Raw genomic sequence first — 144,179 nt, forward strand, 5'->3', positions numbered from 1 at the left:
AATTAACTATGATATTTATTAGGATATTTTTAAACTTTGAAACTATGCAGAGTCTATTTAACTTTCTTGTTACACATATGGAGTACTGAGAAAACAAGCAAAACATATGACTATATTCATGAACTTTCACTTGTGATTAATAATAAAACAGTGTTTTAATATATAAACTATTAATGAATTAAAGTAAAATAAACTTAGTTATGTAGGTAACTAAATCAGTTTCACTGGCCTTAGTAATATGTTTTGAAGTAATATTAAAGACAAAACTCATGTTTAAGCCAAAAACATCATAAAATGTCATAAGTTATTTTTTACTATAAACATTTTGACATCACACTATTATACTAGAAGTTCTTTTTCTATTTCTCATTTCCCTTCCTTTCCTAGTCTGAACATTTCTTTTCCTATTTTTCATTATTTCTATGTAAGAAACTTGCAGACTATTCATTCTGAGCAGATATTACCTAACAATAAAAATGTCATGAATCACATGCCTGATGACCTCATGCTGAAACCTCTTTTGCATTACTGTCCTCTGAGGGAGGACAAATTCAAGCATCTTAACTAGATTTATAGATTTCTGTTGATTCACTGCAGGAATGTTTTAGAAAGTCTCAGAGTGCAGTGGTTTTGTGATAACCAGTGGAAGAAGTTATGGCCTGTCACAATTTGTACTTTAAGTAAATTCCAATTACTCTTGTAGTGTGTGTAGCAAGAGCAGATGTTTTGATACTTGATGGTACTATGAAAGAGTACAGGAATGTGCACTTCTTCTCTATATGGGAGCATCAATTTTTTTCCAGTCTCTGGAACCCTTGAAAGAATGTGGCAAGAAGCCCTGGTGACCATAAGTTTGTTCTCTTAAGTCTGTGAGTCTGTGAGTCTTTTTTGTAAATAAGTTCAGTTGTATCATTTTTTAAAGATTCTGCATATAAGTGATATCATATAATATTTGAATTTATGGTTACCAGTGGGGAAGGGTGGGGGGGAGAGATAGACTGGGATTTGGGGATTGACATATACACACTGCTATATTTAAAATAGATAACCAACAAGGACCTACTGTAAAGCACAGGGAACTCTGCTCAATATTCTGTAATAATCAACATGGGAAAAGAACTTGAAAAAGGATAGATACATGTATATTATAACTGAATCACTTGGCTGTACACCTGAAACTAACACAACATTGTTAATCAACTATACACCAAAAAAAAAAAAAAAAAAAGCTCTGGTGTTTACACCCCATGTGTTGGGGTGGGTACAATGAAGACACTGTTGAACACTTGAAGGGCTTATTGTCTACTTGGAGAATGTGCTAGGTTATTTTGGTGGCTAGAAATATAGAGATTCATGAAGCTTACTTCAAACAGTAAAATTGTGGTTATTCTACATGAGAATGAGGATGAAAGTTGTCTAATAGGAGCCCAGAAATAAGCTAGAGATCATAGAAACTAGAAAGTAGTTTAGGATCTAGGAAAATCCAGTTAAGCTTTAGCCCTCATCAGTAGGAGATCCTCCATCCGGTGCTACTGAAATAGACACTTTTCCTTGTTTCTGCTTTTACTGTAATCATTTGCTTCACTTTCTTTTATGAACATCTTTTACCTACTTCAGTTTCAACTTACTTTAACATAAACATAATCTTATTTTTACTTGCAGCCCATTCTGACCCTTGAAGTTTCATGACCTCCCCTACTGTGTATATTTTCAGCTCCTGCTCCTGCTTCCAACTCTTCATGTCCTACAGGTCATGTTTACATTCCTAAGAGAGGAATTTGAATAAGTTCTCTAATTCCTTTTATGCATATTTGGTTAGAGTTTTAATGCTGGCCAACCTACATAGATTTGCTTTTCTTTGGTTAGTTGCTATTCCCTGGTCCACTTCCTAAATTGGAGGATCCTGTATTACGGAATGTGGCCTCCTAGAGGTAATGAACTACTTGAAGTTCCTCCCTTATCCTGCCTTAAATCTTTATGCACATGGAAAATTTTCTTAGAAAACAACTGTGGAAGTGGAAGACATTTTCGTTAAACTGTTCAGTATAGGAGGAAATACATAATGATAATTGTGTTTGCTATGTAAGTTAGGTGACCAAAAATTAAAATTTTGACCAATGAAACTGAATTTATGGCTTTAAGGATCCAGAACCCCAGTAAAGACAACAAAATAAAGAGATCAATGGCTTAGAAAAATAAATTTTAGAAGTGAAAAGGACCGTAATAATTATCGTGGCAAACTACCAAATACAAGAAGATTGAAATACAGATTGAGGTAGATATTAGAATGTAAGTCTACTGACTCTAAGCCCCTTGCTCTTTTCACTCTGTCCCACTGCCTACTCATGCAAATTTATGAAAAGAAAAAAAAATATTTGCAACATAACAGTTTCCAAAGGAAACTTTATGCCTTGCTTCATATTTCAAAGTCTTTCACATTATATATCTCTTTCTGGGCGACTCCATTTATGGTAAGGCCAAAAAGAAAAAAAAGGGCAAAGCACTAAAATTTCTCATTTGATGAGTAATAACCACAAATTAGTATATTTATTATTACAATTCATCCTTGAGAATACAAGTTATTAAATTAAGTCAGAAATGAAATTTTTAGCTTTGGTTCAAGATGATTGTTTGCATTTAACACTTTTCTTTCCTAAGAAATCATAAAAATGATAAAAAATATTTTAGAAGACACACAAACCTACAAAAAATGTACATGGGAGCTGACAGATGAACTAGTGCCAAGAAAGCCAAAGCTTAGAATATGTTCAGGTATGTATCTGCTGATCTGCTTAGTAGAATCTCAGAAGAGCTCTGATTACTGGAGAGGCAATACTGTGGAGGTGGAAAACAGGGAGATTAAAGTCTGTATGAAGAACAGTCATCCTCCCAACTCTCTTTCTAGTAAATGAGGGACAAACCATTTTCATTTTGTGTATGTTGGATTCTATCAACATAAAGTATGGTCTGGTGCCCCTCATGCTCATGTTCAATGGGGACAGCCATCTACAAGCCCCTTCTCCACAGATAGAGTTTGCAATAAACATTTCCATTTATTCATGTTTAAATTTATACATATTGGAATATAATATGAATATGAGTGAGCCAAAACAGTGAGAAGAAATATTAGAACTAGAGAACAAATCACAGGAGACATGAAACCTGCATTCTATTGCATGTTTTTCCTCCATAAACCCTGCAAGGTATTCAAGGCAGAGATTTGGAGAATCCCAAGAGGTGTCTCTCATGGTGAAAAACTGGATGGGGATGAGTGCCACTGAGAAAGAGGAATTAAACTCCATCAGGACACTTTTCCTCTACCTTCTCTTTGGAACAGGAGCCTTAATCTGTGAGGTGAGGGGAAATAAACACTTTTGCTTGTAGAACACTAGTGAAAACAGATTGCAGCTGGAGAAGAGAACCAGAAAAATCGATCCCTAGTTGAGGGGAAGGGAAGTACTTGAATCACCAAGAGGGCTAAATGTGAGTTGAAGGTTATGGTATTTGGATATGAATAAGATTTTTAAAAAATCAGTTGCCAAAAATTTCAGGAGAAACAGGATATTTGCATAGTCTCAAAGTATCTCCGCTAAATATTATTATTTGTCAAGGGATAAAAGTAACTTTATAATGAAAAAACATGGCAAACATCACCTAAACCAAATGACCAAGATTGACATTGTTAGTAATAATGTGTATTTACATCATGTACTCCCTGAAATTGTGCACTGAAAAGAGACTATCACCTCTATTATATTCATCTCAAAAATCCATAACGTCATTCTAAAGATATGTCAGACAAACTTAAAATTGAGGAACTGTCTACAAAATGTCTGGTAATTACTCATAAAATGTGTCAAAGACATGAAAGACAAGGAAAATCTCAGGAACTATTACAGATTAGAGAATTATGACAATCAAAGGCTATGCAGGATCCTGGATCAGAAAAAGGACACTTTGGGGAAAACTGGTGAAACTCAAAGTTTCCAGTTTGGTAAATAGTATTGACCAATGTTAATTTCTTAATATTGATTGTTGTACAATGCTAACATTAGGAGATTCTAGGTGAAGAATATAAAGGAACTCTCTACTATTTTTACAATTCTTCTCTAAATTTAAAATAACTATTGAAAATATAAAATATTTCAAAATTAGAAGCTAATTGTATGTATAATTTTTATATCTCAAAAGAGATGACAAAAATGTTAGAATTTGAAAGGACTCTCAGGTATCTAGGAAATAATGAGATGAGTCAAAACATTGGACTTACAGAGTAGGAAATGTCATTCTAGCACTCTTGGATAGTGAGACAACTTAGGTCCTTATCAATTATCAATCTCTACCTGACCCTTACAGGTGTCCTCAGCTTATATAATGTGAAGTCAAGAGATGTTGGCTATGGTTTGTGAGTTAAGAAATGTAGTTTTAAATATATTCTTTGAATTTGCATAGCTGACCGATCAGAATAGTGATTAAACAATATTAGCAGAAGGAGTAGATGAGGAGGTGTAAGGGAACTCATCCTTATCTACCATATTAGGAAGTCAATAGCTAATATATAAAGTCGATAGCACAGTAAAATTTAGATGCAGCAACATTATTTGGAGACGACAATTTAGTCATCCAAAGAACTAAAACAGAAAAAGAAAAGTGTGAAAAAATTGATAGAGGGCATGGGTTGATTATCAAGGAAAGGGGAAGTTTGAGACAGGGGCTTATAGTTCTTCATTGTAAACTTTCTATCACCTTTAATCACACATTCGTATATATTACTTTTCTTTGGACTGAACTGTCAATGTAGCCAATAATCTGTTACAGCCATAAAACTATGACCAAAATAAATATGTGTGTATTATTTTTTCTTTTCTTTCTTTTATATGTTTATGTACATACACACATATATGAAAGAGAATGTTATACATTCCATATTATAAATGAGCAAATGTAAAGCTAAATCACTGAGAATGATTTCTAGCAGTAGATTCAGAAATTCAAGTGGCAGCTGTCTTCAAGTTAATTATTTAAGCAATGCCAATTTTTCTAAGCTGTCTAAGAAACAAATTGGTAGCACTTTTTCTTAAACTGAACATCACCCAGCTCCCATGTCTAGAGCTTATTTGAACACAACTAACATGTTTATTTAAAAGTCCCTTGAAAATCACTTGTTTTATTGAAAACCTTTAAGTTTATAATTGAAAAATAATCCAAATGAGTGATTGTTTTAGGAGTAGATATTTAGTGAGTAAATGTTTGAGATAATCTGTCCAGAAAATTGATAGTATGATTCTCTAGGTATACTGTAAATGCATATTAAATATCTTAAGACAATACTGAGTGGACTGAACGTTTTGAAGAAGTTAATTTACATTCTAGTATTGGATAATTGAATGAAAAGAAGTTTACGTAATTGTTTTCCTAAATAGGTTCGGGTCAAATGCTTTTTCACACATCCCATTCCTTGGTGGCTCAGCAAACGAAGTTCTTAGGAAAGAAGTCATTGATGTTCAGAACTTAACCTGTATGCTACTTGACAGGATTTCACTGTGGACAGAAGATCCTGACAAATATTTTAGCTAACAGTAAGAAAAAAAAGTTTAGTACTAAAACCACATCTCATCTAACTCCTTAGTGTAATATAGCTGCCCATAGTCAAGCATTAAATGGATCTGCATAATTTTACTGACTCTGCTCCAACCTGAGACCCAGCTGTTGCTGTCTCTGATATTTTTTCAGAGGGACTCTTGCCCAGCTGTCCACATTTTCCTGGCTATCAGACCATTTACTATGCTTCTGGTAGGAACCCTCTATTCCCTTACTCTGATGATCTGTTCTGTACGTACACCTCAGGTGTTGGCCCTCAGTAATCCTCAGAAATGATCTGATAAATCCCATTCTGGCTCCACCCATCACTGTGTGGGTCAAAGACCTTTTCCTTCCACCAGCCTCCCAACTGGGAAGGAAAATGGCAACATTGTGTATGGGCTGGAAGTATTTGTGGCTGTGCCTGACCACTCCCAACCACACACACGTTTCTGGCCCCACTTTTTACCTTTCTCTTTTTTCAAAGAGGAATGATAGCATGAGCACTGGAGCTAGATTTCTTTCAAATCCCAAATCCACTGTTACTAGCCATGTCCCTTTAAATGCACATGTGCCTTTAGAAGTTTCTCCTTTCCAAGTTTCAGTTCCTCATCTATAAAGTGTGAATAATAATTGCATTTCTTCCTAAGATTCTTGTTATGAATGAATGAATGACATTTTTCATGTAGTGTGCTTGGTGACATGGCTGGTACTACATGAATGCTAGTTATTATTATTATTTTACCTTTTCTTCTTCTTCTCTGCTGACAAAAATACTTAGTAGCATGTTATGTGAGGGCAACTGATAAATAAGAGGGAATACTACTCACAATCTAAGCCTGAAAACTGAGTTCAAAATAACTAACTAGAATTGAAGAGGTTTATTAAACAATTTTGAGTATTTAATATGTGCTAGGCATTGAGGATATGAATGAAAATCAGATTCAAATTCTGCTCTCAGAGCTGTGAGCTGTCTGGTAGAGAGATAGAAATGTAAACTAAAATTACAAGAAGGAAATTGCTACAGAGCTGAGTATTGTGGGACCAAGGTTTCTTTACAGGGAAATCTCTTCGAATTCTCATAGAAATTCACCTGCATCTTTCTGGAACAGGGAACTGGAGCACCTTCGAACCTCTAGGCTCCCCATCCACCTTCCCCCATGAGGCTACCTGGTCTTTCATCTCTACTTCTGTGAGTCTGTTCCTTCCTCTTCTCTCACTACCTTATTTGGATTTCTTCACTTGCATAAGTTCCTTCATTATCATCTCTGAGCACCGGGGCTTTCCCATCTGTGGTTTCTCTTTATGATTTTCAAGTAACATTTTTAATAAACCAAAAGAGAGAGAATGGATTCATTCACCCCATTTTTTTTTTTCTTTTTGAGGAATAACCCTCAAGTCATCAGTCAGTGGCCAGCCTGTGGTTTGTTTCCACTTGAACCATGGTTGGTTTTTAAATTGAATGGTAAGCTGGATTTGGCAAACAACTTAAGTGTTGCTCAATTTGCTAAAATCTCTCTTCAGTTAAAGATTGTACTTACCTTGATCCATAATGCTAGAAATATGTTCCCTGTAGAAATTAGTTTCAAGATAATTTTTATGTAAATTTTCTCCTTCATGGTCATGCAAAATATATCTGTTTTATTGTTCTAGTATATTCTCATATTGTTCTTATATTTAACTATCACTTTTGCATATTTCCTGTAAAATTTATTTTGATTTTAAAAACACTTTCTCTAACTTAAAAAAAGTATATATTTATTTTTAAAAGAGAAATTGCTGAATTTGGATCTGTTTGGATTTTAATAGGTTTTGCTAACATTAATAGGGCACAAAAGTTCATATCAAATAACTCTGGATATTGCATATTCAAAATTAATATTGTTTTATGTGAAAATTTGCTCCCTGAAGATCTTCTATTATTTCACTTAACTCTTACAGTTCATCTTATACTATGTCTAAATGAACTCTAATTCCTATACCAGCACTTAGTCAACATTCCTATCGTATGTCTGAAAGTTGTTGTAAGGTCAAATTTGATATATGTTTACTCAAGGTTTTTCATCTTTAAGCAGACCCATAAAATACTGTATTATCTTTTAATTGCTCTGATGAATGACAGAGCTGTAGCTACCATTAAGATGGTACCATTACAGATTTCACCTAAGAGCTGCCATGTATGGCACAAAAATGCCTCTAAATTTTTGGGGAAATTTTTGCTTTTATACCTTTCCCTTTACCAATAAAACGAAGTCATTACCCAAATGGCTAAAATTAAAAAGACTCACAATACTAATTGTTGACAAGGATGTGGAATAATCGGAAGGGTCATCTGCATTCAGTATCCATCTAGTCTGAAAAATAAAAACATTTAACAATGTTGTGATAGTTTCAGTGTTACATTCATGCATGTTCCTACAGACTTACATTTATACAACTTAAAACAGTAATACTGTTTAATTTTGCAAAAATACTCCAGCTGCTATATGAAAGCGTTGCACTCACTGCCCTAATTTGTGAATATCTCTGGAAACTCATTTTAGAACAAATGAGAACTGTAAGCGGATCAAATTTGCCACCCCAAAATGTGTCTCTTTGGCATACCTTGAAAACAATCAAGGTCCAATAAACTCAGGAATAACCTCTGAACTTTTGTCTAACTGCCTAAAATAATTTAGAGTGTCTGTTCCCAGAACAGAACTATCACCACTGATACCTGCAAAGTATGGGCTATTCTTTGTGCATATTGTGGTGGGGAAACACAGCAGGGCCTAGAGATCTGAGTCCACTGTGTCCCACTGTCTCTGCAGGGCCCAGCAAACATTTGCTTTTCCATCTCTAAGTGAATTGCCTTCGTCCCCTTCGAAGTCCCAAATGACCCAAATTCCCAACATACTCCTTTGCCTTTAGCTGAAGATGGTACTTAAGGTGAGGGCTTAGGCCATTTTTGTGAGTTAGTTTTCCTGGTTCTCTCCCATGTATATATGTTTTAAAACTTTTGTTTGATTTTCTCCTGTTAATCTGCCTCATGTCAGTTTAATTCTTAGACCAGTCCAAAGAACTTAGAAGGGTAGAGAAAATTTATTCCACCCCAAAAGAAGCAAGAAAATGGGTACTTGACATTAACTGGAAATATTAGTTACGCAAGAATCATTTCATTACACTTTCTGTGAGGAAGGATTTGACAAGTTAACTAATTTGTCTTTCCTCTTTCCTAAGTGTTCTACCACTCAAATTTTCCCCACTATTCAAGTTCGTTTCTGATACCTGTGTCAGCAGTAGCACAATCCTTAAACTTTTATGGTGTTTGAACTCAGTTGCCTTTGTCTTGAAGATACAGATCAGGTGATGTGGAGGAGAATTTTCTTGAGACTTGGACAGTGTTTGTCATGAGAACAGAATTATTGTTCCTCTAAATCAACCTGAACCCTGGAGCCTGAGTGATTGAGAATTATACATAATCATTGTCTAATGTTCGTTCTAGTATAAGAACAGTTTATGCTAAATATTTTAAATGGCAGGTAAAATTCCATTGTAAAACATTCCATGGCAATATCAAGAAACTTTGTTTAGATGTAAGCTTTATTGTACTCTAGATTGTATTGAGTGTTGCGTGAAAGAAACAGCCTGCCACCTGGAGCTTTGAGTAGCTAGAAAACAAAAACAAAACCTATGCATAGTATGAAAAAGCACTTAGAACTGCACTTGCCACAGAGTTGTGGCTCAATATCTTTTAAATTAGTCCAAATTTGAAACAGCAATTTTTTAAACTTTTTATTTTATATTGAAGTATAGCTGACTAACAATGTTGTGATAGTTTCAGGTGTACAGCAAAATGATTCAGTTATACATATACATGTATCCATTCTTTTTCAAATTCTTTTCCCTTTTAGGTTGTTACATAATATTGAGCAGGGTTCCCTGTGCTATACAGTAGGTCCTTGTTGGTTATCCATTTTAAACATAGCAGTGTGTACATGTCAATCCTAAACTCCCTAACTATCCCTTCCCCCCACCTTTCCTCCCTGGTAATCATAAGTTCTTTCTCTAGGTCTGTATGTTTCTGTTTTGTAAATAAGTTCATTTATATCATTTCTTTTTGGATTCCACATATAAGCGATATCATATGATATTTCTCTTTGTCTGACTTACTTCACTCAGTATGACAATCTCTAGGTCCATCCATGTTGCTGCAAATGGCATTATTTCATTCTTTTTAATGGCTGAGTAATATTCCATTGTGTGTATGTACCACACCTTCTTTATCCATTCCTCTGTCGATGGACATTTAGGTTGAAACAGCAACTTTTGTATAGTAATACTTCTAATTTGGGCCTATGTTGAATCAGCTCATTGTTCCGCAATATTGAGGCAAACAGATGATTCTACAGCTCAAGGAACATAAAAGCAAAACAAAAACAAAGAAATATCTGTAGCATCCATAAATATAGCATCCTCAGCCCTATAATCTAGGGATAATTTTCCAAATAGATTAGAATTGTCAATGGGCAAAAATTACTAAATTGTTTGCAAGTTTTCTTAATACTATGCAATATTTATCTATGAGGAAACTGGCCAAAGACTAACAACCAGACTGCTGTTGGTGGAAGTGTTTCTCATCAAAGTTATTTTAAAAATTTGGCATAAATTTAGTCTTATTTTCTTACTTTCAGGGCAGAAGTCAGACTAACCTGTGAAAAACAGTCCTTTCTGAATATCTGAGAGCTGTTAAAATCAGCTAGAGCTGCTTTACTCTGCTGGAAAAGTTCCCTGGGAGAGTGATGCTGGGCTCATGTATTGCAGGTTTCCTAAGGATAAAAGCAGCCTGGGGTTAATTTTTAGAAAGCAAATAAAAAAATACCATGCTGGGGCCACCACTTTTAAATTTGATTAGCTGCAGGATAACTACTATCTTATCTTCTTATAAAATTAACTGTTACCGATTTCTAGTCTGAGAGAATTTTTCCATCAGAATAAATACCTCAAATACTTGAGAAAGTATGAGAAAGTAAATATCCTGATTAGGAGGAAATCAAGAAAATGGTTAGTTCTCTTTCAGAATCCGTCAGTCTGACATGCAGACATAAAAAAATGGTCAGGATCTGGCTCATTCACTTTTCAACAGATTTAACAATTATAAAAACTTAATGACTACATGCTGTTAAAACTCCTTTTAGAAACTGGAAATTGGTTATGTGGCACTTTGCAATTCTTAGTCTCTTCATTAGTACTAAGTGTAATCTAATCACACTTACAGAGCTAAAACTGTGCCCTTGGTTGGAGGGGTAGCCTGGAGCCAGAATTGGTACTTCCTGATTGTCAGGGTTAAATACTGAGCTCTATCCAGCCTCTCAAGAGGGTCCTTCTTTAGTGATCTTAAAAGCTCATCCAAGCCAAGGTGTTAATGGTTTAAAAGTATGTCCCAGGAGTGTTTTTGTTTGAAAGAAGAAATCTATAAACACAACAGTGGTATGAATAGCAATCCAGGGGGAATTTCAGCAATCTAGAGAAGACAATTTTTTTTGGAGCTTATATTATAGTGTAGGTAACTGCTTTCTCTCTTTCTCTCTTCATATATTTATATATATATATATATATATATATATATATATATATATATATATATACACACACACACACATATAGACACACAAGTAAATATATACATACATATATGTATGTATATATAATAACTGTTCCTGGTCCTTCTGGGGATGCTACTGAAAACAAGTTCGTGTGCCCGATGCACAGAGAAGCCAAACAATACTGAAACGTTGGAGTTTGGAGCAGAGAAAAGTTAATTGCAGGGCCATGCAAGGAGATGGGGGCTCGTGCTCCAAAAACCCCAAACTCTCCAAACGGTTTCAGCAAAGCAATTTTATTTTTAAATTTTTATTGAAGGGAAGGTGAGGGAGGGGCGTGGTTGGTCGTTGCAAACTTCTTGGTGTAAGATCCCCTGTTTCTGCATCTGTCCACCTACGTCAGATAATGATGTTCCTGTAAACCTCCAACAAGACAAATGTTCTTCTTTGTTCTGCAACTTTTTATCTCTATATGAATGGAAAAGTATTATACCCTTAAAGGTCAGAGCCTTGAAAATGGGCTATCCTGTATATTTCAGGCTGTAGGAAAAATTCTTAACTCGAAGCAAAAGCAATAGAATACAAAGGTTAAAGTAAAAGAAACAGAATACAAAGGTTAAAGTAAAAGAAACAGATTTAAACTGGAGTGAGATTTGTTCTTCCCGATTACAGTGATTCTGATGAATGTTTGAATGTCCTGGAGAATAAATGAAGACTCTCCATTCTGGGTGGCCAGAGATAGGACATCTGGGGATTGTTCACTTTACAACTCCCCTGACTTTTTTGCCCAGCCCTGGGAGTTTCACTCTACGCATGCCCTGTTGTTACAGCTAACGCTCAGGGGGATCCCTATGTAGAGGACTGGGGATCTGCATAGCTCTCTTCTCTCTGTGGAACTCTGCCTTGTGTCTTCCAGCCACCTCTGCCTCCCTAAACCCTGTGGGATCTGACATTTACTATAATTTTGCTCGGTTGTGTAGTCTCTAGCATTGTTTCCTGCTGCCTAAGTGACTTTTTCTAAAAATTAGACTCTGCAAAGGAAACAAATATGCAGTTATTTTCCTCAAAGAAGTACTCTGTAACCTATACAATTTAGTACAATCTCAGGATTTATAACACCTTTGTCAAAGAGGGAATCAATAACTTTTATTTGATCTAATAATAGTTTGTCTTGATAAATAATAATAAAAAAGATTCGACTTATTGTATGTTCCAAAAGTGTGTTACACACACTTTTTACTCTAAGCTATATATGACTCATTCTAAGCATTAAAGTCAGAAAACAAACAAACAAAAGGATTCTGCAAGTTAGCTCAAGGTGCCTTCTAAAAACTACCATACAGATCATCTGGGTTTATTTTTACAGTTAACTTCAGCTAAATTTTTAAAAATCACAAGAAAAATCTGATTAACGTTCAGCTAGTTCTTCATCTTCTGGGCCTTAGGTTAGAATCCCTTTTACTCTTGGTACCTGAGTCCTTTTTCCTCTTTGTGCTTATGTAAGGGCAGGGAGTTCAACTTCCCTCATTGCCCCCATCCTGCAGCATCCTCATATGTCTCTTCCTACCCCACTTTTGCTCCCAAGGCAGGTCAGTCATATCTATTCCAGGAAGCAGAATCTAGTCTTAGTCTAAGTCTTTGACATATCTCAGTTTGTGAAGACTCCACATCTTTCCAGACCTCCAGCAAGATCAACTCTTCAAGGGTTTCACTGAAGACTACCAGAGGTTTTAGTTGATAATATAACTTACTGTACATGCTGGGTCTTTCTTGGCCCTCAGCATTTTGCTGTACTAGAAAATCTGTCTTTAATCTTACAAGTTTATGTATTTTAATGGAATGCACAGCATTATTATAATAGAGGCTCCTTCCATGTCCAATAACTTGTACTCAATACAAGAGCAACAAGCCTCTGGTAGAGCTTCAGACACCATTCATTATAACCTCTCTAAACAGGTCTTTCAGGTCCAAGTGGCTTCTTGACTTAAAGATTGATCCTTGGGGAAAAATTATAGTCTCATACTTAAAAACAGCACCTGGGAATTCCTTGGTGTTTAAGGTTAATATTCATTCTTAAAATAAAAATAAGGGCAGGCTCAAAAGTAATTCTCTGAGAATTAAGAGATATTAATTAAGATATATTAATACTATGGAAACTTTGAAAAAGAGATGTGTAGAAATATATGAAGAAACCCAAATAGGCACAGAGGCAATTTATTCAGCACTTGCTACAGAAAGGGAGTCAGCCACAACCACCTGTGTTTGGCAGGGACCCAGAGGCAAGCAGGAGAGAGGGAAAACTTTAGAAAGAAAGGTAAGGCTTCAGGCATACTCTGATTGGAGGTTGTTGGCAGGGGGAAGCTGGAGGTGGGCTAGCTAGAAGAGGGCCCTCTTAAGTGACTGACTGGTTTGACGTTCTCTGTCGTGGGTTCCCTCCCCAGGCTGGTAGTTCAGGAGTTTGTCAATTAGAATTTTCTTGTCATATATGATCTGGCCCTTGTCCATTTGTATGTTCAATCTTTAAGGTGTAATGACAGGGAATTTGCTTTAACAGATACTACAGAATAGATAACAAAGACAAAATTATGAAAACAGCGTTGAAATGGTTTAAGGATAGTCAAAACAATAGAACCAAACAGATAATCCAGCAGCTGACTTAAATTTGTATAGGAAATTAATTCAGAATGGAGGAAGACTCATATCTTACATAGAATGGAAGAGTTTCTTTTTGTTGTTGTTTTTGTTAACCAAATTACATTGGAAAAATTAGGAAATTATTTGGGACCCTACTTCCACATGAGAGTATACTCCAAGGAAATTCCAGGTGAACTAAAGTATAAATGTAAAAAATTTAACAAATCTACATAGATGAATATTTGTTTAATCTCTAGATAAGTATTTTCTAAATGTATAATAATTAATATGTATCTCAAAGAGAAAAGTGTATATCTGAACACATAAAATTATAAAGCCCATGTACATCAAAAAGGTAATATTCTTGATATACAAAGTTAATACAAATCATGAAGGAAACTCCTAAGGACCAAAACAAGGATAACTAAAAGTAAAGAAAAGACAAATTATAAAATTTGAAATAAATATACAAAAAGTTTAACCTTAAATGCAATAAAAGAATAAAAAACATAGCATTAATAGTGAACCATTTTTTCATCTATTAAATCAAAAAATGATTTAAAACTTTAACACTCACCACTGAGGGGCTCGTGCAGAGATGTTTTCATATGTGCTGCTGGTAGGAGTTTAGACTGGAACAGTCAAAGGTAATTAGAAAGCAATTCGTCAATGTTTATTAATTGCCTAAATATTCTTACCCCTTTATCCAAGTGGACCTTATTGTAAAGAAATATGCAGAGAATGATATTCGTTGCAGCATTATTTATAATAATGAAAATGTGGAAATAACTTGAATGTTTAATATTAAAATGATACTAAATAAATTATAGTACACCAATATAATGGACTATTATACAGCCATTAAATATACATTTGAGGGATTTTTACAGGAATAGAAAGTGTCCATGCTACAATGTTAAAAGAAAATAAAGAAGGGAATACAGATTGCTCTGCTAAACATCCATGAACATATACTTTTTCGCACATCTCTGGTTATTTCACTATATAAATTCCAAGAAGTAGTATTAGGTATATATATTGTAAAGCTTTTCATACATATTACCAAATTTCCTTCCAGAAAGATCACATCAGTTAAATTCTTACCAGCAGTATATCTGAATACCATCTCATATGTGTACTTGTTTCCCTCACTTTCCCTAACATAAGGTATTAAGTATCTTTAAAGTCTTTGTCAATGTGTTGGTAAAAAATGGTACTTCACTAATTTAATTTAATTCAATTTAATTAAGGTTCATATGTTACAGGACTTTTTATTGCTTTTGTGTATGTATGAATTACCTATTTGTGATCTTTGCATATTGTGTGTTCATTTTTTTCTTTTTGACTGGTGAGAACACTTCATGTTTTGAAGAGAAAAAACTTGATCTCAGGTTACTCTATAACACTGTTATGAGTCAAGGCTCAGTAGAGGACCTTGAATATTTCTCATTGATTCAACATGTATTTATGAAATCACTGTTATCTGTAAGTCATGCTTCAAGATTCTGTAGGACCAAAGAAGTTGAATATGGTATAGTTTTTAACTTAAGCAAGTTACATGTAAAATGGAGAGATTGATGTATACATAAAGTGTCAAGGCTACACTGAGTCACATGGTTAATTCTGAATTTGACAATGAGGTACGCTATTTTAATAGAGTTATCTTTAAACTGTATCTTGACGGACAGGCTTGGTTTGCAGCTGGTTGAATGAAGGCCATTCTGGGTTGAAGAGAATATGCAGGCATAGGAAGAATACCTATGATGAGGCTTAGTCATGTGTTGTCTGAAGAAGCCTGGCTCTTCATCACCTTAGTGCATATGGTTGCATTTACCTTGTGAAGTGTTCAATCTCTGGATACAAGCTCTCAGGTACTGAGGGTCAGATACTCATTCTTATAAGTGTTCTCAGAACTAATTGTGTTTAAGGAAGCTGACGTATTATTAAAAAAATACAATTAAAAACTGTGCACTAAAAGTCTATTAAAAAGTGAAAAGACAAATGGAAGATTGAATATGTTGTTTTGAAAAAAATATAAATAATTAGTATGCAGAGGTAATTAATATTAAAAGTCAATAACCCAATCACCAAATAGGCAAATAATATTAATAATTCATATACAATAGAGGAAAACCAAATATTCCCCCCACAAACATCTTAACCTCATTAGCAATCAGGAAAATGCAAATTAAAACTTACGATTATAATTTATAACCATCCATTTGTCAAAAACTAAAATGTATGACAATATTAATTATTATTGAAAATATAAAGCAATCAAAGTTGTCACAAACTTTTAGTGGAACTCCTATTAGTGCAAACATTAGAAGAACAATTCATAAATACTGGTAAAGTTAAAGACATGCATATTCTTTGGACAGGAATTCTATTTCTATAGACAAAATGTTGCCAATATAAACAAGGCTGTATGTTTTAAATTGATCAGTGCAGCATTTTGTAATAGTTGAAAATTGAAAGGCACCTCAATGTTCATTAACTAGAGAACAATTAATATAAATTGTGGTGTGTTCATGCAATGTGCAGTACATTTATCCACAAATACCATAGTTTCAATGAACAAAAAATACTTACAAAATTAATATTGATAGAAAAAGTTTTGCAGAAGGACATCTTAAGTATAAGGACATTCATATAAAATTTAAAAATAAATAAAATATACATTTTCATGTGTATATACATAATTAGTAAAGTATGGAAGCATGTATTGGAATAATAAATACAAAATTTATACTATTTTTGGGGGGGAGAAAGAATGATTAGAATGGGATCAGAGATTGTTATCCAAGGATGATTTTAAAATGACTTGAGGCAAATATGGAAAAAGAAGTGAGATAGATCAACAGGTGTTTTATATTATTCTCTCTACTCTATGCTTAAAAAATACCACAAATATTTGAACATATGTTCTTTTTTATATTAAAATGATAAATTAATATTTCTTATATGTGTAATATTTACATGTCTCTTTCTCCTTTTATTTCTCTTGTAACTAATGCTAGCTAAAGATGTATTTTGTCTAAATCTTCTTTTTCTAATTGAGGCAGAGTTGATGTACAGTATTATATAAATTTCAGGTATACAACATAGTGATTCACAATTTTCAAAGGTTATTGTCTAAGTCTTTTGAATTAAGCTCACCCAATAGTGATAATCAGTGAAAGATCAGAGACATTTAAAAAAAAACTGAACACAGATTTTGATTGTGCTCACTATTATGTTGGTGTTTCCAATGGCTGAGGACCACTAGCATTAGGAAATCTGAAAAGTGTCAATTTAACTTTACAGTTTTGTTTAGGGCAAGGCTTGGTATATACTTCAACCCAACTCATAGAAATATCTGTTGTTTTACTTCTAACAACTAGGTTTGATGGAACAGAAGACAATGTTTTTTGATTAAACTACTTGGCATTAAGGAGTAAATGATTAATAGTTCAATTAAGGTCCTGCCAAATAAATTTGCTTTGGAAATTATTCACCTTAGTAACTCAAATAAATGCTCCTCCTTCTATCCTTTCTTTTGATAATACCATGTCTAGGATATATTTTATTTACTCATTTCCCTACTGAATTTAATACACATGTTGATGAAATATCTAAATGGTTTTGAATTGTTAAGCTTTCTAGTTACAAAAATTTAAAATGAAAGCTGCTGTAAATAGTGGAAATGTATTCACATTAGAAATTAGTACCATTATTTATTAACTTTTTTTTAATCGATGATTGAGCTCCTACTATGTGTCACTGTCACAGCGGAGCTATAGTTGGGGCTTTGCCTTCAAGAGATCTTTAAAACCTTCTTGGAGACAGAATTTTTTTCCATTGACAAATGTTTAAGGCATTCTAGAAGAGGCTGAAAATTCCTATTCCTTACATCTAACAATGGAAGAAGAGTTGCTGGTACATTGAATATACCATTTGACTCGTCCAGTGTAAATGCCGTATCTATAAATAGTGCTGAGTTATTCATGCCCCAAAGCACTTTTAACTATTGCATACACATTTTAGAAAGTGTTTTATAATACATTCATAAAATCACATTCCCTGCTCATTCAGGATGGATACATTCTTGTCCTTTTCCCTCTGTCATTCAATGGTCAGCATTCAAAGCAGGTATAAAGTATGTCCAATGATAAAATTTCAGTGATAATTTATATCAAAAAAGAATAGTGCTCTTAATTTTGTTTCTATTTCAGGACATATGTAGCTAGAAATCATCATTTGAAAATAAGGGTTTAAAATAATTTCTCCAAGTAAAACATCTATTTATATTAACACCTGTGGTTTTGTTGGATTTTAATATTCCATTTATCCAATAATATAATATTTTTTTCTCATTAGGAAAATTAATGTTCTCTTTAGCATTCACATGTATACTGAAACAGTGACCAGTGGACCATATAAAATACTGAGTATCAGAGAAGGTATAGTTGCAAACAGCACTAGTAGGGTGCTTAGTATGTCGCTTAGTAGGGGTAGGGGCTAACCTGTGAAAAATTAAAGCCTTTATATTGAAATATGATTTATTCATTTATTAGGGCATGTTTATTTATGACCTTCACAGGGTTTAAAATGTACCATGATCAATAGGAAAACATATTTAGAAGAAGTAAGACATATACACACATAATTATTAAAGAAGATTGGATTTTCCAAAAAGACGGATTCGTAGAGCAAGCCATGAGAGCCAGGGGCATGAGAGTTTATGTTTTGCTTTGTGGTGAAGGTGGAATTTGATCTTGACTTTAAAGAATAAATAGGATTTAGATGTGGTACTGATAGGAGTTGGAGAGAGCATTTCCAGCAAGGGAGAAATTTAGCAAAGGTGCAGAGCCTGCAAACTATGGGATATATATTGGGACATGTGAGGTTGATTAGAAGCCAATCTGGATGTAAGGAAAGAGCAGAAAGAAAGGCTAAAAGGCAAGTGGGGACAGATCAAAAAGATTTGAATAACAGATTAAGAAGTAGGTGATGAAGAACAATTGTAATAATGCTAATGGATAATATTACTTAAAATTGACTGAATTATTACTATATGCCAGTTCCTCTTCTGAGCACTTGCCATGTATTAGCTCATTTAATTCTCACAACAATTCTGTGAGTTGATTCTATAATTTTCCTCAGTTTGCAAATGAGAAAATAGAGATTCTGAGTAGTTTAGTAACTTGTCCCAGGTCAAACAGCTACTAAACAATTGAATCCAGTCAGTCTTACTCTGGATCATTGCTGTTCAGTATGGTAACCACTAGTTCTACGTGGTTGCTGAACACTTGTGAGGTGACTAGTGTGACTGAGAGACTGAATTTTTAAATTTCATTTAATGTTGATTAATTTTAACTTAAATAGTCACACTTGGCTAGTGGCTAGCACACTGCACAGCACCTCTCTGGAGTGTACTCTCTTTATCATTCCATTTTTGAGCAGAGGAGAGTTATCACGATGATGCTCTATAGCAATATTTTCCAAAGTATCTTCTATGGAATATGGTCTTACATAAACAAATTCAAAGTCCAAGTAAGAGAAGGAAAAATTACATAGTATTTCCCCCATTGGATACTCACACTCACATTAGTATATTTAAGGCTATATAGTAAATATATCATTTACTTTTTAAAAAAATCTAGTAATGGAAAACCTCCTAACAAACAAAAGTCCAGGACCAGACAGCTTCACTGGTGAATTCTATCACACATTCAAAAATTAACACAAATCCTTCTCAAACTCTTCCAAAAATAGAACAGGAGGGGACTCCTTATGAGGCCAACATTACCCTGATACCAAAACCAAAGATGCAACAAGAAAAGAAAATCACAGGCCAGTATCCCTGATGAATATAAATTCAAAATTCCTTAATAAAATATTAGCAAACTGAATTCAGCAACACATTAAAAGGATCATACACCATGATCAAGTGCAATTTATTCTAGAGATGAAAGGATGGTTCAACATCCTCAAATCAATCAACGTGCTACATCACATTAACAAAATGAAGGATAAAAATCATATGATCAGCTCAATAGATGAAGAAAAGGCATTTGACAAAATTCAACATTCATTTATTATAAAAATTCTCAACAAAGTAGATATAGAAGGAACATACCTCATGTAATAAAGACCAGGTATGACAAACCCATGGCTAACATCATACTCAACAGTGAAATGCTGAAAGCCTTTCCTCTAAGATCAGGAAAAAGACAAGGGTGCCCACATTTGCCACTTTTATTCAACATAGTATTGGAAGTCCTGGCCAGAGCAATCAGTTACAAAAAAGAAATAAAAGGCATCCAAACTGGAAAGGAAGAAGAAAACTGTCACTATATGCAGGTGACATTATATATAGAAAACCCTAAAGGTTCCATCAAAAAAACTGTTAGAACAGTAAATAGATTCAGTAAAGTTGTAGGACACAATATCAATACACAAAAATCTGTTGTGTTTCCATATACTAATAAAAAAGATCAAAAAGAAAGAAAACCATCCCATTTACAATTGCATCAAAAGAATAAAATAACTAGGAATAAATTTAGATAAGGAGGTGACCCGTGTATTGAAGACTATTGAACACTATGAGACATTAATAAAAGAAATCAAAGAAGACACACATAAATAGAAAGATATACCATGCTCATGGATTGGAAGAATCAATATTTTTTAAATGTCTATATTACCAAAAACAATCTACAAATTCAATGCAATCCTTATCAAAATTCAAATGGCATTTTTCAAAGAAATAGAACAAATAATCCTAAAATTTGTATGGAACCACAGAAGACACTGAATAGCTAAAGTAATCTTGAAAAAGAAGAACAAAGCTGGAGGTATCATGTTCCCTGATTTCAAACTATACTACAAAGCACTAGTAATTAGAACAGACACATAGATCAATGAAACAGAATTGAGAGCCCAGAAATAAACCCATGTGTGTAATGGGGAAAGGATAATCTTCTTCAATAAACGGTGTTGAGAAAATTGGAAAGCACTGTGCAAAAGAATAAAACTTGCCCACTATCTCACATCATGCATAAAGATAAACTCAAAATGGATTAGAGACTTGAACGTAAGACCTGAAACCATAGAAGTCCTAGAAGAAAACAGTCAGTAAGCTCCTTGACATAGGTCTTGGCAATAATTTTTTGAATTAGCACCAAAAGCAAAAGCAACAAAAGCAAAAATAAATAGATGGAACTACATTGTACTAAAAAGCTTCTGCACAACAAAGGAAACCATCAACAAAGTGAAAAGACAACCTACTGAATGGGAGAAAACATTTTTGATCATATATCTGATAAGGGGCTAATACCCAATATATATAAAAACTCATACAACTCAATATCAAAAAATAAAATAAAATTGGGTAGGAGATCTGAATAGACATTTCCCAAAAGAAGACATACAGATGGCCAACAAGTATATGAAAAGATGCTCAACATCACTAATCATCAGGGAAATGCAAATTAAAACCACAATGAGATAACACTTTACATCTGTCAGAATGGCTATTATGAAAAAGATATGAGATAAGTGTTGGCAAGTGTATGGAGAAACGGGAACCCTTATGCACTGTTGTTGGGAATGTACATTGGTGCAGTCACTATGGAAAATGATATGGAGGCTCTTAAAAAAATTAAAAATATCAATAGAACTACCATATAATACTGCAATCAACTCCTGAAGGAAATGAATAAGGAAATGAAAACACCAACTCAAAAAGATATGTGCACCTCCATGTTCACTGGGGCATTATTTACAATAGCCATGACACAGAAACAATCTAAGTGTCCACTGGTGGATGAATGGGTAAAGTAAACATGATCTCCATTTCTTTCCTTCTATCTATCTATCTATCTATCTATCTATTTATCTATGTATCTATATTAGAATATTATTCAGTCATCAAAAAGAAGGAAATCTTACTATTTGCTACAACATGGGTGGACCTCTTATTTCACATTATGCTAAGTGAAATAAGTCAGACAGAGAAAGACATGTATCGTATGATCTCACTTACATATGGAATCTTAAAAAAAAAAAGAAGCATATAGATACAAAGAACAGATTGGAGGTTGCCAGAGGCAGAGGTGGGGGGTGAGAGAAATGGGTGAACTGGTTTTTTGTCTGTTGGTTTAAATAAATTGTTTAAATTTTAAAAAATCTAGATTTTTTCCTAACTTATTTGGCCAGGCTTTTATTTACTTAACACATTGAACTAGTGTTTTGCTTAAGATGCTCTGAGGTAATGTTCTCTTGGATGATTAAAATGACAGTAAGAGTTAGGAAGCTATTAAGTGAGGAGCGACTAGAGACTTATTAGCCATGAGGCTGATTACTTGATGTGGGTAGGTGAGAATTAATCAGGGTTTCATTTGGGAAATGACAGTGAAAGTGGAAAGGGGTCTGTGAGTGCGTATGTGTGTTCTTGAGCATGCAAGCATGTGTGCATATCTGATGTGGGAGATTATATATGAGGTTTACTAGAATTTCAAGTCTAATTAGCTGGGAGGATGGTCAGGTATTAACAGAAATATGGAATAAGAGAAGAAATATATTTATGGGGGTGGATGTTCAGATTTGTATATTATTAAATTGACGTGTTTATAGAATAGGTTCATTTAGCAGGTATACCAAGTATGTATACAGGTATATTTAGCAGGAAGTTTGAATTGTGGGTTGGCTTTAGAGCACAGAGGAGAGGATATGGCTGTAGGTAGAGATTTTAGCGTCATCCACATACAGGAGCTAATTGAAACCTTGAGGATAAATAAAATTGCTAAGAAGAAGTGGGCAGATGGAGAAAAGAAGAGGGTCAAACACAGAACCTTATATTAAGAGTTTATATGTAAATTAATGTAGCTTATGTATTATGTGTAAGTTTGTGTTTGTGTGTGTAATCCATTCCATTTGAAGTATTCTGAGACATAAAAAACAACTGGAGGTTCAAATAAAACCTAAAGATCTAATTTTATATTAGTTTTTATTTTATATAAATGAATTCTTATGACCAATTAACTCTTCTCCTAAGAAAATCAATAAATATACACTGATAATTAGTAATAAATAATTCCTTGAAAAAGGTTGTAAAGTTTTATTAATTTCATGGGAGAACAGCAAAGGTCATTCACAACTTAAAATAGAAAAACAAAATGCATTTCTGTATATTTTTATTGAATTAAAAATGTGAAAAAATGGACTAAATTTGAGCATGAGTGATGGCAGAACTCCACGATGACCTAATAGAAATTAGACATGAGTTTCTCAAGTTTTCTTCATTGGAAACTTTTTTTTTGAATGTGTACAGAAAACTTAATGTATAGGAACATCAGACCATCAGTACAAGATTCTAAAACCTTTTCCACCAGTTCTATTTAAATATTTATACAAATTACTTAAAAAAGGTTTTAACAAGGCATGAATCTTTACTGGCTTTAGTCAGGAAGTTAATATTGTAGCATGAGACCACTTACACATGTCCCTGTAAGTTCTTAATATTAAATTTACAATGATACATGATGTAAGTTGAGGTAAGGTTAAAAAGAAGTAAAATTGCTTTATATAGGTGAAAAATTTAATCCTCGTATTTGTGTATTTAAGAAATAACAATTATTATCGCTGGAGGAGAAATCTATTGGCTTCTCTCCTCTCCACCTGTCATTTAGTAGATATGAACTACTACTTAATATTTAGTAAATATTAAGTAAGGAGCATTCTTGAAATGTAAACCTCCTCTTCAGGATCACTATACTTGCCAGGAGATGGCACTAGTGTACTTTGTTCTATGGTCCAGAAAACAAACCTATAAAGCCAAAGGTTACCTCAGCGATGCATTATGTAATATGGCATTAATTAAACATTTTGTTTCATTCCACTCATTAAGATTACTAGTTATCCTGTCATGTCTATACTAAAAGCCCAATTTGTTTTACCTCAGTAATATATGCTTTAACTGAATGACCTGTTCCATTTTGCAGTTTATTTTAAAGAAATTGTCTAGCCTTGAAAAGAAGAAAAAGAAAAATATTTATGTATTAAAAGTCCAGAGGTCGTTAGGTTTATAAATAATAAACTGCAAAGATGCCAGTGGAGCTCAAACCTAATTTAGTGGTGATAATATGAGAGCTGCTGTGAATATTAATTTCCTCCATCATTTGTAATTTTGTAGTGTTACTGGATACATTTTTTTCTCTTATGAAGAGATTTTTACTTTTCACATCCAATAAGTTATAAGATGATCTCATTTAAGAATTCAATAGTTAACATGTTTTTATTTTAACTTTAATGTTTTAAAAAATTGTATTCTTGTGTGTTATTATGGAAATTCATATAGATATTTGCTTGCTAAGTCAAAATGAAAAATTGGATGCTTATTTAGGAATATAACTCAAAGAACTATTAGTGTGTTATATGTTTTGGGCCTAACATTTTGCCAACTACTGGAGATATGAAAATGAAAACAGTTAATATTTCTGTCCTCAAGTAGCTCACAGTCTCATGTTATGCAGTTATCTGTACACCTTAAATATTTTGACATTTTTGATACTGTAATGTTGCCAGATTGAACTAATGAAGGGCTTATGATACTGTTAGAAATTAATTAAGTAAAATTAGGAATTTGGAAGATACCTACAGAATCTTTGATGCTTCCTAAAATAGTAATGTTGGTTTTGCAACTGTAAGTCTCCTTTTAACTCCTGTTTTATATTGTGCCTTCACATGGTATCCACAGTTGCTGGAGAAAATTCCTTGTTCAATAAAAGACAAAACCAAAGAAAAAATTCATTTTGAACTTTGTTAAGAAGCTTGGTAATACAGGTAAGAATAAATTTTTAAGTCATTTCAAGGGGTTATCAAATCACATTGTTGAACCTAATTCTCAGTGAAATGGTTGTCTGTTGTTATATTCTAGAAAGAATATACTGTATAATGTTCAGAAACTTTATGTCCATTAAATAAATACTTAACAAGTAAGCAAAAATAAAATGACAAGAGAGAAAGAAGCTTGCAAACTATGGTTTTGAAAGTTAAAGTTCCAAAATTGTAGTCCACACGATAGGCAGACCTTATGTCCATAAAAATTACAAGTTTGTGATTGTTTGGGGTTTTATACCACTGAAGTGACAAGATAACTTGGAGGAGAGCATGAGCTCTCTAGTCAGACTTGACTGTGTTCAAGCTTTTGAAAAATGACCAATATGTATATTTTGTGTTGTATAAAATCCCCACGTTGCAGTTGTATATAGATATCCTGTTAAACTAAATAGTATTTAATAGTCGCAATGATTTTAAGTGAAGCAAAATAAGGGAAACTATAACTTTTCATGTCATCATTTCTAGATAGATGAGCTTATCTGCAAATAGGTAGATTTCTAGCAAACCAGTACCACAGGAAGAGTGTTCTCTTGCTGAAGCATTTATGAGTCGTTCTTATGTAAGCACTCACTCTCTCTTTCAACACACACACTCACACACATGTATACATGCACAATCTAGACCACAAACAGAAAAAAATGTTTCAAATTTATTGATGAAAAAACATATTTTGCATTGTTATGATCAAATAAAGAAATGATTTCTAATATTATTTTAGTAGCAGAAACTTCATTAAAGGAAATCTCAAATGGATGGTTACAATGTAAAATATATATATATACACAAATAATATGTAAAGGACTGGAGTTCTTTCTTCCGGTTGAAGAGGTGTTGAGGGTTTTGGAGACCCTCCCTTAATTAATTTATTTTAATTAATAAATTTCTAATATCTTTTAGACTCTAAATCATAGTAACGTAACCCCATAGTAACTTAGCCCCAAAGCTACAAATTTCTCAATTTAAAAGGCATTAAGTAATTTTTTTCTCCACAGCTCATAAAAGCAACCTTTAATAAGACCTTTAGTTTCCCTCTCCTTCCGTAAGAAGGAAATTAAACCATAAAGTTCCTATCCTTTCCCTACTTGCATTTATTTTTGTTTTTCTTATTGTAGTAAGAATAATTAACATGCAATCTACATTCCCACCCCACCCCACCCCACCCCCGTGGGTAACCAATTGTTCCTGCACCACTTGTTGGAAGGACTATCCTTATTTCTCTGAATTGCCTTTGTACCTTTGACAAAAATCAGTTGTCTGTATATATGTAGGGCTATGCCTGAAATTTATTCTATGCTGTTGATCTATTTGTCTATCTCTATGTGAATATCATACTGTGTTGTTAACTACAGCTTTATAATTAGTCTTGAAACCACATAGTATATTCTTCCAACTTTGTTCTCTTTAAAAGTTGTTTTGGGTATTTTAAATCCTTTACAATTCTATATCAATTTTAGACTTATCTTCTCAATTTCTGAAAAAAAAAAAGCAAAAAACCAAACTGCTGGGATTTTGAGTGTGAATGTGTTGATGCTATAGATCAATGTGTTGTGTTTTCATTTTCATTAAAATGAAAAGACTTTCTAATTTCTCATTAGATTTCTTCTTTGGCCTGGGTGTTATTTAGTTTCCAAATGTTTGGGGGTTTTCCTAATACATTTCTATTACTGTTTCCTAATTTCCATTATGTTCAGATAATATACATTGTATGACTTGATCCTCTTTAATTTTTGTGATGTTTTATAGACTGGATGTGTTTCTGTGTGCACTTGCAACAAATGTATATTTTGCTGCTGTTGGGTGAAGTGTTCTATGGACATAAAATAGGTGACTTTGTTAGTATTGAGTCTTCTATATTCTTACTGATTTTCTACTTGTACTATCGATTATTGAGATAGGTTATTGAAATATGTGATTTAGTGGTGGATTTGTTTCTCCTTGTAGTTCTGTCAGTTTTTGTTTCATGTATTTTGAGCTCTGCTATTAGGTGCATAAATTTGGGGGATTATTATGTCATTTGAATTACTTGCTTGTCACTATGAAATGAGTTTCTTTTTTCTTCTTTTTTTGCGGTACGCGGGCCTCTCACTGTTGTGGCCTCTCCCGTTGCAGAGCACAGGCTCCGGACGCGCAAGCTCAGCGGCCATGGCTCATGGGCCCAGCCGCTCCGTGGCATGTGGGATCTTCCTGGACTGGGGCACAAACCCGTGTCCCCTGCATCAGCAGGCGAACTCTCAACCACTGCGCCACCAGGGAAGCCCTGAAATGAGCTTCTTAATATTTTTGTTATAAAATCAACTTTGTCTAATATTAGTATAGCCACTCCAGATTTTAAAAATTGTTAGCTTACTATGTCTTTTTTCACCCTTTTACTTTTAGCCCCTTTTATCTTCATATTTAAATTGGGTTCCTTATAAGCAACATATAGTTGGGTCTTGTTTTTTGTCTAATATGGCAGTCTCTGCCTTTTCACTGGGGTGTTTAAATTTAAATTTAATGTGATTATAGATATGGCCAGTTTCATTAAAGTATATACCGTGTTGGAGGATCAGATCTTTGGGCTTCCTTCCTTTTACCTTTTTTAAGGCTGGATGTGGTTGGCATGTCACCTAGTTACATAATTTTTCCTATGTCCCAGCTCATAATTTGGGTGATCATATGATTTACCATCTAAACAAACCAGACACTTTTGAGAGTGCAAGTGTGCTATTAATTATATTTCTTGGGGTAACTGGTATAACCTGTGAAAATCCTGACCGAACCAGGTCACACACTCATTTATAACTTTCTTTTTACATATGATATTTCTTTGTGTACCTGTTTAAGCAGACCTTTTTTTTTTTTTTTTTTTTGGCCACACCACACGTCTTGTGGGATGTCAGTTCCCTGACCAGGGATTGAATCCGGGCCACAGCAGTGAAAGTCTGGAATCCTAAACAGTATGCCACCAGGGAACTCCCCTAAGCACAACTTATGAGCAAATTTGAGATTTGAGAGTACAAGCCTGGTCATCATATACTAAGCATCTCATGTCTCCTGAGACTAGTGTTAATATTAGATTCTATGAAACAATCTTGAGAGCAAGATTATCAGACACCCGCAACTTTAGCACTGCATGTTTGTCGAGAGTCACTGAATAATACATAAGAACATATACATGGGATTTGTTTATCCCGTGTTAATTAGTGAAATTATGGGACTTTTGAAACTCTTAAAGCTATATTTAAATTTAAAAAAATCAAACTAGGTTTTCTGAGCTATGTAAACAAAATATCTAGTTCAATAAATTTTATACTTTATAAAAAATTAGTTTAACATTGTATAGAAATTTTAAAAGTGGTTTATATATGAGAGTAATAAGCACAAGTACAGATGAGTATGAAAGAAGAATAAATATGGTGAGTATCATAAAATTTGTGATATTCTCAATCACATTTCTATGATACATAGTTATCTGGAGACAACTGACTGTAAATCAGTTTCGTTTTTGTTTGTTCAATTTAGTTTGATATGCCACACAAATGAAATTCAGAACATTCAATAAAAATTAGTTGTTAAATCTTATAATTTATCTGTAGTTAAAATTTTTTTTACTTAGGGCTTCCCTGGTGGCGCAGTGGTTGAGAGTCCGCCTGCCGATGCAGGGGACACGGGTTCGTGACTCGGTCCTGGAGGATCCCACATGCCGCGGAGCGGCTGGGCCCGTGGGCCATGGCCACTGAGCCTGCGCGTCCAGAGCCTGTGCTCCGCAACGGGAGAGGCCACAACAGTGAGAGGCCCGCGTACCGCAAAAAAAAAAAAAAAATCTTTTTTACTTAAAATATTTTCTAATTTCAAAGTTTTCATAATCCTATGTTTTAGAAATTCCCTAAGGGTCATCTTTTCATTGGTGTAAAACAGACCTCAAAGGACATTAAATTTTCACAATTTGTAATAACTGTGTTATTCTTACACCTATTAAAAAAGTTTCTTTTCAAACTTTGAAAAATGAAAATAATGATTTCTGATTATCCTTATTCTTCCTGTATATATCATTTTCATTAGAAATTAAGTTAACAATGACAAATCACTATAAAAAAGGACTTCATTGAAATCTGTGCAAGTTGTATGTGAATAACAGCTACCAGACAGAATACAAAGCTTAATTACATATAGTTTACAAAGACAGATTTGTATTCATGAATGCATAAGCGTTAATGACAAGGAGAAAGAACTTTTGACAAACAATTGTTTCATTATGAAAATAAAATTTTAACTATTATTCCAGTTCCTTCAGCCATAACTTTGATATATCTTAAGTTGGTTAAAACTTCATTTTACTTACATGTTCTCTTACCTGTTTTTGAAATGCTCTTTGGCCCTGGGAGCTGTAGGAAGTTGTCTCATTCTCAGCTTGGAATGCTCCCTGCACAGGCCTCTTCCATTTCCACCCTCTGCCTTGCCAACTCCTCATTCATTAGACACCAGCTTAAACATCAATTACCAGGAATTCCCAAAGATCGTCTTCCATGGTTCCTCGAATAGATCAAATGCCTCTGTTATCCAGTCTCATTGCAACATTAGTCTTTTAGAGTAGTAATAACAATTGTGATGTAAATAACTAATTACTTAATTATTGTCTGCTTTGGGAGCTATGATGTAAATGCCAAGATGGTAGGAATCATGACTTTCTACTGAGTTCTCAGTACCTAACAGAGCCAAACACAGAGTAGGTCCTCAATTAATACTAATTGATTTTTTTCATTCATGACTGGAGACAGGAAGGTGAGTGGAGGAAGGATAGGTGTTGATGTTTGTATAGGAAAGTATGATTAGACCAGAGTGTCTTTTGGTGCTTTAAAATCCTGTGTATATGAAAGAAGAGATGTGAAAGCATTTGAAGTTGAGAGTATTATTTAAACAATTAAGGTAATTATTTTCTTATAACAGATTTGTTAGTAATTTATTGACTTGGTTGCTTTAGTAAAGTTAATCTGGTTTATTGGTTAAGACTTGGGGCTCATGAGTTTGAAGTTAGATATTCTTCTAGTTAACTTGAGTCAAGGATTGGGGAATGTTTCTATGGACTCACACTGTAAAAACCCCAACTTGTGTAGTACATGGTCCTGATGCTCATCAGTGGCATTAGTCAAGAGTGAGGGTGTCTTAGAACAACTGTATGTGGTGTGCAACTTCACTGAAAATTCTAGTTAACCAGTATTTACTGAGCACCTGAGATTACTGAGAGAGTAACTGGCCTGCAGAACACAGTATCTAGCAGAAAACCAATACTGAGTTCATCTCGTAAAGACAGTTATTATCAGTGTGTATGTGTAGCTTACTTGGTAGTGGATCTACCTTCCCTTTTTATATGAATTAAATAATATCTAACAATTCCGCCATGTCAGTAGATATAACTCATGGTAAGATTCTCAGTCATACAAATTTCAGCTGCAGATTTTTGATTTACTCAATTAGTCTCTCCATGTTTATGATCATTTGAAGATAACTCTTTTGAAATGAAGTTGAATTTATATCATGATTGACAACTTGTTTTGAAAACTCTCAAACCATAGTGTAATAAAGCAGGCACTTTGTAACAAAACCTAATAAGTAATTTTTCATTGACTTTCATATGAGTATTGTTGAATTTTGTTGAATTTTTCATTGACATTCATAGGAATAGTCATAGGAATATTGAAATATAGGCAATTGCTTCACCTATATGTTTCCTAAATTAGTCATACATGCAAACTGTTACCAAGCCTAGAATTTTTATCAATCTAGCTACTCATTACCTGTTGTAGACTAGTAATACTTCATATACTCTAGTCCAGTTTTGCATTACTACCAATTTTATACTACCACTTAGTACTGTTTTATAGATTCTATATTATAAAGCAAATAATTTGTTAGATACTTTAAATGTAAATTGGTAAATATTAAATTATAGAGACAAATTATAGAGACAAATTACCATACCAGTAACTTGATGAAATCTTTTTCACACTGAAACTTAAAGGAAAAAATGAAGACATCTTATTGAGAAAAGCTCAATAAAGGCAGACTGTGAGTACACTGCCTCAGAAATTTGAATATCATGCAATCAGGCTGCCAGACCCAGCTAAGTCAAAGGGGGAAAGAAAGAGAAAATTAAATCAATTCAACTTTCATCCTATTTAAGGGAAATATTTTGGCCCTTTTAATGACCCCCCAAATCCTTTACTGAGTCATAGTTTTTTTACTAACATACTTTTGTCTAACTACCTGTGAAAACAGCCTCAATCTGTCTACTTCCTTCACAAGATTGACCAGATCAGGAGAAAAAAGTCAGGCTCAGTAGCTGTGGCACACGGGTCTAGCTGCTCTGCAGCATGTGGGATCCTCCTAGACCAGGGATTGAACCTGTGTCCTCTGCATTGGCAGGCGGACCTTCAACCACTGTGCCACCAGGGAAGTCCCAGTCAGTTGTTTTGATTTTAGAATTTACATTCCCAAAGAATTAAGGCTATAAATGGTGATTAAATTACAAGGCAGTCAAGCAGAGATGATTTAACTGATGTTAACCTGAACTATGGTATAATGGTACTATTTCAATTTTATTTAAAGTAAAATTATGACACTGGGAGGAAGGACAACTACTATTCACCTTCCCTAATGCATTCTGATTCCTAACTGAATAATGTCAGAAATACATTTCAAGGGCTAATGAAAAGAGGGAAGGAAAAGTGGTTTACTTCTTGCCCCTCAAAGTTTGGCCTATGAGCAGCAGCATCACCATCACCTGGGAGCTCATTAGAAAGGCAGAATCACAGCCTCACCTCAAACCTACTGAGTCAGAATCTGCTTTTTTAACAAGATGCATGTGATACATGTGTATACTAAAGTTGGGTTGCCCTGGGGGTCTACAGTGGCTTTTTATCTTTTTATATCTGCATTAGAAGAGGAATATCTCTACCGTCAAACAGCTATACAAGAGGAAGAACTACTTGAAGTCACCAATTTCTGAGAATTATTAATTCAGGCAAAAGAATATTTCTCCCATAGGGGTCTAGGTAAGGACCTAGGACTTGGTCTCTCCTTCTCTCCATTGGATTATATGGCTCTTTGGAATAAGTATTTGGGATAATTCAAAACCCATTGGATTAAACATGTTTCCAAAATAGTGATATTTTTATGAATTTATAAATAAGAGATAGAATCTTGAAATTCAAAAATTACATTAGGGTTGTTTTTGACAGTAAGTTATACCATATTAGAGGTACGAAAATGAGGTATATTCATTGTACGTCAACTAGGACAATAACTTTGTTGTCCAAAAAAAAAAAAAAAAAAAAACCCTTTACACCTCTTTCACTGTTCTCTGGATGATCATTTAAAAATTTTTTTCAGATCTTCTAATAGAACCAAATATGTTGGTAGATAGCATCTGTAGTTTAGGTGTTTAGCCCAGCCTTTTTCTCTGTTGCTTAATTACTATTAGCATTAGCTGGCATGATAGATAATTCAGTATTAGAGAATATCTCCTCTGAGCTTTATTAATGTTGATGATATATACTACCTCTTAGTAAATAGTCAATTATCTTTAGTTTCTGCTGAATAAGTTTCCATGTGTTATCTTTAAAAGTATGTATAATGTATCATGACATATGTTTTTTAAGAACAGGTATATGTTTTTATAATACAAGAAGTTATAATGAGTAATAAATAGTAATAAGTGATTAACATTACCATCTCTCTTTCTAGATCTAATATTTTGAATTTCTATCCAAAAAATGTAAAATGTCTGGTTTAATGAAAAGAGGCTAAAATTAAGTTCCTTCTTAACTCAGGGGATATCATGATGTTGTGGAAATAGCACTGTACTAGGATAAAGAAAATAACCCTGAATCCTCCTGTGTACACCCTAGCTTTGTGGCTTTGAAACAGTCACTTGATGTTTCCTGGCCTGAATTAAAATACTGCCTTAAAAACCCTTCTAGTTTTAGATCTATAATTAGGGAGCAATGTTTTAAAATTCCCATACTCATTATATATATAATTTTATGTTTATTTGTTTTTGCTAGTATGAAAGTATTAGGTGTGAAATATAAATCAGAATGATGCTTCTAATAGTAAATCAACTATAAATATTTACTGATTTTTTTTCCTTAAATAACGTAACATCATTGTAAATATTTAACATATGGGTTCAGAAACACGAACTACAAAGAGAGATTTAAGAACTGGTTGGCTTGTTATGGCACATTTTATCTACAAAATATTTGTATTAAACTTTAATAACACTTTAATTTTTGTGGTGTTCTAGATAGTAGGTATCTCAATAGTCAGTTATTCCAGCAAAAGTAATTTGACTTCATGAACTTGTTTTGGTACAAACTAAAAAGTTAGCAAGAAGTGTATCGGCAAATTCTGCTTTTAAAAACAGTCTATCTGCGACATAGGAAAACTAATTAGTTCACATTTTCAACAGTTAATAGCCTGCCAATGAATTAAAATACCTTTTCCAAAATATATTTCCTGCTATTGCAATTTAAATTGTAGATATGCTCATAGGGATCCTACAAATAGGACACTACAAATCTTGAATCAATTCAAAACTGTATATATCCTGGCTCCTCCCTTACCTCTTTGGAACAGTAGTCCTTCAGAATTAACCCAGAGGCTGTCTCCTGGGCTTAAGTCCTCAGTATATTTGCTGAATGAACATAATTCTCAACTTTTAGGTTGTGCATGTTTTTTTCAGTTGACAGAGTCCTTGAAGGGACAGTGGATTTAAATAATTTAAGCTTTATGGTATGTATTGCAGAAGGACATCCTTTAAAATTTGAAGTCCTATCATTTTTTGATATTTGATAATTTTCAAAGTGAAAATGGCATTGTTTTAATTTGTTTCTGAAATTTAGCATATTTCAAGTTTGTTAGACATTTTGTTTTCTAAAAATTCTTCTATACTTCTGTAACTAGGAGCTTTTTTAGAGAGCAGCTTCCACTTTTACTCTTTCTTCACATCTCCTTCCTAGGCTGATGCTGTTTCTTCTACCTGAGAATTTTATTTACCTTTTAAAAGCATCATGTTATGTAAAACATCTCTTTGTCCTAATTTTTCTGTTTTCTGATGTCTCATATATTCTTCTAATGACCAAGTTCTCTAAATCATTATTTTATGCTCAACATCATGTATTATTTATTTTGCTGACAAAGTTATTCTCAAGTTCAAAAAATTTTAAGTTCTTTATTGTCATTAGGTAGAAAATTCTCTGCTTGGCAACAAAGGCCTTCAACAAAAAGGATCCAGATCCTATTTTCCCAGTGTACTCTCATGCATGTCAGATATACCCTACCCAAGTTGAATTAACTGCATCCGTTTTCCTCTGAATTCATCCGATACATTCTGACATTTGTGTATTTGCTGATTTTGGTCTCACTCTTTTGACAGCTTTGTCCTGTTATTTCTAGTTGAAACTCTGCAAGGCACATTTCAAATTTTACATTTCTTCATGAGGGCTAATTTGATCCTCGATGAGAGTTTACTGAAAACACCGTTTGTGGCATTTACCATGTTGATTTGTACAGAAGTTGCTTAAATTATTATACAGTACTGATATCAGCACTTTAAGTACAGGCTCTGCCCACTCCTCCTCATGGCACAGTGGGACTTTGCACATAATGGAGCCTCAATATATACTTGTTTAATTGAATTAAATGTGAGTGGTAGTTGGTTAAATCCAGCTTTATTGAAAAGCTTGAATTAAGCCCTAAAGCAAAAGGTCTCAGAAGTTCTCATGGATTTTCATATTTGATTTACACACTGAGCCAAAACTTTGGAATTATTACTGACCTGGCTTAGAGAACATATTTATAAACATTCCTTTGGGGAAATGCATTTCCTCTCTTTTGAATAAGATAGATCCACTGAAAATAATTCCATAAGCAACTTGTCTTAAGGCACGATGTGCTTTGGGCAGTAAAACCCCAAAATACAGATAGTATTTAAAGAGGGCAGTCAATACAAGGAGTAGTGAAAATATCTCTTTATGCTTAGTGAAATTTAATTTTTTCACTTTCCACTTTAAAGAAAAAAGTAAAACAGAGTTGACAATGTTAACAGGAGGTAATCTTTGGAGAGTTACTTTAACAAAAAGATTACAGAGAATCTATAACTACCATTTAATTAGAAACTGGTACTTATAAGGTATGTAAGTGTGAGAAGACATCTACTACTGACCAAGATGGAGTAATAGGACTGGATTTGTTTACCACCTGAAAGAACAAACAAACGAAATATAAAATCAGGCTGATAGATGTAAATGTGTATATGTACACACGCACAGGCATAATACCATAGTTTACAACAAAGGACAGTGATCCTTGTTTGCAGGACATTGTACCAGAGAAGAGAAAGCTGAGCAAAGAATTCCAGAGATCTTCAGTAGTTTCTCACCGATATTCAGCTGAGTAGAGAGCAGCACATGTGTATGAAGGAACTACATAAGGCTAGGGAAAGAGGCATCCTGAAACAATAGGAGTAACATTGCCTGGTGCTCTAGCCCACACAGAAAACCTCATGATTCACTGGGAATTGGGTATAGACACAGAATGGTCTTGCCTCAGTAGAAGGGAATAATTAGCCTAGACTGACCACAGCTTGGTCCCACCTAACAAGTCTTAAAAGTAACACCTGAAAGGACCAAACTTGCCCCCAACTGTGAGAGCAACTCTACCTCCTCTGTTCCATAGACCAAGTAACCAGTGCTGTTTTTTTTTTCTTTAACTGCCAACAATGTTAATCCATTTGGGAACTAGGGGTATTACCACTGGGTAAGTGTGTGGATTTGGTTAATATACTGTAAGCCAGACTTTGGTCAGGACTCCATCTCCTTGCTCCCATTCTAACATGGAGGTCAGGAAGACACTTCATGTCTTCTGGTATCAATGATATCTTGAACTCTTGTGTCCTCAGACACCTGGGTATTCCTCTTGCCCTGGTATAAAACAGCTTGAGTAAATGGCCACAAGTCTGTGTGGGGAGAGGGAGGGGATCATTCCACTGTATACTTGTCATCATGTTGCAGGGATGATGCAATTCCCCTGAGGGTTTTTGGTCACCTCTTCAATCAATAGATTCTAGTCTGAACCTGACTAAGCTGGGCAAGCAGTCATGACATTTTATTGGGGCAATACTCTCAGCCTTTTGCTCATCCATTCTTGCTCACCTTTTTTTTTTGTCTCACGGTTTTTATGGTGAGTGGTAAAATATACATAACATAAAATTTACTAGTTTAAACATTTTAAGTGTACAGTTTATTGGCATTAAGTATAATCACATTGCTGTGCATCCACACCATACCCATTTCCAAAACTTTTTCATCATCCCAGACTAAAACTCGGTACCCATTAAATAATAACTCCCCATTCCTCTCCCCCTACCCCCCAGCCTCTGGTAACCACTGTTCTATGTTCTGTCTCTTCCTCATTTTTTATTGTATATATTCAGCACTACCTTGATGACTGCCAGCCTATTTTGCCCCTCAGGATGCCATGTTCTATTAACCTGTTCCATAATTCTCTACTGGTCAGGCACTCCTGGCAGGCACTCTGATTTTGTAGCTCATTAAAATAATTATAACGCCCTGACTTCTGACAGTTAGGTCACACCACCTGACTTTTATTGCCTCAGGGACCTACCAGCCCCTTCGCTATCAGCAAGCTAGTTTCTGTGATAGTGTCTACCATCAGCCCTGGCCTACAGAAAAGAGCTATCACTGAACATTTTATGATGCTAATGATGCTCACACCAGCACATTTATTATGGTCTTGGTAAATAGTGTGTTTTCTAGGCCTTCTCAAGGAACATAATCCTCTTTTGGGTCTTGTGGCCTCACATAACATAACTTCCAGCAGACACAAATCCCTGAGCCTTTTATTCCCTTCCTCTACCATCTGCTACAGCAATTCAGGTATTTCAATATCACTCACGCTGGGTGACTTTTCCCTGGATTCTGCTAGAAATCCTAGCAGCAAATTTGCACTATTTCCTGGCTTTTCAAAAAAAAGTTAAATCCTATCTCCAAGTCAGTAAACTCTCCCTTATCCAGTCTTATGGTCCAGCCCCTTTGCCTGGGTACCTGCTGAATCCAGTTCTATAAGTTCTCCTCTGTCCCCTGCTTGCTACCTCTCATAGCTCTTTTGGTATATAGGCTATTTTATCCCTCATTAGAGCCAACAGTTCCCTGGATGCATCGTTAAGTCAACATTTATTGTAGGTCTGTTGGCCAGGAGGAGAAGTCAGGGAAGTTCCTGAGAGGGAATTTGTTGCTTTGTGCAGGGGAAACCTCTATATTATCTCTCCATGTGGAAAAGTGCTAGTTCTCAATGGGGAGGAGTGGGACTATGTACATTCAGAAAATGGTGGGGAGTCAGACTCTTCAGGGGTACCCACCTAGATGTCTCTATACCATGTGACAGCATCCAAGTATTACCCATCTAGGACTCTGACTTCAGCATGAGAACCATGCCTCGATTCAACATTCAACCATCTTCGAAGCTTAGCAACTCTAAGCTACTGAATACTGGGCTTGATCGTCATCTTTTTCTGCTTACCCACTGCATGAGAAGAGCGCTGCTTCTTAGCTACCTAAGAGGCTCTCTTGCTCTCACACTTTTCAATTATTTGTTAATTTCTTTAAGCTTTTCAATATCCACCTTTAGGCAGCAATGAACTTAGTAAAAATTATTTAATTTCCCTATTTTTATATTTATTAACACCCTTGTACTGTTCAAATGCCTGAATCTTCACACTATTCACAACACAGCCCTCCAGCAGACAGGCTCCCAGGGAGCCACAGGTCTAAGTTTTAATGATTGGAATACTCCCTTGTTCCAGAGGCTGTTGGTGCTCCACTTGCCACTCAGGTGGGATCTGCATTGCCAGCTGAGGAGTGAGTGACAGTCCCCATACCCCATCTTACCTCCTGCCTTCTCAGACCACTCCTGGTACCAACTGTGCTCCTTGAGTTATCTGGAAGTCGGGATGCGGAGACAAAAGTTTTAATGCAGAGTAATACCTATGAAAGAAAAAGGGAGTAAGGAAGAGGCAATCAGTTTACCAGGCAAAACTCAGAATGTCTCTGCGAGCCTGGTAGCAAGCTCTGGAGCAAAGATTTATGTTAGAGGAAAGCTAATTGGGAGTAGAACTTTATTTAGCTTTAATCAGCCTTTGACTGGGAGCCAGCATAAAAACTTGGACTAAAAGCTTGGCAAACCTTGAAGGCGCTAAGAGCTGGAGGTTATCAGCTAACCACACTCCTCACAGCTGAGCAGTGAGTCTCTCTTGAAGGACGATCGGCAGGCCACGTCCTCATGTCTGCCAGAGCTCTCATAAGATATCTGCTTCTTTATTTTGATTTTTAAAATCTGTTTCTGATTATATCAACCCAGGAATTGGAAGTTTCAAAGGTTGCCCTTGCTGGAGATGTTTTTCATCTCTCCGAGGAAAAGGTATACACACATGCCAGGTACCTGGCAGTGTTGCACTGCAAGAGAAAGGGCCTCAAGGGGAAATACATTCATTTGTACTGATTAAGTCATTATCTTACAGATTTCAAGTATGTGCTCTAACCTGCTGTTTGCCTTTTCATATATTTAATTCTCGATTTCAGTGAAAAGGATTGAATCCTGCTAAGACATCTTACATGGGAGATATTAATTAGGCAATCTGAGTATTTTTATAAAATACAAGAGAAATTTTGTTAATATTCAAATTAGAAATATATTACTTGCTTGAGGAAGTCCACATGGAGAAACACTAATGATTAGACACTTAGGATATATGTTTTCTTGTCTCTACCACTATAGTTCAGGTAATATGATAATTTTAAGACTAAGTTTTACTTTTTTTACTCGCTATGAAAAATACTTATCCACTAAATGAGCAGTTAGTGAATAATACTGCAAAAAAACTCTTAAAGCTTTCTAGGAGCACAATTATGTCACTTCTATCTACTTCAACATTTATTATACTTGTTAATTAAAGCATGTCCCCAAAGACCTCTGGTTGCCAACCATATATTAACCTGGCTGGAAGTGCCCAATATTTGAAGGTAAAGATATTTAACAAAAGTATTGTATAAAATAGTCATTTTACTAATCCCTATTGGCTTTCCTTTTTAGAGGAACAAAATGTATTGAAAGTAAATAGTTTCACTTAAATGTTGTACAAATAAGGTATTTAACTAATCTGCATTGGTCTTTACCTGTGCATTGTGCATTTGGGACTCTTAAGGTTGACCTAGCACAAACAGAAAGGCTAATTTATGATAGGAGTGAAGGGGAAAATTGCTGTCTACAACGACTGCTGCCTAAGGAAGGTGGGCACTCTAAATTAATATTTTTCTTCTGAGTCCATAAATAGATTTGAATATGCAAATCTGGGCTTTGGTTTGAATTTCAAAGCAGTGTTCAGATGATTATTTGAACTCTCCTGGAAAGGAGAAGTTGAGAAGGGGGAGATGGGATAGAGGAAGAAAGGAATCAGTGATGGGGAGAACTGGGAATTCTAAGTGGGATAACAGGGCCAGTGGAAAAAATTCCTGGAATGGGGTGATCAGAAGTTTAATACTAAAAACTTGTTTCCATTTTTAAATTGTAAATCCTATTCTGGCTTTTTCAAATCTTCTGTAGAATCTGTCATGCACACAAATGCCATGTTTGAGACTGAAAAAAATGAATTAACTCAGCAGAAGCCAGAGATGACCATGAAAATCTAAGCCACTTCCACATTCCATGCCCACCCTCCAATCCCTAGTGATTAACAGAAATCTTGGGAAGTTTTTTGAATTGTCCACAAATAGTGCAATTATGATTCAAGTCCATTAACTAAGTCTTAAGGGGCAGGTGATCCAGTTAAAATATGAGTTGCATAGGGATACTAGAATCCAAGAAGGGGGCCTCAGTAATAATGGAACCAAGAACTCAAAGTTTCTTCAATGACTCATCTCAGTTTCTTTGAATGCATTAGCTTTAATTTTTATTTTTATTGTGATAAGAACACTTAACATGAGATCTACCCTCTTAACAGATTTTAAATGTACAACACAGATTGTTAACCTATTTGCAGAAGTCAGAACTATTTTCACAGATGAACACTTAATCTGTTTTTTAAAGTCCTCTGTGGGAAAGCAAGTTTTCAATATCCAATAGGCACAATATTGTACAGCAGCTCTCTAGAACATACTTATCTTGCAGAACTAAAAATTTATACCTGTTGCATTTGTTTTTATTCATCTTACTGAAGACTTTCTTTCTCCACGTGGTAGAAAACCTGACTTCCAACAGCTACCTGGAGGGAAATGATTAAACTTTCTGGGTCCCAAATCTCTAAATCCTGGGGAAAGGTATGATTCTTCTTGACTCAGGTCATTTCAGATCATATCCTCTGCACCAGCCAACCGTGGTATTGTATAATTTACATCGTATACCAGTACAAGGATTTTGTTTTAGAGCACCAGCGTTTTGGGATATATCTGTGTTCCCATAGTCATCCATTTATTCTTCTGATATATGAATTAGGAGCTTTGCACTCCCCAAAAGGTAACAGGTGTTTTAATCCACGGGTTAAAGAATATTATAAACTGCCTTTTCCAATCATAAATCATGTCAACATTGAAAAATAACATCTACCAAGAGAATTTAGGCACATGGCAGCAAATTATTAATAGAACAATTGAGACTAGGGGAAGGATGCACTTGTTATAGTCAGGAATAGATGATTAATGGTAGAGCAAATTTTTTTTCATGAAGAATTTATGTTACACTACCCAAAGACCATCTGGAAAGTCTTCTCTGAATGTTTACTTGTGTCTTTTGAGTTTAATAACAGTTCTAGACATCTCTTAATTAATCACATTTGTCAAATGATGGTAAAGGTAGACCAAGAAGTTCTTTCATTTCTTCCATTATTTTTGCAGTTTTGCTATAATATGCTGAAGTGATGGATTAACCGTAAAATCTCAATGGCTTAACCCAACAATATTTTTCCCTTGCTCATGAAATATATCCAATGCAAATTAGTAACTGGGGCTGGTAAGGCTTTGGATTTACAGTCACTCAGGGATTCTGGCTGGCAGAGGCCCCACTACCTTGTATCTGAATCCATGCGATAGGCAAAGCAGGTTTTAGAAGGCCTTTCACTGGTGATTAAGTGAAAAGACCTGTGTAATTCTGTTGGCCAGAATGAGTCACATGGCCCCACCTAACTGCAAAAGGACTGGAAGTATAAGAGGGTACATGAAATAATTGGTAAACTGACTGTCTTTGCCACACTGCATTCCAGACCTATATTTGTTTAGCAAGAGAAACTTTAATGAAATTAAGTGGCAAATTTAAAATATCAAGTTACTTGCTCCTACGTCGTTATTCCAAGGGCACAGCACAAGTAAAAGATGATGAGATAGTTAGACTCCTAACTCACTTTCCTCCTGATTTTCATGCTGAGGACACTGCTCTTCCCCCACCACACTGAGCTAGCTCATGCGTTGGATGCGGATTCCTCAGTGTGCCAGAGAAGCGCTGAGACCTCTGAGGTGACTCTGTCAAGAGAAAATAAACACATTAAATCCTACACAAAACAAAACCATATTTTATGCAATGTAACATTAATTTCTGGTTGAGAACTTATTGTTTAGGTTTAAAAAATTAGCTTTTGCTCTTCCTTGACCAATTCTTCACCTTCTCTGTCATCCTCTATCCCAAATCTCCTTCTAATGAGGAACAGGTTGAGTGAACAGAACCAATCCCCATCTTGAGGTATTTACTGTAGGGTACTACCTCTTTATTCAGTATTTCCCCATATGACCCATATTAGAGTTGGAGCTGATGAAAACCAAATGAGATGCTGGCGAACCACAACAGTAATCAGAGACAACCAGTAATATTCACACTGTAGCAAAACATTAGGCCTTCTTTTGAAAAATGATTAACATTAACACCTTAAAGATCATTTTTTTCATTTAAAAACAACTTAAAGAGTAATCTGAAAGGAATGTGCTGATTTTAGCAGGTATAACATGTCTAACTATTTAATAAAATATCACAAACTAGTCCTGACTTAGATTCAGCAATTCCAGTTGCATGCAGAGAGAGACATGTTCTCTGGCAGAGAAGCCTGTAGTGAGTCTTATTTATAAGATCAAAGTTATTTTTGCTTCACTCAAATATGAATACATACTTATGCAACAATTTAGGAAAAGACTTTATGAAATATAGGTCTGGATGAATTTCTTGTGGTATCTATTTTTGCACGTTTTTAAAAACACTGACATCACTGTTGTGGGTTCTTAGAGATGGACCATCTGTCACAAACCAGAATTATCTCTTATCGTAACTTGTAACAAGTTTATTACGTAACAAAAAGAGATTTAAATCAGGGTATGGAAGATTATGTCCTGTATGACTTTAGTACCCAGGGAAAGTGCAATGTTAGTATTGGGAATTGATCATAAACATGGTTTTCAGGGGGTGCTTCTCAGAGACTCAACAGGGCATCCTTCCCCAATTCTTCCTCACCAGCATTTAGGCATATACTTGGGAAATGAAAAAATAATTAACATTTATCATAACACTTTTTTAATATATAAATGCAAATAACAGGAAGTAAAACTCAAAGTCATAAATAGTTAATCAAAGAATCAAGATTAACACCACAATTAGAAGCATTCTCATCATGCAGGCAGCCATGATTTGTTTCCTTCCTTCCTCCCTCCCTCTCCCTCCCTCCCTCCCTTTCTCCCTTCCTTCCCTTCTTAATTTGAATAATCAAATATATCCTATATACATATATGTATACATTAATGAAAGTGATTTATCAATAAAACATTATAAAAATATGGCAGAAGATCCAGTTTTGGAGTTTAAAAGGAAAAGATAGTTCTTGTGGTTGTCAATATTATGGGAATCTCAAGGTAAGACTTCTGAGTTAAACAAAATTTAGAGAAACTGCATATACATAGACCATTTCAGTACTAGACCAGATAAGAGAGTCTGCAATTTGGAGTATTTAGTGAATTTAATGTAATTATTGAAATATTAAGATTTATACCTACCATGTTGCAATTTATTTTATGTATTATCAAGTTTTCTGTTCCCTTGTCTCTCATAACTGACCTTTTTAGATTAAACGCTTTTTAAAATTATTGAATTTTTTACCTTCTATTAGTTTGTTAGTTATTAATTCTTTTACTATTTATTTAGTGGTTAAGAGTAAAACTTACACCTTCACTTTTTTTTTTTTTACAGCTTAGTGTGAATTAGTACTTTACCCCTTCCCAAGCAATGCAAATATCTTTAGATCTTTAATGTTCAATACGGTAGCCACTAGACACATGTAGCCAATTAATATGAATTGAACTCAAATAAAATAAAAAATTCAGTTTCTTAGTTGTATCAGCCACATTATTAGTGCTTAATAGGCACCAGTGGTTTGAGTCTGCCCTATTGGACACCACACAATAGAATATTTACATAATGTTGGCAGTCCTACTGGACAGTACTGCTTCAGAACCCTTTAATTCTTCTTACTACTTTCCCAAATTTTGTATTATTATTGCCTTACACATTAGTTTATATACATCTATCCCCTACTAGATTTACTGGTATTGCTTTTGTATAGTCAATATTTATTTATATTTATCTACATTTATCACCTTTCTGCTTTCCTATATTACCATATTTTATCTGGAATAACTTTATATTAACCTGAAGAACTTCATTTGGTATTTAGTTTAGTTCAGGAAAAAATATGATAAAATCTCTCATTTTGATGGTCTGAAAATTCCTGTATTTCATATTTAATTAGAAGAATCTTTTGAAAGAAATAGCAATGTATGTTGACAGCTGATTTCTTTTTAACATTTTAAAGAAGTTATTCCATTTTCCTGAGGCTTCTATATCTTCTTTATAAAGTCAGCTGTAGCCTTATTGCTATTCCTTTGAGGATAATACCTTTTTCCTCTGGCTACTTAAGTATTTTCTCTTTGTTTTGATTTTCATTAGTTTTACTATGATGTGCAAGAGGAAGATAATGCATTTATTCTGCCTGAGTCCTAGCAGGATAAATCTGCTGAGTCTGTGGTTCATATTCTATTTCAGTTTTGAAAAACTCTAGCTCAGTTTTGAAAAACACTAGGTCAAATTTTTCCATTCTGTCTCTAATTCCTCTGAGGAATGAATATAGATAGATAGATAGATAGATAGCTAAATATTACAGTCTTTTCTGAATTTTCCATCAGTTTTGTTCTCCATGATTCTAATTCTGTCTGGATATTTTCTATTGATCTTCTAATTCTCTAACCTGTACACTGTGCTCATTCTACTGTTAAACTCCTCTATTGACATCTTACTTTCAATATTTGCAATTTTAAATTCTAAAATGTCTTTCTGATTTATATTTTAGAGAGTTATCTAGTAAAATTCTCCATCTTGCCACCTACTTACTTGAACATAGAAATCACCATTATTCTAAAGATTATCTCTGATATGTCCATAAATAGATGATTTGTGTATGATCTATTATCTGGAAAAGAGCTTCCAAGTGCATGAGTTCTATCCTTTTGTCTGGAACTCTCAGGAATTCTAAACAGTCACACTGTCCACACTCAGTCTTAAAGATTATATTACAATTTTGCCTGTTTTCTTCTTACCTGCTTTTATGGCTCTTATCTCTTCTTGTACCTGCCAAAGGTGAAATGGTTTATGCGCCTTCTCCTTCCTTGGAGAGGTGCACTTTGGAATTCACTTCACCCGGCTGACTTGCGATCTCATATCTCTGATGGGCTCAAGAAAAGTTATGATTTTGTAGATTATCTTCATGTTAGCATATGAGTGGTTTCTCTTGTAGCTTTCTAAACCCTAATTGAAAGCAGAATTTTCTCTCTGTATTTTAACATGAAAGAAAATAACAGCATATTAATTTAATTTCTGTACTTAATTTTATCCCAAATTATATTGCCTAGTATAAGTAGCTATTGAAATAAAATCCACTAAATAATAAAATTATTAATTATTACCAAAAACACACCAAATCAGTTCCAGATGTTAAAACTTTAAATTCAGATGTAGGAAAATGGAAAGAGAAATCGATTAATAGACAGGATACCTGACACCAACTAGCTTAGTGACTCTATGAATCACGTGTTATTTCTGTTTCAGTTTTCAAATGTCAATATAAAAAATGTTAAATAAAGAATCTAAGTTTCTCATCCCTGTACTTATTCTGCTATATTCTTTCTCCCCAATGCATACACACATATCCTGAACTCTAGTCTCACCAAAATACTACTTCCAATTTCTATTTGTTAAAAAACTGTGATATATAAATATATTTTGTATATTTTATATTTATTATATATAAATGTATTTTGTATGACATTCTTAAATTGGGTAAATATGTTTTTGTTTTCTTCTTTCTATATACTGAAATACTTTGCCTGGGAACATTTTTTCCTTTGTATCGTCAACGAGGTAGAAGAGTTTGTTGGCAAACAAAATCTGCTTGTAAATCTGCTAACAGATGATTAAGTGAAAATTCTAATAAATTCTCCAGGATATTAGAAATGTACCATTCTGAAACTTGTGGGTTTCCATGATTTCCTATTTGATAGATATTTAAATTGTTCAGCATTTATAACTGTGAACACATGCATCCTAATAAATCTCTCTACATAGGCAATATTTCATTCTCTTTTCCATTTTACAAATCCTCTCACTCCAGCATTCAGATATTTCCAGCTCTTTCCTCTTCTGGATTTCCAGTATACCTGGGGTACTAAAATAAATTGGGAGGCCAAAGGTTAAGTGCCTTTAACAACCAGAGAATTCCAACGATTGTCTTCAAGCCTGATGGGACCTAATATTGTTATAAAATTGAATTGTTACACGAATAAATGAAACAAGGAAAACAGTATGAATTGTGTGTTTCCTTGGCAGGTTTGGTAATGGATTTGACAATTCTGTCATCCAATCATAAACCTCCAGTTATGTCCAAGGCATGAGAACCATTTCAAGATAACAAATAAAGGCTTCCCGTGCTGTGTCAAATCACTCAGCGTCCTCCCTCTGTGTCAATAACTACTTTAAAAGTGAACATGGCAAGTAGGGGAAATTTATATAACTTGACACTATGTTGACATCCAGAACAGAATTTTAAGTGTAGCAATACCTCTTGATGATGGAATATACCAATGAAGTGGTCTTGTCATTAATTATATTTTATGTCATTTTTATAAAAGCAAATTTTAATGAGTGAACTCGGCATGCTTGCACCCTGCCAAATGTTATTGCAGATTAATTTGTTTTTGTTCTGAATAATGGCAATAGAAAAATTAGTACTAATTTACCATATGAATTAAAATAATCTAAGTCTTGTTAATTCCCTTCCTAGCTAAATTCAATGATAAAGTTGGAATAATAATTGTATAAAAATGAAGTTAATCATATTTAACATGTCAGTTTAGTTATTATTTATAAAGTTTTTACATATTAAAACACTTCATAGAGAGAGAGAGAGAGAGAGAGAGAGTGAAAGAGAGAGAGATTGAATATCTAACAATTGCCTAAACTTCCACATGTCTAGATTGGAGTCAAGGATGAAGTATTTTAGTATATGATTACAATATAAAGTTGTTTTTTTCTTCTGATTTGCATGTTTTTTTTTTTTTTTTTTTTACTGAAAGCCTGAAGCAAAACTTTAAATTTTTCTGAGATAAAATCTTTGCAAATAAATCATCACCATCTCTTTTACCTAGAAATGTGGTTCCATTTGATCTAAGGAAATTCTGAGCAGATGTGGGGGGTTTATACTTCAAAAAATAAAATAAGCATATTGAGGAAGGAGCATTAGACTACCTAGAGTGGTAGAATATATGTGGGAACAAAAATCTAGGTACTAATATGTATTTTAGCTTTATTGAGTTATACTTGATTACAAAAACTGCATGTATTTAATGTATACAATTTGATAGCTTTGAACATATACATGCACTCATGAGACCATCACACAATCTCCTCCAAAACGTTTCCTTATGTCCTTCTGTAGTTGTTCATTTATTTGTCTTTGTTTTTTGTGAAGTGAATACTAAATGATTCCTCTTATGTGACGAATCTAAAATAGTCAAGCTCATAAAAGCAGAGAATAGAATGGCACTTGCCAGTGACAGGAGGAAGAGGAAGTAAGATTTAGTTATACATTGAATTTTGAATCAAAGTAGTCTAGGAAGCATTCAACAAACTTTTTCAATCATAGAATGAAATCTACACACACACACACACACACACACACACACACACACACACAGACCTTACCTTACTCAGTCACTACCATTTAATGCTTTACAGTGTACCCTGTACTCAAGAGCCCCAGCTTCTGTATAACCCTCCAACCCCTTTAATCTCTGTTGCAGCAATGTAACTACAACAGTGTTTCATGAATCTGTTGAAGATAATAGTCAAAATAAGTGTAACATCCATAATAGTAAAGTATATTGGCCAAATTCTAATCATGACTTCTGTTCTTAGGTGTTATTAGTTCAGGCTTTATAAAGGTGTTAGTACATGAAAATATCTGCTAAGTGATATAGGGCTGAAACCTTTATTCCAATTAACAACTTAGAATAAAAAATGATTTGACTTCTAGTAACACAAAGATTTTAAATGCTCATCATTTTATTTTTTTTTAAACCTAGATTTTGTCATAGGGTGAGAACCAAAGTCAAATAATCACAAGTTATGTATAAAATTATGAGTTCTTCTTAGCTTCATGACTTCTAAAAAATTAGGAAAGATCATAGGATAATTCCTGTAAAGGAAAATGTGCATATTAACAGAAAGATGGGCTAAGCTCTCATAGTTATTCCTGGGTAAATCCCCATTGGTATAAATTAATAAGCTGAGCCATAGCCAGAGAAGAATATTGGAAGAACAAACATTACATTTTATTTACAATGCAAATCACTGTAAAAAAATTTTAGGATCATTTATTCACTAAGATATGGCAAAATTTTTTAAATCATTTAAACTGATCACTTAAAGCATGTCAAAGAATATTTTTTAGTAAGGGTGTGAGTTTAGAAGAAATGCCGGACAATGAAGCAAAACAATTACTATTCAGTCTAGCATGTTTGTATTTGTACTTACAAGTCCTGCTCTGGGTCTTTTATGAAGATACTTTGGAGGTAATTTGAACACATTCCTCTGCTGTTACTCCATTTAAAGTCTCTTCCCAGTCTAAGAAGCTTGGCCTTTTTTTTTTTTAATGAGATTTTATGCCTCTGGCTCCTATGAAAGCCTAAGGCTGTTGGGACAGTATAGTATAAGATTATAAGGGGGTGATTAAGAACTCACATATAATTTGTTACTTGTAATCCCCAGTCTCACGCTGAATGTGATGCATAGATTTTATCTGGAAAGGTAAACTGTTGGCTAACATGTAGCATTTACTGATATCAGTGTTATAAAGCAGTAGTTTCAACCAATCTGAGAATGAGGAAACATATTGGGAGAATATAAGACAGCAGTTTTATTTTTAGCATTTGTACATTGAGAAAAAACATAATGAAAAAGATCAAATTGTAGCATAGAAGTATTTTAAAATTAATTTTCATCCTATTAGTCAAAGCATTCAAATACTTCAAAAGACCATGTGAAATGTTATAACAGTACACAGACAATGCTTGCTAATTATTTGTATTAACAGCCATTGAAAAAGCTCATGGCTCCCCAGGTATCTGAAGCCAACATACTGGGAACAAATGATGCAAGGACACTCTTTCTCTTTCTGTCTCTCTCTCCCTCCCATAATCCTCCTTTTACTATCTCTCCTCATTAAGTATCAATAATTCTTTTTTTACATAGATTAGAATACCTAAAATAAAGGGTGTGATTTTTGTCAAAACAATTTTAATAAAAAGTAATGGTGTCACTGAGCCAAAACAGAAAATGTGAGTTGTCCACATACAATAGTCATATCTGCTGAAGTACTTAGTTATCCAATGTCATTTGACAGCCATATTTTGTATAAAGATGGAGTACAAGTTACAGTATAAATATTTACTAGGAATGTGTGAAAACAAAATCACCTATGAGAAAGCTTTTCTAATAGGACAAATAAGTGCTACCTACAGGATGTACTCTGCACCTGAGAGCTAAATAATTTAACTTTCTGTGTAACTGATACCTTCATGGAAACAAAAGAAAACATTTTTTAAAGTTTTAAACAGCCACAGGTTTACTGTGTTTGTAATCTTCTTATGAGAGTGAGTTTTCTAGCGTCAGTGAGTAGAACTAAGCCATATGACATATGCATAATCGTACAATATGTTCATTTTTTCTCTGTTGAACTGGAGTATTGGATTCTATATTTGATATGCTGCATTCACAAGCTAATAATCTAGTAGGGAAGATCAGTCACATATAGGAATAACCATAACAATAAACAAAATAATGAATTAAAGAAATGCATGCACAGATACATTGCCACACTTAAAAAAATAATTAATTACCATCAACTTCAGCCATTATAGACCATTTTTAATAGTGGAAATTTAGATTAAAATAGCTATTTTAATTAACAAAATTAAAGGTATGTTAAAGGTATTTAGAGACTACTATGTGCCAGACACTGCTAAATACTAGTGAAACCACCATAACTAGGAAGTAAATTTTGTTCTCAAATTTTGTTCTGTGAAAAAGCATATATGGAACAAAAGTTTTAAACTCTTTTTTAAATGGATATAATACAGGCAGAGGATAACAGATAATTATTTATATTTAGAGAGGACATATATATGTATACATATAATTATTTATATATTTAGAGGATAATGCTTATATATAAATGGAGTTTAGAAAGTGGAGTGAATAATGCTGTCAGGGACTGTTAGGATGTTCCATGGAAGTGTAAGCATGAGTCTTGAAGAATAAGTGGAGTTTACCAGTCAGATAGGAGTAGGAAAAGTTATAGGCAGAGGAAGGACCATGGACCTCAGATACCTGCAAAGGAATCAGTGTAGGTAGGGAATAATTTTTGAGGTTGTAAAGTTCGGTGGGAACAAGATTACAGACGGAGTAAAAGCTATCTGAATCAGTTAGGTTTCAAATGGGGAAGCTGAACCATTAAGCATAGTATGTGCTAAAAGATTTCTTGTAGGAATAGGCTGTACATGATTATAGGAGAGTGTTGGGAGTTAGTGATCCAGAAATAGAAACTGGGGCAACAAAGGAGTCACTAAGTAACCCTTCTGAAGCTCTGGTGTGGGTGGACAAGTCAGAGCTGACAAAGTAATCTGAGTAGTCAGGCATGTCCAACTTCCAGAGCAGGACCACAAAGGGAGGTGGGAGGAAAGTCTGAAAAACTGTCCCTCTGCATCGATACCAGTTCTCTCATTTCACTGCTGCTGCTGGAAGTCAGGGAAAAGTGCAAGTATGGATGGGGGAAAAAAGAACAAGCTGAACACCATTGTTGTTTCTGGATGTCTGAATGTCTTTAGAGGGGAATGGCTGTTACCTCATCTCTTAGCTGCTACTTCATGCTTACCTTCCAAATTTTGTACAAACAACTTTAAAGAACTCTAACCTGGAGCCAACTAGTGAGAGCTATTTCTGGGGAACATAGTTTCAGCTTAATTGAGTTGACAGAGTAAACTACTACAACATCCTCACAGCTCTTGGCTTTTTATAATAGTGCACCAGAGAGTCATTAGATATGTTGAGCATGGGGAATAACAAGATCATATACTTTGATTTAGGAAAGCAACTCTGATCATAATGTGTAGAATGTATTGCTAGAGAGATCAGTGGGTCAATAGGAAGTATTTTTAAAAACTTACACAAGGAATTGGGTGATTATGAACTAAGGACAGAATAGTGAAGAAGGAGAGGAAAGGAAGGACAGATTTAAGACATGTCAGGGTTTAAAATGATGGGACACACTGTCTTTGATTGAACTCACTTACTGGGCCCCAGATTAATATACATTATAGGTCAGAGTTCAGATACCCCTAGGGAAATATGAAATGCCAGATCAAAATATAGAGCTATCTGAAGAGTCCAGTAGCCTCAAAATAAAAACCGTATTTTGTGCAATGCATATATATATATATATATAGTGTATATATATTTTGTGTATGTTTATACTTATACATAACTAGAGTGTATATACATATATATCCTATGCAAAATAGAAGTACTAAAACAGATACACTAAGCATTTTAAAGATAAACATAAAGAAATAAAGCAAAATAATAGCAATATGAAACAAGAACAAAATATGAAAAAGAACAATATCTAGTGGACAATGAAAACAGAGCAAAATACATGGAGTAAATAATAGAACTGATATAATTTGGGGGAAAATCAGTGACTTGGAAATTTACATGGAGGAACTCTCTCTTTGGTCCTTTTATTATTTCTATAGGTTTCTCATTTGCATTTTCATGTTCTTAATTGTGCTTTTGATTTTTACTCTCTTTGCCTTTTGGTTTCTGAAGTTATTTTTATCACCATTTTTCTTTCTTGGATTCCACCAGTTTTTGTTGCATATTCTCCTTTTATTTGGCAATAACCTACTGTTTGCTGTCCATCAATCTCTTCCTTGAGGTTTTGTGGGGTTTGGGGGTTGTTATTTCTACTTTGTGGTCTTCCTTTATAGCTGCAATTGCTTTAACAAATTTAGGATTGTGTTGCAATTATATTGCAAATGTGTTCTTCATATTTCAATTGCTATGCATTTACATTGGACAATTTCCTTTGCTTCATGTCACCATATTTTTTCTGCTGTTTTTAAATACAGGATAGTCATGTGACCACTTTACACCTTTCATCTTATTGTTATGTTTGAATGGATGCTTATTCCTTTTTAATTATTCATATTTGGTTATGTCAGACTTCCTTGGATCAGCCATAAACAGAAGCTTCTAGTGGAAGGAGGAAAGTGCCAGGGTAGATACGAGTTTTCTGTGTTCAAGATCCCCTCTTCTGTTGTTATTGTGATGATCTGCCCCTTTCTGTAACCAGCATTTTGAAATAAAGTATGTAAATAACTCTATATTACTATCATTGAGTTAAATAAGGAGCTTGAATCCATGGTGTTTACATCATAGTATTTTGAAATTAATGCTGTTAAAGGAAGAGTGGGGCTTTGCTAGTGCAATATTTAGACCTACTGGATCTAGAATCATTAAGATTGATATTCTAGATCCTCAGATTCTCTTAGTGTACTCTTGACAGTTACTAAAAGGAGAAAAATCAATACCTGCCAATTATCTTCAGAGGAAAGTTAGAATTTGATGTATTCAAATGTATTCAACTTGGTTAAAGAAAATGAGGGCTGATAAAAGCAAATACACAGCTGGAAAAATCTGAGTAGTGAAGTCATACGACAGGAAAATTATCTCTGGATAGGAATACCTTAGGATTCTTATGAATATTTAAGGACACATTAAAATAGGTCAAATACATTGCATTTCTTTAACTGAATATGTTAAAGATTGTATGTATAATGTGTGTGTGTGTACTAGTCATGTATTTTAATACAAATTCCCTGGTAGTATAGCAGTAGTAATATATACCTTATATATACAAAAGACCTATGAATATGTAATTTGTGTTCCTGGAGTGGAGTACTAGACTGTGAGACTAGAAATTTCTTGGAGTAATCTGTTAGAGTCTAAATTTTTAGCTGAACTTTAACAATAACATAAAATAAAGAGTTCAAGATTACTAATAAGTATTTCAAACTTCCACATCATTTATCATTCCTATCCCTAACTCTGCATTTCCCTCTTTTTCATGCACAGAAACACACACACCATTCATTAAAAAGTTACTAAACAAAGTAAAATATGATTCTTCACAATTTTGGAGAAGTGCATAAAGAACCAATCTGAGATTAAGGTAAGAGTCAGATTTTAAGGGTAAAAATCCTTAACAATTTTCTCCTTTGAGTATGAATTGGAAAGAGGGGATTCATATCTTATGTCCCCTTGATTGTCATTATCCTTCTTTTTACCTTGCATTTCTCTATTTCTGAATTACTCAATTTAAAAAACATCTCCAGGGCTACCAAAAGACAGTATTTGGTTTACTTGTTTTACTCAAGATCCATAGAAAAATTGAGGGCAGGCAGGGGAACTTCAATTATGGTTTCCTTTCACCTTTTCCTTCTAATTTCCAAGAAATTTCAATAAACAGTGCTTGCTTCATTTATAAGCATATTATGAAGATTAAATGCATTATTATGTGGTAAGCAAAAGCTGAAGATTAACTGTTATTGTGACATTTACCTTGAGTGGAGAGAAAAGAGTGTAGAAGCCCCAAGATCATGGCTTCATCATCCTTTCCCTGGGCAGTCCTTCACATCAATTAAAGAGAAATGGTTTGCCAAATACAGCTATCTTACATCATCAAGCAAACATTTTACTACAAAATTATTGTGTACATAAAAATATAGTAGTGGAAATAAGAAAAATGGGGAAAATGTGAGAGTGAAACAAGATGAAATAAATAAAATAGAGAAAAATGGCACCTACTATAATCTAGTTTGGTAGAAGCATTGCTATTGCAGAGTGTCATGTTATTTGCAGAGGAATTGGATGAAAGAACAGAGTCAGCAAAAGATGGTTTATTTTGAGAATTTGACTTGAGTTTCATTTTAAAAAGTGAGCAATTTCATGTGTGAAAAACCATCAAAAAGAACATTCATCCTAAGTTTAAATATATCCTTTCAAAAATGATCTTTTAGCAATCTGTTACTCAAATTCAGTATTGAGTTAATGATGCAAATAATTGAACAACATGTGGAGCATTATCTACACTTCAAGCATAGCTGAAGCATTAGATATAGAAATATAAAAAAGCAAGGTACTTGGCCACATGGCACCATTAATTGAGTATGAGATGCAATTTAAGTATCAAAATAATCACAATTCAGTAAGATAACTTATTTAAATTTTCACACAAGATTTGTTATGTTTCTCTAAGGAGAGAAAGCAACTATTTTGACAAGAGTGGAATCTGAAACATTTCACAGAGAGGTGACTGAAATATAATTTTACTGTGAAAAAAATTGTTTTTCCCCAAACAAAAATATCAGATTATTTCAAGTAGTATACATTATTTGGTTGACAACATTAAGATTGGCTCAATAGTAACTTATTCAAAATTTTGAAACACTAATATTAATCACCTTTAGACTCATTCTAATAAATGTTAATTTTTCAAAGGATAAAATCATCTAACGAGTTTTTTAAAGATTTTTTTGATGTGGACCATTTTTAAAGTCTTTATTGAATTTGTTACAATATTGCTTCTGTTTTACGTTTGGTTTTCCGGCCGTGTGGCATATGGGATCTCAACTCCCCGACCAGGGATCAAACCCGCATACCCTGCATTGGAAGGCGAAGTCTTAACCACTGGACCACCAGGGAAGTCCCCATCTAATGTGTTTTTAAGCTAAATATATAAACTGATTAAGATTTAAATTATTGTTTTAAACAAACATTTCTTCTATAATAACGATAAAGATTCTTAATTATACTTCCAGAAGTTACGTACGGTTTATACTGAAAACAAAAGAGAACCAAACAAAATAAAGATTTCCCAACACAACTTGCTGCTAGATTGCAAGTTAGAGTTGACACTGCATGTTATAGATTAATTTGTTTTATCAATTTATTCGGTAGCAATTCTGTTACTTTGGACAGCAGTTATTTACTACATAATATCAGTCATTTGGATGAGTTGAAGAAAAATAGACTCACTAGAAGAGGCATACTTATTCTGGGAAAGGTTATTTCAAAAGATGAATGTTTATACTTAGTTCAAAGGGCAGTGAGTTACTAATGACATATTCTTATATTAGATGCACAGAAGACAGAGTTACAAATTTATTTATATTTATTGTATGTAAACCTTCCTGATATGCTGTACTTCAAGTGCTCAAATGTTTCAAGTGTACTGTTATAAACTCCTCCTAGATTCTTGGTAAAGCTATTTTTTTTTTTTTTTTTTTTTTTTTTGCGATACGCGGGCCTCTCACTGTTGTGGCCTCTCCCATTGCGAGCACAGGCTCCGGACGCGCAGGCTCAGCGGCCATGGCTCACGGGTCCAGCCGCTCCGCGGCATGTGGGATCTTCCCGGACCGGGGCACGAATCCGTATCCCCTGCATCGACAGGCGGACTCTCAACCACTGTGCCACCAGGGAAGCCCGGTAAAGCTATTTTTAATAGGCATCATACTAATCCTATTTGGCTTTCCTTCTCTTTTTCTTTTTCTTCCTCCTGATCTTCCTCCTGGTTTTTCCTTCCTCTTCTATTCTTGTATTCAAGCAGAAAATGAGTTCAGTTACTCTGTATCTAATATAAAGAAACCAAATAGAACATATATATATATGTGTGTGTATACATATTTAACTTACTAAAGATTCATGGGAAGTTGCAAAGAGTTATAGTAACAAGGAGTTCTGGAGTTCTGTGTACACATCATAGTTTCCCCTGGTGTTTATATTTTACGTAATTATAGTATACTATCAAAACAACATTGTATGGATGTATCACAATTTTTTTAACCATTTGCCTTTTTAAGAACATCTGGGCTATTTCTAGTTTCTGTTGTACTCTTTAAATTTCTTATAATTTTAATTGTCAATTTTATCTCAATAAAGCTGAAAAAATAAAAACATAATAAAGCTGCTGTGAACAATCAGGTACAGGTTTTTGTATAAATATAAGTTTTTATTTCTTTGGAATAAATGCCCAGGAGTACAATTGCTGGGTCATGTGGTTAGTGTATATTTAGTTAGGGTCACTGCCAAACTACCTTCTAGAGTTGGATGTATTATTTTACATTCTCACTAGCAACCTACAAGAGATCAAGTTTCCCTATGTCCTCCCCAGCATTTGGTATTGTTCCTATTTTTTTCATTTTAGCTGTCCTAACAAATGTATAGTGATACTACATCATGATCATTTGCATTTCCCTAATGGCTAGAGAAGTTTACCATATTTTCCTGTTCATCTGTCATACATATATCATCTTTGGTCAAAAGTCTCTTCATATTTTTTTCCCATTTTATAAATGGAGCATTTGCTTCTTTTAATGTTGAATTTTGAGTGTTCTTTATATAACCTAAATATGAATGCTTTGTCAGATCCCAGTTTTGAAAATATTTCCACCCAGTCTGTAGCTAGACTTTTTGTTGTCTTAATAGAGTTTTCACAGAGTGTAAGTCTTTTATTTTGATGAGGTCCTATTAATCAACTTTTTCTTTTATGGAATTGTTTTTTTGTCCTAAGAGCTGCCCATTGAGCCCTAAGTGCCAAAGATTTTCTCCTATGTTTTATTCTAAAAATTTTATAGTTTTACATATTAAATCTATGATTCCTTTTAAGTTCTTTGAAAAGTGTAACGTTTAAGTCAAGGTTCCATCTGTCTGTCTGTGTCTATTTAATCTGTTGCACACCTATGGATATCTGATTGTTCCAGCACCCTTAACTGAATTTCTTTTACATGTTTGTCAGAAGTCAGTTGGGCATCTTTGTCAGTCAGGTCCATTTTGGGGCTCTCTCTTTTGTTTCTTTGATCTATATGTCTATGTTCACACTATCTGTTACTAATAATAGGTCTTGAAATCTGATAGTCTGATTCCTCACACTTTATTCTTTTTCAAAAAATTGTTTTAGCTATTCCAGTTTATTTGCTTTTTCATATAATTTTTAGAATAAACTTGCTTATTTTCACAAAATATCTTGCTGGGATATTGTTAAAATTTTTAGAATTGTCAACCTTACTATGCTGAGTCTTCTGATCTACAATGTAGCATGTGTTCTGTTAATGCTTGAAAAGATGTGTATTCTTCTGTGGTTGGGTGAAGTGTCTTATAAGAGTCAATTTCATTCTGTTGGGTGATGATGTTTTTGGATCCTTATAAAATGTTTCAGATATTTTATACTGTTCTTATATAAATTGTTGAGAGGACTGTTGGAGTCTCCCACTTTACTTATGGATTCGTCTATTTCCCCATTCAGGTTTATCATGTTTTTCTTCACATATCTTCACGTACCAAAGCTGTTCTTTGGTGCATGCACATTGAAGATTGTTATGTCTTCTTGGTAGATTGACCTTTTATCATTATGTACATACTTCTTAGTCCCTGATAATTTCCTTTGCTCTGAAGTCTATTTTATCTGATATTAATACAGACACTTCTGCTTTCTTTTGATGAATAATGCATATCTTTTTTCCTTCCTTTTACTTTAAACTTACCTACATCATTATATTCGAAGTCTCCTATGAAAAGTATGTAGTTATGCAGTGTTTTTTACTCCACTCTCCAATCTTCTTTTAATTGGCATATTTACACAATATTCATTTCCTATAATTATTGATGTGTTTGGGATTAAGCCTACCATTTTATTTGTTTTCTGTTTGTTCTCTGTTTTGCATCCCTCATTTTCCCCACCTTCCTGTGGGCTACTGAAACATTTTTTACCTTACATTTTGATACACTTATGGTGTTTTTGAGTATAACTCTTTTGAGTACATAACTTTTTTAGTGGTTGTTCTAGGTATTACTAATATGCATAACTTATCACACTCTACTGGTATCATCATTAACCAGTTAGAGTCCAATATAGAAAACTTACTTAACTTTGTTCCTCTTTATAATTGTCTCAAATATTTCTTCTATGTACACTTAGAATAGCATCAGACAATGAAGGTTGTTGCATGTACCAAAAGTTTACTCCTTTTTATTGCTAATTAGTAGTCTATTGTATGGATGTAACAGTTTTTTTTTTTTTAATCATTCACACATTGAAAGAAATTTTGGTTCTTTCTAGTATTTTGTTATTACAAATAAGGCTGGTAGAAATATTTGTGTACCTTTTTTTGTGAATATAGTTTCTATTTTGGGGGGATAAAGTTGTGATTGCTGGGTCATATGGTAATTATGTATTTAGTTATAAGAATCTTTTAAAGGGTTGATATCATTATTATTTATGCTAGCTTCTTACAATCATAACATTTACCTGTCCTGCTCCCTTTTGCTGCTGTAGCAAATTGCCACAACTTAGTGGCTTAAGACAACACAAATTTATTATCTTACAGTTTTGGAGGTCAGAAGACTGAAATGGGCCCATGAGGCTAAAATAAAGGTTTCAGCAGGGCTGCATTCTTTCTTCAGGTTCTAGTGGAGAATCTGTTTCCTTCCTTTTGTAGCTTCTAGAGGCTTCCTGCATTCCTGGCGTCATGGTCCTCTTGCATTTTCAAAGCCAGCTATCACTCTGCATCACATGATTTCTGCTTCTGTTGTCATATTTCCTTCTTTGATGCTCCTGCCTCCTTTTTTCACTTATAAGAACACTTGTGATTACGTTGGGCCCACTTGGATATTTCACAATAATCTCCCCATAAGTTAATATCTTTAAGTTAATCATAACTTCAAGGTTCTTTTTTCCATGTAAGGTAACATATTCACAAGTTCTATGGATTAGGATATAGACATTTTGGGGAGAGGGCATTATTCTGCCTACCATATACCTATTTATAAGTAATCATCTTGTATTCACAATTGGAATCCAAATGTATTAACGTAACAATTTTTTCCAAAAAAATTTTAATTGTAAGAAATTAGACTTAACTCATTGAATTAATTATTGGAATTTTAATAAGCACATAATAGACTGAAGCACAAAATAATTTCTTAAAAGGGATAGAAATCTTGAAGGGATAAGTTTATCCAAAGCAACATAAAATATTCCCAAATTATCTCTCTAACTCAAAGTACAAGAGACATTGTGTTTAATAATACTGTATTTTATCTATGTTTTTAAATATTTTGAGTATTCACTATGTTCACTTTACTATGTTGAAAGAGAAATGCACATAAATTATAATACAACAATATCTATGCTTGTGAAACATAGGCTATTTCTTGGTAATATATTTTATTCATTTTTTTGCATACATCAGATCTGTTACTGATGAATTTGGGTTGGCATAGTCATTTAAGAATATAATGAACTAAGTATTACATAGAATAAAATTTTCCTCTTCATTTGCTTTAATTTATCCTAGTTGTAAATGCCATTGCCTTTCATAACCACAGAATAAATCTCACTCTAGGATCAATTACTACAGTTTAGAATTAGACGTGAGTTGTTTTATAATTATATGAAATTCAGGGTACCATTTTTATTACCGTAACTTTTATAAAAACTTTGAAGCCTAGAAAATGATATACATGACTGCATTTGAACCCTCCGTATGAAATTATTAAAATTATATATCACTTTTTCTTCATATGTTACTAATTTAACAACTTCAAAAGTAAACACCTAAATAAGATATTTACTGTATTTAAAATATAATCTATTATCTAATATTAAATAATATACTATCTTCAATAAAACCTGTATTTATAAATTTTAGAATTTTCTCTTTTTTCTTTTTGCTTTGCATACTAGTAACTTTTTGTCATCATTATCACTGAAATATTCTTACTCTTAAAGAAATCCATAAAAGTGAAATTTTGTAAAAAGCAATTCAAAGAGGCTTGCATATATCTTTTAACTTATCATTATTATAAATTTACGAGTAATTATTACTTTACACTATGACAGTAAGCACAGTCATCACTGGATCCAAAATATAGTTGACCCTTCCTATAGGCAGTTTCCATGCCCACAGATTCAACCAACCTCATATTGTGATCCAGGATGTGGAACCCACAAATTCAGGGGGGGCAACTCTGCTATGTCATTTTATATAAAGGACTGGAGTATCTGCAGATTTTCATATCCACGTGGGTCCTGGAACCAATCCCCACAGATACTGAGTGATGACTGTAACTGTTATTGGTTGAATTGTATCCCTAAAAATTCATACACTGGAAGCCTAATCCCCCGTATCCCAGAAAGTGACTTTATTTGGAGATAGGGTCTTTATAGCAGTAAATAAGTTAAAATGACGTTATTAGGTTGGGTCCCAATACAATATGACTGGTGTCCTTAAAAGGGCAAATTTGGAGATAGGCACGCACACAGGGAGAACATTATATGACGATGAAGGAAGATTTTGGGGTGACACTTCTACAAGCCAAAGAATGCCAAAGATTAACAGCAAGCCATCAGAAGCTATGGGGGAGACATGGAACAAATTCTTTCCTCACAACCCAAGAAAAAATTGGTCTTGCTAACACCTTGATCTCAGACTTCTAGCTTATAGAACTGTGAGACAATACATTTCTGTTGCTTATGCCAATCAGTTTGTGGTAATTTGTTATGGTAGCCCTAGCACTAATGCAATTACTTAGACTTTGAATACTATATTTCCATTGGTATATTGAACTGTAGTATACCTTAAGGAACATTTCTGTTTTATAACAGTTCTAAGTGCAGAAAGTATTACATTTGAATAATTTACTTTTTTTGTTGTTGTTGCAAAAAAATGTAATTGAACAAGATTTTAATAAAGAATTGGCCGGAGGAAGATGGCGGAAGAGTAAGACGCGGAGATCACCTTCCTCCCCACAGATACATCAGAAATTCATCTACACGTGGAACAACTCCAACAGAACACCTACTGAACGCTGACAGAAGACCTCAGACCCCCCAAAAGGCAAGAAACTCCCCACATACCTGGGTAGGTCAAAAGAAAAAAAGAATAAACAGAGACAATAGGATATGGACGGGACCTGCACCAGTGGGAGGGAGCCGTGAAGGAGGGAAGGTTTCTACACACTACAAGCCCCTTCGAGGGCGGAGACTGCAGGTGGCGGAGGGGGAAAGCTTCGGAGTAGCGGAGGAGAGCACAGCAACAGGGGTGCGGAGGGCAAAGCGGAGAGATTTTGGCACAGAGGATCGGTGCCCTCAGGCACACACCAGCCCGAGAGGCTTGTCTGCTCGGCTGCCGGGGAGGGCGGGGCTGGGAGCTGAGGCTCGGGTATCGGCTTTCAGTCGGAGCGCAGGGAGAGGACTGGGGCTGGCGGCAGGAAGAGAGCCTGAAGGGGTTAGTGCTAGCCCGGAGGGAGTCCGGGGAAAGGGTCTGGAGCTACCGGAGAGGCAAGAGACTTTTTTCCCTTTTGTTGCCTGGTGCGCGAGGAGAGGGCATTCCCCTCCCTCCCCTCTGCCTGAGTGAGCCAGAGCCCCCGAATCAGCGGCTCCTTTAAACCCGTCCTGTCTGAGCGAAGAACGGACGCCCTCCGGCGACCTACGCGCAGAGGCGGGGCCAGGTCCAAGGCTGAGACCCGGGAGTTGTGAGAGCAGAGACAGGGAAATCTCTCTGTGCAGCCTCGGAGGCAGCGGATTAAAGCTCCACGGTCCATTTGATGTGCCCTGCGTCTGTGGAGTGCATGAATGGACAGCGAATCATCCCAAATTGAGGAAGTGGACTTTGAGGACAAGATTTAAGACTTTCCCCCTTTTTTCCTCTTTTTACAACGAATTATCCCAAATTAAGGAGGTGGACTTAGCAAGATTTCAGACTTCTCGCCCTTTTCCTCTTTTTACAACGAATTATCCCAAATCGAGGAGGTGGACTTGGAGAGCAAGATTTTTGATTTTTCCCCCTGCTCTCTTTTTGTGAATGTGTATGTGTAATCTTCTGTGTAAGATTCTCTCTGTATAGCTTTGCTTCCACCATATGTCCCAGGGTTCTATCGGTCCGTGTTTTTTTTCAATAATTACTTTTTAATTTTAATAACGCTACTATATTTCATACTTTATTCTATTTTACTTTACCTGCTCTTTCTTTTTTTCCTACCTTCCCTTCCTCCCTCCGCTCCTCCTTTCCTTCTTTCTTTTTCTTACCTCCCTCCCTCCCTCCAACCTTTCTTCTTTCCACTTTCTTTTTCTTTCCTTCCTCCCTCCTGTCTTTCTTTCTTTTCCTTCCTCCCTCCCTCCCTTCTTCCATTCACTCTTCCTTTTGCTTTCATTCCTCCCTCCCTCCCTCCTTTCTTTCCTTCTTTCTTTCCATCCTTCCTCCCTCCCTCCCTCCTTTCTTTCTTTCTTCCTTCCTTCCTTCCTTTCTTCCCTTCTTCCTTTCTTTCCCTCTCTCTTTCTTTCTTCTACTAATTCTTTCTTTCTACTTTTTCTCACTGTTATTCTGAGCCGGGTGGATGAAAGGCTCTTGGTGCTGCAGCCAGGAGTCAGTGCTGTGCCTCTGAAGTGGAAGAGCCAACTTCAGGACACGGGTCCACAAGAGACCTCCCAGCTCCACATAATATCAAGCAGCAAAAATCTCCCAGGGATCTCCATCTCAACACCAGCACCCAGCTTCAGTCAACGACCAGCAAGCTACAGTGCTGGTCACCCTATGCCAAGCAACTAGCAAGGCAGGAACACAACCCCACCCATTAGCAGAGAGGCTACCTAAAAACATAATAAGGCCACAGGCACCCCAAAACACACCACCAGACGTGGACCTGTCCACCAGAAAGACAAGATTGAGCCTCAACCACCAGAACACAGGCATTAGTCCCCCCCACCAGGAAGCCTACACAACCTACTGAAACAACCTTAGCCACGGGGGACAGATACCAAAAACAACGGGAACTACGAATCTGCAGCCTGCAAAAAGGAGACCCCGAACACAGTAACATAAGCAAAATGAGAAAGCAGAAAAACACACAGCAGGTGAAGGAGCAAGATAAAAACCTATCAGACCTAACAAATGAAGAGGTAATAGGCAGTTTACCTGAAAAAGAATTCAGAATAATGATAGTAAAGCTGATCCAAGATTCTATTTCCAAGATCCAAAATCTTGGAAATAGAATAGACAATATGCAAGAAACAGTTAACAAGGACCTAGAAGAACTAAAGATGAATCAAGCATCGATTAAAAACACAATAAATGAAATGAAAAATACTCTAGATGGGATCAATAGCAGAATAACTGAGGCAGAAGAACGGATAAGTGAGGAGGAAGATAAAATAGTGGAAATAACTGATGCAGAGCAAAATAAAGAAAAAAGAATGAAAAGAATAGAGGACAGTCTCAGAGACCTCTGGGACAACATTAAACGCACCAACATTCGAATTATAGGGGTTCCAGAAGAAGAAGAGAAAAAGAAAGGGACTGAGAAAATATTTGAAGAGATTATAGTTGAAAACTTCCCTAATATGGGAAAGGAAATAGTTAATCAAGTCCAGGAGGCACAGAGAGTCCCATACAGAATAAATCCAAGGAGAAATATGCCAAGACACATATTAATCAAACTGTCAAAAATTAAACACAAAGAAATCATATTAAAAGCAGCAAGGGAAAAACAACAAATAACACACAAGGGAATCCCCATCAGGTTAACAGCTGATCTCTTAGCAGAAACTCTACAAGCCAGAAGGGAGTGGCAGGACATAATTAAAGTGATGAAGGAGAGAAACCTGCAACCAAGATTACTCTACCCAGCAAGGATCTCATTCAGATTTGATGGAGAAATGAAAACGTTTACAGACAAGCAAAAGCTGAGAGAGTTCAGCACCACCAAACCAGCTTTACAACAAATGCTAAAGGAACTTCTCTAGGCAAGAAACACAACAGAAGGAATATACCTACAATAACGAACCCAAAGCAATTAAGGAAATGGGAATAGGAACATACATATCAATAATTACCTTAAATGTAAATGGACTAAATGCTCCCACCAAAAGACACAGAGTGGCTGAATGGATACAAAAACAAGACCCATATATATGCTGTCTACAAGAGACCCACTTCAGACCTAGAGACACATACAGATTGAAAGTAAGGGGATGGAAAAAGATATTCCATGCAAATGGAAACCAAAAGAAAGCTGGAGTAGCAATTCTCATATCAGACAAAATAGACTTTAAAATAAAGACTACTAGAAGAGACAAAGAAGGACACTACATAATGATCAAGGGATCAATCCAAGAAGAAGATATAACAATTGTAAATATTTATGCACCAAACATAGGAGCACCTCAATACATAAGGCAAATACTAACAGCCATAAAAGGAGAAGTCGACAGTAACACAATCATAGTAGGGGACTTTAACACCCCCCTTTCACCAATGGACAGATCATCCAAAATGAAAATAAATAAGGAAACACAAGCTTTAAATGATACATTAAACAAGATGGACTTAATGGATATTTATAGGACATTCCATCGAAAAACAATAGAATACACATTTTTCTCAAGTGCTCATGGAACATTCTCCAGGATAGATCATATCTTGGGTCACAAATCAAGCCTTGGTAAATTTAAGAAACTTGAAATTGTATCAAGTATCTTTTCTGACCACAATGCTATGAGACTAGATATCAATTACAGGAAAAGAGCTGTAAAAAATACAAAACATGGAGGCTAAACAATACACTACTTAATAACGAAGTGATCACTGAAGAAATCAAAGAGGAAATTAAAAAATACCTAGAAACAAATGACAATGGAGACACGATGACCCAAAACCTATGGGATGCAGCAAAAGCAGTTCTAAGAGGGAAGTTTATAGCAATACAATCCCACCTTAAGAAACAGGAAACATCTCGAATAAACAACCTAACCTTGCACCTAAAGCAATTAGAGAAAGAAGAACAAAAACATCCCAAAGTTAGCAGAAGGAAAGAAATCATAAAAATCAGATCAGAAATAAATGAAAAAGAAATGAAGGAAACAATAGCAAAGATCAATAAAACTAAAAGCTGGTTCTTTGAGAAGATAAACAAAATTGATAAACCATTAGCCAGACTCATCAAGAAAAAAAGGGAGAAGACTCAAATCAATAGAATTAGAAATGAAAAAGGAGAAGTAACAACTGACACTGCAGAAATACAAAAGATCATGAGAGATTACTATAAGCAACTCTATGCCAATAAAATGGACAACCTGGAAGAAATGGACAAATTCTTAGAAATGCACAACCTGCCAAGACTGAATCAGGAAGAAATAGAAAATATGAACAGACCAATCACAAGCACTGAAATTTAAACTGTGATAAAAAATCTTCCAACAAACAAAAGCCCAGGACCAGATGGCTTCACAGGCGAATTCTATCAAGCATTTAGAGAAGAGCTAACACCTATCCTTCTCAAACTCTTCCAAAATATAGCAGAGGGAGGAACACTCCCAAACTCATTCTACGAGGCCACCATCACCCTGATACCAAAACTAGACAAGGATGTCACAAAGAAAGAAAACTACAGGCCAATATCACTGATGAACATAGATGCAAAAATCCTCAACAAAATACTAGCAAACAGAATCCAACAGCACATTAAAAGGATCATACACCATGATCAAGTGGGGTTTATTCCAGGAATGCAAGGATTCTTCAATATACGCAAATCAATCAACGTGATACACCATATTAACAAATTGAAGGAGAAAAACCATATGATCATCTCAATAGATGCAGAGAAAGCTTTCGACAAAATTCAACACCCATTTATGATAAAAACCCTGCAGAAAGTAGGCATAGAGGGAACTTTCCTCAACATAATAAAGGCCATATATGACAAACCCACAGCCAACATTGTCCTCAATGGTGAAAAACTGAAACCATTTCCACTAAGATCAGGAACAAGACAAGGTTGCCCACTCTCACCACTCTTATTCAACATAGATTTGGAAGTTTTAGCCACAGCAATCAGAGAAGAAAAGGAAATAAAAGGAATCAAAATTGGAAAAGAAGAAGTAAAGCTGTCACTGTTTGCAGATGACATGATACTATACATAGAGAATCCTAAAGATGCTACCAGAAAACTACTAGAGCTAATCAATGAATTTGGTAAAGTAGCAGGATACAAAATTAATGCACAGAAATCTCTGGCATTCCTATATACTAATGATGAAAAATCTGAAAGTGAAATCAAGGAAACACTCCCATTTACCATTGCAACAAAAAGAATAAAATATCTAGGAATAAACCTACCTAAGGAGACAAAAGACCTGTATGCAGAAAATTATAAGACACTGATGAAAGAAATTAAAGATGATACAAATAGATGGAGAGATGTACCATGTTCTTGGATTGGAAGAATCAACATTGTGAAAATGACTCTACTACCCAAAGAAATCTACAGATTCAATGCAATCCCTATCAAACTACCACTGGCATTTTTCACAGAACTAGAACAAAAAATTTCACAATTTGTATGGAAACACAAAAGACCCCGAATAGCCAAAGCAATCTTGAGAACGAAAAATGGAGCTGGAGGAATCAGGCTCCCTGACTTCAGACTATACTACAAAGCTACAGTAATCAAGACAGTATGGTACTGGCACAAAAACAGAAAGATAGATCAATGGAACAGGATAGAAAGCCCAGAGATAAACCCACACACATATGGTCACCTTATCTTTGATAAAGGAGGCAGGAATGTACAGTGGAGAAAGGACAGTCTCTTCAATAAGTGGTGCTGGGAAAACTGGACAGGGACATGTAAAAGTATGAGATTAGATCACTCCCTAACACCATACACAAAAATAAGCTCAAAATGGATTAAAGACCTAAATGTAAGGCCAGACACTATCAAACTCTTAGAGGAAAACATAGGCAGAACACTCTATGACATAAATCACAGCAAGATCCTTTTTGACCCACCTCCTAGAGAAATGGAAATAAAGACAGAAATAAACACATGGGACCTAATGAAACTTAAAAGCTTTTGCACAGCAAAGGAAACCATAAACAAGACCAAAAGACAACCCTCAGAATGGGAGAAAATATTTGCAAATGAAGCAACTGACAAAGGATTAATCTCCAAAATTTATAAGCAGCTCATGCAGCTCAATAACAAAAAAACAAACAACCCAATCCAAAAATGGGCAGAAGACCTAAATAGACATTTCTCCACAGAAGATATACAGACTGCCAACAAACACATGAAAGGATGCTCAACATCTTTACTCATTAGAGAAATGCAAATCAAAACTACAATGAGATATCATCTCACACCAGTCAGAATGGCCATCATCAAGAAATCTAGAAACAATAAATGCTGGAGAGGGTGTGGAGAAAAGGGAACACTCTTGCACTGCTGGTGGGAATGTGAATTGGTACAGCCACTATGGAGAACAGTATGGAGGTTCCTTAAAAAACTAAAAATAGAACTGTGATATGACCCAGCAATCCCACTACTAGGCATATACCCTGAGAAAACCATAATTCAAAAAGAGACATGTACCAAAATGTTCACTGCAGCTCTATTCACAATAGCCCGGAGCTGGAAACAACCTAAGTGTCCATCATCGGATGAATGGATAAAGAAGATGTGGCACATATATACAATGGAATATTACTCAGCCATAAAAAGAAACGAAACTGAGCTATTTGTAATGAGGTGGATAGACCTAGAGTCTGTCATACAGAGTGAAGTAAGTCAGAAAGAGAAAGACAAATACTGTATGCTAACACATATATATGGAATTAAAAAAAAATGTCATGAAGAACCTAGGGGTAAAACGGGAATAAAGACACAGACCTACTTGAGAATGGACTTGAGGATATGGGGAGGGGGAAGGGTAAGCTGTGACAAAGCGAAAGAGAGGCATGGACATATATACACTACCAAACGTAAGGTAGATAGATAGTGGGAAGCAGCCGCAGAGCACAGGGAGATCAGCTCGGTGCTTTGTGACCGCCTGGAGGGGTGGGATGGGGAGGGTGGGAGGGAGGGAGATGCATGAGGGAAGGGATGTGGGAACAGATGTATATGTATGACTGATTCACTTTGTTATAAAGCAGAAACTAATAAAAAATAAGTAAATAAAAAAAATTAAAAAAATAAAAAATATTTAGAGCAGCTTTGCTCAAACTTTGAAACAATCCATATGTTTAGCAACAGATGAATAGGTAAATGAAATGTTGTATGCCCATATGAAATACTTTTCAACAATAAAAAGAATAAACTACATGCAACATGAATGAACCTCAGAAACTGTGAAAGAAGCTAAAAACAAAATATTACCTAATGTATAACTCCATTTATATGACATTCTGAAAAAGGCAAAACTGATCAATGTTAGCCAGGGTCCAAGTGTGGGTGTTGGATATTGACTGTAAAGGGGCACCAGGATATTGACTGCAAAGGGGCATACATTTTTGTGTTTTTGGTAGTGTTTGATACCTTGATTCTCGTTGTTAGATGACTGAATATACTTGCAAAACTTATCTAATTGTATAATTTAAATTGGTGAAATTATTGTATGTAAAATAAACCTCAATAAACTTGATTTTTAAAACAAAGCCAATTATAACCAAAACCTACCAGATGATTTAGTTTTACATCTTTCAAAGAGTAGGTGATTTTTCCAAAGCCTAATGTGTCATGTAATTTTTTCTTTGTTTTTAAAGAATGAAAAGCATGGGCTTTGAATTTATGAATGCCTGGGTTTGAAATCCGGCTTGTTGTTTAGCAGGAATGTGACCATGAGAATTATACATAGATTTTTTAAGCCTCAGTTTCCTCATTTGTATGATGAAGATTAGGGGAGCCATTACAGAATCATCTATGTATTTAATTATTACTTGTAAACGCTTCCTTTGTGCCAATCACTCTACCAAGAAACAGGAAAAGAGAGGTCACAAAGAAGGCTTGGATCTTGCCTTCATGGAGCTTATAATCTAGAAAAGAAGGTAGGCATTAAAGACTATACCTCACTGGTGAGAAAATTACAACAGAGAAATGAGTGTTATTAGAACAATTAAAGAGGAGCTAATGAATTAATCTAGGCTGCAGTGTCAAGGAGAGCCTCCCTAAGGAAGGGATGTTTCAAATGTAATTTGAGAAATAAATAAGAGTTGGCCAGAAAACAGGAGGCAGAGGGTTTCTGGTATAAAACAACCTCATGCCACATTTATGCTATTCATAAAACCAGAGGAAGGATGAGTTGAGTTTAGAGAGGGTAGCATGAGACTGGAGAGGTGAGCAGAGGAAAATCTCAGAGGGTCTTATAGGTTAATTTTTAGAGTGAAATGGCGTGATACTAATATTTCAGTCAGGAAAATATGAACAAGCCAGGATTGTCCTGGGCAAACCTGCTGTCACTTATGTTAAGTAATGTTGCTGTTGTCAGTGTTGCTGTAGTAATTATTTTATATACCTGTAAACTCTAGTTCAACCGAAATTTACATCTTTCTCCATTATATTTTTTGTTAATTCTTTACTTCTTTCAATCCTTTTAGGATGTAGGATATTATGAGATTAGGAAAATAGGCTAGATTTTGTAGAAGGTTAATTCAGAGAGTATTAAATTCTTTGCAATTTCATCACTTTGTTATTTTTCCAGATATTTGACATTTTAATTTTAAAACTGTGGTAATTAATCTAATGTTTAGTTCATAAAATGCCAAAATGCCATATTTATCAAAGTTGCTCTTGACTCTTCCCACATCTGACATATAAACACTCGCACACTTTGGTTGCTGCTAATTTATGTTTTTGGTTTTTCAGGTTGATCTTTTAGTTAAAAGAGAAATAGAATAACTGAATGATTAATACACTTTTGTTACTATTTGCATAAATGTCAATTCTGTAGACTGCTCAGCTACCACCAGGATCTAAGCCCCCATGAGAGTAAACATCTGTCAGCTGACTTGGTGAGTTTTTTCCTGAAGCTCAGTTTCTTTGACTTTCTCTTTCTAGTTTATACATACTCCCTTTGAAGGTAGAAGCAATTTGTTAATCTTGTGTCAACACGTGAAAACTTCAAAAACATTTCTTTATTCTGTAAAGATTTATGAGGCCAACCACACAAATTAAAAAATAATGAAGTAATTGTGTATATCATCCTGACTAAAAATCTTATCTTACTGAAAATGGAATGTATATTTAATAAAAAATATGTTGGGGGTCAGGAGTACTAGGGAAATTATTTTTCCTTTCTGTTACTACTATAAAACTGTTCCTTAAAATGTGTTCTTGTGATTCATGTGTTTGAATTTGTCTATAAAGAGAAAAATAGGATCTAATTAAAAGCAATAATAGCATTATATAAATATTTTTTTGTTGTTGACAGCTGGACATAGATTAGTCTTAAATTTGCTAATCTGGTTAGGAGTTGTGCTGTGTCTAATATTTGCTGTATCTGTGTTGCTATGAGGTTTAAAATTCTTCTAATGTTCTTGTTTTTATCTCCCTTGTTGATTCTGGGCTTCCCTAAGTACTCCTCCTCAGAGAGATTCTGTGTTTTGCAGGTCTTTTAGCTGTAAGCCATCTTGGTTTGGTGGTAAAGGATGGGGAAGTGGAAGCTTTCTATGATCTCATGATTCAATCTCAGTCTTTCGGTGGGCCTCTGTCCCAGGGCTGTGACTTTTATAAGTGTTTCTCAGCTTTTGTTCCCCACTTAAGTGGGACAGGAAGCCTCAAAGGGGCAGGAGAGTGGTAAATGCCTTTCTTCTCTTGGGAAAATGCTCTGTCAGTCTTTTCTCCTTGAAAGGAAACTTCTGTTACAGAGAATGTCCTGGATGTATTTTAAAGTTCTCCTCCCTCTAATAGTGTCATGAATGGATCTTTCCTGGTTCTTTACCTTGAGAACTTTGTGTGGTTCTTGGATGTAAAACCCACAATAGAATAAGGCCTCCCTAAGACTGTAGCCCCTGGGAATTTCTCACTGTCGGCTTAGAGAATGCTCAGCTTCTAGCAACTACCTTGTAAGTGTTCTACCTCCAGAAAAATTACCTTGTAAGTGTTCCTATCAGTTTATGGTTCCAGAGGCTTCTGTTCCCGGTAAGGAGATCTAGGCTATGACTCTGGATTTGCTTGTCTCTCCAGATTTTGGGGTGATAGTTTGCCCTGTGACTTCAGTCCTTCAATGGGTCCGAAGAAAGTCACTGGATTTCAGTTTGTTCAGCTCTTCTGGTTGTTGTGAGGATGAGAGTAAGAACTTCCAAGGTTTTCACTTGGTGGCACTAAAACCAGAAGCTCTAAAAACTGTTTTTGAAATACACTAAAGATAATGTTTCTAAGCCTGTGAGTCTATGAATAATATTTTAGTATTGTAACAGTCAGTCAACAGAGAAGCAATGAGATAGTCAAACATACTGCCTCATAATGAATTCTTCTGATGTCTGCTTCTATCTACATTTTTATAAATGCAAACCCTGGATAAGCAAGAAAGTAATTATAACTGTGGTTCCAAAGGAGATTAACATACTACATTTTTTTGTCACGCTTTTCAAACAGTTTGAAACCCATTTTAGTCTGTTACTTAATTTGCATATGAAGTTGATAAAACAAAAGGCTACAGTAACAGTAACAGAGGACTGATGATGTGTTTCTCATCTTTAACACAGTGTTTTATTTCCAATGTACACTTGAAGATTTGAAGAGCATTTTTCTGTATGCTTTTTATTCCTATGTATATTCTATGTTTCTATAGCCCTTGTTTTGGGAGGCAATATGTTTTCGGAATTCTCAATGTGTCCTATTCAAACTGAGCCAGAAACTAACACTACAGTCTGGAAGTGTTAAAATCAAAGAAAATATTCAAAACTGTCAATGACAACATAAGATTTCTCTGTATAATCCAGAGGCTTAATATAAGATAAAGAACACTGACATAAATAGAACAGAGCAGAGAACAGACCAATAGATAACACAGAAACAAGAGAATTGGAAGAAGAAGAGAATCTCACTTGGATTAGGAGTTGTTTTCTTTAGTCAAATTCAGGTAAGAATATTTTTCTCCAATTCCCTAGCTAGAAGAATTATAACTTATATAAGTAAGACACACATTACATACTGTTTCTGGTAATTGTATATGTATGTACGTATACATACATATATAACTAGTTTGTCTCTCTCTCTCTTTATATATATATATATATATACACATAATTTTTTTAGTTGATGTTGCCTTACGTCTGTCATATGGTGATTCAAACATTATCAATTTATTCTTGTCTTTATCAATCCTGGAACGAAAAAAAATCTGAAAGTGTTACAATTAAGGACTGTAAAAATCAAGATAATACTGCCCCAAGTAATTATATTAGAAAAGCAATGCACTACAAAAAATATTCTCAAAATTTAGCATGCATAAAAATAAAATGGGACACTTGCTAAAAACGCAGACTCTGGCAACTGACTTGCATATACTCTGTTTTAGAACAGTTAAGTTGCAGCTCTAGAATCAGAATTTTTTAACAAGCACTTTAAAGATGTGCCAAAATATCTATTGTATGTATAATTATATTTATTTCTATTTTGGAATAGGAATAGTCATGTTTCATTAATAATTCTTACTATTATATATGACAATAAAATGTTTATAATATTATTAGTGTCAGCTATGTTCTCCGTACAGCATCCTTGAAGAGCTCTGTGATAGCTCCTCTTTGTAGTGGAAACTGCTGCTACTGAATTGGGAACCTAAATGCATTGGGGATAATTGGATCCCAGGGTGCCTCAGGCCAAGTGGCTGCCCTCAATTGCCAAAGGCAAGGTGGGCCTGGTTACCATAATGAACAGGAAAGTCAAAGCAGCAATCAGAATAGCCTGATTCTCAGAGACCTATGGCATTTGCTAGTTAATTATGGTGTTCCTGGAAGTGAAATTGATGTAAAATTTACTAAGTTCTTACTTGATCTATATATACATGTATATATAGTGGAGGATTTCTAGATCAAGTGAACAAAAGTCATTAACCTGAAGCATGAAATAGTTATGACCCTCAATCAATTCCTAGACTTGAGCCAGTTTACAGAACCATATCTTTTTTTTTTTTTTAACAGACTCATAACTTAAAGGTGGGTTATATGTACTGTTTCATTTAATACTCTCAATAATATTCACCCTATGGGGTGAATATTATTGTTACTTACTTTACATATGAGGAAATTATTGCTCAGATTAATTCAGAGACATTTTTCTTTAGGTAAATATTCATAAGGCAGCTGAATGAGGATTTGAACTTAGGTCTCTAGTGCTTTAAAATCTCTTATTTGTACTGTTCCAAACTGCAACATATTGTTCCTAGTCATTGGATCTAAATGATTCTTCCAAAAATAATAATGTAATCCACTTAGTCAGTTGCAGTGAGGAATCTTATCTTACTATATAAATCATTGTGCTGAATAGATTAGAGGACCTCAAGCCCAATATTTTCCCTTCGTCCCTTCCTGATTAAGATAAAGATAAGTTTGGCTGCAGTGACAATTTAGGAAAAATACCTTAAAATCAATTGAAATAATTATTAAGCTAGTTTTTTAATGAAATATATTTGATATAAAACATAATGACTTTATATCGTCCAATCTGTTCATGACAACATAAGGACCCATACAATCCTATTAATTTAAGGAGAGTTCTTTAAGTCATTTCTCAGCTCTTACTTTAGAGGAAAAGAAAAAAGAATTCTGAGTCAATCTCACCAAATGACTCACTGAAATAAGGTACAAAGGGAATCCATAATAAGTCACTACCTTTCCTTTGTATACCCCTGCTTTAAACCAAGCCATGTTCTTTCAACACAAGACTTAAGGCTTCTTTCTGTAGTTCTCCTCAAGTATCTCTATGGATTATAATTGCTAATATTAGAGCTGCTGAAGGTGACACTAACAAGGGTTTGAGGAGAAAAAGGCTGTCATTATTCTTAGTCATCTCTGCATAACAGTGAGAGCACCCATACTCATTAACCAAGGTTAGAATTATATTGAAAAACCCCCAAGAATAAGGATTTATCACTTTCTTTCCATGTTAAGATTCAGTAATTTACAAAAGAGGAATTTAAAAAGCTAACTGAGAAAATAATCCTGCAGTTTTAGGTTGTCTCCTTAAATTTGACACGGATAATTTGAGACTCTAAAAAAAAAATGACCAAATTTTCAGACCCAGATAATCATTTAATCAACTTAATTTCATTCTTATCAACATAACTTTCCATTCATCTCATCAAAAGTGTCTGGCTTATGATGAGATACATTTCCACCAGCTAAGAACTAAGTTTCTTCTCAGTATTTCCTTTCTATTGAGGGTTTTTTTTCACCTAATTTAATCAACCCTCTCTGTCCTGATGCACAGTAATCACCACCTAATCTTAGCTATCTTTTGACAAAGTCCCTCTCTTGTTCATTCCAAAAATAGATAGTTAAAATCTGGGCTGGGATATACAGAGCTTCCTAAAATCAGCAATGGTCCTAAACAGTAATTATGGAAAAATATAACTCTGAGCCTCCAAGATAAACAATTATGGTTATATGTTGCCCACCATACTGGGCTCTCTAGGGTAACCTTCCCGATAAATAACTTATTAGAGATGATGGAGAAATGATAATTCTTGGATATCTCATTTAAAGGCAGCGGAAAATTTTCTGATGTAACTTATATTTTCCAATTTTGATTTAACTCCTATATATGGGTGATGAATTATATACTACAATTAATGTTTTCTAAGAAATATGCAGATATTATACTAACAATTTCTTGAGCTATACCTCCCCTCAGTTGACATAAAAATAGAATTTTGGGGGGACAATAAAATGTAAGGCTCTGTAATGATGTAGGTACCATTTTTCCAGATGGAGGATGTATAGATTGGAAGGATAGATATTTGATGGGCAGCTCCACCATGGAGGAAAACATTTTGTCAAATGCATCAGTGAACTCTACTAAAAATTGCCAAATGGCATGTGAAAATGGATTTTTGCTTATATTTTGTTCTAGAGATATGTAATCAAACATTGACTTAATGAAGTAAGGTTCAGCCAAAATAAACTTTGGTCAAGCCACAGGAGACACTCAGGAAGCCCATGCACTGCTTGCTCAAGATTAAGCCCCATCCAAGATGCCAAGCCTTAAGCATTGTTTATCATAGGAAGATATTTGTCTTTTTATGAGGCCCATAGAATAGTATCTAGTAATAGACTTTGCCCATGTTCTTCAAGAGGAGGATCTAACTGCTTCCCTAGAAAGAATGGTTTTCTCAATAGTTCTCTAATTATTTTATGAAGATGTAAATTAAGCTAACCTACTGTCTTTAAAGGCAGTGACTATTTATTTGAAAGACAGAGGTCAAAGAAGACAGCACCATATAACCTTTTTTTCCTTGCTCTTCAGACCAAGGATAGGCCATTTCATATAGGTAAGGCTCTATGGGGTTTCTTACGCATAAAATGACAAATGTGGCTAATGAAAAATTTATTCTCTGGAATGATTTTTTATGCATGAACTTTAACCAAGTCCTCAAGGCAGGGTCAGGATGTATCAGAGGATTCACTGCAATGTCCTTGCTTCTTGACATATAACAAGAAACTTTTGCTTTTTGGCTCTAAGTTGTGTTATTAAAGATTGGAAATATTAGCCAGGCTAAGAGAGACCTAATAGAAATTTACAGAGCAATGATCATTGCTAACATTTGCTTGTGCAATTTGTTGAAAATAATCTAATTACATGCCCTAGAATTCTTTGCTCTTTACATTCCACTCATAGAAAAGTTCCACAAACATTTGTCACAGGCCAGCTTATTCTTCAATATTTCTGTTGGCTGTGAGATTTTGGCTCTGTCCTTTTTCATGGTTTTAAACAGTCTCCTGACATTACTGAACACATTTCCCTAATGAATGAGACAACCATGAAACTATAATTGGTTGCTAAACTCAGATTGAAGGGGTAAAAATTTCAATATTTAAAAATTAGTAATAAAAATGGATATAAATGATGAGGTGCACATAAACAGGTAAAATTCAATAACACTTTATGCTTTGTCACATCTCTAATCATGGTGAATTATTTTAATTTTTTTCCCTCCCTTCTTTGGAATGGACACCTTATATCAAGTTAAAAAGGATTACTACCTTAAATTAAACTTAATTTATAACTTGATATAAGATGTCCATTCCTGCCTCTGTATTAATACTTGCTGTAGTTGTCTCAAGTATTTAAAAATGCTGAAACGGAACAAAAAGACCCAAACTACATAAGCCACTTTCTGAGAAAAGAGGCATTCAAAAAATATCAGTTAGAGGGAATCTTTAACTTTATTCCTTCAATGGAATCTTTCTTTAAACTTTTAATTCTTAAATGAAATCTTGCTGGAAACATCATTTATAAATTATTTAACAGTGGGCTGCTCTGATTAAGACAGTGCAGGAAATATGCTCATTAAGAAAGTACTATCAGGGAAATGCAAATTAAAACCACAATGACCAATACATATCAACTAGAATGATGAAAATTAAAACAAATAAACAAACAAGCAGACAAAACAGACCATACCAAGTGTTGATGAAGATGTAGAGTAATGAGAAATTTCATATATTACTAGTGACAATGTAAAATGATATAGCCACTTTAAAAATAGTTGGGCAGTTTTTTAAAATAGTATACATATACTTAACATATGATTCATTTACATAAGAGCTATTAAAATATATGCTCATTTTTACATATATTTTCATAACACCTGTAATATAGTCACTGAAAAAAATACAAATATACAGCAGGAGGTGAGTGAATGAATAAATTAGTGTATCTACAATGGAAAATTATCAGCAATAAAAAAGAATGGATACATGCAACATTATGGGCAATTCTAAAAGCATTATATTTCGTGAAAGGAGTCAGAAACAAAAAAGATTATGCAATTTTGATACCTTTTAAAGGAGATTTTAAAAGGCATATTGCCTCTGTCGTGACAGAGATGGGCAGTTACCTTGGATTGGGAGCAATGGGGAATTGACTGCAAATGTTCATGAAGAAATGTTTTGGGGTGATGTAAATGTTAATCTTGATTGCCACCCTGGTTACATGCTTACATATGTCAAAACTCCTCTAACTGTAAAATTAAAATGGATACATTTTATGTATGTAAATTTTCTCATAAGAAATTTGATAAAAATGAATCAATGAAATAAAAACCATCAAACAACATTATCAGGGAGCTATAAAATTCAAACTCCTTATGCTTTCACAGACATATCTTTACTGTGATCTATTTAATGTTAGGTCGTAGGTATTTTCTGTAAAAGCAAAACCAAAACCAAATTAGTATAGGAGGAATATTTTTTATTTTCTATAATGTAATTTAAAAAAATATCTACTATGTCCTACAATTATCTTTTTAATAATTCCTTTTAGAATTTGCATTTATAATGTTTTTATCCTTTTAAGAAAATGAAGCTTTTTTTTTGGTATCACTACCTTTTCCTTTAGACACTACACATTTAATTTGCACTCAAACAATATAATCTTGGACTAGATAGAAACTATATTTTTGCTTTCCTCATTTTACATTAAAGATCTTATTACATTATATTCAGTTATCTTATTGTACATAAGATCTTTAACTTAATCTGCATCCATTCATCTTAATTAAAAGAATACTTTAATTGCCGGGAAATTTACCTAAAATAAAGTTTAAAATTAGCTTTTTGTTTTCATAAAATTATGAAGTGACTGCAGGTTTTTTTCCTTTTTAGCAGTAAGATACATACTTTTCCAAACATAGATACTACAAAACATATTGGCAACATATGGCAGATTTATTCAGGAAAGTTTTTTTAAATAGGATTCTTTCATTTATTTGCCAAAAATATTGTTGAGCACCTGCTTTATGTCAAGCACTATTTAAATATGTAGGATGTATTCATAAACAAAGCAGACAGAGATCTCTGTTCTTATGGAAGTTACATTCTAGACACAGGAAACAGATAATAAGCAGAAGAAGTATGCAAATTATGATATATCTTAGGAGATAATAAGAACTGTAGAAAAGAGGAAAAGTAGAGCAGTGTAACGAAATAGTGAATGTAATCAGCAGTATGACCTGGTGAGATTGGAACAAAGACTTGAAGAAGGTGAGAGTGAGACAAAAACACTTTGGGCAAAGGTAATGCAAGGTCAAAGCCCTATGGCCAGAGGGTGACTAGCGTGTTCCAGGAACGTAAAGTAGCCAGTGTGTTTAGCATGGAATGAGCTGGTTGTAGAGAGAAAAGACATGCAAATCTGCGGTCCTTAGGCAAATTTTTGTCTCTATTAGCAAATCCTATAAACTTTTGTCTAGCACTTCTCTTTAGAATATTAGGTCACTAAGTATAATAGTCTTTGGTTTTGAGGTACCAGCCACAATTCTGAGATGTAAAACTCAGATATTTAACGGTTTTATATGGGGAGTTTACCCTGTAATCCTAACAACATATATATTCCAAATTTATCCTAGAAAAAAATTTCTTTTATTTTAAAAGAAGAATAACATTACCAAATGATATAGGTGGATATTTTAGGAGAAAAAACATTTAGAAGATTATTTTCTATTTGTAATACTTAGAATAAAAATCAGGAGGCTACTCACTATATGTCATTGACGGCTCTTGAATTAGTATGCCGTGCATACAGGTGCTCTTCACCTAGAAAGCATAGATTTCTAATGCCAATATTACTGAGAATCTGAAAGGAGAAGAATGTGAGAAGAATTAGCATTACCACAATAATATTTCTAACCTAAATACCTAGGCAAATCATAGTGATATTTTCACTCATATGCAATAAAAAACTTGAGAAATATTTATGCTATCATGACTTGTATTATAGAAGTCATGCAGTTTGACTAAGGCATATTAATGCTTATAAGTGAAGATAATAACATGAAATCTAATACTTCCTGTCAATATAGCTGTGAATAAAAAGCTAACTTCAAAGTGAAATTAGCAGTAATAAGATGATTATTAAGAAACAAATTTGTAAAATGCACCTTATAGTACAAAGGAATTTGATTAAATAAGAACTCAAAAATCTCAATACAGGTTGCTAATTTTACTTTATTATGGTGACTAGCAAGTGAATAGATCTTTGTGATTTGTGTTCCAGGCAAAGCACAGTGTACAATTCAATTCAAATTGACTATATATATATTCAGTTTTTGTTACATCCAAAGATGTGTGAGTATAATTTATTCCTGCTTTTGTGCTACATCGGCAAAGTTGAGTGCTTTTGCTTGTGACGGTATGGTTTACAAAGCCAAAAAAATTTACTATCTGGTCCTTGTAATAAAAGATTGCTGGTTCCTGATCAGTCTATCTTAGAGCCATGAGCCTAGATACCTCACATAGTCCTTTCAGCTGTATAATACACCATGTGAAGCATGGGCTAACACAAGATTTCACCTAAAAAGCAAGGCACAGGGTGCTTCTGTTCTTGGATTCTCCCTAACCAGTTGAGTGGTTTCTGTGATTTCCCTCATTTTTGGGACCCAACTCTGAGGGTGTAGCAGAACCTCTCATTAGAATCTAATACTGTGTTTCCCTTTGATTTATCTCTCTTTATGAAATAGCCCAGGAAAATCTTGTTTCATATAGGGTAAGAAAACCAATTATGGCTGATAAATTACAAACTGATAGGTGACCTTCACTATCCATTTTCCCTTTCCTTTACTATGAAATCCCCTGAATTTTACCTGGGCCCCTTGACATCCAGAAAAAAAATTCTATATTTCACAAACTCATTTGTAGTTAAGTGTGGCTATGTTACCATGTTATAACCATAAATATATGAGCAACTTTCAGGTTGTGCCACTAAAAGGAATGGCTTGCCTTTGGTATAGTATAATTTTCAGAAGATAAAATCATGACAATCAAGACAAATGGAAAATAAATATGTACCAAGGATTTTATTTAATGTATTAATTAATGAGGAAACAAGCAGTATGTTATGACACGGTCAAAGGCCATCTGTAAATCATGGATTTCAAAGGCAATTTAACAAAGAAAGTGTTAGAATAATATTACTGGATTAGATACAAAATTGAATAATGTCCACAGGGCCAAAACATTAACAAATTAGCAAACAAGTTCACTAAATCTGGCATCAATTAATAATAGTGAGATTAACTAAGTACGTTCTCCAAACAGTGCTTGTGTGGACTTTGCCTTTCTATAACACAGAAAAGATTTGCCGTTCAAATTTTAGTTTTGCCTTGTTACTAAGTTTCAGGTAATTTTTCTGTCACGTTCCAGTTCTCCTCCTGTGCATAGAATGTGGCCAGGAACAGAAGCAAACATCTTGATGCTAAAAGATGAAACATGTATCTTAAAAATGACAGGGAAACAAGTTAGGAGGATTATGAGTACCCAGGATCATCAAGCATATATACATTTCCTTGGAATTTCACTGGAATTTTATGTAGATAGGACAACTGTCCTGTTTAAAGTGTTCTGTGTTCTCGACAGCTAAGTCTTTATTGTAACTACCATAAAATATTCTAACAAAAGTGGGTCACTCACATAAATAAAAATCTAAAATATATTGGCTTAACATTTGACTGTAAGGCACCAAGGAAACATATAATGTGTACTAGAAAACTGGAAAACCTTGTTATTCTGAAGCAAGATAAAACTGTTGCTTGCAATATTTTGGGAATCAGGCCAGAAGCCAACTGTATTTAGGAGACATGGGGAAATGTTTTAAAATTAATAATATTGGCTTGTGTCAGTTTCTCTTTTCCACTTTCACTAAACACCTAGAACTGAGAAGAAATCAAGCTACTAGGTTTACTTACCTTGAAGGAAGGGATACAACTTTGCTAAGTGGACCTCCTACTGCCTATAGCCTGCAATATATCTTGAGGGATAAAACTATAATTTGGGGCTTCTCAGAGATGCAAACAATGAGCTGTTGTGTACTGCTAAATTAAATCAGTGATAAGAAGAGGCTCTAAAAGAGTCAAGATTCTGACCACAAGCTTTTCTTGAGCAACTCTCATCACTTGTTCTCTGACACACAATGATAGTCAAACCATCAACATATTGCAGTAAATGTATTGCTTTCACTGCCAAGGTTTCAGTTTCCCCAAGCAAGTGTCTATTTTGTTGGAGTATCAACCCTTCTAAATAAATGACAAGACTTCTGACATTTAAGAACCATTACAAGGTGTTATCTTTACTTGGTTTCTTGATAAGAGACCTATTAAGGAAACTTTATTTATCACTTGTTCATTTTCTTATTGGACATCTACTAATAGAATTTTTTTATGTGAAGGAAATCACAAATACGTGACTGTTCAACGCTGAAGGAAAACTTTTGTATTCCCAAATTGCACCAGCAAGAGTTGTGTAATCACCAAGAAGGACCCATGATCTAATGTCTCTTCATATGTGTCCATGAAGGATAGTGGACAAGAAGATACTTTCAGAGACCCAAATCATGACTGCCAGATGTTCTAAAGAAGATTCTCACTACAATATTTCAAGGGGGATTTATCACTACAATTGACTGACAATATTTCTCATTCTTTCTGTTTCTGAATGGAAGTTTTAAAAGTGCACTCTTTTTGTTTCTGCTACACTATTTGAGATAGGAGGCAGATAACATGCTTATTAATTTTTAATTCATCAATCACATATGGATCTGCTGGACAGGAGTACCCATAGCCCAGAGGACTAAGACCTTGAGATGAATGTAGTAACTGGATCAGTCATTTGGTTGCCTTGTCTTGTGAAAATGTTGAATGTATTTTCTGTGTGTATATTTTCAATATACCAAAAGGGTATATTGTATTAGAGACTGCTGTAGAATGTATCACTTTCTTCTTCCTTTAGAAATAGCATCTTCAGATTTTAACTGACCACTGGCTGTGCACTCTTTCCTGAACATACACCCCTCCTCCCACAAAGCTACAGTTCCTAGTCCACCTTGCAGCTGGGTGTGGTCATGTGTTCTGGCCACTGAAATGTGAGCAGATGTGAGATGGGCAACTTCTTCCAAAACATGAGCATGTCTTACACTTCCTATATTTTTCATTTCCCAAAGGCTGTAATGTGGACCTTGATTATGGGAACTGAAGATATAAGCTGTGTGTTGAGGATGTCAGAAAACAAGAGAAACAACCTGGGTCATCAACATGGCCAAGCCTCCATATTAGACTAGACCACAACCTTAGTGTCTTATGTGAAAGTGGAATATATTTTTACCTTGTTTAAGCCACTGTGTTTTTGCGTAGCTTTCTTCTGAGATACTTCCAAACTGCCTAAATAATAAAAACATTCTTTCAAATATAGTATGTATTCCCCAGTCTTTCAGCTTCTTAGCTTTTTATATTCAAAAGCTTGGGCTCCTAAAAATCAAAAACACTGATACCCTAGAGAAAAAATCCTTTAGTTTTGATGTTTTCCTCAGGTAATGGATGCTGCTGATTCTTTGAAGAAAGGGCAAATAGTGTTAGGAAACTGTATGTACATGTGTGCAAGTTTACACCAAGAAATATTCCAAGATATTATTCTGCTTTAGAGAAAAGTCTTTTCATACCATTTACTTCAGTTCTGAGAGCAATGCACATTACTGTTTCATCCCCCTCCCTCAAGAATACTACATCATACTGCACATTACTCCTAACAGCTTTATTTACATTTTAAGACATCACAAGCATACTCGTTAGTTCAACTACTCCAAATTTTTATTACATTTTTCTGTCATTTCTAACTCTCATTGTTCGCAAAATTGTTTCAAACTTTTTTCAATACCTTTAAATATCCAACCCCCTACCACTTCTTTCATGTGCACCTCATGGAGAAAAATTTAAAGATATTAGATTCAACTCCATCAAATTCTCACTATCACATCTATAACCCAACGATCTTTTACACATCTATAGCATCAGTCATTCTTTTCAGATTAGTTTAATTGGTACAGCTATGCCTCCTTTTAGCTAAGGCAAAGTAATAACCTAGGCTTTAAGTTCTCCCACTTTTTCCTGAACTTTATATATCATTTGTCCCTTCTTTCTTCTTTATATTTGTCTATTTTAATTGGGTTAATTCCATGATTATTTAATATAACTTAAAAAAATTCTTCCCTTTGAACGTGATGTATATGTCTATTCGATTGTGGTGATGGTTTCACAGTTGTATGCATAGGTCCAAACTCATTATGTTGAATGCATAAAATATATGCAGTTTTTGTATTTAAATTATGTCTCAATAAAGTTGTTTTCAAAAAATCTCCCTTAACTCTTTATTTCCCTCCATCAATGGACTTATCTTATTTACAGATAAACTACTAAAAACATCTTTTAAAGCCACAGAAAGATTTGTTCACTTGGCACACACACATTGTTCCACTACAACCCATGTAAATTTGATGGGTTTTTCAGTCATTGTCTTTCTTCTTTAGTCCTACAACACTCTCATTGCACTTTCTCTTGTTATTTTTCCCTGGACTCTTTGGTTGCTCCTTCTCAGTCCCCTTTCCTGACTTCTTTCTAGAGCCATGGAACGGGGGATTTCCTCAAAATTCTCATAACTCTCTCTCTAATTCCTTTTCTGAATGGCACATTTTACAGATTATAATGGGGAATATAGAAAGGGTTTTGGGTATAAAAATAAAGGAAATAAGAGAGAGAATGAATATTATGAAGTTAGTTGTTGGCAAAAATGATATGAGGAATTTTAATGGAAAAGGAATTTTAAATGGATATTGAATGGTGGATAGAATTTCAATATACAGAGATGCTTCATACATAAAATAATAATATTTATAAAAAGATCATGATAGAAAAGATCAAGCCTTTTTTAGGGAAAAGAGGTAATTGTTTTGACTATTGCAAAGGAATCATATAAATAAAATAGTGGACAGTAAGAGTAGACAGATTTAGGCATATTTCTGAATTGCTTAGTACAAGATTAAAAATATTGAAGTCCTTCTCATTTCTTCCACAAACATAAAATATATGCCTGTGGAGAAATAAAGTTTTTTTTTTAAATTTTAATGACCTTGTTAGGTTTAAATTATACAAAAGGGAGCAGATTTACCTAGGAAAATGTGTTACTATGACATTCTGTACTCCTATCAAAATATGCATATTACATTAAACTACTTATTTTCATGACAGAAATCATGGCTTCTTCTCCCAGGGTGCCATATACTAAACACTTAGTAAACATTTAATTAATAAACAAATAATTTTGTCTCTGGAATATAAAATCAACTACAATATGTGTTTTGAATCCTATAGGCAAACCAAAATTAAAACAAATTACTAGTGTTACCTGGAATTTAGTTTACAGAGTATCAAATAAGTTTTGATCATTTATCTGGAATGAATAGCATTATATTTAAGAAACGGTTCATAAATAATGAAGTTTATCCCATAAATCTATCAAATTCTAGGGGTTGCTTAAGGCAGCTTGGGAAAGCCTCTGAGGCAACATCGTCTGCATACAGATGATTTCTGCATCATCAAGTGTCTAGCTAAATTATTTTTAATTTGAATGTTATACATGGAAATATAAAACAATACATGATTTATGTCATAACTGGGGTTTGAAAGCACTGAAATGATCCACACCAGAGATCAGGATGGGGCATCTAGGCAGGTATTCAGAGTTTTATATGGGTTTGCCTATGGAAAGAGTAAAAGCAGTGATAGCCTGGATGGTCTGGTCTAGAACAGGCAAATGGGATATAATACCAGAAAAAAAAATGGATCCAAGAGAAAAGTGATTAAACAAGGGTGAAATAATAATTAAAACCCAGTTTTCATAAGCCATGTTGGTAGTATAATACCAAGTTACCAATGTAGACAGGGGAAAGGCAGGTAAACCTTTACAAGTTAAAATATCAGACACTAGAAGATTATTGGCATCTGGAATTATGCCAACTGGTACGAGAAAACCCTGGAAAGTGGGACCACAGTCTCAAAACTGGTTTAGAGATTCACTGAGGTTGAGAATCTTTCATTAATCTCACCCAAGGCCGGTATAAGTTTCAGAGCATGGTTCAGGGATGAGCTTTCAGGACGGTGTGAGAATAATTGATCTAATAGTCACAAAGGGATATTAATATGATTACTCTTCCTTCTTCATCTGCTTTCTTAAAGAGAGTCACCACTGTAAACATTATTTACTCTACTTTGCTGTATGTGATTCTCTGTAAACAGTGTATTTGTTGGGGTCCAGTATGGAAACAGAGCCCATGCCATGTAGTAGTAAAATAGAGCAAATATAAATCTGGGAACCAATTAGCCAGTTTGAAGAACTAAAATCCAGACAGAAGCCATGAAATAATACAGAGAATAATAACAGTAATGTTCTATTTCCCTTTAGGATTATCAGGATGAAGAAAGAGATGCTTTCATTAGGGCCTGCATCTGTGAAGGCAGATTCTGTCCAGAGAGAACTGGAGCCATGGAAAACACAAAGCCAAAAAAGGCAGATGAGATTCCATGCCAGTACCACCCTTATGTGAGGCCCTGCTCTGAGTCCTATGCTTTATTAAAATGTGTTTAGTAAAGTATGAAATTTGAGTAATAATTTTAGTGTCTTTGAAGTATCAGGCATATATCCCTCAAATATAATGGATATAAAGAGCAAAATCTTAATATTCTTTATTGTGAAAATGACACTCAAAGTATAATACATGATAGAAGAATGTCCCTTTAATATTTTCTACTGACTAAACATATTAGCCAGTTATATTTATCTGGGTCAGAATTAAACATCAGCTTGGCATTATGTCTATCAAAACAATACTTTATTAAAAATTTCAACTTGTGGAATGTTATCAAGACAAAATAAATTCAATAGAAAAGTATGATAAGGTTTTTTTTTCTTTATCCATAGAATCTCCAACTTGCCCAGTATATTTCATGTATTTTAACAGGCTTGATTCATCTTATCTATAATTCTACTGGCAAGGCTGATGAAGAAAAACTACTTTTTCCTTAAAAAAGGACAGAATGCAGAGAACTCTACAATGAAAATTTTCCATTTCAGTGTTTGAAGAGCTTAAATGTGTTTCTTACTTTAGATAAATACTTCTCCAAATAAATTTTGCTCACTAATTTCCTTTGAGACAACTGGCCCGCTTGTCATTCAGTATTCCTGGAGAGTAATTTTGTTTTGTTTTGTTTTCTGACATTGATTCCATTTTAAAATTCTGATTTGAAATAAAGATAGCCTTTCCCCTGAGATTTCAATTTGCTCAAATTTCTCTTATTAGAATTTTCACTCTTTTAATAGTCTAGACACATTTTTCAAATATTTAATTGTCTTCTAAATTACTATATTAACTTGCTATCTATTAAATTCTAGGATCCTTTGTTTTACAAAAGCAGTATATTTAAATTTTTTCCCAGGTAGAATTTTTTTCAATAAACTTTACCTTATTTCTCATTGGCTTCTTTTCCAGAATATCTCAGAGAGTTTCAGTCTATTTCTCCATGTATAGCTGAAGAATATTTTTTTGTGCTTTTTAAAAAAAACTCAGAAACTACAGTAGACTCTATAGTAAGCAAGGAAATGGCATATCACTACTTGCTCAGGAAACACTGTAATATTTTTCCTGCTTTTCTATATTGTGAAAATAGAACTTTGACTTGATTTGGAATGATACGTATGTCTCATACTTTTTTCTACCTCTGTTGTATTAAGCTGGAAAAGATAAGACGTTGACACTCATTCCAAAGGATTTCATCTGAAATGTTTCCCACAATTCTAAACAATAATAAGGATTTGGTTCATTTCCTGATGTCATTAAATAGAAAACCAACTGCTGACTGCATTTAATTCATTTTGCTGCTTTTCTCTTTTAGAGTTATACAGATTCAGGTCATTTCAAAATAGAATGTCTTTCTTGAATATTTTTCTATCTGAAAGTATTGAATTTCGCTGGCATGTGACCCTGGCTCTGCCAACCATGGTAGTCTGTTCCTTTTATATCATGACTCATGTAACAATAAAACAGATCAGGACCAGAGCTTGGAATGAATCTGGTTCTATTAATTCTAGGTTTCCTTATCCAGGGCTTTTTCTCTAAAGGAAATATAAATTTTTCCTCCTACAAAATTGTGTGGATTACAATAGGTACTTGAATAGGGTAGTTATGTTGTCAGAGACGGATCCTATGCCCTGGGCTCAAAATTATGCGCTCTCAGTCACCAAGACTGATCTAAGTATTGCTGCTGTTAATATCCAACCTAACATCAAATAGAGGTCAATTATGAGCCCCTAAAATACAAAAAAACTGAAGTATATATTTACCCTAAAAACATTAACAATTAGGCTGCACTAAAAACTTCCCATTAATTTTATTTGATCTATTTTGCAACTGACAAGTGGAAATCATGATAGAGGTTATTCAAATCCTAGATTACCTGAACTGTTTGTTTTCAAATTAGTTTTATAGGAAAAAGAGTGGGTTAATATTTGAAATATATCCAATTGTGTTTATTCATTACACCTCTGAGTAAACATTAGTATTCTGCAGAGCTCTAGAGCAATATTGAATAGCGGTCATGGAGATATTTCAGATCTACTTTATTTTTTAAAGATTATGCATTTGTACACAGCCCATTTCCTGAGAGACAAGGTGATACTCAGAGCAACAGAAATGGAAATCATGTTGAAGTAACACAGCAAAAGATGAGGTTCTTTGGGGAGAGACAGAAAGAAAATGTTGAGCTTAATTACTGTTGACTTAGATACAACAAGTAAGGGGGCAAGGGATGGATTAAGTGTTTAGTATTGATTCATGGGTCATTATGAACTTTTCAATAGCTTTTCAATCATACATAAATTAGTTTTATGTAAAAAGCAATGCACATAAGAGCCACAAAACAATCCAGACAGAAATCAATATTTTCTAAAGATATGTTGAAAACAGAATACTTATACCTATGGAAACAAATATGAGAAAATATGACTCCTTTATTTTACATAACAATTTTTTTAATGTGAGAATTAAATTGTTATTACTGTAAAAAGCAAACTTTATATTAAATTTCTATGTAGGTAAGTATAATATTTGTTAAATGCTTAGAAAAATGCTGACAGAGCAATATGTTAATATGCAAACATCCTGAAGTTAATTTTTTAAAATCTTGGGAATACACTATGAAATTGGACACAGGAATTTGAAACCACAGTGCTTTGAAAGAGCACCAAGGTAGAAGGTACAGTGACCTTGTATTTTAACACAAACTTTATTAAGGACTATTTTTATTATTTTTAAACTTAATATAAATGGCATTATACTGTATAATTCTTTAACAGTGTTTTTCAATCATATTTTTGAAATGCATCTGTGGTAACATATAACTTTTAATGGCTATATAGAACTTCACAGTTCCTTATGTAAATATAACACATTACACTTCCTTGTATATACACTGTTTTATCCATTCATTATCTATTGTTTTTATTCCATTTAACATTGGTGATATTGATGAATATATTTTTTATAAATTATGATCAAATAACCATGTATATTTCCAAAATACTTTGTCTAATAAGAGAAAAATCAGTGACCATACCCCTCTTCAATTCTCCCAGATTGTGCCAAATTCCTCTTCCAAATAGCTACACTAATGAGTAATTTCCACATTTATGTATAAACCTTTCTTTTCTCTACAACCTAACAAACATTTAGTATTAGATAAAATTGCCAGTATATTATTTTCTATCCAGAAAACTCATCAAGTACAATGAGAGAGACTGTTCCTTATAAGGTACAAAAACACATTTTATAGATGTAGTGACCAAAAAACTTTAGTTTTAGTGAATACTACCCAAACAGACATAGACTATGACTATAACAGACTTTAGTATAGTATATATTTGATATTTCAAATCTTTGAAAGTTAATTCACCATTCACAAACTGATATTGATACAATTTGCTCATCCAACTGGAAAACAAAAAATTATAACTTTCTTTCATAGCAAAAAAAATCCTATTACATTTTACAATTTGTTTGGAAACACAAAAGACCCCAGATAGCCAAAGCAATTTTGAGAAAGAAAAATGGAGCTGGAGGAATCAGGTTCCCTGAATTCAAATATACTACAAAGCTACAGTAATCAAGGCAGTATGGTACTGACAGAAAAACAGAAATATAGATCAATGGTACAGGATAGAAAGCCCAGAGATAAACCCACACACATATGGTCACCTAATTTATGACAAAGGAGGCAAGAATATACAATGGAGAAAAGACAGCCTCTTCAATAAGTGGTGCTGGGAAAACTGGACAGCTACATGTAAAAGAATGAAATTAGAATACTACCTAACACCATACACAAAAATAAACTCAAAATGGATTAAAGACCTTAATGTAAGACTGGACACTATAAAACTCTTAGAGGAAAATATAGGAAAAACGCACTTTGACATAAACCACAGCATGGTCTTTTTTGACCCACTTTCTACAATAATGAAAATAAAAACAAAAATAAATAAGTGGGATCTAATGAAACTTAAAAGCTTTTGCACAGCAAAGGAAACCATAAACAAGACGAAAAGACAACCCCCTCAGAATGGGAGAAAATATTTGCAAATGAAGCAACAGACAAAGGATTAATCCCCAAAATATACAAATAGCCCATGGAGCTCAACATCAAAAAAACAAACAACCCAAATAAAAAATGGGCAAAAGACTTAAATAGACATTTCACCAAAGAAGACATACAGATGGCCAAGAAGCACATGAAAAGATGCTCAACATCACTAAATATTAGAGAAATGCAAATCAGAACTACAATGAGGTATCACCTCACAGCAGTCAGAATGGCCATCATCAAAAAATCTACAAACAATAAATGCTGGAGAGGGTGTGGAGAAAAGGAAACCCTCCTGCACTGTTGGTGGGAATGTAAATTGATACAGCCACTATGGAGAACAGTATGGAGGTTCCTTAAAAAACTAAAAATAGAACTATCGTATGACCCAGCAATCACTACTGGGCATACACCCTGAGAAAACCATAATTCAAAAGGACACATGTACCCCAATATTCATTGCAGCACTATTTACGGTAGCCAGGACATGGAAACAACCTAAATATCCAATGATAGATGAAGGGATAAAGAAGATGTGGTACATATATACGATGGAATATTACTCAGCCATAAAAAGGAACAAAATTGGGTCATTTGTAGAGATGTGGATGGACCTAGAGTCCGTCATACAGAGTGAAGCCAGAAAGAGAAAAACAAATATCATATATTAATGCATATATGTGGACTCTAAAAAAAGGTACAGATGAACCTATTTGTAGAGCAGGAATAGAGATGTAGATGTAGAGAATGAACATGTGGACACAGGGTGGGATGAGGAGGGTGGGATGAATTGGGAGATAAGGTTCGACATAAATACACTACCATGTGTAAAATAGATAGCTAGTGGGAACCTGCTGTGTAGCACAGAGAGCTCAGCTCAGTGCTCTGTGAAGATCTACATAGGTGGGATGGGGGTGGTGGGAGGGAAGTCCAAGAGGGAGGGGATATATCTGATTCACTTCATTGTGCAGCAGAAACTAACACAACATTGTAAAGTAATTATACTCCAATTTTTTAAAAAAGGAATTAATACCTTAAAAAATAAAATTAAAATTAAAAAAAAAATTTACCATTCACAAACTGATATTGATACAATTCTCTCATCCAACTGGAAAACAAAAATAAAATAATTTTCTTTCATAGCAAAAAAATCCTAATACATTACATTTTTAAGTAAAATTTACACACAGACACTATAACAAAAAGTATATTAGAAAAAAGATATGATTTATATCTTTTTTTCAAACAATAAAAATAGAGTTCCAAAAGTTTGAAATGAAAATGTTTAGATTATCTCTAGATATTTCAACAATGTACAGGGACAAATTAAGAGAAAAAATTGGAAACTTATAGACATAAAATGATTAATATACACAGTAAAAAAAGAATTACCACAAACAAGTCAATAGAATATTAAGAAACTGAACAGGCAATTTACAGAAGAAGAAATGCAAACGGCTTATGAACATAAAAAGAATGGCAAATGCCATTTATAATCAGTAAAATGAAATCAAAATAACAAGAAAGTGTAATGGTTTGTTCACCAGGCTATCATTCTTAAAATGTTAGTATTATATTAAAGACACTGTGGGGAAAATTGCACCTTCATAAAGTTCAATTAATATCTAGTTGAAGACAATCTGAGAATCTTCAAACCTGTGAATATTCAAATATGTAACCATTTTATTTCCTACAGAAATATACTTACATTTAGACAAAGAGACATGCAGAAAACCGTAATTCATCTAATAACAATCCAATAGTATTAATAGGAAAATGACTAGTATATGACATATCCAATTCAAGCAGCTGTTGAATATTATGCAGCTGTTCAAAATATAGATTTGATCTTTTCTGTACTGACTGGACAATATATTGAAAAGATGCTAACTAAATAAAGCAAATAAATGGGTAATATTGGTTATTTCTGACAAGAAGATTGGAATTATGGGTTAAGCATGATGAATAATATTTGAAATTTTTGCTCTATATACTCAATCTTTATTATAGTTTCTGCTATTAATCTGTTTGTACTGTGATACATATACATTAAAATAAACTTTGTGATTTAAAAAAAGTCGCCTTAAATTATTAATAAAGTAGGATAAAAGTTAATACTGTCTTGAAACTCTCATCTTATGAACATAAATAGATGACATTATAAATACTGCCAACAAGAATAAAAAATTCAACTTGATAACTTTTATTTTAAGTTTTTTTAAATTTTTTATTTTAAGATAATTGTAGATATACAAGCTATTGTAAGAAATAATACAGACAAATCCTGTATGTCCTTCACTCCCAATGGCAATGTTTGCATAGTGATTGACCCCTTAACTTTTATACCAAGAAAATATTTAGTGGAATTTTAGAATAAGTTTTGTGCTTGTAGTTAATTTCCAGTAAGTAAAATGACTTTAGACTGGAATAAAAGTAAGTAGCTTTATATCTTAGATTTTATAGGGACTTTTATGTGCATTCAAAGATTGTAGGAAGATTTATAAAACCAATGTTCTTTAAAGCCAAAAGTGACCAAACTTTTCAATTGTGTATCACTAATAATAAAGAAAATATATAAAATGCATATATCATATATATGCTAGAGTACTAATAATAAATTACAAACAAAACATAGAAAGGAAAAGTGAGGGGATAAAAAGTAAATAATTAAATATAATTAAAATATTTAGAAAACATTATTTATTAATTATACCTAAATACAACTTGAATTTTACTAAATATATTATTTTATATCTTTGGCTAGGTTTGGCTATATTTGAAAATCTTGTTTTGTTCCTTTGAAATATAGCTTTAATTTTGTTTTAATTTTGACTTATTTCAATATTTTTGTTCTGTTTGAATGTGTGTGTACATGAATACTTAATTATTTTGGGAAAGTCTTGAACATATTTAGAAACAAGGAGATTAAGGTTGAAGAGAAAGGAAAAAAAGACTAAACTGATGGGATAAAGTCTCAGAGACTGTGGAAGGGAATAGGATTCTGATGGGCGGGCCACAGATAGGAGGAGAATATTTTTATCCCAAATGGAAGGAAGGAGACTATGATGGGTGTAGATGCAGATATGTGAATATTTTGCTTTAGATTAAGTTTCTTATCTCACATGAGAGAAGAATAGATGCTGGCTTCAATGGGATTGATGCAGAAAAAGAGGAATCCACCAAAACCACAATTTGTCTTTTTTTGCTACAGAATAAACTTAGTTTATTTAGCCAGGTATTTATGGCTTATTATATTAGAATTGTTTATTGCTTCTCAGCTCTTTTAAGCACAATAATTTTATGTCCTAACTAGCTATCTCCTAACAATACTAGTATCTGAACGAAACTTGGAGTCTCAGGTTACAAGATAATAATCTCACATTTTAATTTTCTGGGGGTCTGTATATTATACTCCTATTTGCTGCATGTGTCACAGGTTAGGTCCTCTGAAAGCAGATGCTAAAAGATGTTTACTAGGACCTAGCCCCTGTAGAGGGAGGAGCGGGGGAAGCTTCATTGTGCAGAGAAAAAAGTTCAAGTGCTATGCAGGCTTGACGAAGCCTCAGCCAACTTGGTGGGGAGCTCTAAAGCAAGAATGCTCATCACCACATCCTGCTTCAGTGAGATGACCAGGCCTTTAGATGCCACTGGATATAGGCTACCCTGGGAAGCGTGTAACTTCTGCCAAGGTGAAACGGTGGGTAGTCATTAGTTAAATCCATTTCATCTGAAATTCATGCCATCATTAGTCAAGGTAATTTTAATTTGCTACAAAAGACTGGCATGTCCTCCTAGTGGCATGTAGGCTGAACAATAAGATGTTTGCCCAAGTTGTTTTCCAGGAACTTGGAGTCAGTTTTTTCTAGTTCAAGCTGAGCCGGTTATGACTGGATAGAACCACCAACCCTCCAACTGGGCATGCAAAAGTGTCTGCTCAGTGACATTTTGATGTCAGAAGGCTGAAAACTCCACCCTCAGATCATGCTAAATGCCTCCACTTTTGAATGGGCTGAGGCCTGCAGCTTAGTTACGCCTGTGCAGAAAGATTACTGCACCTTTTTCCAATCAACTTCCCCATGTTCCCCATGCTCCTCATGCCTCAGACTGTGCTGCTTCTTTATTCTTTATCCCATAAATACCTAAAGCCCCTTGCCTTTGAGGAGGTTCAGTCTTGTTCTCCCGTTTCGTCACTTGGTTGCCTTGTGAATAAACCCTCTCTCTGCTGCAAACCTCAGCCTCTCAGCATTTTGTCTTGCTGTGTATTGGGCAGAACAAATCTGATTCAGTAACAAAGGCTAAAGCTGAGGCAGAACCTGAAGGAGCTGACTATAGAACTGCATGATTCTGTCTTTAGAGCAAAGAGAAAGCACATCCGTGATCACAAAATGTTAGCCTGTAAGGATATTTTATTGTCCAGTCATGTTTTATGTACATTGAATATATCTAGCCAGCTCTATCAATTGTATTCCTTGGCTGACTATTAATACCATTTTGTTTTGCTATACCCTACACATAGTATCCTTCCTTCCACCTCACCTCCTCTTCCTCTTCAATGCTGTAAACAAAATACACAGTTACTACCAGAATCACACCAGGGTACTTGACAATAAAGTTCAAGAAAACGATACCCTCATAACCTGGTGGTCATTTCAGAATAGGTAATATGAACAAAGTGGGACAGAAAGCGAAAGACCAGGATACCAGCTGGATTTACCAAATTGGACACTCTTAGGGTGAACTTAGGGCATGTGTGTGTTGAAAAATTTCCTTAGTTTTCTTTGGAATGATTAATAAATCTCTATCCCTGATACTGTTCCACAGTAAACCCAGGAAAAGAAATAAGTTCCAAAGTTGCAACAAGGCATGGAGATTGGGACAGCTTATAAAACAAAGCAAGAACATAGAAAGGGCATATAGCATGAAGAAGGAACACAATATAAAAATAAAAGTGTTATGCATAAATTAATCCAGTCTGTGCCAGGTCAGAAGTAAGCCTGATCAGGAAAACATCAGAAATAAGATTTGGATGTAAAATTGAACATAACTCTTAAGGTAAGAATTTATGTCTATATTCACCTTGGTAATCTCTACAGCCTTGAATAAATCTAGGGATCAATAAATATATCCTAAAATGAATGATTTGAAAGTAGAACATGTAACTAAATTCATGCAGAAGTGGAGAAAGCACTGATTGCACTCACTGGTGACTGTTCCAGGTACAGGGCAGAGCCCATCTGCTGTACCAGATGCTCAGTGGTTGATCAGACACCAAGCTGTGGGAAGAAAAAGGCATCTCTTTCCGAGAAGGCCACCAGGAAAGAGGCCAATGCAACTGTGCCAGGACTACTGCTAACCTCCGTCAATAGCCTCACAGTCATACTGAGTTCCCTAATCGAACCAGAAAGCTTCTGCAAATATGTGGAGAGATGAATGAGCTGCATTTTATGGTTTAAAATAAACAATCTTTGAACGTTTTTGGTAAAAGTGAATTCATATGATATCTGTCATGCTAACCTCTGCTATTTGGTTTGCTGTGCCTTCCTTTAAACAGACTAGGATAGCAATATTTTCTATAAACACTTAATTACACAATATTTCTGAATTGGCCCTCAATTTTCAATGAATTAAATGTGAGTCATCTATGCATTTCCTAAAATTCAAAAGTTTTATTTTGCTCTAATTATATGGACAGAAGGAACTTGAAAATAATTTAATTAGTTAACTTTAGATTTCAGATTTCTAATTCTCTCACTTACTTGTACCAAATTTTGAAACACAATTAGGCAATAATTGCCTTAAATTTGTGCTTTATTTTTTCCAATGTCATCATAGACTTGATAACAGTCTATGCCTAATAGGCTAGACTTGATAGCCTCTGTAACCGAAGTTAAATATTTTGCTTTAATAGAAAACACATTTAATCTTCTAATCCTAAAATATCCATATATACAAGTTTTCTTATCTTTCCCTTCATTTACCATTTCCTTCTCTCAGATTCCTCCCCGCACACACTCCCACACCCCACAGAGTCATTTGGCTACTAGACAGTAGAGGGAGTACTAGTTGATTTAATTCAGAAGGTAGCCTATTACTAATACTGGGTACATAAATCTCCCAGGTTCCGTGTTAGCTAGAGGTTTTGCTTGAATGTCATCAGGTCGGCCCAGTAACTTCAGTGGCAAGGATTATTATTCTTTTTTGCACATATGAGGAAATTGAAACCAAGAGGGTTTCAGTGATGGACCCCAATCCACACAGGTGCAAGTGGCTGGAGTGGAACTGAACCCAAAGTCTGCCATACTCCAAAGTACATGATCAATCAGATCCTTCTGCTGCTTTCTTATCTTTGAAATACCGAGTACCTTTAGAGGAAGGGAGGAAATAGGAGCAATATTTCTGCCTAGTGATCTGGTGATGTGTCCATGTGCCTCTCCATTGTGGAGCCTGCCCAACTCTAATACCTAATGACACGTTAGAAATGGTCAGAGATGAAGTTTTCAGGTGCTGTCAACTACTCAATACAAGATGGCATTTGGGGGAGAAGTCATTGTAAGATGAGACGGGATAGAAAAAAGGCACTGAATGTCAATGAAAAATAAAATAAAAGGTAATGGTACATTTTATAAGAATATAAAATGATAGAAAATATTGGCTTTGTTTTATCTGTGTTCAATAGTCCACAAACTGTATATCTTGAATATAAGAACAAGAGATTCTGGGCTCAGGCAAGATTATTAAATTACCTTGATTTCTAATAAAAGAAAATGAAGCAAGTCCTTAAATCAAATAGAAATATATATATATATATGTTATATTCAAATATAAATGCTATTTAACAAAGGATATTCATGACCTGTACTTTTTCCCATATTCTGAACTTAATCCTCCAAGTTCCTTTTGTGACACCTTGCACTGTCTGTGTCAATGAGAGAAATAAATCTTAATTGTAAAGCTTTACTTCAAAATAGGGTTTAGGGAAGAAGAAAAACCATATGTGTCAGATAGATGTAGGTCTTAATGCAATCTATATCACTAAATAACCACTTGACCTCAGATAATAAGCTAAGATTGTGTGTCTGTTTCTTTATAAAATGGGGATAATAGCTATCAATCTTACTGGTGATTGCGGCAAATTAAAAGCAATAATATATGAGAGAATTCAGCACTGTACAAGCCACTTGTACCATTTATTGGCATATATTATAAATAATATATGGCATTTATAGAATTTACTATAAGTTATAAAAGTTAGTTTTGGGCTTAGTTATCCATCATTAGAAACAGATCTAATTCTAAATCACACTCCCAGATTTCTTCCAATATAAGTGCACAAAACTCTTGCAATTTTTTTGACCTATAAGCTATTTCCTCCTAGTCCTACTTTGTACCTGCCTTCCTGGATTATGCTGTGATGTAACTCTAGCTGTGGACAGAATGGCAATAAGATGGTCTTGAGAAGCATCAATTTTCAAGACACTAGATGAGGTTATTACAGGCCCTTCAAATAAGGGAAGGCTGATATTTGCAGAAACAAGAAAGCAGGCTACTTTTACAGGCAAGGGAAGCTCAGGGTGACTCAGGCTTGAAGATCCTGAGCTTTATCCATATCCATCCCAATGAACCATTTCCTAGTATGAGAATCCCAGTCTCTTCCAATTAATGCCTTAAACTTTACAAGAGAGAAAATTGATGAGGCTGCAAATTCAACTTGTTATAATTTCACAACCCATTCAATTAAAGTTTGGGTGTGATTTTAATTAAGACCAGGCCTGTGGCTACAAAGAATAAGGGCTTATTTTGGGACTGTCATCGAATCTCTACAGTTATCTGACTCTAATTTGAGATGAGAGTTTCAAGAGCTGAGCTTTTTGTTTTCTTCTTCCTGTAAGTGCTCCAGTGCACTCCTTGGGGTCATCATGACTACAGTTACCAGCTGATTGAAGCAGACTACAGTTACCAGCTGATTGAAGCAGTCACTTAGTCCCTCAAGGAGCTTGATTCATCACCATAAAACATAGGTGATAATGTAATTAATTCTGATGTCACTACACAATGTGGATTAGTTGCATCTTATCTTCCCATTTGTAAGATGCTCAGTACTCTGTTCCTGACCAAAGACATGACCAAGCTGATACCAAATCTCCATCTTTGAGGGTCTCCTTTTTGAGTTCCCCATCCTGGTACCAATATTGTAATCAGCCAGTCAGGTCCACTGAGGAGGAAGATACCACATCAGTTATTTTAACAGAAAGCATTTAATATAAAGAACTGCTAACTAGAGATTGAAAAAATATAAAAGGTGAAAGGGAAAATTAAGGTATCATAGAGGTTAGTAACTACAAGAAGCATCTAACATCCTTAGGGATTAAAAACAAAAAGAAGAGTTTGAAACAATTAAAAATTAAAGCATGAAGGAGGGGTTCTTCAGGGCTGAAATTCCATTTCTGAGGAAGGATGCTGGATGGCTGGTGCTGGGACACGTGAGGGAGTGTCATAAGCCTTACTCTATGAGTACTGGAAAATGGCTGCTGCTGGAACTATTTGCCACTTTCAGGGTGAAGAAGCATTACTGAAGTAACAATAACAGGAACAGAAAGGGAAAAGAAAATCTGAAGTGAAACAGGAAGGGATGTGTAACTTATTTTCATTTTCCAGCCTTTTTGTCTCTCTCTCTTAACACCCCTTATTGGCAGAGTCTAATAGGGAGTCAGCTTTGCCCCAATCCACGCTTCTTCTAGGTTATTAGTATTTTCTGGCTTCAGAGAAAATAATAGATGACACCACCTCCCTCAGTCCTCTCTAAAAGTCTAAGCTCATTGCAGGTGATGGTAGGGAGAGCTGAGAGAACCAAGCCAAGTGATAGAACTCTGGGGAGAGAGTACGACTCAGAAAAGGTGGATGCATGCAGGATCTATAGAAGTTAAACCATGGGCACCAGAGCTCCCAATTTTGTCAAATGTCCTGCACTCACAAGCATGATCCTTAAGCTGCAAAGTCACTCACTGAGAGCTTACGTTAGGCAGTTTTGATGATAGAATACGGCCTTTGTAGATAAAGTAATTGAGTCTAAGCCAAGCTTTAAGAGATAACAAGTCAGAAAGAAAAAAGAACACAGTTTAAGAGCACATTTTTGATAGTCTTCCCATTAGTATTTGAGACTGAATAGAATAGGATAATTGGTAATAAAAGAGAAAAAACTATCAGGCATCTTTCATTCTATATATTGGGACATTGGAATACTACCATTTATGCACCATTTCTGCTTCTTTTTAAAATACTTTTCATTTATAGATAGTCATACAATGAACAAAAAGTTTATATGTTATGTTTGACTATATTTTCAGGAGCATAATACAATGAATAGACTCCTTAGGCCCTCATTTCTGATGCTTCTCCAATATTTTGTTTGAGTGTGAGAGAATAAGTAACTCATTATGTATTTAGTGTCAATCTACATACTAATTATTGTGACTGGAGAAATTTCATTTTATTACTATAATTTTCACTTTGATTCTGGAAAATGACATTTTGCTTTTTATTTGGCAAATAAAATCTGTGAATTCTTAATGAGATACATATGGAAGTTCAACGAAAGTTTATTTCCCCTTGGCCATTTTTGATGCAAAATACAAGTGCTAAAAAATCATTTACAGAGTGATAGTTAAGGGACAGCAATAAACTTACAGACTTTGAGCCACGCAAAAGGAGTACATTGGCTGCATTTCAAATAAGGCAAGGTTATGCTACTGTTGACAAATATTCTTCACCCATCTGTTAAAATTATTTTATGCTTCTGGGTGTTATTAAGCAGTTCTTTTACCTTAGACAATACCAAAAATTTTTAAAAAGTCACCTTGTATTTCTTTGGCCATTATTCTTAGATAAGTATAATTTTTTACATGTAAAATAATTATTATTTTATTATTTGTCTGACTTTTCCCAAAATAATATTTGCAATCACTAAAGTTCAAATAGAAATGTTTACTCATTTAGATTCACTTATAGGATTTTTTTTTTTTTGCTGGACCAATTCTACACAGTACAATCAAGACACTAATGTTTTTCTCTTTTTAAAAAACGCTGTTATAAGGCAAGTAAATTATAAGCTAACAACATGAAAGTTTAAAAGATAACACTTTCCATGACTTAATATAGTAAAACAATAGGGTATAAAATAGAAAACAAACAAAACCTTTAGAAATAGCTTAATGTTTGTGCTTCATTTTTACCATTTCCGGAGCTCAAAATTTCTTTGTGAAGATTCACTTTTCTACCTGAATCCATATTCCTTCTGCCTGAAGAGTTTCCTTTAACATTTCTCATATTGTGTCTGCGACGGCAGTGAATTTTCTTAGACTTTGTAAGAAAAAGTCTTTATGTCACCTTCATTTTGCAAAGCTATTTTCACTGGTTAGAGAATTCTGGCTTGACAGTTTTTGTTGGGGGTTTTCTTTCTTTTTTTTTTTTTTGAGTAATTAAAATAAGTCACTCCATCAGCTTCTGAGTTGCACAGTTCCTGAGGAGAAGTTTACTCCCATTCTTCTCTTTGTTCTTCTGTATGTAGTACTGTGCCCCTCCCCCACCCCCAGTTCTGGCTGACTTCAAGATTGTCTTTTATTTTTAACTTCAGCAATTTGAAAAGATGATGTCTGTATGTGTACGTACTTAGTATTCATCTGACTCAGGATCTTTAGCCTTCTTGAATCTATGGTTTGATATCTTTCATTATTTTTGTAAAATTTGAGCCACCAATTCTTAATTTTTTCCCTGTATTTTTCTGCCCTGTTTTTTCTCTTGTCTTTATGGGACTCCAATTAAATGTATGCTACACTGCTTGGTAATGTACAGCTCTTAGATGCTCTGTTTTTCTTACCCTCCCCTTTTCCATTTGTGTTTCAGTTTGGGTATTTCCACTGACCCACTTCAACTAATTATTTCCTTAGCTGTGTCCATTTGACTCTGTCTTAGAGATTTCATCTCGTTCCTGAAATCGCCTATATGTTTATGCATTTGTCTACTATTTCCTTTAGATCATTTAACATAGAAACCACAGTTTGTTTAAAATCCCAGACTGACAGTTACAACAATGGGATCATCTCCATTTCTGGTTCCATAGATTTCTTTGTTCTTTGACTGAGCTGGATATTTTCATATTTATTTATCTGTCTCATAACTTTTTATTGATTACTGATCATTGGGTGTAGAATAGCAGAGGCTGAGGTAAATAATATTTATCCTTCTAAATGAGCATGACTTTTCCTCTGTCTGGTTATTAATTGTGGGTGGTTGAGTCACTCTATTCAGGAGTAGAAGTGAGTTTGAGTTCTGTTTTTGATTTTGGTAACATTAGTGTACTAAAGGCAAGAATTTCTTCCAGCAGTGGTCTACCACTGCCTTATGATTATTAATGAAGAGGCTCAAGGTCAGGCGAATTTTTCTCTGTATTTATCCTCCATTCCAAGCTATCAGCCAATACAACCTTCTTGTACAAAAGAAAAAGTCTTTCTCCATCCTCTTGTCTCTCCTTGCATGGCAGATTGCTGTTACTTCTCACTTGATGCTTGCTTACACTGGTGGTGAGGGGTGGGAGCAGGCAGTGTATTTTCCTGGTCCAGCATAATATTAGACAGGCCCTGTGATGAGAACACGGTGTGAGGCTTCCTCAGCTTTCAAATCCCTCTTTCCTATCATAGCCAAAGTTCACTTTATATCTATGGTAGGTTTTATGTCAGAGTTTTCTGCCTTTCCCCCAGTGGTAGAACACCTATGATTATGTTGGTATGGTCTCCTAACCTGCTTCTCCCCAAAGGTAGGTTTTCCTCCCTATTATACCTGTAATAATTCACCTTTCATTGTATCATAAGATTGACAATGTTTCCTACCCATCCCTCAGAAGCTTAAAGTGTTTTCTCTGTGTAAGAGAAGGACCCAGGTAGTAATGTGAAGTTTTGTGCACTTCCCATAGTGGCAGCTCATTCCATCTTGCATCTTTGTATAACCACAGGAGCTTTCTCTGCCTCCAGTCTTTCTTGAGAGTAACTAGTATAGGTCAGTAGAAAAGAACTTGCAAGTGAGTGTGAAATCCTCTTTAGTCTGGTGTCTCAAGGATTCTAAACTGCCATATAGCTCATACTTGTCCTTTACCAATTAATCAAAATTTCAGCTGTGTTTTGTTTTGTTTTGTTTTTTCTTACCCACTTCTACAGCTTCTAGTCCCTCTTTATCCATGTTCTGCCTTAGATATCTTTTCTTAGAGGAGTTTGTTTCTTCTTGAATTTCAGGGTACTTCATTGCTTAACAACCTCAGCTCCCTAATGAGCTCACAGAAAATTATGATTTTGTACTTTATCCAGAGATTTCTCATTATAGTTTATCTAACTGTTGCTCTTTGAAGATTTATATAACCCAGGCATAAGCTGAAATTTTAATACATTAAATTTTAAGAGTATTGACCTTGCCACTGACTAAGATGACTCAAGATAGTTGTAACCAAGTTATATACTGGTATCAAGGGATGTGCTGAGCTATGCCATATAACCTAAACATATTTTATTTAATTAACCTCCCCTTTCATGATTTGAATATAGTTTATCTATACATCTTATATAAAAACTTCATAATAAAATTACATTGCACTTTAAACATTCTTCCTTTTTTCATAAGTCCTTCAAGGCTTCTTAAATTTTGTGCTGAATTTAGATATATCTATGAAAGTGGATACCAAGACATCCAGTGATAATAAAGAATTTTGAAAATGGAGGAGATAGTCAGTTCCTTTTGTTTTCCTCCTACCTTTATTTACTCCTCAATTCATACCCCTTCAATGTAGCTAGGTTTTCTAGTCAGTGGAGTGTAATTGGAGGAAGAACTAAGGCAGTGTCAGGGTAAATTCATTTCCTGGTGATTCCATTCTTCCATGCCAATGAGGCTTCCTTCCAGTAACTCACAGCCCTAACCCTAACCCTAACCCATTGTCTAGTTCTTATAGGCATCCATATGTCCCTCCCACATGTTGTTCTGCCTCTCCAAGTGTTCCTCTGAAGCACATTCAGATCTCCATGATTGTTGTAGAAACTCTTTCTTTCTTTCAGTTCTCGGAGACCTCACTGCCTTCCAGGTGTGACTGAGGCCTTCTTCAGTACCATTATACAACACATTCATGTTTTTATCTTGGCACATCGGATGTAATATCTTAATAGAGGGGTAACCTACCCCTGTTAGATTCATCCTTCTTCCTAAAAATGGGCAAATGTTGTTGGTTATCCATGGGTATAAGGAATGTCTAGACTTCTAGAACACAAAATCCTAATGATCCCCCAGGATCAGGATGGAGATAGAGGAGGAGAAGTTTTTCATTTTTTGTGTGATGAGTGGACCTGGGAGAAAATATATCTCCTTTATACTCTTAAGGAGTATATTTATAACTAATATTCCAGGATGAAATGGGAATATGTCAGTATTGTTAATGGACGTGTTCAAGTCTATGCTGAACTCAATGCTTAACCTAGAAATAAAACATCATGTTGTTTTCCTTTTAGATATTTCCTAATAGATGAGTCTGCATAGGGGGCCTCAGGCAAAAAAGTTGTAAAGGCTCATATAGCAGTACTAGCTGTATTTCAATTGCTACCTCATCTAGGCCTAGTGACTTTAAAATTTAGTTTTTTTAATTTAGAAAGTTTTATTTCCAAAAGGTATATATTGGATTCATTCCACAAATTTTTTTTTGTAGAAATATGAGATCAGCCCTGTTCCACTTATAAAGATTAAAGCTGATCCACAAGCTGACAATCAATATTTCTATCATTTCCCTCTAAGTCTATCTCAAGGGGCAAATCATAAGTAAATAAATGTCGTTATCTTCCACACACAGAGACAACTATTCTGAAAATAGCATTTTGAATTCTTATCATGTTTTAAAAACAACCTTTCTAAATTTTAGTAGGGGAAAACGTGAAAAGGAACTCTAGTGTGTATAAATTAGAAACAAAAGAACAGATTTTTATTTTAGATCATACTTAATACAAATAGATATGTGCAGGAGACATTTAAATTGAGAAGCTTCTATTTATACCTTTGTGAAAAGAAAAATGATTAAAGAGGAGACAACACACTGTATATTACAATGAGAAAATTTTTCATCCCAGGTGACTGGTTTATAGAAAGATCTTGAGTTGAATGAAGTGTAAGCAAGCTATTCACTATCAATCAGCTAAGAAGAATTCTAGCTTTAAAACCTGTCAGATTTGTTCAGTGTGTAGGCTGAAAACTCATTCTCATTTTTCCTGAAGAAATTTTAATGAGACATTACACATGTATTTTAATGATATAATATTTGTGGAACTGAAAATGACAAGGCTCAAAATTTTGAGGTTCTATTTCTACTAGGATATTGGCCAATAAAATGAGAGATTAGATTGCAATATTTTCTCATTATTGATTTTGGAGTCAGAAGAATATATAAATTACACATAAAATAAATATACCTGAAAATGCTATGGGGAAATTATAAGAAATAAATCCTTTCAAGTCTATATATATCAATTTTCTCTTAATATTTAATCTTTATATAATTTTTTACAATTTTGCTCTATATATATATGCATAATGACATGGTTGAGGATGAGCTGGAAATATCTGAAATTTGCATACTCTTAATTTACTTAACATTTTTTTCCTATTCTGTATTTTATGTTTATTCAAAAGTCCACATCTCTTGAAAAATAATTAAAAGAAGAATAATTATTATTGTTGTGGCAATAATTTTTACCTACCTAGAATCATTATAAGAAAGGCATCCCTCAGATTTTCTGAACCAATTAAAATTTATTCTGGTTATGGAAGCATGACTCTTTAGCTATTGGGCTTTTAAGAAATATGTGCTTTCATAGAAAGCATTGTGGTAACAGAAATATTGCTTTACATATGGGAAAAAGTTTTTTTGAAGCCTGTCCATTTTGCTATATTTAGTGTACACTGGGATTGGATATATTAATTACTGTTGTACATCTCTTGATTGGGAAAGTCTCAGCTTAATTAATGCTGCATTATTAAGGTTCATGGAGTTTTCCCTTTGCTCTTAGAAAATGAATAATGAAGCACCTTACCCAAATAGCTCTTATCAAAAGCAAAAGGGAGGGCTTCCCTGGTGGCACAGTGGTTGAGAGTCCGCCTGCCGATGCAGGAGACACGGGTTCGTGCTCCGGTCCGGGAGGATCCCACATGCCGCGGAGCGGCTGGGCCCATGAGCCATGGCTGCTGGGCCTGCGCGTCCGGAGCCTGTGCTCTGCAACGGGAGAGGCCACAACAGTGAGAGGCCCATGTACTGAAAAAAAAAAAAAAAAAAAAAAAGCAAAAGGGAAAGAAGAAAAAGAAAAAAAATGAAAGATGAAAAGCTGTGCCTGCTTCCTGGGCTGAAGGCTCCAAGAGAGAACTGTGGCCTGGATAGACTCTGGGAAGCTAACTGCAACAGTGCATTGGAACAGATACCTCTTGAGCGCTCAGCCGCCTGGTAAGGCAGTGGACAGTGGAGGCTGCTGTGTGTTTGTCACTCACTCTCCAATTTACTTCAAACCCTTAACGTCCAGAAGGACTGTTTTTATTACATTAGTTTGGGTCCAGAGAGATGATTCTTTTCTTTCACTACTCATAAAGTAAAACTTGAGCCACAGTTTGAAGATTTTAATTTATCACTCACAAAATGATGTATATGTGAGTGATGTAAAAAACATATATAATCAACATCTTCCTGTATAAATGCTGTGAATATACTTTAATACGTACTGTGAATATGTTGGCAAATATATCTTTTTTTTTTTTAACCCCACATTTGTTTATTTATTTATTTTTGGCTGTGTTGGGGCTTCGTTTCTGTGCGAGGGCTTTCTCTAGTTGTGGCAAGCGGGGGCCACTCTTCATCGCGGTGCGCGGGCCTCTCACTGTCGCGGCCTCTCTTGTTGCGGAGCACAGGCTCCAGACGCGCCAGTAGTTGTGGCTCATGGGTCTAGTTGCTCCGTGGCATGTGGGATCTTCCCAGACCAGGGCTCGAACCCATGTCCCCTGCATTAGCAGGCAGATTCTCAACCACTGCGCCACCAGGGAAGCCCCGGCAAATATATCTTAAAAGTATATTCTGTTTTTTTGAAAATACTCCTTAGTTCTTTTTAAAAAGTGAATCTTCCTGCACCTCTCCCTTTCCAGGAAGAGCACCAAAGATATAATTTGGAGAGGAGAACACAGAGCACTACCTTTTTATGTAAAAATGATATATTTTAATTAGAAAAAATAAACATTTCTTGAAGTTAAAAACGAGTTCCTGTGGGTAAAATTTTCCATTGAATAATGTTAAATGAAAATCTGGCCTGTGTGCCTACATCCTGTTATATCTTTATCCTGACATTTCACTATTTACATTGCTTTTGCAATTGGAAATATTGAGCAAACATTGCTGACATTGCAGAGTTTATCTGTGTATGACATTCATTATAGTGTAGCCCAACTTGGTCTCCCTTGCTTCAATAATGAAGTTTGCTTTGGTCCGTGGAAACGGTTTGATTGGTTTATAGAAAAGACAGTTATGTCCAAAACGAGTTATACATATAGCCTGGGAAATGTTATTGGGAAATTGGTCTGGACTGGATAGGACAGTACCAGTTTAAACAACTGTGACAAGTACATCCTTTCTTTTGGACAAAAGTGAAGATTGCAATGAGGAATTGATGAAACTATTTGTTCTCAGCCAAAAGACGAAGAAAAGAAGAAAAAGGAGCAGGAAGGAATAAAGGTAAGAATAATAACTAAATTGCATTTATCATCACCAGTCTGAATAAATGTTATAGTGAATAAGATTGTTATTCAGTATAAATCTGTTTGAATCACAGTGTAAGAACAACCTCCTACACAAAACACGCTCAGCTATCCTAGTTTACAATGATATCTTTCCTCTTCTGAATTTCCCTAGGGTAGTGGTTCTCAAAGTGTAGTCCTCAGATTGGCAGTATTAGCATCATCTGGGAAATTGTTACAAATGAGAATTCTTGGGCTCCACCTTACATTTACTCTGCCAGATACTCTGGGGTGAACTCCATAATCTGTGTTCTAACAAACACACTGGTGACTCTGATGTATATTCAAGTTTGAGGACCATGGCTGTAGGACAACACACCTACAGAAGTAAATGAAGCACATAATTCTATGTTGTGATTGTTTTTTATTTTAAAATTTTAATGCATTAGGCTTATATGCATACTCAAATAAAAACTTCTTGAAGGCAGGGGCCAATATATATAATACATAAAGTATATAGTTCATTATTCAAACCCTTATCTTTAGAACAAAGTCTTTATGATTGTCCTTCAAAAATGACTAACTTGGCAAAACAAGAGTTTTCATTGTCAGGGACCCTATTGAACTCTATGCAAGTAAAATGTCAATCACACTGAAAATCTAAGTGTTTAGGGTGTAGTTTGTTTTGTTGAAGGGCTCATTAAGACACATGTTTGCAGGAAACTTTTTTTTTTGCAACGCAAAAAAAGATCAAATCATTTGATCAAAGATCAAATGATTCACTAAAATTAGGAGCATTTACCCTAATGCAGTAAAGAAATAATTTCTTTTTACTACTAAGAATCATGAGAGAAAACTATCCTCTCCATTATCTGCACTTTTTCTTCAGAAGATTTAAAGAAAGTAAAGTAGGTGTCTTGGATATTAACAATTTGGAATTTCTACAAGGCAGCCATAATAATCTCTCCTATCAATTTTCAGTCTCAAAGTTGTTTCTTCTTTGCCTTCTCAGTTAAGAACAAGTATTTATCCTTCAAGTGCCTGAGCACCTTTCACAGTCTTACTAGATCAATGCATATGACCTATGACCAGCTTTTTTGTCTGTTTTCTCTTTATGATCTTGAGAAATAAAACTTTGGGCCACATCTACAAATTCTATAAATCATTGTGTTTTTTTATGGTGGAAATACATTTATTTATATTCCAGGTCATATTTTTCAATGCTCTTAGTTCATGAATTTTAGCTGCCCAAATCTGAGGTCCTCTTAAGCCTGAAGTTTCTTCAGAATAATAATGATAAAACAAAATAATATTATTGTGGGATAAGTTCTATTTTCAAAAGTATGCTCAAATAAACACCAAGTTTCTATGTTACAACTTAAATATTTCAATGATATGATCCAGAAATTCCTTTTCACCTACAGGATGTTCAGATGGTAACTTTTTTATCTTTCATACCACCATCATCCTTATTTCATAGACTTCACTTAAACTAGCAAGGAAAACTAGCTCTCTTTAGGAAGTACACTCATGATCTTTATATTCACTAATGTATATGTTACTCTCATCAAACCTACCCTCACAAGACTAAGGCAGTCAAATCCAATAAAGCTAATTCCTTTCATGGCTCATTCAAATTTCTTTTGGTCTTATCTTGATGGCATTGGGGCCATGGGCAATGAAGTTTTTATGTAATACTGTAACTGACTTACTGCCAAGTATTTTTTTCCAGGGCAGCTTCATGTTTTAATTTAGACTTTTTTGGTGTTCTTCATCCATAATTTTTTACTCTGGTTCTGACTTGATGTCACCTTTTATTTTTAAAGCTTTTCATGTAGTTTTTATTTTCATTCCTTCACTGCATGTATCAAGGCTTTTAAAATATGACTTATCAATCAATCATGTCAAACTCTAGGAGATATCATGTTTTTTATATGATGTCTAGTCCTTATTGTAATGTACACTCCGCAAGGTATCATTCAGATATTTCTTGTCTCAAACTTGATAAAGAATGATACAAAAGGATACTAAATGTTTTTACTGCAGATAACAACATGCTTTGTCACTATTTCACTATGTGTTTTAAATTCCCCAAGAGGTGGTTTATTTCAAATGCATGGCTTCATTGAAAATTAAAATTTATATTTTATAAATAGACTTCTGTTTCTTATTGTATAAATAATGCTTGGTTACTATTGGCAAAATACCTGTACTCCAAAAACTGTAAGACACTGATGAAAGAAACTGAAGATGACACAAGCAGATGGAAAGATATACCATGTTCCTGGATTGGAAGAATCAGTGTTTTTAAAATGACCATACTACCTAAGGCAATCCACAAATTCAATGCAATCCCTATCAAATTACCAATGGCATTTTTCATAAAACTAGAACAAATAATTTAAAAATTTGTATGGAAACACAAAAGACCCCAAATAGCCAAAACAATCCTGAGAAAGAACAAATCTGGAGGAATCATGCTTCCTGACTTCAGACTGTACTACAAAGGTACAGTAATCAAAACTGTATGGTACTGGCTCAATAACAGACATCTTGATCAACAGGAGAGAAACAGGAACAGGATAGAAACAGGAACAGGATAAAAGGCCCAGAAATAAACCCACACACTTATGGTCAATTAATCTACAATAAAGGAGGCAAGAATATGCAATGGAGAAAAGACAGTCTCTTCAATAAGTGGTTCTGGGAAAACTGGATAGCTACATATAAAAGAATGAAGTTAGAACATTTTCTAACACCATATACAAAAATAAACTCAAAATGGATTAAAGACCTAAATGTAAGACAGGATGCTATAAAACTCCTAGAGGAAAACATAGAACACTTTTTGACATAAATTACAACAATATTTTTTTGGATCTGTCTCCTAGAGTAATGAAAATAAAAACAAAAATAAACTAATGGGACCTAATTAAACTGAAACACTTTTGCACAGAAAGGGAAAACATAAACAAAACAAAAAGATAACTTACCAACTGGGAGAAAATCTTTGCAAACAATGATACCAACAAGGGATTAATTTCCAAAGTATACAAACAGCTCATACAGCTCAATATCTATAAAAAAAACAAACAACTCAATCAAAAAATGGGCAGAAGACCTAAATAGACATTTTTCCAAAGAAGGCATACAGATGACCAACAGGCACATGAAAAGATGCTCAACATCACTAATTATTAGAGAAATGCAAATCAAAACTACAATGAGGTATCACCTCACACCAGTCAGAATGGCCATCATTAAAAAGTCTTCAAATAGGGCTTCCCTGGTGGCGCAGTGGTTGAGAGTCTGCCTGCTGATGCAGGGGACATGGGTTCATGCCCCGGTCTGGGAAGATCCCACATGCCACAGAGCGGCTGGGCCTGTGAGCTATGGCTGCTGAGCCTGCGCGTCTGGAGACTGTGCTCCGCAATGGGAGAGGCCACAACAGTGAGAGGCAAAGTCTTCAAATAATAAATGCTGGAAAGGGTGTGGAGAAAAAGTACACTGTTGGTTGGAATGTCAGTTGGTGCAGTCGCTATGGAGAACAGTATGGAGGTTCCTTAAAAAACTAAAAATAGAGTTACTATATGATCTTGCAATCCTTCTCCTGGGCATATATCCAGAGAAAACTCTAATTTGAAAAGATACAGGTACCCCAATGTTCACAGCAGCACTATTTACAATAGCCAAGACATAGAAGCAACCTAAATGTCCATTCACAGTTGAATGGATAAAGAAGATGTGGTATATATATATATATATTACTCAGCCTTAAAAAAGAATAAAATAATGCCATTTGCAGCAACATAGATGGACCTAGAGATTATCATATTAAGTAATTCAGACAAAGACAAAAACAGTATAATATCACTTATATATAGAATCTAAAAAATGATATAAATAAACTTATTTACAAAACAGAAATAGACTCACAGACAGAAAACAAACTTATGGCTACCAAAGTGGATAATGGGGGAGGGTGAACTAAATTAGCAGTTCGGAAAAAAATGCTTGGTTTCATATTTGCAGCTCATTGGAAAATACCCAATGCTTTGAAAAATACTTCTTATAGTTTGCTCAGAATATGTATCTTTGTGGAAAGTTAGAATTTACATTTTATAAAATTTTCATTTTTTTTTTAAATGTGTGACACTGTGTCAAAGTGTTTCCAAAATACTAAGTGCACAGTTACCACTGCTTTGTGGAATGTTACAACATCTAAACCCTGTGTGTGTGTGTGTGTGTGTGTGTGTTATTTTTGTAAATATGTATCGATATATGATTTCTACAGAAATGTTAATATTTAGTATTTTTCTCTCATGCTTATCACTAAATTCTACGCAAGGATTATGGGAGCAATAGATCATTCACTAGATTAGAGGAACATCATGTGTTTAGTAAAAGCATGTTCTTCTCTCAGCAGTGGTGGGCTTATAGCATCAACTTTGTGACTCTGAATTCATGAAAATAATTCAGTGTATTGTGTTACCAAGGGGATAATTTCTGGCATGGCTTATTTATGATTTAATATTTCATAAAAATTCCTTTCTGCAATAGAAATACAGAATGCTACTGCTAAGTAAAACAAAGCAATTGTCCTTTGCTGAGGTGCTCTGGCTTTAAATGTTTTACAATTTAAAGAAAAAAAAATGAGATAATTATAGGTTCACATGCATTTTAAGAAATAATAGATTTCAGATACCCTAAACTAGTTTCTCCCAATGGTAGCATCTCACTTAACTAAAGTACAATATAACAACCTGGAAATTGACGTTGATACATATTTTCAACCTTATTTAGATTTTGCAAGTTTTACGTGTGTGTGCATGTGCATATTTAGCTCTATGCAAATTTATCACTTTTAGGTTCGCATGACTACCAACACAGTTAAGATGCAAACAATTCCATCACCAAGATCCCTCTTGCTACTTTTATAGCCACAGCCACCTCCCTTCTTTCCACACCTCCCTAACCACTGACAACCTCTAATCTGTTCTCCCTTTCTAGAACTTTTTAATTTCAAAACTGCTGTATAAATGGGATCCTACAATCATCTGAGATTGGCTTTTTTTATTCAGCATAATTCTCTTCAAGATCCATCGAAGTTGTTGCATATATAAATTTTGCCTTTTTATTGCTGAGTAGTATTCCATGGTATGGATGCACCATTATTTAATGATTCATCCTTTGAAGGGCATTGGATTGTTTCTAGTTTGGTGTTAATTACAAATATAGCTGTTATAAACATTTGTGTATAGGACTTTGTGTGAACATAAGTTTTCACTTTTCTGGGATAAATGAAGGGTTTTTTTTGTCAGTAGTGCAATTGTTGGGTCATATGGTAAGAACATGTTTATTACTATAAAAAGCATGGCAAGGAAATAACAACATAAAACAAATTAATTCCAAATAACCGTTGACGATTTTTATTAAAAATAATAAAAGATGATTATATACTTATGTTTTCTTCTGATTTACTAATATTGTGAAAATATTAACAAATAGCTTTAATTTTTAATCTATTTTTCTTTTGAAATCTTGTAATTGAGTACGTAAGCAATGGATATTCCACTGGAGTTGGGGAAACATAATTAAAAATAAGGTCTCTTCCCAACTCAGAAAACCTTTCCACAAAGTTAGAAGAGAAAGAAAATAATTTTATAATTGATTAAGAATTAAACTAGAATGTCATGCGCGTCACACATAACTTGCTAAAAGATAATGCAGACAGAAAGAAATCTCATCTTTTTACATGGTCAGGCAGATACAATCCATTACATACATGTTCTCAGGATGAACGATAACTATCCCTGAAGTAAAAGGACTTGACAGCACCATTTGTCACACATAGTTTATCCTAAATTTACCTGGTAATTGGAGGTGGCCATCCATGTTAACAAATAGGTTTTATTTGAAGGAAAAAATAAACTATGTTTATGATAGAAGGTAGTTTTGCAGCTAGGCACCAGAGAAATTTAGGCTCTTATTCTCCTAAGGGCACTGGGATATAGGGACACTATCTTCCCTACGATTACATTTCAAAGAGATGGTTCCCAGGTTCTTAAGAAAGGCAGTCCTGGGTTGTAAAGCTGGTAAGAGGTTTATTTAGCCTTTAAAAAGATTTACATACTTTTCAAAGAAATGAAGACCTTACAATTGCTTTGTGACTGCCTGGAGGGGTGGGATAGGGAGGGTGGGAGGGAGGGAGACGCAAGAGGGAAGGGATGTGGGAACAGATGTATATGTATGACTGATTCACTTTGTTATAAAGCAGAAACTAATTAAAAAAAAAAGAGTACTCTAAAGTAAATGAAATAGGAAAAGGGAAGGGATGGGGCATCTCTTCTCTTATTTTCAATAGGGAAAATTAAGTCTCTTAATTTCAGTTCATATTTACCCTTACAGGGAACATTTTTTTAGCTAGTTCTCATGGGTTCTAATATACACTTGTCTGAGTATCATTGTTTTCTATGTTCTCTGATATTTTATTTTTTATTTCCTTTTCAATCCAACTGTTATTTCAGAAATAAGTTTGATTTATAATCTATAAAAATAACATTTAATCTATTTATATTTATTAATATAGATATGTCTAGTCATAAAATTATTTTTGTATATTGAACAATGTTTTTGTTTTAATATTTCTTAATTTTTTCTGTATCTCACATATGATCTGGACTTTCATTTTACTTTAATCGTTCTGTTAATTCAGGAGGTTTATAGTATGTATCAATTCTTTCAAATTTATTAACATTTAATTTGATTTATCTTTAGCTTTAAATTTAAGGTTTAATGCTTACAACCATGGAGATGTCATTCACAATTTTACTCACTGAGTAGTGTTTTTTTTTAATTTTAATTTTTAAATAATGAACTGAGTTCTTGAATGTTAAGAATGTTAGGTTCCTTTATAATAGAATTAAAATGTTTGAGTAATACTCAAAAAAATCATCGGTCTAGATAGTCATTCACAGTGTTATGCACTTAACATTGCTGTGATGAAGACTGAAGTGAGCATTTTTGCCACTTCACAACTTGTTATTCCTGCAAAGTAAATTAACATTAAAACAAAAAGTAATTTCTGGTCATCTTTCTTTAATCTTGTAAGAAGATCTCATCCAGTGTAAACAAATCTTCCTGTGTATACTGCTCCTTCCTGTGATTTGAACTTCTTTTCTCTTCCTTGAAGATAGCAACTTTTTAAGTCAGCCTTCTCCTTCAGCTATGTGTGTGTGTGTGTGTGTGTGTGTGTGTGTGTGTGTGTGTATTTCAGCCACACTCTTTGAAAGGACAATTTCTCTCCCATTTGTTCATTAGCCTACAATAATCTTTCTTAATATGGCTTCAATCCCATCACTTTATTAAAATGATACTTGGTAGCGACATCAATGACCTTTAAAATTCTGGATCCAATTGTTTGATATTGCTGACCATGTCCTTCTGCCTAAAACACTCCCTTGGCATGAAAGATAACAGTTTCTCCTGCATTCTTAACTGTTCTCCTTGAGCATCCTGAATCCTCTTCCTCCAGTCACCCTTTCAATGCTTTCTTTTTTGCCTCCAAATTGTCATAAACATCCCTTAACATGATAATGTTGGTGGAATATGGAAACAAAGTTACTTAAGTAAAATTACTCATGGAAGATGTTTTAAGCTGTTACAATATTAACTCATGATAGATGTAAGATAAGGTTGCAAAAAATAATGCATAAGAATGATGATATAAAATATAATGCAAAGTGGAAACAGTTATTTATCAGTATGAGAATAGATAAGTAAAAATAGTATATGCACATGAAGGAGCAATATAATGTAATTAATGAATGAATTTAAATTATACATGTCGACATAGGGACTTCTCAGATACATATTAAATACAAAAAGCTGGTTATACAAAGAGACCTACAATATGTTAAATTCACGTAAATTAAAAACAAATATTATATATTTAAACATAAACTGGTTAGAGGGTAAATAAATACCAAATTCATAATAACAATTGCTTCTAATAAGGAAGAGAATGATAAGTGATAAAAAGGAAACTTCAGTTTTATCAATTATGTGTTATTTCCTTGAATTAAAAAAGATCTTAAGGCCTTCCCTGGTGGCGCAGTGGTTGAGAGTCCGCCTGCCAGTGCAGGGGACATGGGTTCGTGCCCCGGTCCGGGAAGATCCCACATGCCGCAGAGCAGCTGGGTCCATAGCGCAAAAAAAAAAAAAAAAAGATCTTAAGCAATATGACAAAATATTAACATTTGGTAATTCCAATTATGGTGTCGCACAGCTGAATATTATGTGAGTCACTGTACTCTTTGATAGTTTAAAACATTTTCCACATTTAAAAAATAGTGAATAATTGTGATACTATAAACTAGAGATATTTGGCTGTGAAAGGCAGCAGAAAACATGGGTAGAAGTTGAAGTGAGATGTGGAGTTAGGGTAAAACACTTTTTAGAATGGGATTGCTTCCTGCGTGTTTATATGACTGCTGGAAACACCCAGTAGAAAGGGAGAGTGATGAGTAAGAAATAGAGAGCAATGACACAAATCTCAAATGACCCAAAGAGCCAAGTCCTTGAGAGGGCAGGAGGGAAGCGATAATGTTAGCACAGTAAGAACTGAGGAAACGAAAGTGAATAAATGAATAAATGACCCATTTAATGCTCTTCAGCAATCCCTCTTGGTATGCCTTATTTAATTAACTTTTCAACTGTCCAAAACAATTTGACTTGGACCACTTTCTTCATGTTCACAAGTTCATCATGTTCTCTTGTTTTTAAACCAGATAATATTCCTTCTTTCTTGTAAGAGACAATAAAGGCCATGGAATTCATTTTTCAGGTGCTGTTTTATATATTTATTGAGCACTTAGATTTCAGATGCTGTTGTAGGCAATAAAGAAATAGCAGTGAAAACTATAGACAAATAATCATATAGTATATTATTAGGTGATGACACAAAGAAAATCACACACCATTAAGATGACAGAGTGTGATGCAAGGTTAGCTGTGGTATTCAGGAAAATCCTCTTTAAAAGGTGCCATTTAAATAGTCATGAATGAAATGACTGAGGGGAGGCCATTTACCCAGAGAAGTTAACTTGAGAAATTTCTTCTGAAAAGTATAAGGATACATTTCAGTCTTCACATGTCTGAGAAGGGATGGGACTATTAGATCTCAGTTCTTTTCTCTCACAATGTGGACATATTGTTCCTCTGTCTTTTCTTGTTTCCTGTGTTGCAGGCAGTGGAGCATTCTATTTCCAAGCTTATTTTCATTTACTTTTGTTACCTCTTTTATCTTTTCAAACTCTAAAGTTTTTTTCCTTTTAATTTAAACACTTTACTGAGATTGTAGAAAATAGATATTTACCTTGTACTTTAAAGTTGCCTAACAGGTTAAGTCATTTTAGTTTGATGCTTTTCTTCAAAGCCCAGGGAGGTGTTCTACTATAATTTATTTCTTCTCTACTTTTTTTCATATATTAAAGGAGTCTTGTCTCCTGATCAACAGTAAAATTTACACTTGGACCCAGGACTCAATTTCTTTTAAGATCCAGAGGATTTTTCTACCATCGGTTGTCTCTTTTTCTCCTTTCTCCACTATCTCTACTTGCACTTTGTATCCATCATATGTACATGCTTATGATTCACACCATCTTAAAAGGCACTTTAATAGTATTTTATCATTTGCATACAGAAGTCAATAGTGTCATTTCTTCTATATTTCTTGATCCAATTCAATAGACCCCACTTTGGCTTCTAAAATTCCTCTCCCAAGTTTATCGAGGTTTTTTTCCCTCCTTTCACATTTTTTTTGTTTTTTTAAATTTTTTATTGGAGTATAGTTGATTTACAGTGTTGTGTTAGTTTCAGGTGTACAGCAAGTGAATCAGTTATACATATATATATATATTCACTCTTTTTTTAGATTCTTTTACCATATAGGTCATTACAGAGTACTGAGTAGATATACAGTAGGTCCTTAATAGTTATCTATTTTATATATAGTAGTGTGTATATGTCAATCCCAATCTCCCAATTTATCCCTTACCCCCTTTCCCCTGGTAACCATAAGTTTGTTTTCTATATCTTTGACTCTATTTCTGTTTTTTAAATAAGTTCATTTATACAATGGAATATTACTCAGCCATAAAAAAGAATGAAATAATGCCCATTGCAGCAACATGGATGGACCCAGAGACTGTCATACTGAGTGAAGTAACTCAGAGAAAGACAAATATCATATTATATCACTTATATATGGAATCTAAAAAAATGGTACAAATGAAATATCAATGAGTTTTTAGTTACTAAATCCAAGACATTTTCAATCATTTTATTATTTGATATGCCAAACTTTTAAGAATTTTGAACCTTCCCTTTTTCTTGAAATTCCTTCTGTTACTTGCTGTGAAACCACTGTCTTTGTTTTATTTTTCTAGAAATCAGAGGTAAATTTTTCTTAATTTTCTTTGCAGGTTGTTCTTTCTTCGCTTCACTCAAATGTTAGTTTTCCCAGAGTATTATTTTTATTTTTTCTTCTCTTCACTTCAAAGTTTCCCTAACTAGAGAAAGTCAACTAATATAGTCAACCACACAATGACTTCCAAATTTATAGTTCATGTAGAGTGACTCTGTTGGGTGCCAACAGACTCTGTGCTTTAAAAGCAACTAAAAATAATAGGTAAAAATGGAAATGAATATCTATAATCTTTTCTTCCAACCAAATCTGCTTGCCTCTTTCTTTCTAAGTCTTGATGACTAATATTTATCTGCAGCTAGTTTTCTGAACAATGGCCTGGGTCTATTCTAGTTTTCCCTGTTTCAATAGACCCAAATTCAAGCAACACTCAATTATGCTGATTTCCACCTAATTAATAGTGTTTGAAACCTTCTACTCTTTTCAAATCATATCTCCAGTGCCCTAGCTTACTTCGAATAAAGTAAGATAGTCTTAGTCTTTCAGTTTCCACTATTGATCTCTTCCAACCCACGCTACACATAGCCTTTTGTATAACATTGTAAAACATAAAACTGATCATATCAATCTCTGCTAAACTTTGATCAACTCTATTTTCTTCAAGTTAAAAGCTGAATTATTTAAGATACTATACAAGTTCCTGCTGATTATATTTACTGCCAGTCTCTACAGTCTCATCTCTTTCCACTCCATTTCTAAAAATCATTTCTATTCTTATTAAATGTCCCCAAATGTGTCATGTTTGTTCCTGTTTCCATGTCATTAAACATGGTGGTACAACAACCTGGAATTCTTTAACCTCTTCTTTGCCTGGACATCTTCCACTCATCCATTACAACAGAGTTTGGTAATACCTTCTCCAGGAAGACTTGCCTGATATCTATCCACTTCCATTTCCTAAACTGTCGTTTGGGTTATCAATAACTATCTTGTGTTTCCATGGTGCCTTGAGGAAAACCACTATCAGAGCATTCTTGGCATGATGTTATTTTTTGTTGCTGTTTGCTGTTAATTTTTCTGTTTCTCTCTACTAGTTGCTGAGCTGTTTAATATCAAGAATATATACCTTTTAAACATTTTAGTTTGAAATGATTCTATGCTAATAGAAGTGTTGCAAAAATTGTTCACCTGGCTTCCCTTCATGTTAACATCTTACATAATATAGTATACTTAGCAAAACTAAGAAATTAACATTAGTATAATACTATTAATTAAAATAGGAACTTTATTAAGATTTCCCCAGTTGTTCCACTAATGGCCTTTCACTTTGCATCTCTCAATTGCAAACTCTAACCTCCTATTTAGTCACCAGATTGTAGCTTCTTCTGTCTCCTTAGTCATTCTTTCCCCCACACTTGGTCTTCCAAATATGTTTTTACATTTCCCCTCCACAGTTAGTCTTTTCCTGTTCTACTTCTCCTTCCTTATTTGTTCCTGTATAATATCTTATTTGGGTTCCTACAAGGAAGGTAAATTGCCACATAGGATAGATCCACTCTAGACACCTAGTGGAGCAATTATGTAGAATATTATAGAATAAAAATGAGCTTGGTTTGGTGAAAAAAATAGATAAATATGGGATAGACCTAACTCGCTGTACTTGGGTGAGCTACTGAAGAAACAAGGATCTGACAATGCCTAGGAGCACGAATTCATTGAAACGTATAGTTGATTGGAAAATATTTATAAATCACATTGAAGATCCATATGGATAAATAATATCTATCTATCTATCAATCTATCAATTCATTACTACCACCCTCTTGAAGCTGAGGACATAGAAGAAGATAACTAAATCTATTGTTCACTTTCACATATAACAGTCAATAGAAATACACAAAGCCTTTCTGAGCCTGGCCCTTGTTTGGTAATATTATTTTCTACAAACAGTGTTTAAACCAGAAAATAACAGATAATAGAGACAGAGCAAGGGAAGCACAGGGAACCAATGTATAATCACTCAGCACAAGTGTTGGCAAACTTTTTCTATAAAAGCCTAGGTAGTGAATACTTGAGATATTGCAGGCTATGTGAAATCTTTTACAATTATTCAACTTTGCCACTGTAGCAGGAAAGCATCCAGACAATACCCAAACAGATGAGCATTACTGTGTTCCAATAAAACTTTATTTACAAAACTGGACAGAAGTATGGATTTGGCCCAAGGGTGGTAGTTTGCCAACTCATAATTTAGCACAAACAGGTTATATATAAGAGGAAATCATTTCCAAAGTGCACAATAATTTCAGGACAACAGGCTGGATGCTAGAAGCACTTAAAATCCAAGTTCTCTGTCTCTTAATTCACATTTGCCATTCCCTATGATAGAAATGAAAACTAGTCATCTACAAGCCATAGATTTCTGCAATAATTTTAGTGACATTAAGGGATCTTAAAATCTATAAGAAATACATTTGATATAATTATCTTGCTCTTTTAAGCAATCATTTAATTTTGTCCATTTCTCAATGAGCATATAAAAATAACTGAATATTTTTCTTGTTTTCTTTCCATTCTATTTGTTATCTAGTGCTTGACTAGGAAGAGAGGGCCAAAGGGGATAATTTATCCTCTTATTGTATATATATTTATGTTTTTGTGTGTGTGTGTGTGTATATATATATATATATATACATACATGTGCATATATATATATATATACATATGTATATATATTATATATATGGAATTCCTTACATATATTCCTTGCTCCTTAATCCTGACAGCAAGAGGACATTGCCATGAAATTGCTCTTAAAGATAAAAATATTAAAAGAAAATAAAACAACCTGGAAGTATCTTTTCATAGGTCACCATTATTCAGTATTGGCAAAAATGTTAACCATAGTAGGGGGTAGGTGGTAGGGCTGAGTTATTCTAATTTGTGTTTGTAGTAGAGTAGGAGAGATTAGTATATAGAAGAGATAAAATTGATCATGAAATCTTTTTCTATCCTAATAATATAATGAAAATAATAGTACTATAATATAACATGTTGGTTTTAGATGCTTTGAACAAAATTTATAACATGGAAGAGATGACTAATGTAGTATTATTCCTTAGAAGAAGCTCTGTAATTGCTAAGAATGAAACCATTCCAATTCTAAACACCTTCTTAACATTTCTTCTTGTTCCAAGACTCTGGCTATATGAGAGACTGAAAATGTTTTGAAATCAGGAAATTATGTGATTTATGGAATTGTTGATAAACCCAGATTATTCCTCAAAATTATTCCCCAAAGTGAAGCATCCAGATGTTAACTAGTCTAGCCTAGTCTAACGCATTATTTTCTGAAATCCACTCTTCAGTTCATTCTTATGTCTGGCAAGGTGTGAAAACTGATTGGGAGCCTCAGTCATACAAATATAAACACCATGAACTGAGTGGAACTCTTTAGCGATGGCAACAATAGAGGCATAGTAAGTAGCAAGACTAACTTGGAGTGAATTCGGGGAAGTCTTTAAAAGAAGAAAAGATGATATATATTATTAAATTATTGTTAAATACTTTTAAACAGACTTAGTACAGTTGAAGAACAGATTTGTTTGTTTTGAGTTTTAATAGCATAAACAGACACAGGAATGTCATGCTGCTATGAAATGGATTTTTAAAAAATTTAAACTGAGACTCTGACCAGGAAACGCCTTTTCCAGCAACATGAATTTAAAGTACCCCTCGATTTATAGCAGCCAGCAGAGAGAATGCAAACACAGTTAGCACAGCCAGGAAAGGAAATTTCATAACTGAAGAGGCAAAACATTGTAGAATTATGCAGCCATTTCCTTTAATGAACACTTTTTTGCACTCATTGAAAGAAAGCTGCTCTCCTTAGTAATAGTAACGATGAGTACTTAAATTAAAGGGAGTTTTAAATTGGTTAAAATGAACATCTATACAAATAATAAAGAGTGAATAATAAAGGGCTGAAAATGAAGGCCACAGCCAACAGCAATTCAGACACGGTGAATGAGCCACTTGAGACTGCCTAGAAAAGATCAAGGAAACCTAGAATTCAGATGAAATGGAAAAAAAACTTTTTAATTAATTGTATTTGATGAGAGTTTCCAGCAATTTCTTAAAGAAGCATAGGGATTGTAAATCATAAAAATCATTAAAGCTATTAAATAACTATCTCACAAGAAAAAGAAAGGGAGAAAAAAATAACAACAACAACAATAACACAGTACACCCAGATAATTTCATAGGAAAATGCTATTAAACTTAAGAGATCAGATAATTTCAATGTTATATCCCAGATATAAAATAATGAAAAACTTTAAAATAAATTCTGTGAAAACAGTATAAAATTGATAATTAAACCAGAAAATGAAAGCACCAAAAATTGATAGAGTAGCCTTACTAAAAATATCCATGGAAAAATCCTGCAAATTTCTAAAGAAAATAAAAACAAACCAAATTCACTGTCTATATTAGGAAAACATGTATCTTGATTAAATGGAAAAGGATCCTGACAAGATCCAATGTCAATTTCTGATAAAAATGATTAGTGAAATAGGAATTGTTGGATGCTTACACACAGACACAGACACATACACATTCACAATTATTTATTGGAGAACACTAAAGACAATCCAACTAAGGTGAAGGAAATGGCAACATACACATGATCTCAACTGCTACTGAACATATTTTGGAGATATTAGCTGCTATAATTAAAGAGAAATCAGTAAAAGGCATACTAACTGGAAAAAGAGTGAAATTAGTTATATTTGCAGATGATACGATCATATACCTAAAACTTCCTGACTAGCTCATATACACAAAGAAAAAATAATTTGTTAATGTACCAGGATACAAAATAAACCTACAAAAATCAATAGGGGAGCAACAGGTACTCTCTTTCATTGCCGTCTTCCACTTTGGGAGATAGTTTTGCCGTTTCTTCTAACGTTAAACCTTAGCACATGACCCAGCAATCACACAGTCACACTCTTAGTTGTTTACCCAAGTAAATTGTAAACTATGTCCACACGAAAGCCTGTATGCTAATGTTTGTTTCAGCTTTAGTCACTGTGTGTGTGTGTATATATATATATATATATATATATATATATATATATATATACACACACACAAAACAAAAGAGAAAGCAACCAAGATGTCCTTCAATAGTTTCAACAGGGGAATGAATAAACAAACTGTGGTACATCCACACAATGGAATGCTCTTCAACAATAAAAAGGAAGGGGCCATTGATTCATGCAGCACATAGATGAATCTTAAAGGTATTTTTCTAAGAGAAAGAAGCTAGACCAAAAGGCTACATATTGAGATTTCATTCATACGATGTTTCTGAACAAGCATATAGGGACAGAAAATGTCAGTAGTTGCCAGAGACTGGAGGAATAGGTAGGGTGGTTGTCAACAAAGTGAATGAACAAGGGAATTTTAGGGTGAAGGAACTAATTTGTATGGTACTGTGGTAGTGAACACTGTACATTTGTCAAAACCCACTGTATGTTACAAAAGAATGAACCTTAATTTATGCAAACTAGAACAACAATAACAAATCAATCAGATGTCAAGGGATCCCTGAATGAAATGCCAAGTTTGACAAATAAATTTGACAATTTTACAAATGTATAACATAACTGCACTTAAGTGGTTGGGGTCAAAAAGGAGCTGACCTAATTAACTTTATAAAATGGTGTTTTGACTAGAAACTGTCAGTGTAAAAACTAAAGGAATTATACATAAACACTGTACACCAGTGGGCAAATTTGTTTCTTATGGGGGTAGGAGTTAACAATTCTGAACTGCTTTACCAGTATACGAGGGTTGAACAAATATGTAAATGAATGGTAAATGTTGGAAGCCAGATTTCTTACTGTCAGGGAAGTTACAGGAAAGCAAGAAGAGAGGCTAAACTAAAATTTGTGGTATTGATTAGAGCCAAAAATATCAGTATGCACTCATATTTAGCTTACTAGCTATATACAAAAATGATCATATATATGTGTATGTGTACATACAGGAATTAATATCTGCTGAGAGGGCCTAGAGGCAATGACACCCAAGTAGCAACAAGCAAACCCAGAGCCCTGAAGCTTGGCTTCTAAAAATCGTTCTCAGGTAAAGTGAACCAGGTCCTTGGAGAAAAGGCTGATTCCAGGGTGGGGGCAGAAAAGGAAAAGTAAGCCTGGATTCTACTTTTATGTCATAAGTTTGGTATGCAACTTACTTCAGAAAGTAAGGAAACGCTTAAAAAACAGAGGTGGAAGCTTGAAGAACTTTCATTGGTTCAATGTGGGACAATTTTAGCATGAAAATGAATTATGACAATAATGGATTTTAACATAATGAATTAAAGTGTGTACAGTAGTCCACATGGGTAATTTGTTAAAAATAAATTAAACCATGATGCAAGAAGGGAAAAATCTTTATGGAAAGTGGATAACTAATTAATATAGAAGGAATGGCAGATGGATACTGAAACCATTGGTTAAACTATACTGAGAATGGGATATTCACAAAGCCTCGGAGTATCATCCCACAGATTACACATTAAATAGATTGGCAAAGATGCCTTTATAATGGAGAAATATGGTGGATATCACCTTAACCAAGTGATTAAACTTATAATCACTGATAATGGGATAAAATTGATATTAGGAGCATTTTTGCCAACATTTAAAAAAAATCTCAATCTAATCAGAAGGAAACAAAGAGTTCTGATTTGAGACTCATTCTGTGAAATGACTGGCCTGAATTCTTAAAAAAAGACATGAATGTAATGAAAGACAGTCAAAAAAGGCTGAGGAATGGCTTCAGATATGACAGCTAAACACAATACAGTATTCTGAATTTTCAAATAAGACTTCAATGGACATTATTGAGAAAATTGAGAAAATTTTGAATACAGTCATTATAAATATAGATTACAATATGCTATCTATAAAATTTCTTAAATATGATCATTATATTGGGCTTAGGCTTATGTGGAAAAATGGAATTATACTGTTCTTGGGAGACAAATGCTGAAATATTTAGGGGGTGAGTTGTCACAATGGTTCAGAAAGAGAGAAGATCCCTTTTGTCTATCTATCATCTATCTATCTATCTATCTATCTATTATCTATCTATCATCTACAGAACTAGAACAGAGGAAGAGAGACAGAAGCAGACTGAAATATAAAGAATATGTGACAAAATGTTAATAATTGATTAACCTAGATGAAGATATATGGGTGTTTATTATACTACTCTTCAACCTTGCTGTAGGTATAAAGTGTTTCAAAGAAAAGTTTCGGGGAAAGAGTATATCAATATTTATTTGATTTTTTGTGCATTTTTGAGCAGCAGAAACCAATATTTTCAGAAAATCTTAGAAGTAACCCTCATACATAAGCAGCCATAACAACTGTACTGGGTTGAAGCATGTCACCCATGCAATCACCCCCTTGTCCTTCCAGTCATGGTCTCTGAAACAACTTCAAGGAACCCTGAGTTTTTAGGTCCTGTTTAAAAATAACATTTCCATTCTGTTACACACTTTAAAGTGTCAGAAAACTCTTCAGTCTTTATAGAAAGATTTTCAATAAAATGTTTTTTAAATGTTAACATTTTGACCCTTAAAGGGATGTCACTTCAACTTTGGGGAAATAGTCATTTATAAACAACACTATTTTATTTGGCACCTAATGTGTGACTGCAACATCCTCATTACTTTGCATGAATAATCCATAAATCCAACAACAGCTCTGTTAAACAAATGTTTTATTTACTTTTAACGAAAAAAAAAGTTATATTGGTAGTAAATGACAGATCCAATATTCAACCAATATCTGTTTCTTGCAAATCTTTTGCTCTTATCAATGCATACAAATGAAAAAATTCTAATTTTTCAAAAATAGGCTACAGGGTAATAGAATATGATTTATTATTTAATAAATAAAGTAGACGTATAGGAGACAAATTTAAATTGGGTTCTTTCGACTCTACCTACTAAATTTTGGTATTGTTCTTGAAAAGATCTGGTCTATTGAGGTACTATCTATAGATACAAAGAACTTGACAGAAGTATTTGAATAAGAGATTTGATAGTCAGGTAGTTCTATAATTGGTCTTTAGGAAAGTTAATTTGTAAAAGCTAAGTTCACAGTGCTAGACAGGTTTCACTTTACAACACTCATATTTCACTCTTACCTTCCAGATCATCACTACCCTTCCCTCACTATTTCAAAATTAAAACGTAAGACAGAGTGCTTTATTGATCTTTGTTGATAAATTAAATTCACTAGATACCACAGTGTGCATTATACAGGCATCACTAAAGTACTCATAACTTAAATCCTTACTCTATTTTAGTCTTTATTTTATATATTACTTTAATAAATAGAAATTCCAAATAGAGTGAAGTAAGTATCTCTCCACACGCACACACACACACACACACACTGTGATTTTTTAACAAACATAAGGCTCAGTAGTACTTCTCTTTAATATTTTAGATTGTTGGTGATCACATCTTTACTGGTGTTTAATCCCCTAGGAAGGATGGGCTTTTAAATAAATAAATAAATAAATAGGTAAGTAAGTAAGTAAATAAATAAATAAATAAAGCTAAAGCTGGTAAGATGAGTTTTATATGCATTTTATCCAAAATTAAAGATCATTTCATTTTCTACCCTAACCAACTCAATATAGAAGAGCAGTTTCTAACAACAAAGAATTGGGGGTAATATAGCTAGTCAAAGGAAGTATTTACAAAGAGCACATGCTGGTAGAGAATCTGAAAAAATATTGATCTTAGAAAGCAAATGGAACAACACATTGATCTGGGAAGAAAAAAGGGTCAGCGAGAGCCATAAAAAACAGCTTGAGAGGAGTTTTAGCAATAAAGAAGGGCACATCTTACTGACAGAATTGAAGGAAGATTGAAAATGTGAAAGTACAGAAATATTTTAAGGTGAAATTGCCAGGCAGTCTATATTTAAAAGTATAAGGCAAGGTCATCAGTAAATAATAAAGTATGAGTGTTTTAAGGAAAGCATTGACATGGAGAAAAGCACTAAACTGGGTGGATTTTAGTTCCAGATAAGCATCTAAACAGTGAGAATTTTAGAAATCACTATATACTACAGAAACACAGTTTTCTCATACTTAAAGTAAAAAGCAGTGATAGCCACATTCCAGCAATAGGACTGTTGCAAAGATTCACTGGGGAGCTTGTTAAACAGCACATGCTCTTGAATGCTCCTCCCAGAGGGACTCGGTTTAAAGAAGCACCAGATTTGGGATCCACTGGATCAGACAACTGTTAAGGTCTAAATAGCCAGTATACTTCCTAAGGTATGTTCTATTAAAAAAACTACAGAATCATGGAAAATTTCAAGTCACACTGAGAACAACAGAATATGGTAAGCTTCTCTTATTAGAAAATAAATAAAACTGAACTGTGGCTCTCTTGTATACTGTATTTTTGTGAATCCCTCCTATATAGCAAACATGTTAACTAATCCATTGGTCTAGAAAACACTCTTGAATCTTTTCTGTCATTCCACCTCCCTCATCAACACCAAGCATCCACATAGAATCAGTGACAAATCCTGCTAATTCTATCCACTTATCTCTCAAATCTTTCCTGCCCCCAATCCACAAGCTAATGCCCAGTTTCTGTACTCACAATCTCTTGTTAGGACTATGGTGATAATCTTCTAGCACTCTTCTCCAACTCCAGTCTCTCATCTCTAATCCATTCTCTATACTACCAAAACAACAATCTTTCCAGTCATCACAAACGCTTGCTTAAAATATCTTAGTAGCTCCCAGTTTTCTACAGGGCAGAGCTTCCTCTGGGTAGAGTTTTCACACTGTGAAAAGTGACCCAGTGATGTGTCAGAAAAGCAATTTACTTGTTCAAAACCAGCATTTTAAATAAAATAAGATAAAATGAAATATACTAAAAAGAATAGGTTAAAACATAAAACATGTTAGTATATACTACCTAGTAAGATGCAATATTTGGTGAAATTTTAATTTTTTGTGTTTATGCTTGTGTAATATAAAAAGTATTTTACTATGAATTGTTTTAAAAAGTTTGAAAAGCACTTCCGTAAATCATACAGTTCCCTTTATAGCATTGCTTTTGCCTATTTTTCTACCCTAAAACTCCAAAGTTTCAGCCAGTAAATGAATAAGCAGTAAAACGAATAAGCCATACTGTTTTTCACCTGGGGACAATATCATAATATTACTCAGATGAAATATTTCCCCTCACACTTGGAAAATTACTACTCATTTTTCAATATGCATCTTCTGCTTCCATATACTCTCCTCCTTGTGATCCCTATTACTCCATCTCCCACCGGTTGCACTGAACTGGTCTGAAATAGTTTTGCGATGCAGATCTCCAAGAGTATGAGGTAGGCAATAGATGGTTATTTCCCAGTAACCTGAAACTAATTAGGCACAAGTAAGCTCTCCCACCAAATTTCCCCAAGAATTCATCAAACAGTCACATAACTTTTATGAGCTCAGAAAATCCTCTTTCTTTTGCTTAGAGCAAATTCTACAATATTCAAATTGCATAAAAGGGAGACCAAGCCTCATCTGAACTGGTTTGTTTGCAATCAAGCCTAGAGAGCAATGCCTCAGTGTATAGAACATATATTAATTAGACTGGCTAAATTCTTATGTCTATTAATGCAAATTAGAAGGATGTCTCCAAAAATCCTTTGTCCAGACAATGTATTTCCAATATTATTAATTACACTAATGAGGACCCATACCTAACAATAATTAGCTAATAAACCATTAATTTTACAAATGAAAACCAATTATAGTTATGCAAAAGAGCTAAACCTCTTGTGTTGATCAAGTTAAAGATAGCCAAGGCTTGTAGCTGTCTCTAGAGTGACATTTCAGATTAAAATGTATGTGACTACTCTGGACAGTGAATTTCAGATTGGAGAATTCCTAAATTCTAATTTGAACTGTTATTTACCTGATATCACCCTGTCTATGATTGAAGTATTTTAAATGATAACCATTATTACACCAAAATAATTATAATTAATATGCCTTGGCTGTTGGGAGTCGATCATGATATATTTTAAAAATTTATTCAGTTTATAAGTACATTAGTAATGATGAGTATGAAAGTCCAAAGTAAGTGAGTGTGTGTGTGTGTGTGTGTGTGTGTGTATGAGAGAGAGATCTGTTCATTTGAGTATGTTGCTACTAAAGAGAACACGGCATAAAGTTCACATAACAAACCAAGCAAAACAGTAAGAGAAAAATACTCCTCTGAACAGAACTTAATACTATTAAAGCCTGTAGTCCATGTCCAGGCAAATTAAATAATTCTTTTTTCTATATTGCCTAAGCATCATGCATATTTTACTATTGCAGGTATTGTAATTGGAACAGAATGTTTGAATACAACACTTCTCTCCCCACATTTGAATAATCTTTCCACAGTATAAATGTCAGAATACCAAAGTGACCGAATCCTTCACTTCCATGTACAGAATTAAGTTTCCAAGAAATTCTTTCCTGTATCCTGGTAGACCCATAAGACCAATGAAATTTGTAAGAAGGGGTCAGGGACCATTAAAAGAAGTGACTGGTGAATAAATTGCTTTAGAGAAAGTTGTTACCCTAATCACAGTCCCTATCCTTCCTTTTTAGGGAAGAGGAAGAGGAAGTAACCTATGGAAAATGCCAAGGTTAGGTGCCTAACTGAGGAAAAGAAAACAGACAGTGGACTGAGGACTTCAAGAGGCAAGGGAAGGACAGACTACCTGCTTTGGTGGTGGAGCCAGAGAATGAGGGCTGCTGGACTGTGTTAGGGAAATATAATTAAAAACAAAATATCCTCCCAGCCCAGAAATCCTTTCCACAAAAGAGAAAATAAAACAATTCTATTATTGAATAAGGATTAAACCAGAATTTAATGAAGCCCATTAAGGCAATCCACTAAAGAGACTGCAAAGACAGAAAGGAATCTCAACTTTTCACATAGCCAATGAGATACAACGCATTGCATACATGATGTGAAGATAAACAATAACTAGTTCTCAAATGCGAGGACTTGACAGTAACATTCATCACACATAGTTCATCCTAAATTCACCTGATAATTGGGGTAACCCTCTGTGTTAGCTAGTTGGCTTTATCCAAAAGAAAAGTAAACTTTCATATCTTTATGACAGAAGTTAGTTTTGCAACTTGGTGCTAGGTGGCACTATCCTGCCACTGGGAGATAGAGGTGCTATCTTCCTTGATTATGTATCAAAGAGATAGACCCCAGGTCCTTCAGAAAGACATTTCTAGGTTCTAAAGCTGGCTTATTTAGTCTTTAAAAATAATTTGCATACATCTCAAAGGGACAGAAAAAGAATTTACAATTACAAGTTTTCTAAAAAAAAAATTCTGAAAGAAAAAGAGGGAGGGTCTATTTCTCTTTCGGAACCAGGGAAAATTATTATTATTTCTTTCTGTTTAGATGTATATTTACCCTTATAACTGAAATAAGCCTGCTTGCCTAAAATCTGTTGGGACAAGGGATGGGTGGATATTTCCTTCTGATTAGATGTCAAGAGAGAAAAATCCATGTGGGGTTGGTCAATTGTCCTGTCCTATAGGGTGTGAAAGGACAATTACAATGGAGTCGGTATTGCTAAGAGAGCTAAAATGGAGCTGAGAAGCCAGGGAGAAAGTATGACTTATGTACATCTCGGCCCAGTGGAATGTGACCTTTGACCACGTTGTCTTAAAGCAGGCATTCAGAACACCTGACAACATTTCAGAAACTCAAGATATTTATAAAACCCTTACACGAAAATAATTTGTGACAACCTATCCCTTAAGGACAAATATTTCCCTTCTTTGTCAGAATCAATCATAATTCTTGCCAGACAACTTTAACAACCTTGTGGTTCTTGCCTTTATAAGCCCCTAACTCATTCTCTTCCCTGGAACACTTTTAGTTTTAACTGAATCTGTCTCCCGAATTGCAATTCTTAGGACCCCAAATAAAGCTCTTTGTTCTTTGCAGCCTTGATACTGATTTTTGTTTAACAAGGGTCCAGTGGGGAGAGAGGGGCCTCAGCAGAAACGCCTGAAAGTCTCACACTTGATCCCCAGTAGCTGTGGAAGGAGCCCCCAAAGGCACCCAAATTAGAGGTGCTTCTGCCCACCTCAAGGAAGCATTGAAGAGAAAGCCCAACAAGAAATATATGAAGAGCACAAACAAATAATAGGCTTCTCTCACCTAACAGGCCCATCCAGGGAGGCCACTTAAAATATATGTAAGGCCCAAGGAAGTGAAACTAGCCAGCTACATAGGAGCATCCTATCCTCTTACTTCTCCTTCCTCCTGAGGTTCTGAACCTAGCAAGGAGCACACTGGTTGCTAATGACTGGAGATGAGGTCTGAGAGAGAGGATAGAAAGCACCATCTCCCCTACTGCAAATGCCCAGCCTGAGGCAGGCCTGAAAAAAGAGGGAGATGTCCTCCTCCTAAGATGTATGGGAAACTCCTGGAGGGTACAACTACCTTTGCATATATGTTTGTTTTCCTGATTATAAATTTAATCTGTATTCGTTACATAAAATACAAAAAAAGTAGGAAGAAATAAATGAGGGAAAAAGATAGCATAAATTATGTATTATCCCTCTGTAATGAAGCATTTAGTATATAAAATGAAATTTTATCTCTAGGATCTATAAAGTTATATGGCCTGCTACCCTTCAATAGCCAAGAGTATATGCATTGGGCTTTTAATACTAAGCTCAGCCATTTAATAGGTATGACATTGGACAAGTTATTTTACCTCTCTGTTCCTCAATTTTCTTAAATATAAAATGAGGCTAAAAATAACCTACATAATTGAGATGTGGTGAAGATTAGTAGCAGATATTTAACATAGACCATTTATCACAAGCCTGACGTATAATATATAATTCAAATTGTAAGTTAGTGTTCTTAAAAAACCACAGTTTTCCCAATACTTGAATAGTTATGGACTACTGAAAATTAAAAGTGCTTGCTAAGAAAGTAGATGTTAAATGTTCTCACAACACATACACACAATGACAGTTATGAGAGGTGATGGAGGTGTTAACTAACCTTACTATAGTAATCATTTCATATTATAAATATTTATCAAATCATCATGTTGTACACCTTAAATTTATACAATGTTGTATGTCAATTATATCTTAATAAAGCTGGAAAAATAAAAAAGAAAATGAAAAGTGTAAACCAGCCCCAATCCCTGAATGTGGATTTACTATAAATTTCAAATTGGCCTTTCCTGAAATTTCTGCCGTAGTTTGTATGCTGAATAACATTCATGTATATATACTTTGTGATCATCTCTGATTATTTCCTTTGGAAAATTTATAATAAATAAAATAACTATGCCAAAGGATAACAGAATGATAATGGAATTTCCAAAAAATTAAAGAAACAATACTGTTTTTTATCTCTTTTTTCTTCCATTTTGCACGAGACCTGCCACATAATGGTCATTGATTAAAAGCTGAAAGCATAATAATCTAAAACATGAATATAAGAATGAGTGAATTAATAAATGATTGTATGAATAAATGAGGTAGATATATAAATTAATTATTGTCTTTCTCGGGACACTGCTTTTTATGCAATGCAGTTTCGATTTTCTGATAGCTGGGATAAAGTAGTCTTACAGTATTTAGATATAAGCAGGTTTTAAGCAAAATTTTGCTAAAATCTTTAAATTAGACATAATACTTAGTAAACTATTCATATCATAATAAATATAAAGCTCCCTTTTAAGGAATCTTTAACAGAGAAAGTCCATGCAACATTAAACCTTACTGTAGAGCTTTCTGGAAGTAGCCTGATAATTCTGTTTACAGAAAGGAATGGAGCTTTAATTTTGTTTCATTACAGAATTAGCAGTTTCACTAATGACTACGAAATTGTTCTTGCTGCATGTGAGTGCAAACATTATAAAACAAGAATGATTGCTTAGTTCAGAGGTTCCCAAAGTTTTTTGCACATTAGCATCACTTTGGAATCTTCTAAAAATTTCAAAGCTCAAGCCCCACCCCAGACCAATTAAATCACGATCGCTACCCCAGGCCAATTAAGTCATAATCTCTGGGGGTGAAACAGAGACATTCACTTGTTTCTTGTTTCTTTTCTTCTTCTTCTTCTTTTATTTTTTTTTTTTTTTTTTGTATTTTACTTTTACTGAGGCATATAGGCAAGTTAGGGAACCAATGGCTTAGCATATGGTTCAACTTTCTGGCTTACATTAGTAAGAGCAGGCACTCTGCAGTAATTTTAATACTCTACCATGCACCATTAAAGCTTTATTTTCGTGTGTCCTAAATCTGCTATGGAGAAAAATATATCCTTGGAAATCCTAATGCGCATATTTATTACATTTTTACAATTGCTCTAGCAAGTGGCAAAAGTGTATTTATCTGTCATGGAAATAACCACATCTGACTAGACATGCAAATAGTGTATTTATAACAGCTTAGCTTCATGTTATAATACTGTATAAATAAACCCCATGAATATTGTTAAGTAGTCCAGCTTACAAGGTTTTTTAATGTAACCTCAGATTACTTTTTGAGAAAACAGAAACTTTTACATCTCTTAAGACTTCAAATTATATTTGTAATAAAGAAGAACCTAAGCTTCTTTACCGTCATTCTCATAATACTTCTGCATCTCAAATTCTCACATCTTAAATGAAAAAATAACAATCATCAAAAAGATGATGTTCTTACTCCATAGATATATTCTTAGATTAACAAATATCTCAAGGGAACATAAAGAAAAAACAAATACAATTATGCTTATTTGTTTACACAGGAAACATTTTCTAAGAATCATCTTCCTCCATTTGCTGGAGGCAATTTCATTTCCCCCCAGAATCTAAACAGAGAAAAGTGGAGAGGTAGGGGAGATAGGGCAATTCTGCCTTGGGTATGGTTTCTTTCTCTCTTGTTTGGCAGATGCTAGAGCTCACATCCCTGGGTGAGTCTAGAAGGTGGTTAAAGCTGATACCCTGCCTTTTAGGGCACTATTGGTGGTTATTCAGGGTTCCCTGCTGGACCCCTCTCTTCTCAGTTGCAATGATGTAAGTGGAAGTATTTGGTGACTCCTTTTTCAATCCACAGACAATCATATTTATGTTGAGGACTGCTATCAATTACCAGGGGTCCTAAGAGATGACAGCCAAGATTACCACACACTCACTCTGTCCCATATGGATGTGTCTGGTCCATGGGAAACAAGTCCCATGAGTTAATAATCTCCAGGAATTTTGGTCAGTGTCAACACAGCATCCACTCTCAACCCTCTTACCACAAAAGCTAGTTAGCCAACACTTTTCTTACCCTCTAAGTTTCCATGGGCCACATCCCAGGCCTGTTTCTTGATAGATGCAAAGAACAATTTCTCTGAACTTTTTTCTTTGTAAGATTTGTGTATGCAGAGAAGTGATTTTTCATATACTCACTTAGGTACCTTGCATTTATTTTCTCATGCTTCATTCAAAACTGAGTCCTATTCTAATATCTTGCTAGTTATATTGCTGTGATTATATGTTCTCTCCCTAAGTCTTTTATGGAACAAATTATCAAAAAATGCAAATCTACATATTTACGCTACATGTAAATAATCAAATTTGGAGCTGCAAAGCCTATTATGACTTTATTGATCTGTGCTCTTGAGGTCAGGAAGGTAGATATGTAGTAAAGAGCTATTAAGTGCTAATAAAAACAAAAGGAGAATGTACAGAACGTACAATATGTTCATCTCCCAATTGTTGGAAGCATATTCTGCTCTCCTGATATTCTCAGTCACATACTTTTACTTGGAACCTATTTATTGTAATAGCTCCACATAAGTCAACAAAAGCATTAAAAACAAATAACTAAAATGCCATTTCAAGATAAAATAACTCCTGGTATTCTAGGGGTTATCTTTAACTATTCTCCTTACACATTTTCTAATGGAAATGTAATTATAATACATGGAAAGCAAAGAAATAAATCTCCATGGTCAGTCACTTATATTGAAATCAATAACTACAACATCTTGTCTTCTAAAAAATGTTCCTTTAGGTCTTATTTAATTGGCCATTTGCCATTTCATAACATATATCTATTTGACATATGGTGGTCATATTTCCTGATCCTTAAAATGCTAAGGTTCAATACCTGTGTATTCAGTAATAACTAAACAAAAAGTTTTGGAGGTTGCTAAGTCAATAAATTTTTATATTTATGGATTTGTAATAACAATAATGGCTAACATTTGCCAAGAATTTACTCTAGGCCAGGTACTATGCTAAAGGATTTGCTTGCATGTTGACTTTCAATTTTACTAACCCTACAGAGCTAGTTATAATAATCATCCCCATTATACAAGTTAACAGATGAAGGCCCAGAAGCTTCATAATTTCCCAAGGTCACAGCCAATAAATACCTAGGTTCTATCCCTGGTAGGATAAGTTCAGAACCATGTTCTTAGCCACCACAACTTACCACTCACTCTTATTTCCACTGTAGCACAGGCATCCCCATTCAAACTGGAATTTTTATCTAATTAAATGTTACATCTGTATTCAATACTTTCATTTGCATATTACTGTTACTTATTGTGGAATCAGATTTGGAAAAATTTTGTACTGTTGGACTACCTACAATATTGTTCCATAGACTATATATCTTTTGGTTAAAAATAAAAAGTGATATTCATCTATATGTGCTATCTAGATGGTATTTATCTGTGTATACCCTCATGACACGTGCCAATGAGTGAAAATATCATTTAATGGAAAGGGCATGTGTTCAACTTGGTTAAAAGCGCCCAACATACCACCTGCACTATAAATGTATAATGCATGTTGAAGGGATGGGTGAGTGAATGAATGAATGAATGAATGAATGAATGTCTTGGGCTACATAAGAGTCAACTAATACAATTAATAAATGTATATATGAGATTGTGTTTGTTTGTGTGTGTATTTTGATATTTCAACAATTATATACAATCTTAAATTTGTTTTTCATTACTCCTTTAATGGAAAGATGCTCATTTGACTTTACAGGAAATAAATGTGGACATAATTCCTTTCTTTAGCACACAGAGAACAGATTTCCCACTGGCTAGAATGCAAAATTATCAACAGGATTAGAGCTGTCTCTAATGCAAGAAAATAATCATGGTGTATACTAACATTAACGAGAGGAAAATTAAAAAAAAACCAAACAGCTGAAGTGGGGTAGGGAGATAAGAAACTTTAGTGTCAAAAAATGCTTCTTTCTGTAGTGGTTAAAATATTCCCAGTTTATATTCAATCTATGATTGATTCTGTTTCACTTGAAAGAAATTTACCGTACCCAAAGGGAGAACTGTAAGATTACCACTCTCACTACAATCAAAACAACAGGAATGAAAATCCCATCCACTGGCACAATAAATATTTCAATAATATATAATATATCCATATCAGTAATGCTGCTGTAAGTTGTCATTGATAACAGAGCTATTTCAAAGTTTAATTTCAACACTGCTTATGGCCTAGCATTTCAGATCAGACATCTAAGGATCCCTGATTCCTGTGTCATTAAATACAGATTCAATTCCAGAAAGTACATTGATATTATTTTACTATTCTGAACGTATTTTAGACAGAGTGACATTATTGGCATGGGTTTTATAGTTTCTTATCCCTCTCACATGTTCTGTAAGAAGAATAGTATATTATGAGGATGACTACAAAGAATGGTTTTGGTATTCGTTTATAAATCTCTAACAAATTATTGTTTTATTGGTACGATTAGTGGTTCTATTAAGATATAAAATAGATTCATTTATTTTTCTAGGGAAAAAAATAAATAACTACAAAAGTAAGATGAAGATAGCAAGAGTAGGGGCCTATTGAAAGATTTAGAAAACTTGAAATATGATTGATTTACCAAAACATTTAACAACAATCCCTTAAAGGCCACATTGAACATCAGTAAGCCAATGGGCAAACACAAGTTTAAGAATGTCATTTACATCATCATTTACTTGAATACTTTTTCATTGTCCTCAGAAAAACATCTGACAAGTGTTATGTTCACAGAGCAAGTCAACATCTACTAACATTTACTGATGTTAGAATTGTGAAATGGTGAAACTACTTTTTGTGTCAAAAAAGGACAACTGGGGCGAAGACAAAGGCTTCTCATCAAAATTATATTAGATTCACATAAGCCAGCAGCTGACTGCAGTACTTTGAATATGCTTTTCTGGTTGCTAAAGGTGTGAAAATGAGCCAGAGTGTGAAAAGTGCAACTTTTAGCTGGGACTTTTCAATAGCAAAGATTCTGAAATGTAAGAGCAGAAGTGTGTATTCCATTGCTGGTGTTGATAATGTTGAATATTCTCTACATATGAATGAAGCAGTAAAGAGCTGGCCCCCTAAACCTATTTTAATTCCTTCTCCAATGAGCTAACATTTAACTTGAACCTGGCAAAGTAAATCATTCCAAATTCAGATGCCCCTCTTCACTTTGCATAGGCACACAGAGATGGAGTAGCAACTAATGTTCATTTTGAGAAAAGAACTGGGCACAGCTGTTCCAGTCAGACTTTTTGCAAGAAGATAAAATAAACTGTACATAAAGAGATGGGCTGGATTTTACTGTTATGCCCAAGAAATTAACATCTGGCTCAGAGCCTAAAATAATCATTTACGGATTACAGAAAATGGCATTTCACGTTGCATCAGCTAAAATGTCATAAACATTTTAAATTACCAAGAGCAGAAAAAAAGGAAACAAATAAAATTGTGGAAACAAAACAACTCCATTGAGGAGAGACAAATACTGCTCAAATAATGCTCTAGGATTCTTTTCTCGAATGGATACTTTTCCAGCTTCAGTAAGTAACCTGATATATGGTGGCATGTGTTTCAGATGGATTAGCAACAACACGTGCAAATTTAACAAACCCAGTCTATCTGATGAGCCAACAGTCTAATGTATATAGGCATCAACTACCAGTTATGAGAATAAATATGTATAAAGAAAATATTAAACCATACATCTTCATAGTTGAATCAGCATGAAGAGTAATTATGTTGACTTTCTCATGTTAACATATTTTTAAGAATCTCTATCTTTGGCATTCAGATAGAGTGAATTATTTCACTCTATCAAGAGCATATAGAATAGCCTTATTCAGTTAAGGACTTGTGTACAAGGTAGAGGAGGAAACACGAGATGACTCCAACTATCACCACTGATATTTAACCTCTTAAATAATATAGAACTTCCTGAATGAAGCGTATATTAAATACTTACCTTCAACCACTAATGCTTAATCAAATCTCACTAGCTGCAATAGTGTTTACTTGGCAATTTTAATGACTCAGACTAAACTTTGAGATGAGAGAAGAACTTCTAAATAGCCAAACTGATATTTTTAAGTTTGCTTCATTTTAACTGCTTCCTATAAAAGAATGACACCAGTGTTTCCAAATTAAGAGTACATTACAAAGGGAGTTCTATTCTTAAAAGTTTCCTAACAGCAGATTAAGAAGAAGAAAAAAAAGGACAAATTACACTCTGACACTAAGAATAAAGACATAAATAAATAGTTACTTATTTTTTGGGGGGGGTTGTCTGGCGCAGCTGCACTGTTCAGACCTCGGAGTTTGGCTCCAAATCGCAGTGCCGGGTGATTTAAAATAAAATCAATAAGTAACTAAAAGTAATTTAAAAATATTACCCCTTTGTGGTACACTAATGTTCTGGCTACCTGCCTCAATAGCCCTTGAGAATGCGTTTATAAAGAAGAGTATATTAGATATACAGATTGGAGATTAATTACAGATGAATTCATTTATTTATTTTAACAACCTTTTGTTAAGAGGCTATCATGTGACAGGCACTGTAAAAAGGGCCAGAACAACACAATGACTAAGCCCAAATACACCTGATGCATACCCTTGAGGAATCAAAATTAAGAAATTACAATGGATTTCCACCACGTGTAGGAAAACAGAAGTCAGACTCCTCAACTGGTGGTTTAGAAAGCAGAATCTCAGGATGGGGAAAGGCCCCTGGTCAGTGACTCTAATTCAGTCTCTCAAATTTTATCTCCTTGTGTTTCTCACAATCTACTTCCTCCACAAAATGCTTCCAGAATACAGCTCTGGCTCAAGTAGGTAAAAAAAGCCCCCCTCATTTGGTCTCTTGGTACAGCTGAGACAAACTGGGGTTTCAAAAAGTCTCTTCTAAATATTAATTAAGCACTACTTGGGAAAGAACATGAAGAATAAACACAAATATTTAGTCCAAAAGACATTCCTAGGACAAAACTTGTCGTTTTGTGAGGAGCTATAAATCAGAGATACCACGATCCTCTCCTCAGGTTTGATAACTTTGCCACTGGCAACGCCCATTAACAATTCCCAGGAAATAGAAATAGAATCTGGGTAATAAAATAAAGTCTAACCTTTTTTTTTCTTTTCTTCTGTTTAGTCTAGTTTCACTTGCTCATAGGGTTCCTGCTATGTGCAGAGGGCTCGCAACCGGCACTCCTCACGAAAGCTCCTATGCGAAAAGGCTGTGCTGACACCTCAGCCACGCGCCTGTGCGCAGAAGCCGCGCGCCTGACGCTGTGATTCAAGATGGCGGCGGTGGGCCGTGTGCAGAGACGCTGCGCTCGGCACGGCGATTTGAAGCCACGCCCCGAGCTGTGAACGGTGCACTTGCGCCAGACGCCAGAGAACACTCCCCCCTCTCTCGCCCGTCCCCCACAAGAACCCAGGAAAGCGGCCCCGCCCACACCTGCTGGGGAGAGCATGTTCTCTAGAGCTGAGCTCCTAGGTCTCCATTCTCTGATTCAAAGAATAAAGCTTTCCTTTGCTTCGGAACCGAACTCGATCTTGTTCTATTAGTTCGAATGACACTGGGCAGAGTGAAAAAGTATTCGTAGTTTTCGGCAAGACAAGAAAAAGTTAAACATAAATTTTCTCTGTCCTTTAGCCTCCTCTCTCCTCTCTACTGTGCATTGTATATCTGCATTATACATAGACCAAACCTCCTCAGCAGCAGAAATACTTGCTCAACCATAAAGACCAACTTTCGGGGCTTCCCTGGTGGCACAGTGGTTGAGAATCTGCCAGCCAATGCAGGGGACACGGGTTCGAACCCTGGTCTGGGAAGATCCCACGTGCTGCGGAGCAACTAAGCCCGTGCACCACAGCTACTGAGCCTGCGCGTCTGGAGCCTGTGCTCCGCAACAAGAGAGGCCGCCACAGTGAGAGGCCCGCGCACCGCAATGAAGAGTGGTCCCCGCTTGCCGCAACTAGAGAAAGCCCTCGCACAGAAACGAAGCCCCAACACAGCCAAAAATTAAAAAAAAAAAAAAAAAAAAAAAAAAAGACCAACTTTCTCCTAGCATCAAGACAACCCCTTGAAAGATAACATACCTTCCTGATCTTGTAAGGAGTCACGATGACCCACTACTTTGTATTTGCAGATATGGATTGTGTAAACTGTCATTTAATGTATTGCCCTCCGTCTCAAGAAACTTATATAACTGTGCTTTGGCTTCTAAAGGGTGGAATAGTTCTGGGAGATTTCTGAGAGATAGAGAGATTTTCTAATAAATTGGACTTCATAAAAATTATAAACACTTGTACTTCAACAAATACCATGAAAAAAAGGAGAGAGAGAGAGAAGACAAGACCAGGGTGGGAGAACATATTTTTATATCATATGTCTTGTAAGGGTCTTTTATCCAGGGTATACAAAGGATTCTTACACCAATTAAAAATTCTATTTTAATAGAATTTTCACCAAAGAAGATATAAGAAAGGCTACTAAGGATATTTTTTAAATGTTAATCATTAGGGAAATGTAAATTAAAACTACAGTGAGGCTTCCCTGGTGGTGCAGTGATTAAGAATCTGCCTGCCACATATAAACAATGGAATATTACTAAGCCATAAAAAGAAAAGAAATTGAGTTATTTGTATTGAGGTGGATGGACCTAGAGTCTGTCATACAGAGTAAGTCAGAAAGAGAAAAACAAATACTGTATGCTAACACATATATATGGAATCTAAACAAACAAACAAAAAATGGTTCTGAAGAGCCTAGGGGCAGGACAGGAATAAAGACACAGATGTAGAGAATGGACTTGAGGACACAGAAGGGGGAAGGGTAAGCTGGGACGAAGTGAGAGAGTGGCATGGACTTATATACACTACCAAATGTAAAATCAATAGCTAGTGGGAAGCAGCCACATAGCACAGGGAGATCAACTCAGTGCTTTGTGACCACCTAGAGGGGTGGGATAGGGAGGGTGGGAGGGAGAAGCAAAAGGGAGGAGATATGGGTATATATGTATATGTATGGCTGATTCACTTTGTTATAAAGCAGAAACTAACACACCATTGTAGAGCAATTATACTCCAATAAAGATGTCAAAAAAAAAAAAAAGAATCCACCTGCCAATGCAGGGGACACGGGTTCGAGCCCTAGTCTGGGAAGATCCCACATGCTGTGGAGCAACTAAGCCCGTGTGCCACAACTACTGAAGCCTGAATGCCTAGAGTCTGTGCTCCACAACAAGAGAAGACACTGCACTGAGAAGCCCGCGCACCGCAACCAAGAGTAGTCCCTGCTCCCCGCAACTAGAGAAAGCCCACGTGCAGCAACAAAGACCAAACACAGCCAAAAATAAATAAATAAATAAAATTTATTTTAAAAAAAAAACTACAATGAGAATCTTCACCCGCTAAAACTGATACAGTCAGCAAGACAAGTGCTGTTGAGGATGTGGAGAAACAGGAATTCACACACTGCTGGTGGAAATTTAAAATGTTACAGACATTTTGGAAAATATTTTATCTGTTTTATAAAAAAGTTAAAAATAAATTTACCATATGACAAGCAATCCTATTCCTAGGAATCTACCTGATAGAAATGAAAATATATGTTCACACAGCGACATCTACATGACTATATATAGCAGCATTATTCATAATAACCCCAAACTGGGAACAAAATGTCCATCATTTGGTGAATGGATAAACAAAATGTGGTATATCATACAATGGGATACTATTTAGCAATTAAAAAGGAGCAAACTACTGATACATGCTGCAATATAAATGAAACAAACATTGTGCCAAGTGAAAGAAGCCAGAAGAAAAAGATGAGATATTTTATGATTCCATTTGTATAGAATGTCCAGAAAAGGCAAATCCATACAGAGAAAATAAATCAGTGGTTTCCTGGCACTAGGGATGTGAGCAGGGATTGGCCACAAATGGTCAGAAAATATATTTTTGGGGTGATGCGAATATTCTAAAACTGTATTGTGGTGATGGGTATACAACTCTGTTACTAAAATCATTGTAGTGTACATATAAAATGGGTGAATATTTTATGGTACGGATCATACCTCAAAAAACTATTTAAAAAGACACATTCCTGATCTTCCATAATTAATTTTGTCTCACAGTTTGAAGCCTCATATTAATTCAGTTACCATCTGGGTTGGTTCTCTTTTAGCCCTGAAGGATTTCAGGAACTTGTTGCTTTATTTCTTAGCTCCCTTTCACTCTCCTCATGGAAAGGCCTACCACACAAGGTCTTAGGCAGAAGCAATCTGCTAGTAATATGCAAAATGATTATGAAAAGATCAAGAGGTGAGGTTTTTCTGTTTGTTTTATTTTTTGCTTTTGTTTGTTTTTTTTCCCAAAGGTTTACTTAGAGGGTTCTTAGTTTGGGTTTACATTCTGAAACACATGCCGTTTCTTCATTTGATGGACACCATGAATGATTTCACTTTCAGAGATCCAAATGGCAACGTATGAGAATTGTCTTTTCCCTCAGCTTAAGTGCAAATAAAATATGAAAACAAGAGTTATATCTGGTAGCAGAAGAGTCACTCCTCCCTCACAAGGATGCAGACATATAAATGAAGAGTTATAATCAAATAAACAGGGAAAGTGCTGTGGGATTTCAGAGGAGGGAGCTGAGCAAGACAGTGGACAGTAATACTGGGTCATAAAAATCACGTGGGAGTTGCCCAGTGTGTGAGTGGTGGAAAAAAGCATTCTGAGCTGTGAAAAATTAAAAAACAGAAACCTCAATTAAATAAAGTTGGGAGACCAGAACGGGGAGCTTTCACTCCCTGTGACCACAGCAGGGCCCAACATAAAGGAGAAAAACTTGTCTTCTTTCCTGGCAAGGACTCAGCCAGTGAAAAGCCATGGACTCTGTTTATATAGCCCTACCAACTTCCTCTTCCTCTCCATAAGACTCTTCTTCCTTTGCCATGTCAGATACTTGTACATGGGTCACCATTGTTGTAGGCCCCAAATACAATTATCTGTTGATCCCAAATAAACCCATCTTTGCTGAAGAAATATCTGGCAGTCTATTTGTATCAGGTCAAAAAAGCAAAGTAGATGGGATGTATACAAGGTTAGTGGAGTTGCTTCTTTTTTTAAAAACAAATTTTCAATAAATATTTGCTATAATGAAATGCATTTAGTAAACTGAGGCACTTAATGTAGCTAGGATCTGAGGCATCATTGAAAGACTAATGGAAAATAAAAATTGAGAGGTTGGAGTTAGACTCTTAAGGGTCTTGCACATCTTATAAGAAATGTGGACTTTATTCTTTAGTCAGTGTTAAAAAATAAGAGTTTTAAGGGGTTTTTTTGTTTGTTTTAAACGGAAAAATGGCAAATTGATTTCATGAACAATCACTTTAGGGTTCTATAAAGAAATTTTGGCATGGGGAGAAACAGAGCAGACTAAAGACTTAGGAGGCTGGTGATACAATGCTGCTGAGGCACCCCGTATTATTAACAAATAGAGTTAATTAAGAGAAGTACAGATCAATAGCCACTATTTTTTTTAAAGTACACTGCCTTCAGAATGCATTATTTAAGAAAGCAAAAGTACCTATAATGTATTTGAGATATTTCCATAATATTTTTATAATAATTTTCCATGAAAAAAATAGCTTTTACAATCTTAAATTTTTATACCCATTGGCAGAAAAGTGAGAATCCTTATTATTACTTCGCATTTAAAACATGACATTAAACAGAATTTACATACACAACACATGTATATACACAAACATGGAAATGATAGATAAATCTATGAAAACATAGAAATAAAGGTAAAGTAATATGCAAGAGAGTTAAACAATAAATTATGAATATCCTTACATAGGTTGATTTGCAAAATATAGAATCTGTGTGTTTCTGAACAAGGTTATAATTAATATTTAGTAATTATTATGTTTTGACATGTTTTGATCTATTATGTATATGTCTTCCAGGAGCTTACAATATATTGCTTGAGGCCAGAAAGAAAGGCCATAGAGATAGAGTCAGCGCCACCTCCAAAGTCACTTTCTAGTTTCATGCAAGCCATTTCAACACTCAATAATTTCTTAGAGTGGCCATGGACTGTTCCCTGCTTTGTGAATTTTTAGAAACTTACATTGCTTTTAAATTAAATGATGGCAGCAGGAGCATTCATATGATTTGGATTATTGTTTCCAACAAGATGAGCCTACCTTAAGTCTCCATCAGTAAGATATCTTCCCTTCTCTCCTTGTGGGTCCTTTTAGAAGTATAATCTAGTTGAAGTTGAATGTTGGTATACCATAAGTGCCTAAACATAATTCCTTCTATTGACCAAAGAATATCCATCTTCTCTGGCCATGTCCTATTTTTTGACCAAAGCTATAGGTTTATCAGTCAGCAATCTTAAAAAGTCACAGAATTAGTCAAAATATAATGAGATCAGAGGAGATGGACAATTAAATATGTTTATTTAGTCAAATTTATTAGGAAATGTTCAGAGTACACGTCTCCCTAACAATGTGTTCCTTGAGGCAACAGTCAATGTCTTTTTGCTGTTTGTTTTTCCCAACTTAGTACGCCCAGCACCGAGCACATACATAGTGCATAGAAAGCCCTCCCCTGAAAGAATGAAAGAACCATTTCTATATAAAAGCATACCATATGTCTTATGCAAAAGGAGTCAGTTCTTTATACAAAATTTCAATGTACTATTTTGATACTATATAAATATTTAAATATGATTTTGTGTGCAATATGGTGATAGAAAATAGGGACTAAAGATCCTATTTCTCTTTGTTCTCCTGCTGATTTTTTAGCTAAGGGCAAAGTTCTACAAATAAACATAATTTATTGATGCAGTTAGGTTATTGTCTTAAAATCAGAAGCAAAATAGGTTTTTTCCATGGAAATGAAGTGCTCCAAAACATAAAATATTCCTTCTGATGTGGTTTACAAAGAGGCTTTAATGATTTCCTTCTAATGAGATTTCTAAGTTTATGCTGAAATAGGTCATATATAAGTTCTCCGATGTACCTGGACTGTGAATACATTATTATGGGTAGTTATTTTAGTAAAAATTAGAATCCAAGTATAACTTCTGTGGTTCCCACCATTTCACTATGCAATTGTGCTATAAATTGCTCAGTCTTATTCCAGCTTTCTTTGGTTTCCTTTTTACTTTTTGTCCCTATGTAATTCTTAGCTTGTGTAAGAAATTCATATAGATATTTTTTTGTCTGAGATGGCATATATCTTTATTTTGTTTGAAGTTCAAACTAATGCTGGCTTCTGGATTTGAATTATGAGCAAAGGAGTTGTTCTTAACTTTCAGTAAGAGTCCTGCAGCAGGGCAGCTCAGAACAAGAACATGGAGGTCTGCATTGTGCCTGTGCTTTTTACTGACTAGTTCATTATGTATGAGGACATGTCCCACCTTTGTTAACCAGTCTGCTTACTCTTGCTAAATATCACATTCTTAAAAAGCTTTTGGAATTGAAAGCAACCTAAACCTCTGTTGAGATCTGTGAATGTCATCCTTCTGGTTAGAACTGCATATAGATCGGGCAAGAGTAGCAAAGTTGCATCCATAATAGCTGTCAGCTAGG

The sequence above is a fragment of the Hyperoodon ampullatus genome, assembly GCF_949752795.1.
Source record: "Hyperoodon ampullatus genome assembly, chromosome: 9".
Lineage (NCBI taxonomy): Eukaryota > Metazoa > Chordata > Mammalia > Artiodactyla > Ziphiidae > Hyperoodon > Hyperoodon ampullatus.